At 34.5% G+C, this 144,179-nt stretch overlaps 1 protein-coding gene across 1 annotated transcript; it reads right to left on the minus strand.

Annotated features, from left to right (window-relative positions):
• Nucleotides 1-800: 800 nt before the first annotated feature.
• Nucleotides 801-115,584, minus strand: LOC126965693 (beta-1,4-glucuronyltransferase 1). The gene is made up of 7 exons (XM_050809429.1): nt 115,313-115,584; nt 67,712-68,490; nt 21,287-21,446; nt 14,373-14,678; nt 13,149-13,281; nt 7,334-7,467; nt 801-6,561 (listed from the first exon to the last, which is right to left on the minus strand). The coding sequence occupies exons 2-7, from the start codon at nt 68,305-68,307 to the stop codon at nt 6,364-6,366; spliced, it is 1,527 nt and encodes a 508-aa protein (XP_050665386.1). The 5' UTR covers nt 68,308-68,490; nt 115,313-115,584; the 3' UTR covers nt 801-6,363.
• Between the last annotated feature and the right edge of the window lie 28,595 nt (nt 115,585-144,179).

Consider the following 144,179-nt stretch of genomic DNA (forward strand, 5'->3'; position numbering starts at 1 on the left):
TTGGGAATGGAGCGACCGCCCTCAGGCTATTAAATAATAAGTTTAATTGTACAATATTACTTTGTAAATGTTACTTTAATTGTAAAACATATTTTTGAAGAACAAAAAAAGCCCGCTGAGTTTGTTGCGCCCATTCTTTACAGGCCTGAGGCATTCACTATGGAATGGGTGGTAGTTTTTTTTTGACTTTCAATTAGTGATTTCACATCCTATTTTGAATAAAAATATTTGAATTTGAAGTACAAGCAAGAAACTCTGAGGATGCTCTTTTCAAAATAAATTATTACAAATTTCTCTTTATAAAATATTTTAAGTCTTTTATATTTACTTGTACTAATACGTTCCATGTACCTAAACATTTTTCCTTTTCTTTTTGTTCTTTTTTGTCAATCGTTCGAGTGACATGCCGTTGATAAAATATTGTTTGCTTTGTTCAACTCTCAGGTTGTGGCTATGAAGCCACAACCTGTAGATGACTACAGGATCTACTTTACAGTTGATAACCTGTACAACCCCAATATTTGCATATTAGGAAATTGACTTGAGATGTCGCAAAACTAAAACGCAAATCTAAACAAATTGTAATGTTTTAAAGTGATAACCCTCACTTCTGGGATTACACAGTTATTACTAATAATTCATTACAAATAAAATTTGAAAACAAACATTCTCGCACGGAACGCGAGAGGTCGCGGGTTCGAGTCCCGCATTGTTCATAAAATTTTGTTTACAGATTTTATTTGTGAGTCTAATTATACTAAAATTGATATTAAACGAGGATTTATAAATAAAAACCGTAGTATAATTAAATTTTTTTATTCAGATTACAATTACCTGTAGATTTTATGAAAATTTCTATTCATGTTTAAAAAATCTAATACATCGCTAAATACATTTGTAATGATCACATTGCAAGACTGAATATAGTTTTCGCTCTTAACTAACGAGGCACTCGGCCTAATACTAGTGAAAACTCACCACATGCATACCATAACCAAACCCATTTATTAACTAAAAGCATAACTACTTATATATACATCTTATTATATAAAGCTCCAGAATGTGTTACTAGTTTTACAATTCCTAGTTTGGTAAATATTTTCTATCCTTTACATTAAGCCAATTTTTTAAATATTTTTAACAATCCTAAAAGCACACCAGTCAAATATAATCTAGGCCTTTCATAGACGCTAAGGTGAATGACCGAAATTTGCTCTGCTGCGTAGCAGTATCGAGAATTTTTGGAAGTTATTGTCTATTATTATTCGCGCCACAATAATTCGCGTAATTTTAACAGACATATTTTCGATTCTATTACAAAAAAAGAAGTGTGGTACTCGGGGACTGCCGCGGTAAAGCTATTGCATAGCATTTTTTATCAACTTATGCAATTATAATTATTTATTTATTTTATTTATGCAGTATTTTTTTTATTAAATTAATTTAAAAAAAAGCAAACGGGAAGTGAGTAAAATTTAACTGGCAAGATTTGATTACAGACAGATAACGGGACAGGTGAAATTAAATAAAAATGCTTGTCATAATAATAAAAATTAAATACGTGATAAAAAAAGAAATTAAAAAAAATCAAGACGTACCCCAGGCTCGAACCTGAGACCTTCTGCACAAAAAGACATAGAAATATCTATATAGATCTAGTAAGTATGCGTTAGGTTATTTTCGTTACGGAATTTCTGGATTCGGTCTCCACGCTCAAGGCCCGCGATAGAGGCTATGCAATAGCTTAAAAAAATAACATATTATTTAAAAACAGAAGCAATCACTTGACGAGTATTCTATTATTAAAAGTACATTTGTAAGTTTGTAATCTCTACATTCAGCCCATTAAAATCAAACCTTTTATATTTTTTTAAACCCTACAATACTGATGTTTACCATCAGTGGATCACCCGAGCGAATGATAACTAGACCTATCTTACACACAAGGTGAATGACCGAAATTTACTCTACTGCGCGAAAGTAGTATCGAGAATTTTAGTAAGGTTGTGACATATTCTTAAACACGCAACTGTCGATGTTTGTTTCTATTATAAAAAACATTTTTACGATATTATTCAATAAATTAGAAATCATTTGAGGAGTATTATACTATTAAAAGTAAATTTATAAGTTTAAACACTTAAAAAAATATAATGAAGAAATCTCATGTAAAGGATTCATAAACAAATCTAAATATTAAAAGCTTAATTACAATTAACTTAAAATCTATCGGACGTGGTGAGTTTAAACACTATAACCAGTGCCCTAAGGCCCATTTTTAATTACACATAACTTATACTAAATTATATTACGATTTCGAATTTATACCAAATCGTAGCTCACTTATTATAAAATAGGCATATAAACGGACTCATCCTTAATGGTTACATTTCTAAGCAAAATAGTGACTTATTTTTTAAATTCTAAGAATATTTTAATGTAATTGATTATTGTATATATTTTTTGGAATTTTCGTTTTACAATTCGTCCAAAAAACTTATTCTCAGGCGTTTGATCATTCTACACAATGAATAATTAATTCTGTTTCAAAAACTTTAAAATGGAGGGGTTTTTTCTGGCCCACTTATATTACGGTTAATTATATCTTATGGTTATGTAGTCACTCATACGTAATAAAACCTGTTAATAACACAGTACTAATGAGTTTAAATAATATTGATGCAATAAATTATAATAATTTATCTACAATACAAGTGGATGGCTTTATGCGTGATGTGTAAAATACCAAAAATATTTTTTTTTATAAATTACAAACTAAATAATATTGAAACAGCTACACAGCTCAAGCATAACTTAAAATAATTGGAAAGTAAAGGAGCTCTTAAAAACGGTCAAGTATCTCCTTTACTAAACAAACCAATAGTTTAATATATAAATACAATTATATTTATATACAATACACAGCAAAAATATATATTATAAATGAAATGACTCAAAAACTAGCGAATTCATATTTAAAAGACAACTAGATATGTACCCTACATATGTGTGTTCTATTAGAACACTATGTTAAAATGTCTTATTTTAAAATTAATATTTCACATTGAAATTGTTAAATTGAAACTCACAGTTCAATGTAACAACTCTCACAGTTATAAAGAATAACAACAGCGTATATGGCATAAGCTGACGGTCTCTACGTATAAAGCAACATGTCGTTTTTGCAAAATTTGTTATCGCTTCAATTACTGTAAAGCAGGGGTGCTCAAGCTTGAACTGCTCGCGATCTACCTCAAAATTGTTAGACTACGATTGATCAACTCTGAGAGGCATCAAGTATGTGTGATGAAGGATTGTCGTCTATGTAGAGTGTCACGATGACATAGATATTAGTTTTGCTGCTCTAAAATATCAATGAAAAAACTCATAATTATTCAAAATTGCGAGTTTATTGGTTCTTATACAACAAACGCGTTCTAGTGTCTAGAGTTCTAAACTTAACTAAAGTGACTTTGGATGTTGAATCTGAATGACACTGCATGTCCTAAGCATACTTTTCATAAGAACGTATGGAAATTATCGATTTTAGTAACCTAAAACAAAATCTGTGAATAGTTCTATATCGGATTTTTTTCTCGAGATCGTCTCAAAAAGCACTCGCGATCGACCTGTCGTTCGCAATCTTCCGTTTGAGCACCCCTGCTGTATAGTTTGTCCACTGTCCCAAAATTTTTCATAAATACGTTCCCTTACTCGTTTATTTTGCATCGGATTAATACACATGTCACACAAAACACTTTAATATATCAAACAATAATGTTAAAAATAATAGAATTTTAGTAACCTTCAATATCTTTAGTTCGCTTGATAACATGTGTTTCGACATGTCGCTTTATGCATGGGGTCCGTCGATATATCAATGATTAAATATGATCATAATACCTAATTGTTATGCAGAACTAATAAGAATACTAAAATTATCATAACCGCGACTTTACTTCCAAAAATCGCCGTCAAAAATGTTTTAAATTCACTCGTCAACGCAAACTAATTCGATCCAAGACTCGTCTAAATGGACACTTATTTAATAATATTGAAATAATATGATATGTATCGTTTGCAATATACACCGCATATAAAGTCATATATCAAAAGGCAAGCGGATTTTTGCACCCTGTAATAATTGATACGCTTAAATATACACCAATGACAGTACGTTATATGTGCGCGTTATTACAAATTAACCTATTCGTATATATTACAAATATATTCAAGGATAAATCTACCATGATTCGTCAATTGTATTCCAATCAATCTTAATATTTCAATTACTTATACTATACGCCATTATTTTAAAATAACCAAGAAAAAACTGATTTATTACAATTACCGAACACGTATAAGAAAAAGAGTGTCTAAAATTATACCACGAATATAGAAAATCATTGACAATTTCCATACAATTCACAATTAAATTTATAAATCACTACGTCCCCGTCCCGCGCTGCCCCTCTGCGCCATCAGTACAAAACATTAATACGCTTTCATTAGGATCATGTCCATAATTTGGACAGGATTAAATAATTCTTATTTGCCAGTGCAAAACTATTTGACTGCATATTTTCGATATGTTGACTATTCTACGTAACTTTTCTTGGTGATTAAAAAATAGTGGTGTATATACCGGGTGTAACCAGACAACCTCCGAATACGGAAGGGTTCCGTAGAGCTCCCTATAGCTGAATTTGCATTTTAGCAAGAAAGTATTGTAGTTGCAGAAAATTTTTTGAAGTTATACTTCTTTAGGCGCGTTATGAAAAAAAAAATATGAGAGTGATATTTTAAGATGCGCGCGCATCACTGTAACACAAAAGTAATAGGGTGAAGTTGAGTCCTAAAATTATCTGACGTTGTTTTTTTTTTGGTTTCTTCGTCCATTATTAGGATAGGCAAAGGGTTCAAGCCCGTACAGCCGTATTCGTGATTTAATAATTACTTGTCAAAGCCATCGTTGCAAGATTTTTACAATACTGTTCGTTCTACAAACGTAGAATAGCACAAGGAATAATTTAAATGATTTTTGCTTTGCTACGTCAAAGAAGTATAACTTCTTGTTCTTCTACATAAGTATGCACACACTTTTTTTCAAAGTTTCTTGTAAACGTTATAGCCAGCATTGTAATGTACAGTTCCTATGTAATAAGGGTTAATGTCACTTGTAACGTTTCTATTACTGTCAGCTGTTGCGGCGAATACATTTCTGCTTTTTCTGTTTTTATAATTCTAGGTATACTTGTTTAAAACCTTGTATAGAAATAGTTCTAAAATTTCAGTTAAGGTTTTTATGCGATTCTTTCACTACTACCGCTAGGCTGTACTTGAATTGATGTGTTGCAGTTTGAAAGTTTTTTTTTATTCACGTAGGGCATAACAAGAGGAGTAACAAAAGCATTGCCGTCCTTTTAGGTCGGTGAGTAAAAATCCTAAGTGCCGATCATTGCACTTGAGGTCTACAAAGCGATGTGATACGGCCCATAATACATTAGGGTGCTGGGAGACTTGTGCAGTTACTTGAACCAGAATTTCTCGAGCATTCGCCGTTTTTATATCCGTCGAACTGAATAACGAAAATAAATGTGTTACATAATTCTAATAAATTAATAAAATATGTTTAACGTGGTTAAGGTTAATAACACAAATGAATTTCTATACGATAACACAGATTGGGGATTGGGAATGGAGCATTATATTGTTTTGAGAATTATATTGTGACAAATATTTTATTTAAAAACAACCCGGTGAGTTTCTTGCGAGAGAAATACCTCAGAAGGCATTTATTTTCGAATTGGTGGTAGTTTTTGACTCTCAATAAGCATTCTCGAAGCATATTTACCGTCGTTTCGATAGAATGTTAACTAGAATAGGTACTCACTCCAGTCAATTTCTGTTCGCTAGAATGCTTATAGCAAGCGATTGGTCAAGTCTATCAGCACCTTTACGCCTTGGATTGCTTTGTGATTCAGTGTCACTCTTATCATATCACATAAATACAATATAATAGCGTATAGATTATAGACAAACAACACGTGTGAGATAGAATAACATCTCTAACAGACTACAATAACCAATTTTGACCAAGTCGTAATTAGTCAGCTTGGAATAATGCTCTATAGTATTTTTAATATTAAACTAGCTCACATTGACCAATTAGTGGGCTGTCAGTTCGTCTTTACGCTAGTATCTTGTAAGTCTACAATGTATAGTAAATATTATGTGACATTTAACCCGTAACAGGCTTTCATTAAAAAAAATGACGATTAAAATAAGGTTCGTTTCGAGATTTGTGATTGCATTGGTGTATCCAATTCGTTACCATTTGTGCATAAAGTCCATAGTATTTTGTCACAGCGCGCAACCATTTCTGGTTCCGAAGAGTTTCTTCAGCTCCGGCATGATGACGTTCTTCACGAAGGTAGACTGACGGCCAGCTATCGCGTCACGCTTGGCGTTCTTCACGTAATGCTTAATACCTGGTTTGTGGATTAAGAAGGCGTTGTTCAATATCATGAAGTCATAGTCCTTGACGCAGAGAATGTACCCCTGAAAATAATAAAACAAATTACATTATTAGACATAATGGAGAAATCGATTCATATTCAATTTCGAATATTTTAATTCAATAAAGGATATGAAATCACTTATTTAGTTAGTAGAACAACGTCACTTACATGAGAACAATGATTCTAAATAAATACAAAAAAAAACATAAATTTTATAGTTATGGTGACTTTAAACAATAATAAATTTAAAACATGTTCTAAGGTAGGTAACATACTATCTGTTGTGTTTGAACAGTGCTTTTTTAATTTGGCTTTAAAAATTTGTATAAGATTTTTCCTCAAATATATCTTTCGGCTAGTCATTATATAGTAGTTGTTATGCATTGTTAGAGAGCTATGAAAACGGTCATGTTTTTAAAATAGTTTGCAATCCAAATTTCATAACGATTTCTTTTTGTTACTAATGCGTTTTTGTGAAAAAAAAATCTCAAAAAAAAATTTAAATAATAACGTTTTTCGTCTCGCATTTTTAAATTCGGACCAAAAATTGTTGTTTTAATATTGATAAATAGCCAGTGTTTAATCGTTTTGATAAATAAGAAGAAAATTAAGTTTTAAATTGATGCTTTTTTAAATAAAATATTAATGTTTTATAATTTTGAAAAAACCTATAAACCTGATATAACTCAAAAATGGTTCAATTTTACATAATGCTATCACCACCTAGCGGGAATAAGTCGAATTACCAATAACCCTGTACATAAATCTTCTGCAAATTATTAAAGTTGACATTCGTTGAAATAAAATCTCACCTGCGTCATTTTATCCTTCTTCCCCTGCCAACTGAGACGTTCATCGTAGTAGGGGTCTTGATGTGTTCCTATGAATATTGGTTCCCAGTGTACGAACTTGCCCCGTCGCTTGCCAACGTGAAATACGTCCATTTCTGGAAACAATTTAAGTTACCATTAGTCTTAGTAATGCTACAGATCGTATTACAAATATTAATTTATTTATAAACGATAAATGACAGTAACATAACATATTGCAACAACACTTGGTAAACGTCTTGAAGATACATCAGTACGTAAAGTGTCTTGTGCCTTGACATGGGAAGAAGAAATAATAAGAAACTCCCAGCCCATCTTTAAAATCATAACACAACTAAGCTTATTTAATACAATGTAATAGTCCTTTATGTATCCCAGGGAAGGGAAAAAGGAAAAGAGGTAAACCCCAGAAAAGATGGGACGACGATATCAGGGAAGTGGCAGGAGTAACGTGGAACAGAGTGGCTCAAGAAAGACACGAATGGAAACGGTTGGAGGAGGCCTTTGCCGCAAACAGATACACAAAAAAAATACAAATACTTTATGTTTTTGTTTCTGACGTTTTATGTTTGTTTTAGAGTATTGTTAGTTGTCTATGTTAGTTAAGATCTGAATAAATGCAATATTATTATTATTTTTATTAGTACTTTAGGTGGACTGCGCAGAATATTCTATATAATATACTAAACTATAGCAGGCCTTCATTGTCAAAGAAGGTTTAACATATTTCTTGAAATTGTGCTCAGTAAGTTCTAGTATAGTCTGGTATTTTATTGTATAATTGAATACCAAGACCTATGAAGGAGCACTTAACTCTAGCAAACCTATTGCACGGCACCTTCAGTACATTCTTGAATTGAATGAATTCAAATCATAACACTCATATTATAAGTTTGAGTTTCGTGATAAAACGCTTGTCCTGAGTCGACAAATGTCTTTTCAACGCAGTGTAAGTGAAAAATAAGAGACAAATACATACATAGATACAGTTAATAATAAGTAATATGAATATTATAATCTAGAATGTCGGGCGGCGAATTTACAAAGACTATAACCATAAGAGTGAAAGTGCAAACTGAACTGGCTCAGCTTTTGTTTGCCAAAAATTTGACGAAACCCTAATCTATTATAGTATAGAAAGAGACCGAAATCAAAACCAACTTTAAACGTACAATTTGGTACGTTTAATCTTTTTGATTATGTTCAAATAAGTCAAAAACTGGGTCTCATTGGAGGAAATCGCGCGGGGGGCACACAGATCATACTCAGAGAACAATCAGCGTTCGTCGAGCGATGTGTTGACATTTCAGAACAAGTGGAATAAATCTAGAATCATTGGGGTATAGATTATATGATACTATTTGAAGTTATAACTTCTTATGGGAGAGTAAACCGCATCGTAACGTAACGCGTTACGGCGCCAGTCTGTCTGGCTTCCCTTTCTCTCACGCATACGGCAGCGGTAGGCAGGTCCTCCTCTCTCACTCTAATTGTTACTTTTATATGATTAAATAATGATACAAATAATGTAAATACACAAAATTCTAATGTACATATTCAAGAATTGTAACTGAGAATAAAATATATTTTAGAATCAATAAAAGATTTTATTAATAAATAACCTTTCCATACGTTATCGTATTAATATACATAAAATTGAAGTAATAACCTAAACCTTTCTTAAGTTAAACAATTTCAATACTAAAAAGTTCAACTTCGATTAGGATAAGTTATCACTTCTGTCATAAGCACACACGTTTTTTTTATTAATCAGTTATTATTCAATATCATCTGAAGACCTACGCGCTTGATGGATAATATAACCATAAAATGAAGTTCAACGTGAAATCTTCTCACATGATTGACTCTCACGCAAGGCGACCGATGAGAATACAGAACATTATTATACAACATTACAAATAATTTACAATATGAATGACATTGATTTAACGCCATTCTGCATTGATGCATTCTTGGTTGCTGTGAAGTCATCAATCATAAGCCGCATTTCCACTATCGGCGATGATCGTTAATTGTATGATCGTCTGTCATCGGCTAGTTAATCGTTGATAATCGTGTAAGCATCCACACGATCGTCCATAATCATTTTTTTTATGAAAATAAGGGACGAGCAGGACGTTCAGCTGAAGGAAATTGATACACCCTGACCATTACAATGCAGTGCCGCTAAGGATTCTTAAAATACTCCAAAAATACTGGTCGGCACTACAACTGCGCTCGTCACCTTGAGACATAAGATGTTAAGTCTCATGAGCGCCACTGCATTGTAACGGGTGCCCTACCCGTTTCAATTACGTACGTCGTATCAATTACCATCAGCTGAACGTCCTGCTCGTCTCGTCCCTTGTTTTCATTAAAAAAAAAAACCTATTTATATTTGACGCTTGCGATTTTGCAAATAGGTCTGAGATAGGCTGAGAACAGACGGTGAGTGCGGTCATTGAACTGTATTACACAATTAGCATGCCCCATACGCAAGCCGCATACTATTTACGGCTAAATAGCTCACTATAACCGACGCTGCCGAGATTAATTGCTGTTGCTGAACAATTAGACAGCACAACGGAACCGATTGTTTAAGAGCCGAGGCCAGACTGTCCTACGTCACATAATGAACTGATTTGGTGAATCACCAACGGTACTTTTTACGTAGTTTGAGTGCGATTTTACTACACTACTTACGAAGAAATGCGGAAGGTATTACATGGATTTAGGCTTGCAATAACATAATTTTATTTATATAGGGCACGAATTCTACCCACTTTAAACGGCCAGATTGCGTTCAAACTTCGTATATTTGTCGACGACCGATGACAATACATTAATTTGATGAAATTATTCCATTTTGCAAAATAAGATTTTCATTATTTATATAATTTTCATCCAACGTCTATAAGACAGGAATTGATGTTAATTTTAAATTTCAATCATTATGTTTAACCGATATATCTAATATCAAATAATAGTTTAAAAAAAACTAAAAAAAATTTATAAATAAAACTGAAAGGTAGGAAATATTTTCTATTTTTTCGTTAGACTATCAGTAAAAAGGGCGTTTTTTATAACTACTATTAATTTTAACTTAACGTAATTTTGAAAACTATACATAATTTCTTTATGAATTGCAATTTATGATTATTATCTAAATAATCTACTATTGTAAGATTAAATTGCTTAAATAAAACTCTGACTTTGTACATGTTGAGTTTGCCTGGGTTTACACTCTAGTCATAGCGTAAAATCTGTTGACAGACTTATTAAATTAAATAATTTTTATTTAAATAAAAATAAGATTTGACACAGTTTGGCAGCAACTCAAATGATTTGTGTAGCTAGATGCTTAGTACATATAGTGTATAAACTATGTACTTTTGATATAGGTTGCAAAAATAAATATGAAACAAAGTTGAAACAATCATATGAGAATAATCTCGCTCGGACATTTTTGAAGACCTACTTAATTGTGAAAAAGGTAATAGATAACGTTACCTTAAGTATTGAATATTGTCTCCTTGAGGATGGTTCATGAACATATTTGTATATTTGCGGACTTATGTCATAATTAATCTATATTATATAAATAAAATGATAGGGGTTTTCATTTGTGCATATTTATTCCTTAGACACTTGGCCCTTATCTAAAAAATAAAAAAACAATTTTTTAAGCACTACGTGCTGAGTCTGACCGCAGACAAAGTCGCGGGTATCAGCTAGTTATGAATATAAATATAATTATATAATATTTTTATTTTATTTGATATTAGTTTGCATACCACAGTCAAACAGATTCTGTAGGGCATCGGGGATGTTTTATACAACGCGAAATCTTATATTAAACAATTTAATGTTACAATAGTAGATTATTTAAATAATAATTATAAATTGCAATTCATAAAGAAATTATGTGTAATTTTCAAAATTCCGTTAAGTTAAAATTAATATTAGAAGTTAAAAAAAACGCGCTTTTTAATGAAAATATTTCCTACTTTTCAGTTTGGTTTATTTATAAAAGCGTGTTTTTTTAGTTTTTTTTTAAACTATTATTTGCATTATTAAATAAAAAAAAATCTCTTTGGTATGCGAAGTCCTTGATGACTAAATAATGTGCGAACCAAAGAAAGTAAAAAGTATATTTGTTCCGCAAATCATGGACACGTTAAATCATCTCCTTCTGGTTAAATACTCTATGTTTCAGACAGGTATAGATTCATGCATTATGTAAGTTTGATGTTCACGCCCACTCAACACTGTTGATAGCTGACCTAAATCTATACTAATATTATAAAGCTGCAGTGTTTGTTTGTTTGTTTGAACGCGCTAATCTCTGGTACTACTGGTCCGATTTGAATGATTCTTTCAGTGTTGGGTAGTCCATTTATCGAGGAAGGCTACAGGCTATGTTTTTTTTCAAAATTAGAGATCCGTAATAAAATTGCTATTTTGAAGCACAAGGTGTAAAATCGAAAACCTATTTTTGCGTGCGCTGCAAAAACTATTGACAATAGAACAAAATGATGTACAGGCTATAATATAGGCAATATTTTATTACTTATAAAACTATCGCGTGAATTATACTTTATATGGCAAAACAACGTTTGCCGGGTCAGCTAGTTATGAATATTTGTTTAGCCGACCGCGAATTTGAGTATGTGAGTATTGATTAATATTTATTGATAAAAAATTCGTTTTGATATAGACCGATGGATATTAATATATCTACCACAACATTTAACTCGCAATTTCGTTTGCGTGGTTCGGTGTTACTTCATATACATGTAAATCAGGATAATTTATATTTATATACATAGCAATAATATTGTATGCATCAACCTTTAGATTTTATAAACGATACGTCACTCAAACGGTTGGCTCAGTTGGTAAGAGCGCCCGCACGGAACGCGAGAGATCGCGGGGTCGAGTGCTGCATCGTTCATAAAATTTTGTTTTCAAATTTAAAAAAAGAAACTTTAAAAACATAACAAATTATGAACTTGAATATGATGGTCATGATTACTGTCATAATTCAAATTCAAATGTTTTTTCAAAATAGGATTTAAAAACACTTATTTTACGTCAAAAACTACCACCCATTCAAAATAGACTGCCTCAGACCTGAGAAGAACGGGCGCAACAAACTCAGCGGGCTTTTTTTTAAATATGGATTACAATGTAATACCGTACAATAAACATTTACAATTAAAGAGCCTGAGGGTGTTCGCTTCATTCCCAGTCTGTGGTATTATTAAGAAAATCGTTTATGTTATAGTAACCTTTCCCACAGAAACGTTTTCTAACAATTTTAAACTTCGTAACACATTTGTTTTGTACATTTTCTGGGATCATATTGTAGAAGTATCATCGCCCAATAAAAGACTTACGAACTCGAATTAACCAAATAGTAGGCATAACAAGTTTATGTTTGTTCCTCGTGTTAACATTATGATTGTCACAGAACATTATCAAGAATATATTGATAAGCAACAGTCAAAATGTTTATTTCTTTAAATTTTTCTCTTAATGAATCTTTAGGACCTAGGTTCTTCCTTCTGCAGCACAAAGATTGTATTAGTATTGTGACTGTATAATTGGTGATCGCATCCAACAAATTCCATTAAAGTAAGCATACACAAACATCTTAAGGTATAGAAGTTGGTATAACTTTATCACTAACTGAATCAGTGTTGACCGTTCTCAGTTTAGTCACGTCGCTTCCGCGGTTAGCGCTAAAACGTAATTAGCGAACACGCAAACGAATATAAAATGTAAGACAACTCACGATTGGTTTCAACTGCATTCATCCATTGTTGCCCCTGCGGAATGTTGTGGCAGTTGGGGCACACGAACTTGTGGAACGGTATGGCTGTCTTGTTCGCTAGCATTGCGCGTAACTCTGTCTTTGTCGATGGCACCTACAAATTAACAACAAATGAACATATAATGTCTTTTTTTGTAGTCATCTCGTAGGGAAATCTGACAGTTTATTCAAACAGAACATATCTTATAACTATATTTACAATACTATGACTACATAAAATCAAAACTATCATTACGTGGAAGCGTACCAAGAATACTGGCAGCATTTCCGCTAGGCTTATCCGTTGACAGTGATAGCTGCCAGCGCTTGGGTTTCCAGTAGTAGAAGTATATCTTAGATAAGTTATACGTCTAGATCAGCGTTTCCCAACGCCCCACAGAGGGGCAAGCATCAAGCGCAATGATCGCACTAATTAATGAATAAAGGAAAATCAATATTAAAATTATTTTGAATTACATGTTTTGAAATTTTACAAGTTGTTTTGATTTGACAATTTCATAGTGATTTCTTCCTAAAGCTTAAGGGAACAAAACAATTTATAAAGGTTAAAGGTTGCGCTGCCCTCATCCAACATATTCCGGCGATCTTGAATAGATCGTCAGTCCATCTTGTGGGGAGCCTTCCAACACTACGTCTTACACTCGAGATTTGTATGACACTTTGTGTAAGTGCGCGTGAATTGCTCACGTTAGTTCTAAACATAATTTTTTCGACGTTTTCACAGCTGTCATAGTATATCTAGGCGTATAAATGATCTAAGACTGGTACTCCATCCAGCCTAGTGAGCAGTCGGTCGGAGGTTAGAGTCTCCTTCCGAGAGGCCCCCGTCTGTGCGCTACACTTTCGGCTTATTAGGCCCCCGCCCGGCTTCGCTGTAAATGCTTTTAGGGCTCAGACGAGATTTTTAGTCGGCAGGGAGTGTTTACATCCAATGAAATATGGGTCTAAATACGTAAATGTATTTTCCTCCTCTCAAAAAAACGTCTAATTTATAATTTGAGATCTGAACAGTTCGTCAGAGACACAATTTCTTAAAAGGAAAATTCGTCAACATAATTTGATTTCCCATTACACATCCTTCATGCGAATGTTCAACTTTCATGAGAACACGAGGGAACTTCTCAATCAAAACTTACTCAACGTGTGCTAACATTTCCCAGACTTAATAAATATGTAAATACTTACTTGTACTTTGGCGTCGACTTCGAATATACTTATAGGGAAGACTCTTGGGTTCTTTGAGGTGCTGAGCGGTTTCGAATTCCGTGCAATCATATTCAGGAATCTTGGTATTAAATTCGGACTAGGGTACAGCTCTATGTCTGATGGAAGTATGAAGTAAGTCACTGCAGCATCTCTCGCTATGTTTCTGGCAACGTTCACGGGGTACAGGAGGTTTTTCTCTTTCATGTATGTGGTCGTTACGTTCTCATATGGCGGTCTACCAGTACAGTTGTATGGCGTTTGCAAGAGTGATTCAGGATCTGGTATCTGAAAAAAAATATCATACGATATTTTATAAAGCATTTTTTAGGGTTCCGTAGTTAGCTAGTTAGTTAGTTTTTATTTCATCAATCCCATACGTGTTCCAATCCAATCCCATCTATTCATAAGTCTTCAAAAATGATATTGAAAAGGCATAAAAGGCATTTATTTTCTCAAAATTGATTCCTTTAGAATTCGTTTTGATGTCATTTCTAATAACTACTAGATACTACTACCGCTTCGGAAACAAATGGCGCTCTGAGAGAGAAGATGCGGCGCACGAAACTCTCCCAGCATTATTTTTTGCGCTCTTTTCAATAATAATATACAATATTGTATAATCATTTCCATCGCTTTAAAATAATCACAATCTAGCGCTTGAGCGCAATCTTGAGCTTTCTAATATAATTTTTTTCGTGTAAGTTCAAATATAAAAGAATGATTAAACTAAAATAAATATTATTTATAGTAATATTATTATATGATGCACATTACCATGCAAACTTCCACCGAAAATTGTTTTTTTTAATACGTCATAAATCTTAAAACGCAGTTTACCTTTCATTCAATCAACTCAAAAATAATAAAAAAATGTTACTTGCTGTTACGGAACTCTGCATCGGCGAGTCCGACTCGCTCTTGGCCGCTTTATATATTAAATAAATATTTACTATTTGCCGATGACAAAAAAAATTTCATAAAAGTTGGTTGCCTTAATGACTGCGTTCGATTACAGGGAGACTTAAATAACTTGTCAGAGTATTATAAACTAAATAGAATATCGATAAATGCAGATAAATGCTTGCACGTATCTTTTACACGTAAAAAACAAATATATAAATATGAGTATAAAATAGATAATCATTTAATAAAATCAGCTACAACAGTAAGAGATTTGGGAATATACTTAGATTATAAAATGACTTTAACTCATCATATGGACGTAATTAAAGATAAGGCCCTTAAGCAATTGGGCTTTGTTAAACGTACCTGTAAAACTTTTTATAATATGAAATGCATAAAAATTTTATATTTCGCACTTGTTAGAAGTCTACTAGAATATGCATCCAATATCTGGTCTCCACACTATACAACTTACATACAAAAAGTTGAAACCGTACAAAAAAAATTCCTAAAATATTTATGTTACAAAGCATATCATCCCTACACGTCATACGATGAAGCATGTAGATTTTTTAATATAGACCCACTGGAACTCCGCCGAAACCAACAAGATGTAATGTTTCTACATTCTTTATTGTCAGGCAATACAAACTGTTCTGAATTATTAAGTGCCCTATCGTTTAATGTACCACAATATAGAACACGTTATACGAAACTCCTGGTTGCACAACGTACCAAAACGAACTATTATAAAAACTCGATTATTTGCAGGATTCAAAATAATTACAATAATAACTATGATATTCTAGATATCTTCATGTTAGAAAAGGATAAATTGAAGCGTGAAATTATTAAATTACACCAGTCTAAAGCAGTGCCATACTCATTTGTTTAAAATATATACATATTGTTATCTACTAACCACACACATACCCTTTCACACCCACACACAAACATACACACAGTAAATAAGAAACACAAGAGGCAGTTGTTCTGTAATATATCTTGTTGTAAAACTATTGTAAAATAATATTGTCAATATGAGTAATCTATAATGGCCTTAAGAATTATGTTATATATTATTGTTTATTAACGTTTACTGTAACGCTGTTGATTACCAATAAATAAATAAATAAATATAGTATACGAAAGGACTTGAACATTACACTAGGGCTGAGTTGCACCAGCTTACTTTAGCAATAACAAACATGTTAAAGTACCGGTTCAGCAAAGAACGCGTTGCACCATTTAACAATTTTTAGATGACATCATAACATTAACTGTTAACCGTAACCGTCCAATCTACGTTATAATGTTGTTTTCGTCGAAAACAAAAATATTTCATTAATTTCATTTGTATTCTCTCAATTCGTCTAATATATATATGTATCGTATTGTGGGTTCCAAAACTGGGAAGCATATTCGAGCAAACTGCGTCCCAATTTGAAGTAAACAATTTTAAATGAATCGATGTTATTCAACGAAGCACAGATGCGTTGTACAAATCCGAAGGCGCTCTTTCATTATTATGTTCAAATAAATAACAGTTCGTAATAAGAATCGTGTAAAACTCCAAGATACTCCTAGATATGGAAGGATCAACTATCATCAAGTGAACACTACAAACAAAAATGGCTGATATAAAAAGTGGGATACTCCTTTGCACAGGATGCCGGCTAGGTTATGGATACCACAACGGCGCCTATTTCTGCCGTGAAGCAGTAATGAGTAAGCATTACTGTGTTTCGGTCTGAACGGCGCCGTAGCGAGTGAAATTACTTGGCAAATGAGATTTAACATCTGATGTCTGAAGGTGACGAGCACAATAATTGTAGTGCCCCTCAGAATTATTGGGTTTTTCAAGAATTCTGAGGGGCACTGCATTGTAATGGGCAGGGCGTATCAGTTACGATCAGCTGAACGTCCTGCTCGTCCTGCTCATCCCTAACTGTCATAAAAAAAGTGTTTGCGACCTTATGTACACCCTCAAGAAAAACAATATCATAATTTTGAAGGTATTAGGTACCTTAGATAATTTTTACGTCTAGATAGTCTCTTGCTGTTAGACAACCGATGAAAACAGGCCAGATTTAATACTTTAGTGTACGTGACAAGCTACGTCTTACACTCGCGACTCACTCTCCCGACCAGACGGTCTGAGCGGGTCGGTCCGGGGACAAACTACACTGGGGCCAGTCCTCGCTCCGGGGAGGGGGAACAACTCTGAATTGGTCTGACAACAAACAAGCAGGTTTGTTTTTCGTCTAGTCCAGACCCCAGACAATATCGACACCTTTCCTCGTCGAGAGTTCACACAGTACTGACTCTGGATTCTGACTGGTTCGTCCGCTCCTGTCTAGCTGCAGTGTAGAAGCGCCGAGTCTGGACTGGTCTGGTCTGGACGGGTCGGGCCTGCTGGCCAGACCGACTCCGCTTCCAATGTAGGACCGGCCTAACGAGCCAAAATAAGTATAACTTCAAAAGTTTCAATAACATGAGATGACGGTATTTGTAAATATGAAACACTTGTGTCCCTATTACGGTACATTGGCTACAAACAATCTACGGAAGACAGATTTACGATATATGTCACCCATTTAATAAAATGTTCAATGAAACTATAACAGCCATTAAATTCAAATGATCAGTTGCCGAGCCATTGATGAGATTTTTTATGAGAAAAATTAACGATCATTTCATGATGTTGGAGCGTGTGTCGTCCTACATGCTCCGTTTAATATTATATTGGCGGTGTTGATTTTAACTACAAATTCAAATATTTTTATTCAAAATCACTTATTGAACGTCGAAAACTACCCATTCAGAATAGACTGCCTCAGACCTGAGAAGAACGGGCGCAAGAAACTCAGAGGGTTTTTTTTTTTTTTTTCATAAAAATATGGATTGCAGTGTAATATCGTACAATAAACGTTTATTATTAAAGAGCCTACTACTACAATTGCACTATTTGATTTACCAACAACGAAACACTTTTAAAATATATTAAATCAGGCAGAGTAATAAAACAGAAATTAATAATTTTAACAATATATTGATCATACCAATGACGTTCTATATATATATATAGACAAATCACGTCGCATAAAAATTAAGAAATATGGAACATGCGACAAATTACACCATAATGAGCTTTGAGTTTTGACTGCTACATCTATTCATTGCTTCATTTACTCCAGGAGTTTAAAATATTCTTTGTCAATAATCAGCAATGTAAAACATTTATTCAGTTGAGGTTTGATTCATATGCACATAAGTAAATTTGATAGAAACTGACATAACCATAATGTTAACACCAGTTGCAAACATAAAATTATAATGCCTACTACTCGGTAAATCAAGTTAGTAAGTCTTTTGTGGGGCGATGTATATGCGTTTACAACAAGATTCCAGAAAATTTTCAAAACAAACGTATTAAGTTATTCAAAAGAATTGTTAAAAAACATTTGTGTGGTAAAGGTTACTATAACATAAATGACTTTCTCAGTGATACCACAGATTGCGAATGGAGGGGAACCAATGGGAGGCTCCTTTGGACAGGATGCCGGCTAGATTATGGGTACCACAACGGCGCCTATTTCTGCCGTGAAGCAGTAATGTGTAAGCATTACTGTGTTTCGTTCTGAAGGGCGCCGTAGATAGTGAAATTACTAGGTAAATGATAACATCTTATGTATCAAAGTGACGAATGCAGTTGTAGTGCCGCTCAGAATTTTTGAGTTTTTCAACAATCCTGAGCGGCACTGCATTGTTATGGGCAGGGCGTATCAATTACATCAATTAAACGTCCTACTCGTCTCCTCCCTTATTTTCATTAATATATATATATATATTTCTTGATTTGTGCTTAGTGAGTCCTAATGTAATTCTAAGGTCAGTATTAGCTTTGTTGTCCGAAGTTTCGTCTGCTTGGAGTTACAATTTTATTTTTGATATGAAAAATTCTTTAGGCACGGTAATATAATCTAACATTATTGTAACTAGGCCCTATCCTTGAATTAATACCTAAGGCGCGTGTAGCCGCGTGGTACGTAAACACGCGATAGGGCTGTCAACCAAGAATATTTTAATTTCATCTACAGATAACGCGCGAGTTGAATGCAGAGTTCAGGAATGCGTTAGTGCTGTGACCTAATTATAATTGATGACCATTATCATGACTGTGTCGATAAATTTAAACAATGAATTTACCATTTTAACCTAATAATTAATTCTCAAATTTTCATTCTGCCTTTCATCAACACACATAATCTAAAACATTTTTCGCCATTTCCCGTGCTTGACGATAAATAATATGTTTTTGGAACGGAACCGGACTCTCATGGAAAGTGTGTTTGTAGAACGAAGCAAAAATCATTCAAATGATTTATTCCCCGTGCTATTCGACGTTTTTAGAAAGAACAATTTTGTAAAAATCTTGCAAAGATGGCTTTGACAATTAATTATTAAATAATGAATACGGCTGTATAGCCTTGAACCCTTTATGAGACCCCTTGAGGCCTGTCCTAATAATGGACGAAGAAACCAAAAAAAAAAATAACGAATAACGCAAACGTCAGAAAATTTTAGGAACCAACTTCAACCTGTTTTGTGTTACAGTGATGCGCGCGCATCTTAAAATTTCACTCTAATCATTTTTTCATAATGCGCCCGAAGAATAACTTCAAGAATAACATGGGAATACAACTTATTAACAGTATAACTCGATAACACGGCAAACGTACGATAACTATCAAGCACGGCACAGCACTACACTGTAGGCATGAGAGGCGAGGCGTGCGCACAGTGGGGGAAAATTCTTCCGGTCTTTACCCCAGGCCCTGACTGCATTCAACTCACGCGCTATTTACTACTTACTTGAATTTCGTTCTAGTTTTGTGATTTTAAATATTATCATAGAACGTGTGAAGTGTTCTTTGTGGTAATATCGAAACAAAAACTGAAGCGGTTCGCTATGGGAGGTCATAGAAAAATTTTGTTTACGGATGAGATTTTTTTTACAATTGAGCAACATTTTAATAAACAAAATGACCGTATTGCTGCTCAAAGAAGAATTTTCCCATGGAATGAGTGGATGCTTCTATTGATAACGTTTAAAGGACTGTATTGCAGCCAATGGAGACCACTTCGAATAAACTTAAACTGACAAACTGTAAAAGTAATAAATGTTATTTGCAATTTTTTTTTTGTATTAGTATTTCAGGCAAGACTATGTATTATAGATCGTGACTTATGGTCGTAGCGCAGGACCCTAGTGTTAGCTCCTGGGTGCAGCGAAGGATTAAAGCCAACCAAGACTAATACAAACTTTTTTCCAGAGGTGCATCCTATATACCACACCTACGAGGCAATGAAAAGAAAAGGCTAAAAAAATAAGCATTTCTTTAGTCATAGTTATTTTATCTAGTAATCTTGGGACTTATTATGGGCCTTGATTTTTTTTTGTTTTTCACCGTTCATTAAAATCATCAAAAATTAATAATGGATACTGAAAGAGGTACCCGTAATGATAGTTAATTTTAATTTTTTTAGTAGATTAACAATAATCCTCTAGAATTCATAGTTTCTCAACCTTATTTTGCTCACCGCCCACTTTGAGAAAATGTTTTTTTCTATAGTATTTTCGTGTATGTTTTTGCCTTTTTAGACTATATTTTTAATTCTACCCATGCCCCATCTACGCCATCTTAATGCCCCCTAATTTTCTCATGGTTTTCTACTGCCCCCCCGAAAGTCTCAAACGCCCACAAGGGGGCGTTATCGCCCACTTTGAGAACCTACGCTCTAAATAGAGCCTCTTGCTGCTAGACAACCGATGAAAACAGGCCAGGTTAATCACAATAATGTGCGTGACATGCTACGTCTTACATTCGCCATTTGTATGTCACTTTGTGTTAAGAAAACTCATAATTATTGTCAAAGAATAGCAGAACAGATACAATCAAAATGTAAATAAACAAGAAGCTACTAACCTTACTGGGTATGTGTTTGTGGGAGAAGAAGAGGTGAAATGTGACATATTGCTTCACGAGCTCATTGCTGAGGCAGTCTCGCAAGTATCTGATGCTGTTCACGGTGGGAGTCAGGTCAGCTCCTGGCGCGTGAATAGCCAGACTTACTGGAGCCATCCATCTGAAACAATCAATATAATGTTGTTAAAGATTAATATGTCTGTTTGTACATATTAGCTACCACTACCATACAATGCTTGCTAAATAATTCGCTTGTTTCGCACGACACGCAACAAGTTAGTTTATCATCCCAACCATCTGGTTGTGTGGCGGTCCTCCACAGTGCGGTTTTCAAGGGTCTTTCTTCCACGTACTACAAAGCCGGGAATGAACTTCCTTGTGCGGTGTTTCGGGGACGATACCACCTGGGTACTTTCAAAAAAGCGCGTACACCTTCCTCAAAGGCCGTCAACGCTCCTGTGATTCCTTTGGTGTTGCAATAGTATGTGGGCGGCGGTGATCACCAGGTGACAAGTACGCTCGTTTATCCTCCTATTTCATAAAAAAAACTAATTATACAATATAGATAGTCCTCTTTAGAAGCGAAAAACGAAAGGAAATTATTTGGCTGTACAAATTTAATTTGTACTAAAATTTATGGACGGTGCGAGGCACGAACCCGCGCCTCTCGGATTCCGTCCGAGTGCTCTTACCAACTGAGCCAAACGTCAGAGTGACGCATCGACCGTAAATCTTAGTATGTCATATTCAACTCTCAGATCCCGCATCGTCCATGAATTTCGGTACAAATTAATTTTGTATATTTAATCCCAGAAGTGAGGGGTATCAATTAAAAATAAAAAACTGTTTAAATTATTTGGCTCTTTTTTATTTAAACAGGAGAAATGGCCACTTACAGTTAAATTTATAACGTCATCTAAAAATTGACAAATGGTGCAACACGTTTTTTAATCGACTCCAAAAAGGAGGAGGTTCTCAATTCGTCGGTATTTTTTTTATGTTTGTTACCTCAAAATTTTCGACTGGGTGAACCGATTTTGATAATTCTTTTTGTATTTGAAAGCTGGTGCTTCCCGTGTGGTATTTTTATACAATCTCATTAAATAATCTAATTCTAGTTACGATAGGTTTGTAACTACATACATAGTTATAGGTGAGATGTGCTTGAGTTGAGGAGGCGAGAGGCGAGAGCGAGTCGCAGCGGCAGGACACCGATTACAAAAATAACAATAATCGTAACTAGAATTAGAGTAATTAATTAGATAGTATAAAAATACGCAATTATTTTTATACTTTTTAGTGCATATTATATCTATTTTATTGGAATAGTGTTTTTGAATTGCTTATCCGGTACATATTTGTTATTGCTAAAGTTAGTTGGTGCTACCCAGACCCATTGAATATTGATATAAAGATTTTTCGCATGTTTCTTACGTTTCTCTTGTAATCATTAAGAGTGTTTGCTATTTACAGTTGCGTGACGGCGGACATTAACGGCTGCCTTGCCTCTATCAAACATCGCACTAACTAAGCTACCGAGTAGTAAATCGATCCCTTACTAAATGACATCGTTGTGAATACCTTTCAGCGAAATGGAATTATGATATTAAATTCTCCTTGCAAACTCTTCAATCGGATTGGAAAATGCAATTCCATTTAATATTTTCCTTTAACTGCGGTCCTTATGAACTTGTCTTTACAGCCTGACTTATCTAGAAATATCTTCTGCAGATTTTTCTTCGTATTGAATCGAACTGTATTTTCTGATTACTAGCAGTGGCGAGAGGCATTTTCATCTTCAAGATTAGTTTTAAGCATCATAGAACCATCTAATAATCTATAATACATATTTTAGATATATCAACCCAGAACCTAAAGAGATTTGTTTGCTTAGCTTACTTTTCTTTTTATGAAAATAAGGGACGAGACGAGCAGGACGTTCAGCTGATGGTAATTGATACGCCCTACCCATTACAATGCAGTGCCACGCACGCAGGCATCTTGAAAAATCAAAAAATTCGAAGCTGCACTACAACTGCGCTCGTCACCTTGACACATAAGATGTTAAGTCTCATTTGCCCAGTAATTTCACTACCTACGGCGCCCTTCAGACCGAAATACAGTATTACTGCTTAACGGCAGAAATAGGCGCCGTTGTGGTACCCATATTCTAGCCGGCTTCCTGTGCAAACGAGCCTCCCACTGGTAAATATTCAAACCGTCATGTAAATAAAACGTAATCAGGGGTACAAAAAAGGATATATAGTCATAATATCATTTTACTATGAACTTTTCAGAGTTCTCGAAGGATTGTGATACGAATCGGAAGCGGAAATGTTGTAGGCAGAAATTGGATTTCAGGATAAGATCTACTTATTTATTTATTTGGAAACAAATACAGATACATCCTTAAAGATAAAATAGATATAGCGAAAATAGAAATATGGACATAAGGATGTCTCCTCAAACAGTTTCACCAAGTACACTTAATATTTAAATTTACACTTAAATTACACTTAGTCGCAAACAACCAGTTTACAAAATTGAAGATCTTAAAATTATAGAAAGTAATAAATAAATTCAACACAGTGCAATTGTAGGCGTTGTTACAATTACAAATTTTGTGACTTCAAACTTACTCTGTTTGTGCCAAGATTTGTTTTATTTTAAATTTGTAAGTTTTAGAGGAACACGAACACTTCGTTAAATCTCGAGTTTTGGAGAGCAAACATTCTGTGCAGTGGTGCCACCTACCGGCAATAGTTGGCAACTATTGATATTTAAGTTTTAGTTTATCATTAAAATGAATATAATTGTGTAGATATATCTGAAATATATAGGATTTAATTACAAATAGCTATTTGTAAACATAAAACCGTTATTTATTAAGGTCTGATAGTTAATAGACACTGTTTTGACTGTTTGATTGTTTTGAAAATGTTTGATGTTTCATTTATTGTTAAAATACTTAATTTACTGTGTAAATGTTTAAATTAATTTGTATAAGAATTAATATCATTATTCTTCAGGGTTCAAAAAAAACACTGACACGGTTCACGTCGGCTCCGCGATAAAAAACGTTTTAAAATTGTAATATAGTCAGTTCAGTTAAAGAAACTAGTTTTGTGAAGTTCTACGAAGTGTGTGACTCTGAATATACCATTTTCTAAGTTAAACGTAAGTGATTACAAGTATAAACGTTGTTTCGAAATTCAAAACAAAAGTTTTATTTATGTGAAAAGATAATAATTGACATTTTATATGAGGGTGATTCTAAAAATCACAGTGATATTGCTCAAAACAATTAACGTCAATGAATAGCTGTCACCTGTCACTCAAGACCAATCACCGTCATATCATACAAATATTCACAAGCATTAGTATCGCATCAATAGCTACTCACAGTATAACAAAGAATACGCTTCAAGGATCCTAAGTTCGAGTCACCATAATTTTTTTTTTCTCTTTTTTTCTTTGTATTTGTATATTTTTTTTTACTTAATTTTGTATAATGCCGCTAATGAAAACCAAATTTGAATGTTGTAACAGACAACTAAACTCTATAGAATTCGTAATTTGTCACATCTGCAAGAAGAAATACCACCACGCTTGTATTAACACTACAAAAATACTCTTCACTGACCTGAGTGAACAGTATAAGGCTACATGGTCCTGCCCAGCATGCGCCCGCCCAAAAAAAGATAATACCAATACACCGGTTAGGGGATCTCCGCTACCACGTGAAACCACCTCAGAAAGCATATTAACCAACGCAACCTCCGCCGTAGGTCCTGAAGCCTTACGTAGGATTATTCGTGAAGAGTTAAACTCGGTGCTGGATTCATTCAAAATAAATATTTTGGAACGTCTAAAGTCTGAAACTAAGCAAGTTATTGATCAAGTGTCCTACATCACAGCTTCCTTGAATTTTCTCGAGCAGAAGTACGAAGCTACTGTCACAGATCTGTCTGAAAAAACCAAGTTAATTAACCAGCTTCAAACTGATAACGTAAACCTGACAACAGTAGTAAGGGCTTTGGAAACCAGATTAGTGTCTATGGAAACACAATCCCGTGCAGCAAACATAGAAATTCACTGCATCCCTGAATTCAAAACTGAAAGTCTACCAACCACAATTAATCAACTTGCTACCGCAATAAATTTTAATCTATCCAATACGGACTTAGTTGCATGTTCAAGGATTGCTAAGACTAACAAGGAATCCTCTCGACCACGAACCGTCCTCGTGAAGTTTTCTAGCCCTAGGATTCGTGACTCATTTTTTGCCGCTGCTCTAAATTTCAATAGAAAAGTGAAGTGCAACGAAGACAAATTGAACACAAGCCATCTAGGTATTAGCGGTGAAAAAAAACCCATTTACATTGGTGAGCATCTGCCACTTGCAGTTAAAACATTGCACGCCAAAGCCCGCATAAAAGCTAGAGAACTTAATTACAGATTTGTTTGGGTCAAAAACGGTAAAATATTTATGCGTAAGTGTCCTAATTCTAATTATAAGTATATTAAAGATTCCGATTGCCTAAACAATATTACTGCTTAGCTTGAATGGTTATCCCTCAGTTATATTCAAACAAAGTCAAATCCCTTAGTTGCTACTATCAAAACGTTAGAGGTCTAAACTGTACTCTACAAAACTTTCGACAGCGAGTTATTTGTAATAATTTTGATCTAATTGTCTTAACTGAAACATGGCTGAACAGTAGCGTTTTTGATTCCGAAATCCTTGATGATCGATATGTGGTTTACAGAAGGGATCGCGAAACTTGTGCCTTAGCGAAACATAAAAAGTCGGGTGGAGGAGTTCTCATAGCTGTATCTAAACTGCTCCAGTCTCAACGGCAGCTTGAATGGGAAAGTAATAATGAGGATTTATGGGTCTCAGTCAATACTGACTCCTATACAGGAGGAATAAAAAAACTTAATTTATGTGGCATTTATCTTCCACCACCTGTTAGCAAGACAACAATTGAAGCATTTATTGAAAATGTCAATATGGTTCTAGATTCCCTTCCCGAATCGTATGAAGACTCCACCTTAATACTAGGCGATTTAAATTTGAAATCAATCACGTGGTTTTCCGAAGACGGTAGCACAAATATTGCCAACAATGGAAACTCTGCCATTAATAGGTTATTTATTGATTTTCTCCAAGTGAGTGGTTTCACTCAATGTAATGGTGTGCTAAACTTTAAGGGCAATTCTCTCGACCTCGTATTGGGCAATGAGCATACAGTAACAGTAACTGAATGCGTATCTCCATTGCGGGATGTAGACCCATATCACCCTCCGCTTCATATTAATATCCGTACTAGCTTACCAAAATACAACAGTTTCATGAAATCTCGATACAGATACAATTTCTTCAAATCTAACTTTACAAATATTATAAATAACCTCAACCAAGTGAATTGGCTTGAAGAACTGAACAAATGCAAGAATGTTAATATAATGATTGAAAAATTTTATATAATTCTAGAATCTGTAATTGAAAAGCACGTGCCTAAAACCAAATCACGCAGCTTTAAATATCCTGTTTGGTTTCCACCTAATCTCATACGCCTGCTTAGGCTGAAAAATAAATGTCACAAAAGATTAAAAAAATACAATAACCCAATCGATAGAATTGAATTCCAATATTTAAGAAAAGATTGTGACCACTTAATAACTACCTCGTACAATAATTACATTTGCTCAATCGAACAAAAAATAGCTAATAATCCCAAATACTTCTGGACTCATATTAAGAACTTGCGTAGGAGCACTAATAACTATCCCTCCACAATGAATTTAGGTACAATCACAGCCTCTAACACTCAAAATATCACTGATCTTTTTGCATCTCATTTTTCTTCCGTCTACGACAATAGCTCAAATTTAAATAATAGAATAACCCTAACTAACAGTGAACCTAAGACATATGTTGGAAATATATATCTTACTGCTGGTGACGTCTCTAAAAAACTAAAAAGACTTGATTGTTCCAAAGGTAGCGGTCTGGACAATATCCCTCCACTCTTCTTTAATAGGTGTTCTGAAGTTCTCTCGGTTCCGCTAGCAATCATTTATAATTACTCCTTGAGCACCGGTACTTTTCCAGACAAATGGAAAGAAGCAAAAGTTGTGCCTATATTTAAAAAAGGGTCCAATAACTCCGTGTCTAATTATCGACCAATTTCAATTTTAAGCGTAGCGTCAAAAGTTTTCGAAAGCCTAGTAGATGAGCATATCACTACAGCTATTAAAAACAACTTTACTCCTCATCAACATGGTTTTATCAAAGGTAAATCAACGAATACTAATTTATTTAGCTTCACCAATGAAGTAATTAATGCACTAGACAACAATCAGCAGGCAGATGCAATATACACAGACTTTTCAAAGGCTTTTGATAAAGTTAACCACAACTTGCTACTAACACATTTAAAGAATTTTGGGATAACAGACACCCTGTTAAACTGATGTGAAACTTATCTTTGTAAGCGACCCAACACTGTTGTTATTAATGGATTTAGTTCAAAACCTTACCTTGCAACATCTGGAGTTCCTCAGGGATCAGTGCTCGGACCGTTATTTTTCAATGTCTTTATTAACAGCATAAGTAACATATTTCAATTTTCAAAGGTATATTTATTTGCCGATGATCTCAAACTATTACGAGTGATTAGAAACCCTGCAGATGCTCAGCTACTACAAAGTGATATCGATCGTTTAATTCAGTGGTGCATTATCAACAACATGCAGCTCAATGCAACCAAATGCTTTCATATATCATTCACGCGCAAGATCAATCCAATAATTAGTCAATACAGTATCCTAAATGAAAGAATCACTAAAGTACATAGCATACGCGATTTGGGAGTAACACTTGATTCTAAACTTAATTTTATTGAGCATGTTGACAACATCCTTGCATCAGCCTCTAAGTCTCTAGGATTTGTAATGAGAAACGCCAAAGATTTTAGAAAAATATCCACAATAAGAGTCCTTTTTAATAGCTTTGTGAGATCTAAGTTGGAATACTGTTCCCAAGTATGGTGCCCTGACTATAATATCCACAGTGACAGGATTGAAAGGCTTCAAAAGAAAATAATCCGCTACCTCACCTACCGTACGCCTGACGTACGAGACTTGATCTCGTATAACGATCGTTTGCGTCATTTTCAAACCCTTTCATTAAAATCCCGCCGTTTATACTTAGATATGACTTTTCTGTACAAAATAATAAACAGTAAAATTGAGTGTCCTGCTCTATTGAGTTTGTTTGACATCAATATTCCCCATCGACCTCCTCGTAAGGCAACTGCATTGTTTAAAATCCCACTCCGCAGAACGAGGCTTGGAGCCAATTCAACTTTAGTAAGGCTTTCGCGGTCATACAATTATCTATCTTCAAGGATTGAGGGTTTAGACATTAACCATAATTCTGAAAATGAATTTAGGCGTAGGCTTTGTAATTTTTTAAATACTAATTTAATATAAATTTGTTCTTTAAGTGTACTTTTCTTTTTATTTGTGTAGAAATAGTTGTAGAATATGTTTTAGATTTATATAATACGTTATTAGTATCTAGCCGACAATTAACGTCAAAAAGTATGTGTTTTTTTATTTACTAATTTAATTTAAATATGTTCTTATATATTTTTCTTCTTATATGTGTAGAAGTAAATGTAAAATATTTGTTAGATTTATATACTTTGTTATTATTATAGCCGACAAACAATCGTCATAAAATTATGTTTCATACATGTCCGATTGCCTGTAAGTAGAATCGCAATTATCAGTTTTTTAAGTATGCTCTAATTATAGTGGAATGTATGTTGTAGTTTCTGTAGGTAATCTTAAATAAATAAATAAATAAATAAAATTCTGTATCAAACTTTATTTTTTTATGCAATAAGTCTTTCTTAATTTCATTTCGAAACTTGCTTGCAGCGCCACCTTCTTATTTACTAATGTTTATTCAAATTTAATGAACAAACCGTATTATATAAATCATTTGAAGTTATATAAATTCACTAAAACATTTATTATATTATTATGCTGTATTTAGGAATTATTTTACAGTACCTAATTTTATTTTAAAAGAAGTTGTATCTACTTTTATCTATTTTAAGGTAGCTATAAAAGCGGTTATTTTATGTAAACACTTCAGTTGAAGTTCAGTTCTATACTAGCAATTGTGAGTGAATAAGCTGAGAAATTTTTAGTGTGCTATTTCTCCGCTATGAACCCTGATCGAGAACACCCTGGCTTAACGCCAACATATACCAGTATTTGTCCTGGTGTTTGAAATATGAAATTATTTTTTAGAGCGTGTAGCACGGGATGGAATATGAAAACCAATTAAATAAAGAAGTTCTGAGGATATAATTTCACTCGTTCATATTTTTCTCAAAGTGACAGATTCAATTAAACTCTTTTCTTAGGGCTAAAATACTTGGATGGACACTATTACCTTTACCAGTGCGACCCTGTTTTTAATTCTACACTCAGAGTCTGTAATTTAGTTAATAAATAACAAAAATTACTTTTTGAATCCGCCAATATGTCAGTAATTACTATGTAAGCCTTGTAATGCTAGTTTTGTCACTTTTTATCATAAAAGAACCTCAGCAATACCGCGATTATGCTCATCTCTGATGATCTTGGCCTGTTGATTCTTAGCAGCACCAAAGAATATGTCATAAATAAATAGGCTCTTGTGGCTATACAATAAGGTGTAATTCAGATCGCACAGCGCTATTAACCTACTTTTTAATTCGCCTAGAAGTTGCCTCTCTTTCTATCTCGTGACTCTTACCTCTTCGGACGACATTAGGGTTGTCTTCTTACCCTAAAACTGTGCCTATCTAGTATAAGGTCATCTAATAAGAATAGCTCAGTTTTATATATATATATATATATATATATATAGGTATGCGGGAGCACAGAAATATAACTATATCCATGAAGTGTTTGCAACAGCATGGTTGTAGTGAAAAAAGCGCCGTCTTGGTACTGTCTAGATACTGTAATCATGGCCAATGTTACTCGGTGTCACCCTCCTATATTATCGCGCACAAATTCCGTTCAATAAGCGACAAGGCACGAAGCTGCAAACAAGTTTGTAAAAGCTTCATTGAACTACATTTTGCAAATTATCTATTGTTATATATATATGTAGTTCGTATACAAAAACATTATCTACAAAAGCAAAAGAAAGACAAACAATCTGACTCATCACGACCTATTTATCGAGTAGTGCAGGTGTGTGTTGTTATACTTAATACCTAAGTACTGTGTATCCATCCTACTCTGTGGGTTTATTATCTTCTCGGTAAAATTTACTATTCTGATGGAAAATGAGACTAGCCAGATACAACTTAAATATAGAAACCATTTGAAAAATATTTTAAAGCTGTCAAAAAGTAAACTACTAAAATATACGGTTTCTGCAGATAAATAAAGATTTTGATAAATTTGCATTTTACGCTTGCCGTGTCATTTTATTTATTTATTTGGATTCACCATTTGTAATTACAATATTACATTTATAATTATGCTAAGTTACAAAGGTCTTATTTTTACATTCATTACTTTATATGGTGAATATCGCATGCGAAAATATGTGTGAAATATTTATGTAAAACTAGCTGATGCACGCGACTTCGCCCGCGTAGATAAAGGGTTTTTAAAAATAATAAGCAAGTTTGGAATTGAAGATAATATCATGTCCTATTCCAGTTCCGGTTCCCGTTTTTGCTCCCGTTCCCAACATATTATATGAATCCTATTTCGAGGAAGATTGCTACGGCAAACTAAACCTACTATTGGTATAGTTATACATTTATAATATTAGTAGGATTAGTATGATTATAAATTATAAAACAACCATTCTATGATCTAAGGAGATTTGGAAATGAACAAAATCTACCAAACAAGTCAAGATATACTAAACAAATCAAGAATACACATTAATTATTTATTTATAATCAAATATAATATAAGCATTTATAATCGTTTATAATTTTGCATAATTGCAACGCAGGTTGATCCCCAAGATAACTCTGCGAGGTTTTTCAAATAAGTTCACAGGTTTACGTGGGCACTCTAGGCACTCTAAAATTAAACATAGACACAAAAATGGAGTTGTCATTTGTATATAAGAAAAGTAAATCCAATATGTCTCTTCGGTCTTCCAGATTTTGTAGATTAAAATATTGTATGTCTTTCAGTTTCTGTTGCGAGTGACATAGATTTCCAAGTTGAGAAAGCCAAGTGATTAAGAAAACGCTCCTGGATTCTCTCGATTCTGAGACCATGGCAAGCGTAGTGTGTTCTCCAGACGGAACTGCCGTTTTCCATAATACTGACAACCAGAATTTTATACAGGATCACCTCAGTACGACAGTTTCTAAAACATGACACAAGTCATGACGACCGTTCCGTGACGTTAACACGTAATGTCAATTCAGTTTAGTAAGAATAGCTTACGGTTGAAATCAATGACCTGTATAAATACAACGGGACAGGCTGTTCCATATGTTTGACAGCAATTTTTTGTGCCTATTTGAAGCGCCACTCGCGAGCGTCCAGAGAACCTATTTTGACGTATAATACAAATGGCTGCGAAGGAAGATTATTGTACACTCTGAAGTATTTTTGCATTTTCAATTAATTTCGGTCGTATTCCGTGTTATTTATAATAATCATCACTAGTTTTAGTATGAACCGTATATATATTCATATACGTGTAGTAAAAAACGGACACTCCAATTTTATTTATATGTACCAACAGATTAAAATCCTATAACGTCTACATTCGAACAATGTAAAAGGTTCGCACCGATTTTAAATGGTAAAAACCGTTAAATTAAAACCTTAATTGAAGTAATCAACTGTTTCATTGTTATTATCATGATGCCTAATAGCTATTCAAACATTTAATACTTTAATATAAACTGTTATCTTACTGTGTTTGTCCATCAACGAGGCATATCTTTATGGCACTTTTCAGTTTATTATTTACCGACATCCATATATATATATAATTCATATATATATCTAATATATAACATTCTCGTGTCATGGTGTTAAACTTTGAACTCCTCCGAAACGGCTTGACCGATTCTCATGAAATTTTGAATGCATATTGGGTAGGTCTGAGAATCGGACAACATCTATTTTTCATCCACCTAAATGTTAAGGGTGGTCCACACGATTTTTTTTAAATATTTTTGGCATTTTTTTTAATTTGTTTGATTATGAGTCAGCATTAAAAAATACATACAACTTCAAATTTTCACCCATCTACGATCAACAGTTACTTTTGTATCGCGATTTTAATATCGGCAATACAACGTTTGCTGGGTCAGCTAGTATATATATCTATTCTAATATTATAGAGAGGAAAGATTTGATTGTTTCTTTGCATCGAATAGGGTAAATTACTGTTACGGGAAATGGGAAGCTACACTATCCCCGGGTGCCATGTAATATAATCTTAGAATAAGGATTGGTCTCCGCTGCGCTACAGCTAGATACCGCATTACTAGAGAACAATAGCTTCTTTATTGCGGAAATTATACTTGTGTGCGTGGTATATTGACACTCAATGGCATCTTAAAAATATACGCATCGTGTTATTTTACATTGAAATTAATAAAATAGAAAATACTTACTGATGATATGTGATCCTAGTGTCTTTCTTATTTCATTATTTGTACGAAGTTTTATTATGCAAGCTGGCATTTGAGTTTCAATTACAAAGTTTAACACAACATGTGGCATGTCAACGTCACACATTGTTCGAGACTGGCGCGAGATAAAAGTAAGAGTAAAAGTTGCCGCACTTTGCGACTGCACCTGCGGTATCTAGTTGGAGCGCAGCGGTGACCAATCCTTGATCTAAGAATATAATAGTCTACATTATATTTTCAAAAAACAGAGGGATAGTTAGGTACTAAATATTTCAATAATGTAAACCAAGGTACAAAAGTACCTAAAATATTCTCTAGATCGCGTGCACTGCGAAAGGTATTGATGACTTTACATACATCATTATTTATAAAAACTGTCGCGACAATATAATATGTTGAGGTCTTTTATTTTAAAAAATTAATTGAAATGTCGCGGGGTATATGTCAGCTAGTCATATATAAATTACTGCATATCTATACTTCTATACTAATATTATAAAGCTGCAGTGTTTGTTTGTTTGTTTGTTTTAACGGCTATGGTTTTTTTTTTCAAAATTAGGGATCCGTAATAAAATTGCTATTTTGTAACACAAGGTGTAAAATCGAAAACCTATTTTTGCGTGCGCTGCAAAAACTATTGACAATAGAACAAAATGATGTACAGGCTATAATATAGGCAATATTTTATTACTTATAAAACTATCGCGTGAATTATACTTTATATGGCAAAACAACGTTTGCCGGGTCAGCTAGTCATATATATATATATATATCTAAATAAGAAGGCACTCGAATTGACATGGCCACGACCATAAACTTAGAATATACTAGCTTATCTAAACGATAATTTACCAGTCGGAGGCTCCTTTGCACAGGAAACCGGCTAGATTATGGGTACCACAACGGCGCCTATTTCTGCTGTGACGCAGTTATGTGTAAAAATTACTGTGCTCCGGTCTGAAGGGCGCCGTAGCTAGTGAAATTACTGGGCAAATGAGGCTTAACATCTTATATCTTAAGGTGACGAGCGCAATTGTAGTGCAAAATTTTTGGGCTTTTCAAGAATCCTGAACGGCACTTCATTGTAATGGGTTGGCCGTATCAATTACCATCAGCTGAACGTCCTGCTCGTCTCGTTCCTTATTTTCATAAAAAAAAAATGAGTGAACAATTTTGATTGATTGGTTTAATATTAAAACTACTAAGGGTTCACCAAGTAACTTTTTTTAATGAAAATAAGGGACCAGACGAGCCAGACGGTCAGCTGATGGTAATCGATACGCCCTGCCCATCACAGGATTCATCATTCCGCTCAGGATTCTTGAAAAACCCAAAAATTCTGAGCACGGGACTACAAGTGCGCTCGTCACCTTGAGACATAAGTTGTTAAGTCTCATTTGCCCAGTAATAGCTACGGCGCCCTTCAGACCGAAACACAGTAATGCTTTCACATTACTGCTTCACGGCATAAATAGAAATAACTTTAGTAATAACAATAACATAGTTGCACCATTTGACAATTTTTAGATGACGTCATAACAGTAACTGTTTACCGTAACCGTCCAATCTTCGCCGGTTAAAGCTAAAGTTAATTATTAAATAGCTAAATAACGACCAGTCAGAAGTTTCAAATAAATATTCGACATTGACTTGATATTTCAGTTTTTGACTTTAACTATACGAAGGGATACGATGATGCAACACATTCCGCAGTCTATGTTAAAGTCAGCGTTACTGTTAACGTTAATTTTGACTTAAACCTTAACTATAACAACTGATGCACTCAGCCTAAGGAGCTAATGCCAAGCGTGGTTGACTCTTTACGACTTGACAATCAAAATTGGTTACAGTAAAATAGATTCGCTTTCTTTTCCTATCTTGCTGCATATCCATTACAGATGTTCTTCTCTCATGCGAACTTTGTTTATCTTTAGTCCTTATGCTAAGTAACTAAACAATTTGTTATTTTAAAGTGAGATCCCTCTCTGGGATTAATAATACAAATTCAAATTGTAATCAAAATTTATGAACGATGCGGGACTCAAACCCGTTAGTTGAACAAGACATACCTACTAAGATTTATGATCTACGAGTCCCTCGAACAATTGGCCCCGCATCGTTAATAAATTTTGGTTACATATTTAATTTGTATATTTTAAGTCATTTTTATCATATCACCGACATTTTGCACACCATTGCTGCACAAGTCCGCCAAAGTCCGGGGCGTTTTCAGCATGAGAAGCAATGTAATGCATTACGTATACATATGCGACAGTCGACCACAAGGAATTAGCACTTATATCATTTCTATTACCAGCTTATTTAGATTTCTACTCTCCATACATATTGCGTAAAATGAAAGTGAGAGTATTAAATTCAAAAACCGCTTATTTAATACTATTTACCACTAAGATTCAACATTTACATAGTTTGTAAGGCATTCGCTAAAATGTTACGCAACGAACGAGCTCCGTGTTAGCATTAACACTACAAATACTTATGTACACACACGATGTTATCAATTGTTAGTTATCAACTTTACTACGATTCTGAGTGGAGGCTATTACACGGATATAGCTTAGATATTTTTGAATTAGCTTAGATATATATAAAACAATGAAAAAACTTATAATGCCTACTACTCGGCTAACTCGAGTTAGTCTTATGTGGGGCGATGTATATGCTTTTGCAACAAGATCCCAGAAAATGTTCAAAACAAATGTATTACGATATTCAAAAGTATTGTTAAAAAACGTTTGTGTGGTAATGGTTAAGTATAACGTAAATGACTTTCTTAATGATACCACAGATTGGAAATGGAGCGACCGCCCTCAAGCTAATAAATAATAAGTTTAATTGTACAATATTACTTTGTAAACATATTTTTTCGATGAAAAAAAAGCCCGCTGAGTTTGTTGCGCCCGTTCTTCTCAGGTCTGAGGCATTCGTTTTGGAATGGGTGGTAGTTTTAGACTTTCAATAAGTGATGTCACATGCTATTTTGAATAAAAGTATTTGAATTTAAATATCCCCATCCATTAAGAAAAAAGTTTTTGATACGAGTACCGCTACGTCCATGCATGACTTATTATGTCTCAAATAAAAATTTAAGCAAATTAAAAGTGTGCCAACATGGGATTGAGCGCAGCATGGTGAAAATAAAGAAAGCAAGATAAAGTAAGAATCACATACATAAGAAAAGAAAAAAAAATGGAAAGTGTGGAAAAAACAATTAAGCATCTAAAATGGCGTTGGACAAGACATGTGATAAGAAGCAAATAAGATAAATGGACAAAATACATTACAGAGTACACCACTCTATAATATATCATGTTACACCACCAAGATATGGAAAAAGAAATAGAGGGAGACAAACGATACAATGGGAAGATGATATCAAAAAGATTGCTGGACCAACATGGAGAAGAACAAATTACGACAGGAAAATGTGGAAAGATCTGGAGGAGGCATATGTCGGCGGACAAGCGAGCAATGATTAACATAAGATATAGTATATATTAGGTGAAATATAATTATAATCATTTAGTATATTAAGTTGTAGCATAAGTTAAAAATGTAACTTTTTAGTTTGCTTGCAATAAAGGCTTCATTCATTCATTCATAGATGAAATGAAATATAATATACTACAATCCCTACTAATATTATAAATGTGAATGTAAGTTTGTTTATTACGCTTTCACGCCTAAACCAGTGAACCTATTTTGATGAAATTAGCACAGAGATAGACAAGAGCTTGGAAAGGTACATAGGCACAGGGACATACCTTTTATCTTGAATAAAAGGTTTTGGCGAGGTTGGAATTGGGGGTGGAAATTTGAATGAAAGTTCGTAGTACCTACGAAATAAGAAAAATGCTGCCTAAAGTAACGTAACCTACATTTTCTGACTTAGAAATACCTACATATTCGCAATACAAATAATTCAGTCAATGACATTTCATTACATACGACAATTCATACAATGAGTAATGGCAAAACAATGATTCGCGGGGTCAGCATTTGTAAATGAATAAATAGACTTCGTAAAATTCCAACTGCAGACTAACTTAACTCTAACTCCACAACGCTCTAGAAACTTCTAGAACCACGGCAAATTTAGCAAAGTGTCGTTATAGAAAAACTAAAGCCGTATACATAATGAGTATAATTGACTAGGAGGGGTTCGCCCCGTCGTCGTCTGTTAGATCAATAACGTTTTGTAAACTTTTCGCACCGTGCCACACAATGTTTTTATCGTAATATTACGTTCTCACGCCTGCCTTTTAGCACCTTACACCCGTGTCTTTAGAACTCTACGCTTACAAACGTTTTCTTTTTAACTGACTTCAAAAAAGGAGGTTCTTAATTCGACTGTATTTTTTTTAATGTTTGTTACCTCAGAACCGATTTTTTTCTATTTGAATGCTGGTGCCTCCCGTTTGGTACCAAAAATAACAATGATTGTAACTACATTATATTGGTTAGTAGAAGCAAACGCAATTTCTTTACTTTTTAGGGCATGTTATATTGTTTTGTTAAGTTTTTTTTAAATCTGAAGTTCTTAAGTCTTATTCAAATATTTGTAGCTAAGTCAAATTATAATTGCTCTATTCATGTTCAATCTGAACTGTTGATGAAAAAAAAATGAATGAAGCTGATACCCTGAGACGAAGATAAGTCGACAAATTAAAAACAACACGGTCGGTTACATATTACAACTTTAATTATAATACAGATCATTATGAAGATTCTTGCCTATCTGTTACACTAACACTGGAATTAAAATTAATAGATATAATATTATCAAACCAAATCAAAATCACTTTATTCATGTAGGTCACGGAAATGACACTTATGAATGTCACAAAATAATTTTTTTGATGCCACTCTATCTATTATAGTATTTTCTTTGATTAATTTCAGTGTTATACATTTAAAGAAAACACCTTGTAAAGGACACGATATAATATTTGTATTTAAAAATAAAAAAAAAGGGATAAAAACGCATGTAATTATAGTTGTGTTTTTAAAATAAGATTATGATGTGGAAAGGACACGAAACGTCGGGTTAACTTAAATATAAATGTAACTTTTACCTAAAATTTAATGTAAAAACTCATTTAAAGTAAAAAAGCAATAACACGCGTTTTAATCCTTAAAAAAGTGTTATATTTATACCCCCGCCTTCTAACGTAAAGCATTGCTAATTCTCACTCTGTCTTCTTCTATTGACCTAAGTCAGAATGAGAAAAAACACTCCCAAGCGGCTGTTTAAAGTTAGCGGACCATTATGAATAAGGGGGATAATCTATATAATTATAGATGCAATATGCAGGGGTAATGACCTACCTACTACCTGGCGACTACTCCCTATAAAAAGTATTGATCTATGACGTATAATTAGTATTCAATAAAAACAAAACAAACCAATTGAAAGAAGCAAAAAGCCTTTTGAACAAATAAGTGTCTGGAATTCCGGGATCAATAAAGGAAGGCGAGAGTAAAATGGATTAGTCTGTCACAAATTGATGGATAGGGTCTGGCTCCCTTCTCTATGTACGTCGCGAATTGCGTATTTACCGACGTATTGTGGCGAACGTGTTATTAATATTAATCACTGCATCATGCTGTGTGGAAAATTTATTGAGAATCACAAACAACGTTAATGCCTACTTATTTACCAGGCTCCTTTGCACAGGATGCCGGCTAGGTTATAGGTACCACAACGGCGCCTATTTCTGCCGTAAAGCAGTAATGTGTAAACATTACTGTTTCGGTCTGAACGGCGCCGTAGCTAGTGAAATTACTGGGCAAATGAGAGTTTACATCTTATGTCTCAAGGTGACGAGCGCAATTGTTGTGCCGCTCAGAATTTTTGGGTTTTTCAAGAATCCTGAGTGGCACTACATTGTAATGGGCAGGGCGTATCAATTTCCATCAGCTGAACGTCATGCTCGTCTCGTCCCTTTTTTCATGAAAAAAAATACTTAAATGTTAATGTTACCTTTGTTTTTTTTTGTATATCAGCCGATTAAAAATAAGAGGGGGTTCTCAATGTGTGTTAAGTGTTAATTTTTTCCCAATTATGCTATGATTTGAAATGTTTTCTTTTATGGTAAAATCGATAAGGAATTGTGATGATTCCAATTATATAGTATTTATATCTTATTTAACAGCAAATCAAGCATGCAAATAAAAATGATTATTTAGGGAAGTGGGTACTTTCAAGGCTGTAGTAGAACCTTCCTGATTAAATCACCCTTGACGTTCTATACACATTTATGGACATATCATTCGCAGTCTGATAGCGGAACGGCAAAAGTAGCTTATAGACAATGTAAGCACACTTTTCTCCTTAGTCATGTGTACTGTCACTGTCCGAATCAAACCTGAACTTAATAATAGCTTTAAGGGTAAATGATTATCAAGTCCAAGCCACTGTTCAGGCATTATTTATTAATAAATTTATATTTTTTTAAAAAGTTTTATTAAAAAATGTTTCTGTCGTAAATCCTGCTACAGCTGCAAATCTAAGTTAATTCTAATCTAAAGATTATTTTATAGCAATAGCAATGACAGTACAATATATTACATTTTATTAAAATGAGCGCAAAAAAGGAATGCTAGAGGAGTTTCTAGCACTGCGCACTCTCAATGTGCCATTTGATTCAGCGATAGTAGTATCTAGTATATTAGAAATGACATCAAAAAGAATACTAAAGGAATCAATTTTGAGAAAATAAATGCCTTTTATGCCTTTATATATATTTGGTGTTAGCAAAACAACGAACGAAAAAGATGTCCATAGATGCGGTGTGTCCATCCGTTTACGCGTCTCGCGCTAAACCTGCCTGAATCAACGCTAGTAGGGAAGATGTTCTACTAACTAGAGGCCGCGAACTCCAAATAAACAATATAACGTTACGTAAGAAATTTGTAACGTATCGATGAATATTTCAAAGTAACGGAATAATAAAGTCCGTCTAATAATTATGAAACGTGTGGAATAAATTAATTTTACGGCTACAATTTAGTCCATTAATTCATGCGTAAACTTGTGATTACCTAAAATTTCTTGTACATTACCGAACTATTGGCAAACGTGGCACTATTTTAACGATGCAGGACTTGCCCAACTATTTTTTACTAGTGGGAGGCTCCTTTGCACAGGAAGCCGGCTAGATTGTGAGTAATGTGTAAGCATTACTGTGTTTCGTTCTGAAGGGCGCCGTAGCTAGTGAAATTACTGGGCAAATGAGACTTTACATCATACGTCTCAAGGGGACGAGCGCAGTTGTAGTGCCGCTCAGAATTATTGGGTTTTAAAGAACCCTGAGCGGCACTGCATTGTAATGGGCAGGGCGTATCAATTACTATCAGTTGAACGTCCTGCACGTCTCGTCTCATAATATTAATAATTTAATTGATTTAATAAATAATAATAGTCTGACAAGAAAAAAAGTGGGCCATAATAGTAACAGAATGATATCCTAAAGAAGGAAAAAGACAGAGTCGAATCGTAGATGGAGCGACGATTTAAAAGATGCCGTTGGTACAACGTGGAGCAGGTCGTGTCATAACCGAGAGTAAAGGTAAAACGCGAAACAATATCAAAGGAAAAGTTAATTACTTACTACTTTGAATTTGATTTTTTTTTTCTGATGTCTCTTTTGTGGAAGATAATTCCGGCCCTGGTCTAATAGGAAAGAGCCTTGAGCATCGCTTAAGAGGAAACATTAGCTCAGGCCTCTTCACATTTAAAAATGCTTAAACAACATACCGTCGCGCTAACGCGGCCGAGTCAGTCATCAGTGCGGTAAGAACAACTGCGGCTCCGATTAAATGTCGTGAGTAAAAAATAATGTCGTATGTAAAAACCTCAATAATCTGAGTTTCGTTTGCGGCAATTTCCTCCTCCAAAAATTAATTAATTTTAATCAATTTGCAAGTTTTTTTTTATGGAATAGGAGGACAAACGAGCGTACGGGTCACCTGGTGTTAAGTGATCATCGCCGCCCACATTCTCTTGCAACAGCAGAGGAATCACAAGAGCGTTGCCGGCCTTTAAGGAAGGTGTACGCGCTTTTTTTGAAGGTACCCATGTCGTATCGTCCCGGAAACACCGCACAAGGAAGCTCATTCCACAGCTTAGTAGTACGAGGAAGAAAGCTCCTTGAAAACCGCACTGTGGAGGACCGCCACACATCCAGATGGTGGGGATGATATCCTAATTTGTGGCGTGTCGTGCGAAGGTGGAATTCGGCGGCAGGAATAAGGTTAAACAGCTCTTCGAACTTTTTGTAAACTGAATGGGAATGAAACATTCTGCGTCGGATTATTTTAAATTTTTTCGCTTAGGTGCACGATTTCTAATGCCTTGATGTGGCAGTGAATTCGTTCCAAGAGGCCACTAAAGATGTACCTCTGGCAGACTGGAACAACTGTTTTATACAATGGTTCCAAATAATGCATTTAACCATGTAAATATTTAAAGAATGTAAAATACAAATATTTTTAATCAAAAAAGGATATAAAATTATATAATGAAAGTCATAAACTACAACCCATTCCAAATAGTATGTCTCAGGCCTGAGAAGAACAGGCGATAAACTCAGCGGACTTCTTTTTTGTTTTATAATAATATGGTAATAATGTAAAATCGTACAATAAAATTTATAATTTAATAGCCTGTGGGCTATTGGTCGCTCCATTCCCAATCTGTGGTATCATTAAGAAAGTCTCTTAATATAAATTAACCTTTACGACATTTCATTCAATTTATAAGAATCCCGAGTTAACAGTATGATCTAATTATGTATAGAGGAACAAATGCAAACTCTGTTAGCGAAAACAATTGCCCATCATTACATTCCAAAAAACTCGTTCATCAAAGCACACAAAATCTTCCACGCTCGTAATTGTTTTTTCTCACGAACGATAACTTTAATTTCACATAAGTGTTCGACCCAGATCACCGACCACACCAGCACGCGGCTAACTGTACAAACATACTGCTGATTCCGAGTGGGAGACCTCAGACCACAGAGCTACGACTGTTTCGACCGCAAGAACACCTGACCACGTGGACCGTACATGCGAGATGAAATTAGTAAACAAACGTTATTATTATAAACGCGAAGACTATTGAATGACACCGAATTGTACCGGTCGGCTATGAAACGCTAGTTACGGAAAAGTCGGATAACTGAGCGCGATCAGTCAAGATGTTGATTTCTTTGAATTTTGCACTCAATGGTTCTTTAAGACCTAGGTTATAAATAGCGCGAATAGGCCTCTTTTGCAGCACGTTTCTATAACACGCGATAATCATCTATCACAGATACTAAATATAATAGTAAGTGATATTTGCACAAAAACTAACGCCATTTAACATTATAGATGAAAAACAAACAAACGCTACACACAATCCTACGGCAGTAAACACGAATGATGAGAAAAACCGTAATAACATACCTGCTTAGCAAAATTTGGTAATAAGAAAACATACCCAGAACATCATTGAAAAGAGATTGCCCGATCTGGACTAAATGCTGCCCAGGCATGGAAATACATTGCCCGATCTGGACTAAATCAGCATTTAGTCCAGATCGGGCAATCCTGGGCAGCCCCAGGCATGGAAATACTTTTTTTTTTTTCCTAACATGTAATTCATAATTTAAAAATCTTTGATTTACTACGAAGCACAAAATCGAGAGCTTTTGTAAGGAAAAATGGAAATTTTCCTCATAAAGTCCGGCAAAGCTCTATTAAATCATAACGCTATTAAAGGATAACACCTGATACTACAATATAGCTGATTACATCACATATTTGCTGAATCATAATAATGATACTACAAAACAATATAATAAGTGATAGACAAGAACTAAATAATTCACACCTAACTAATGAGATAATAAATAGTCTATTAATATTAGATTTTTACTTAACGAAACCAATACAAAATTATTGGTATGCAAAAAAAATTGGCAGTTGTAGAGACTAGCGATACAAGCAAAAATTTAGAACTTTTAGTACTTATTAAAATTTGAAATTTCAATAATATGTTTATCAAACAAAAACACTATTTCAACAATGCACAGTATATAATACACTTTTCACTAAATTCATTCAATTTCACTTTTAAGATACACACTGCACTAATGTTACACAATACGACAGCTGTATAGGTGCAGATATAATATATACTCTTATAAGCATTTCGGTGACGCGAACCCGTAAGATTTTCCCCAACCAAAAAGTCGCCAACGCGAATGAATGAATGAACTAAAGTTTCAATTCAAAAATAGTGACATGCATCCTATCTTTGAAAGACAGTTTTCAAAATATATTAATTATGAAATATTATCACAATAAAGATTTGGATAAAAATAAACCTATTAAAATCATCTATATATATCGATAATATAGCGCTACTTTAGTAAACAGTTATATACCGAAGCTTAGAGATGACAAACATAAATTTCATTTAGTTCATACGTTTTGTCAATTAAAAACACAAACGTTAGAGTTCATCCAGGAATGTAAATCTTGAACTTGGCAGTAAATTTAATGGGCAAGTTTTGAATAGCGACTTGAAAAGACTGTGTTTACGATGCAACATTCTCCAACAATCTAAATAACAGTTAAGCATAATTTCCTTTGAGCATGAGCTACGTATGCATGTCCATCAACAAATATCCCATTTGACTAGACATCACATTGAGTAATAAATATTTTAGTGTAATGGCTTTCTGCACTCAAAATCAATTCAGTGTACATAATCAAGTAGAGTTTCGTCATTAGTAATAACGCCTCTAACGGTTGGCCCATACCCTGCATCGTGTGCTGTGGGCTCATTATCATAAAATACACCAACTTCAATTTCGTGGCATCCCGGCGGCTCATTACTCAATGTCAGAGCACACGCAAGCGGCTTCTTCGCTATTATTATTGCCATCGTTTCATTCATTCGTTTGTATTAATGTTTATTTAACATTCGATATCGCGAAATCTTTCACCATTTCGAATTTATAGAGTTTATTAAGATTCAATCATAGAGGCTTATTAGTTTTTTAGTATGCAATATGCTTTATCGTCTAGTATTTATTAGAAACATCAAAATTAATGTTCCGCGGCATCCTTCACGCTGCGTAATCTTGATCGACAAGTAATGTACTTACTGGTTACGTTACTTTTCTACATGTATTTTGCATTATCAATATATTATATTAAGAATCTCTAAAATGAAAATAGATGAAAGAAGATGTTGTGACAAGGACTGAGGAAGGAATGCTGAAATAGTTTGGACATGTGGAGCGAATGAGCGAAGAAAGAGTGACATTCGACCAAATTGGGGACGTTTTGAGAAAAGAAAAGGTCCGAAGCACCCGCAACCGCATGGAAAGAGTATTGAATGTAGAGGAAGCGCGTGAGGTTTGTTTGGATAGATGCAAGTGGCATTCTATTGTCTCTGCTTACCCCGACGGGAACAAGGCGTAGCATGTGTCTGTGATCTCTAAAATCCAGTCGGATAGGTTGGTACACAGCGGTGCCCTTTTCTGCCTTCTTGCAGTAATTCAAATTCAAATGTTTTAATTCAAAACAGGATTTCAAATAACTTAATGAACGTCAAAAACTATCACCCATTCGAAATAGTATACCTAAGACCTGAGAAAAACGGGAGCAAAAACTCAGCCGGCCTTTTCAAATTTCGTTACAATATATGCAATATCGTACAGTATGGTTTTAATTAAATAGCCTGAGAGCGTTCGGTGTATTCCCAGTCACTGGTATCATTAAGAAAGTCATTTATATATTAACGTTATAGAAAGTAATAGTAACCAAATTTTAACATTTTATTTTCAATTTTATTCTCTATAATTTTTCAACTTGTAAAAGTATATACAGCGAGCATACAATGAGAATTATTTTTCGGATTGAAAAGCGCAGTAGCTAGTTTATCTAATAAGATTTAACGTTTTTTCTCAAACTGACGGACGAAATTGTGAAGCCTCAGAATTTTGAGTTCAATTAAAGATTCTGAACATTCATCTTAAGGTCACCTCATGCTCATCTAGCCACTTTTTTCTCATTAATATAACCACCGATTTTTCATATTTATCGGACTCCAATTCCAAAAATTTATTGAACAAATTTAAATTCCTTCTGAAATAAGCACATAAAATTGATCAGATTTGTCCAGTTTAAGCTGAATGCTTTTACGAAATAGACAACATCAATTTATCTCTGCTAAACTTTGCACATCTTGAATTTAGGTTTCACTTGCCAGCCACGGAATTTGGCATGAAATTGGCCGTGTATCATTCAACTTTTGGCAAGTTTAAGCGTATCAAGTTAATGTCAAGTCTCTAGTCTGGCATATGTTACACTTTTACCCTCTTTATATTAGCTTCACCTGTATGTATGTTTGTTTGTAACCGACTCATTTGGGCGCCATTTTGACTAACTTTAAACGGCCAGATTTCGTTCATACTTCCTAGATTTATCGAGGACCGATGACAATACATTATTTGATTAATTAAATGATATATCCATGTTTCAATGTGAAAAATAAGATTTTTGTTAATTTATATCATTTTCAATTATCGTCTATAAGGCAGGAATTGGTGTTAATTTTTAAATTTCAAAATATTTTTTTTATTTTTAGTTTTAGTTTTTAGCGTGCTGTTTACTTATTTAACTACTATTTATTATATCTTTACGATTATACTAACGGATGAGGAACGAAGAGAGTAAAAATGTTTTTTTTATTACTGTATGCAATAGTGACAATAACATATCATATAAATATAATACGTAAAAGGGCTTTGAATTGGGAAGAAGAACTGACAAGAAGTTCCCAGCCCATCTATAGTAGGTTCTAGCAAAACACGAATATGTACACAGTAAGATTAACGTCAATTTCATGCCTGTTTAAATAACATAATTAATGAATATTAAGTATGGCAGTTAAAGAACCAGATATACTTTGTATAAAAACGTATACAAAATTATTTAAATTTCACGTTAAATGGCTTTTTTATAGAGCTTCTTCGTAATTTCACTCTCACATTCTAAATATAATCTAATGAGCATAAGTTAGTAGTCACAAAACACGTGGAACTCTAGTGCTATAGAACCTGTTTTTCATATACTCACCAGTTCTACCCGTGTATTCATTCATTCAAGGTTTCGATCAACATTCAAACCTTCGGAATGGAATAATATAAATATTAAATGGAACACAACAAATGGAATTTAAAAGTAAATTACATCTTTATAAGAATATGTGTATTTTATCCCCTATTTCTATGTATAATAAGGAAATAGGGAATATTAAAAAAAAAAACTTTATTTCTAGTGCTATTTTACGTTTGTAGACAACAATATTGAAATACGTATTAAATACAGCAAATAAAAATATTATTATACATTATAATGCAGTAAAATTACTATAAAATATTTTATACATTTTTTTGTTTATTTTACAACTTATACATATTCAACTTAGATTAAGGATTGGTCTCCGCTGCGCTCGAACTAGATACCGCAGGCGTAGTCTCAAAGTGCGGCAACTAATACTTCACCCATATGGATGTACACGAGCCAGTCTCGAACAATGTGTGACGTTAACGTGCCACATGTTCTGTTAAACTTTGCTATAATAATACTACAAGAAATTAGAATGACACTGGATATCATCCGTAAGTAGATATTTTATATTTTACATGTTGACCCGACAAACGTTGTTCTGTATATAATAAATAAAATAATGTTTTATATGAATTTGTCAATAATATATCATAACATCAAAAATTACTTCGTAAAATATGCACCCTGCTGTCGTAATGAAATTGTTTCACAGCAGAACTGTCAAACCGTGCGTCAATAAATTCTCTCATAGAAATTATATATGGACACATCAAAGGAAAAACAAATTTGTTGTTTTTATTTAATTTGGCAGCATTCTCCTATTAATTCACCTTTTTAACCTTCTCTGGACTTCCACAAATAATTCAAGACCTAAATTTGCCAAATCGGTCCGGCCGTTCTCGAGTTTTAGCAAGACTAACGAACAGCAATTCATTTATATATATATAGATATAGATTAATTTCAATGTAAAATAACACGAAGCGTAAGTTACAAAATTTTAAGGATGCCATTGAGTGTCAAGATGCCACGCACACAAGCATCTATTAGTTGCCGTAATAAAAAAAGCTATTATTATAAAAGTTATTATTGTTATTTGGTAGTGCGGTATCTAGTTGAGGTGCATTTAAAATTACCAAACTATATCTGACAGCTTCTAAGACAAATCCTTGTCGACATTCCAATTATATAATATCGTGCACGATTTAACGCAATTGTTACAGTGGCGTCTATTGCAATATGTTTCTGATTTTAATCTCCGCGGCTGTTTTAAGCAATCTTCGTTCTTAAGATTTTCGTAATAATGAAATAGTGTACTTTCGGAATTTGCTATCATTAAAATTCAAATATTTTTATTCAAAAATCACTTATTGAACGTCAAAAACTACGTACCAATCGAAAATTCATGCCTATAACGCAAGAAACTCATCGTGTGCTTCTTCTTTATTTTAAATAAAATTTCGTCACAAAACAATTTTGTGCAATAAAACTTTTTTTTTTGTTGAACCCTTAAATCAATTATCAAAGGGTTCATTCTTATATGTCTAGATAGACTGTGACAGCTGTGAAAACGTCGAAAGAAATTGAGGTTGACAGTTATCCTTTATTTTGAGCAATGCACGCACACTAACACAAAGTTGACATACAAATAACGAGTCTCACACACGTAGCTTGTCATGCACACTAGAGTAATAAACTGTTTTCATCGGTTGTCTAGCAGCAACAGGCTCTATCTAGACGTAGAAATTATCTAAGGTTAAACCATTGACCCTCACCCCGAAGTCCCCGGTTCGATCCTCGCCCGCCACGTACCAACGTGTTTTCGGTTTTCTAATTCTTATGTACGTTTATTTGACGCTTTCTAAGATCGGCAACCCTCTGGTGTTACGAGAGAGTATGTGATGCGGTGATCACTTACCGTCAGGTGACCCGTATACTCGTTTGTCTTGTCTATGTTTGCTCTCACACCGATTTTTAGGGTAAATGGCAAAAAACAAAACCCTTATAGATTCGTCATGTCTGTCTGTCTGTTCATCCGTCCGTATGACACAGCCACTTTTTTCCAAAACTTTAAGAACTATACTGTTAAAACTTGGTGAAGAGATGTATTCTGTGAACCGCATTAAGATTTTCACACTAAAATAGAAAAAAAAAATCGGGGTTGCTAGGATTGAATTTCAAAAATTTTTTTTCATTAAGCCCATACGTGTGGGGTATCTATGGTTGGTATGGTAAAATGTGCCCCCCCCCCCCCTCCCGTAACTTCTAAAATAAGAGAATGATAAAACTAAAAAAATATTTGATGTACGTTACTAAGCAAACTTCCACAGACAATTGGTTAGAACGAGATCTAATAAGTAGTTTTTTTTTAAAACGTCATAAATCGTTACAACGAACTTTATATTATGTTTTTCGCTGCTACGGAACCCTTCATGGGCGAGTCCGAATCGCACTTGAACAGTTTTTTTTTAAATTATATTTTGATAACAATATTATCAGAACGTTCGGACAGACAAATGATTATCTAGTCCACTATTTTTGTATATATATCTAATTATCAAGTTTCAACATCAACTAACATTAATAATACTTAGTCCGTCAATCCATGGTTAACATGAATCACGCGGAACGCCAAACTAATTAGTTTTAATTTATGTAACTCGCTGATAACAGATTTTCGTTGTTAAAGTAATTATTAAAATCTGTTCAGTAGTTTATACGGAATTAGGAGCCATTATAATCTCTTCCCTTTCTTGTATTAGTATACATATATTTTCTGGCCGCTCAAAATTTTTGGGATTTTCGTGAATCCTGAGCGGCATTTTTTATGATAATAAGGGACGAGACGAGCAGGACGTTCAGCTGATGGAAATTTATACGCCGTAAGATGTTAAGCCTCATTTGCCCAGTAATTTCACTAGCTACGGCGCCCTTCAGACCGAGACACAGTAATGCTTACACATTACTGCTTCACGGCAGAAATAGGCGCCGTTGTGGTACCCATAATCTAGCCGGCTTCCTGTGCAAATGAGCCTCCCGCTGGTAATGGGCAGGGCGTATCAATTACCATCTCCTCTCGTCTTATTGTCATAAAAAAATACTAAATATTATAACTTGTTGGTAGGGGTGAAACGATTCGAGTAAATACAAGTACATACTCGATACCAAGTTTTTTCAGTATTGATGCTTTGAAGTTTGATTTCGAGTAGATATTAATCAAAATTAAACATATCAGTATGCCAATGTCACTATATCACTTTAACATTGATCATAACAAATTTTAACCTTAGATTGTCTATACGTATATATCTCACAGCTGTAAAAACGTCAAAAATAGAGGTTAACTGTTAACCTCTATTTTGAGCAATGCACGCACATTAACACAAATTGACACAAATCGCGAGTTTAATCCAAATCTTTAACAGTAGTCGATGTTCGTTCAATATTTCACAAAAAAAGTACGAGAAAACCGAAAGCTGCAGAAAATACTTAAAAACCGTGCGGTTTTGTGGCAATAAGTACTTTTGAATGGCATAAGCATTTAAAAAAGCCATTCTAACTTATTACTAACAACTGTTAATGATAATGATTAGATTTCAATGTAAGTAAATACGACATATATATAATAGAGTCTTATAGTCTTAATCCGCTGGATTATGATTTATGGTCAGATTTAGAGAGTACGGCTTGCTTTTAACGCCATGTTAATTTGGAGTCCCTAGACAATCCGTACGATTGGCAGTGAAGAAGTTTTCTCGTGGAAAGAGTGCGTGCTTCTTTTGATAACTGGCCTCAACTTTTAAAGGACTGTATGCCAATGGAGACCACTTCGAATATGCTTTTTATATATTAAACTAGTTGACCCGACAGACGTTGTTCTGTATATAATAAACATCAAGAATTATTTCGTAAAATATGCTCCCTGTTGTTATAATGAAATTGTTTCACAGCAGAACTGTCAAACCGTGCGTCAATAAATTCTCTCATAGAAAATATGTCCATACAAAACAAATATCGGGCGACGGGGGACACATCAAAGGAAAAACTAAATTGTTGTTTTTATTTAATTCCGAACACTTTTATATTTATTCACCTTTTGAACCTTCCCTGGACTTCCACAAATAATTCAAGACCAAAATTAGCCAAATCGGTGCAGCCGTTCTCGGGTTTTAGCGAGACTTACGAACAGCAATTCATTTTTATATATATATATATATATAAAAATGAATTGTTATAATAAAATATATTGTTTTATGTTTATGTATTAAATTAACACACTGTAAGAGTAATAAATGTTATTTGCAATAGAAATGTTTTTCTTTGTTTCAGTATTTATGGCCAGACTCTAAGTTCTATTAATATTTATTGAAAATTGACGATTAAAAGTAGTGTTGTATGATACGTTTCTTTATCGGTATTGATTAACTTTTGATAAAATACCTAATCATGCTGAAAGTATTAGCTGGCATCGATAAATTAAAATAATAACATTTACCAATAAATAATTAATATTTTATCTGATTTGTGATAACAAAGAAAACAGTACCAATATTGTTACCAAGGAACTTCAATCAAATCATACAGCAGAGTACATATTATGAACTATTTGGCGATATACCACAAGACAATATCTGACAAAGGCGCTAATATGGTTGCAGTGATCAAAAGAAGTCTTGGTGATGCAAAACATTTGCCCTGTGTTGCACTGCACATACAGCTAACGGCGGTTCCCAATATACTATCTACAGATAGAGATAAATTACTACCTTCTACTGTCAGTAATTAGCTGTCAATAATATGAAGCTGTCCCAATATACTCGATAAGTCATTCTTATCGCCTTATTATTGGGACGCGTGAATTGCAATTACCATACAAACTTTTATCGCTGGTAAGCTATACGTCGTCCCATTGACAGACAGGGTGTACGGATAATGTAGTTACCGTCGATAAGTTTATTGGGACAGAAAATTTAACGATATTTACGATTTTTATCTAAAGTAAGAGATAGACTGAATATTGGGAACGGCCGTAAGGTTGATAGTAGATTCATCATTAAAAATGCTTCAACTGCAATTACTAGTATTACCAATGAAGTAATTACCAAGAGTTATACAATCAAACTAAGAAAATTGATTGATAGTGGAATTCATGAATTCTTGATATGATCAATGCGATGGAATTCACTATATTATATACTATACTATATGAGAGTCATATTGAAAGAAGAGTGAATGCAGGAAACATGGTGACTGGAGCTTTGCAATCCTTTATGTAAAGGTAAAAGGTGTCTAGCAAGGATCGTTTGCCTGTGCATGAGGGGGTGTTGGTCTAACACTCATGTACGGAAGCGTAAGTTGGGTTTGGCAGAAGAAACATGAAAGCAGAATAAATGCAGTTGAGATGAGAGCGTTGAGAAGTTTGATAGGAGTTAAACTGAGTGACAGGATAACAAATAATGAGATAAGGAAACGTGGTCTGAAAGAGGATATTGTGACAAATATTTAGAAAGGTATGCTGAGATGGTTTGGCCATGTCGAGAGAATGAATGAAGAACGATTGCCGAGTTAAGGCCAGTGTGAATGAAAGTGTGGGAAAGGGTAAGTTTGACCTAGGCGGACGTTTTGAGACCAAATCAGGGACGTCTTGATAAAAGGCCAGGTCAAGAGTACCCTAAACTGAAGAGCATGTATGAAAGGAATAATGAAAGTGGTCGAAGCGAAACAAGTATGTAAGGATCGTAGCAAGTGGAAAGAAGTAGTCTCTGCCTACCCCTACGGGAAAGAGGCGTGGTTGTATGTATGTATGTATACTATATTGTATATATTGCAACAAATAATTACTATCAGAACAGTTAGCTATTGAGCAACGTTCTGACAACGGATATCGTCTCGACCGCCAACCACCAGTTTTGAATAAATATTTAAATTATCAAGTTTTGTCATTAAATATTACGTCGAATTATAAAAAAGTTGTACAGCACGAAACAGTGTTCAAGAGTAACAATAAGTCTCCGGTATAGGAAACGAGTGATTTATTAAAACATATAACATGGGCTTAATTCTGTATATATACGTTGTTGGTATATTGCCGAAGCCGTGATATTGCAATTTCACTAGTGATATTAGGTATAATATTAAACGGTAGATTGTCAATCGACTTCATTTCTTACAATTTAACGGCCTAGTTTTAGTGACATTGTAATGTCACGGGTAGACTATAGTGATATTGTAATAAATATAGGTATATTACAAATGACGTTAGCAGTGTGAGACGTCGAGCGTTCTGATCAGTCAATTTTTTTCATACGCAATTTTCCATCTGAATATTATTGTTGAAATAGTAGTGAACAAGGACCGATTCGGTTAGTGCTAGCACTAGCCAGCCGCTGCCGCGGCACGCTGCGCTCGGCTCGTGCGTTGTGATTGGCAGTGCAACTTTGTTTTTGGGAACTACTACTAGTGAACAAAGGCCGATTCGCTTAGATAACAATTAGTTGATTACACTAATCTATGAACTATTCGAATAAAGGGCATATCTAATAAGTGTTACTTTGAATTAGTTTAGCATGTAGAAAAGCATATCAGATTGCATTAATATTATCATGTTTATCAAACCAATCCAAAACACGTAAAATCACTTAAGATATTGCGTGAAGTGTATAATACTATGATTAAATATAAATTATATTTAGTTATAGAAAGAAACCATATCTGATTTTTCAATACTTTATACTTCAATAGAACATTATTGCGTCAAATTAGTATAGTACGGAGATGTTTTACTTTTGCAGTTGCAATATAAATAAATAAAAAGCCTTTATTGCTGTACTTATTTTAGATACTATGTAGGTACTAATAAAATAAAGTCAAAAAAGTTCCTCTAAATAATATCGGTAAACGGTCTTCACTTTGGTAGTTTGAAATTTACTTTGTGATCATGAAATTTGTAACAACGTCAAAATATTGGGCTACATAAAAACCGAAATAAAATCCAATTATAAATGCTGATATTTTATCATTTTATTTGCACCTTTTTATAGTGAACAAAACCATGAGAATCGTGAACTGGCAGGACTACCTACTACCTGCTTTTTGATGTGAAAGCTTGATCAGGTTGACTTTAATAATTATACTAAATAAAACTTTAATTTTGTACATATATTAAATTTGTAACCAAAAATTATGAACGATGCGGGACTCAAAACCTCCCAGAACCGTTCGAGTACGCATGGAGAGATAGGACAGTTTTTATTTCTATTTGGAAGCAATAATTATTTTTATTTCCAATATTTGCTTTGTACGGACATAATTTCTATGAGAGAATTTATTGACGCACGGTTTGACAGTTCTGCTGTGAAACAATTTCATCGCACTTGGCTGCTTTTTGAAACTTACTACAATAACATACTATCTATGGGTAGGTCTTCAAATCTCCAGCCCACACCAAACCACCAAACCCATATGGTTTGATGAAAAAAAAAATTAAGTTTCAGTTTTAAGTATGCGGAACCCTCAAAATTCATTGTTTTTTTTCTATGTTTGTGTGAAAATGTTAATGCGGTTCACAGAATACATCTACTTACCAAGTTTCAATAGTACAGTTCTTATAGTTTTGGAAAAAAGGGGCTGTGACATACACGGACAGGCATACAGACATGACGAATTTATAAAGGTTCCGTTTTTTCCCATTTGGCTACGGAATCCTAAAAAGCGAAGTCAACTATCGTTTAAATAATAAATGCAAACTCCGTATTCGCATAAAACGCGAATAATCAATTTCACTTTTAAGACGGAATTGAAAGAATGCGTTAGCATTCTTATTACGGAAAAATCTGTTCCACTTATACTTTAGAAATTTGATTTAAGATCGGCGAACGAGCATAAACAAGTTGACGAGGCGTTGCAAGAAATTAATGACTCTACCGACACTAATTTAGTTAAACACTGCAACATATTGTACGATAATATGAAAACAAGTCGTGTGTTAATGGTGATGATCCATAATTGTAGTGGCGATGATATCAAGATGGATGTGGCAGTTTATATTTGTGACAGGAATAAAAATTCTCACAAACTAGTCAACCATTAAGGCTGGGTCGCACCAACTAACTTTAGCAATAAGAAATGTGTCCAAGTACCGGTTAAGAAAAAAATTGTTGCACATTTGACAATTTTCAGATGACGTCATAACTTAACAGTCCAATCTTGCCGGTTAACGGCCGTTTTCAATAACGTATCTCTAGTTACGCATGCCGTGCTGTCACCGTTTAATGACAAGATCTTATATATCGATAGTAATGTCCAATATAGTTATAGTCCAATTCTTTATGGCGATAGGTTATTGAAAACGGTCGTAAAGCTATTTTGTTAATGTTATATAGCTTAATAACGACCTGTCAAAAGTTTCAAATAAATACTTGTATGTCACTTAAACTTAACCATTTTTAACATAATCAAAAATAAAATAATATACTTATAAAAAAGCTACATAATTTAATAAGCATGTCATATCAACCGTAAATAGTTTGTATGAAATAATTATGTGTTCAACGCAGCGTTAAAAGGGGGCCAACCTGTATATGAGCACCACAGTATAATATGCAACAAACAAACAATCAAACATGACTTTATATCACCAAAACGTAGTACTGTGATTTTATTAATATTATATCACACCGCTTCTTCTGTGTTCAAGTTAATAATGACCTTTACAATAACCATTATTTTAATTATCATCTCAATATAACTAAATGCAAACTTGTCTTGCAAGAGTGGTTACAAAAATTGGAGTATACCTCCACTGGTAGTAACCGAAAGTATATAATACACACACCTCCACTGAAAACTTCTGACACTGTTAGTCACCGAGACCATAATATACAGACACAACCACACACCCACATACAAACGCACACACATCACACAGACACATCACAACCACACACAAACACACGAGAGTCTTTGATAGAAGCTATGCATTCATCGGAGGCAGCATGGCAGGCGACAAGCGCTTTTGCGACAGAAGTTCTGCAGGATCTCCGTCGATTGGAAAGAAAGCGGTCGGAAAACAAATCCCGTAACATTAGCACGACGGAAGAGCAGTAGCTAGAGCCTCCCTCCACGAAGTAATAGAAGCCTAGTAGTCATAACAACGATTCCGACATACCCAGGCTAGGCCCTGATGATAAGTAAGAGTTTTTTTGTCCACACCTCTGGGGGAAAAACAACACAGACATACACACACACACACACACACACACACACACACACAAAGGCTGTTTTAGCTGTTATACCACTTGTGTAATGTTTTACGCTAAAATATGCAAACTAAAATCTTTCTACTTATCTCATACTAATTTTAATATCAAAATTTTGGATACTTCTCGTTTGATTTTTAAAAAGTTATTCATTACATTTAACGTACTTTCAATATCAGTTTATAGTTTTTTGATATCTGTAATATTTACGCAATAATCGCCTGGTCACAATTAACGATTACACCCTGTATAGTCATTCAAATTCAAATAAATTTATTTAAAATAGGATATAAAATCACTTATTGAAGGTCAAAAACTACCCATTCCAAAAGAATGCCTCAGACCTGAATGTGTTTTTTTCTTCATAAAAACGGTAACATGGTTACAAAGTATTATCGTACAATTAATCTTATTATGAAATATATAATTATTATTCTCAATATTTTGTACGTATAATAACTTAATAAAACAATCATAATATAATCAGTTATTGTGTGAATAAAATCGATTTTACAAGAATTTATCGAATGTTTCATTACTTAGTAATAATTACGAAAAGATAATAATATTTTTAATCACGGATATAATCTGATATGCACTGCTTTCAGTAAAAATGAAAACAGAATAAAAATTTAACATTGAATATATTATATTTTTTTTAGAAAATTTGCTGTGTGTTTTCACAAACAGAAACGGAACCAAAAAAAACTAGTTTATACAATTTTGTCTGTTCTTCTGTGTATGTCCGAGCGAAGCAAAGATTTAACTTATATTTTGCATTTATATGTATTACAAAATCGGTCGTGTCCACGCGAACGACACCGCGGAAAAAAACTAGTATTGTATATAACTTTATTTTTAATAAAGGGCAACTAATAAATTAGTCTCTTTACATGCACACTTATTTGTAGCTAATTTAATTATATTTAAAATTATTATATTATATATAATTTAAAATTATAAGAATAGGAGTTAATTGAATTATAAGTTACCACTGCATTCATAATTTTAACTCCGTTTCAAGCATACACAGTATACTGCCGTAATAGACGTAATCCTGTGTGAAAGTGTGATAATCCTGACATAAAAACCTAGGTGTGAGAAAGAGACGGAATAGACGAAGACCATGAAACCGTTTTGAAACAATTTAGTGTCCTTTAGTCTCCTGTCAAATTGGACCGCATTTTAATTTTAGTTTTTCTATCGTTTTTGGTTCTGTGTTTTAACAAATATTAATAATTAGACTGTGTTGTTACATATAGCAAAAATCCAACTGATGAATCATTTCAATTATCATCATATGTCCGCTGAGTTTCATACGCTTGTTCTTCTCATGTCTAAGGCATAAATTTCCAAAAATGTAGTTAGTTTTTGAATTTCAATAAGAGATTTCATATATTCTATTTTAAATAAAAATATTTGAATGTGGGCGGCGGGCACTTAACTTCAGGTGACGCGTTCAATCAATTGCCTTCTTACAAAAATAAAAAAATTATGTGCGAATAAAATTAGTACTGGACTAGTAGGTACTGCATTAAATTTTAATTATTTAGCATCAGACTTAGCCGATATTATTTATACTTTTTGTATGAAAATAAGGGACGAGACGAGCAGGACGGTTAGCTGATTGTAATTGATACCCAATTGCCCATCACAATGCAGTGCCGCTCAGGATTCTTGAAAAACTCCAAAAATTCTAAGCGGCATTACAATTGCGTTCGTCACCTAGAGACGCAAGATGTTAAATCTCATTTGCCCAGTTATAACTATCTACGGCGCCCTTCAGACCGAAACACAGTAATGTTTACACATTACTCCTATTTCACGAATCGTATTGCTAAGGCAATTAAGCCGAAAGTGCGACATTTATTTTGTACAAATATGCGGGTAGAAAGTTGCTTGAAAATCCATTTATGAAGTGTCCTTTTTTTTAACTATTGACAGTGTGATTTTTTAAATTGGACAGTATGGGGAAATCAAAATCCAGAATACATTACGAAAAACTATATAAAGAACTGTCTTTCTATCTTACTGTATCTTTGTTACAGATATTCTTCTCTCTCGCACGCGTTGTTTGTCTATACGCTAGTATATTGTAGGTCTATGATTATGATATTTTAATGATATTTATAAAACTATAAGCAAACATCATCTGTTTAGGGTACGCAATTTTATATTAATAATTGGTGTCAACTGTAACTACGTACGATGGACCATTCGCTATTTTGCCTCAGAAATAAAACTTGTTGGAAACTTCACTGGTGAAAGTGTAAGTTTTAAGATTTGTTAATATTTAAGTATCATAATACTGTTTGTTTCCTATACATGAATAAATAAATAAATAAATAAATTTAAAATCGTAGAATACAATATTATTTGGTTGATATATGTATGTAAAACGAAATTTAAAAGTCCTTAATTCTATATTATGTCATGAAATACAATTTGGTGAGCATTCATCCATTTGGCAGCTATTTCAATTTTACTAGTTGTAAAATAGGTGTATTTCTGGTATACGTTAAAACACAAGTCTTAACTTAACAAGTAGAATTTGACTGTCAAGACACTTGGCCCGTGGGGCCCAGAGTACTATCTACGAGCCTCAATAGGGCAACTATTTCGGCCATCGAATCAGCCTGGCTACACGGAAATGCTGCCAGTACTCTTGGTACATTTCCCCGTAATGAAAGTTTTAATTTCATGCAATCATATTAAGTAACGTAAATATTGTTGAAACCATTTTTGATAAAATATTAAGTGACAGTTTTAATTTATAAACGTGAAGTAACTCTGTGTAATTAATAAACGTGAAGTAAAGTTATTCCAAGTTTAAAACTTTTTGTCTCTTACCTTTGTCATTACAGAATTACATGACAGGGAGAAGTAATTTTAAAATTGGAGTCTATTCATTGCGTTTATAAGTAAGACAGATTGAGTATTGTGAATATAGTAAGCTAGCAATCTAGATTGAAAATCAACTCTCTCGAAGATGCGGCGATGCGCAAAATCAATATGTATACTGCAATATGGCACTATTCATAAATCAATTCCACGTCAGTGAACTTCAGGGCGTGATATATCGATGTAATGTGTAAGTTAAATTGGCGAGCGACGCAGCATCCGTCTGTGATGATACCATAGAGTTACAATCTACTAACAAGCGATAGACAAGGCGTGTGAGACAGAAGAACATCTCTAATGGAGATAAAGTAAGATAGAAAAGGAAAGAAAATCGCGCTTGGAAATAGCTACTTACTGTTTTTAATATTAAATAAGCTAACTCACACATTGACAAATCAAAATTGGGCCAGAACCCATCGTACCTCTACCTTCTGACTGGCTCAAAAGCAAAATTCGGAAACGCACAAGAAATCAACACAAAAATCTATGGTTCAAATGTCAAATAACTATAAAAAGGATATCAAACGATTATGTTTAACTTACACTCAACTAAGTTTTGCGTAAGTTGAGTCATTTTTTTATGAAAATAAGGGACGAGACGATCAGGACGTTCAGCTGATTGTGATAGATACGTCCTGCCCATTACTATTACTATTGATTATTGAAAAACCCAAAAATTCCGAGCGGCACTACAACTGCTCTCGTCACCTTGAGACATAAGATGTCAAGTCTCATTTGCCCAGTAATTACAACGAGTCTGAGCAAAGTCTAAGTACGCTCTATAGATACCAACCTTAGTCTATAGCTGACACCAATCAGTGGCCAAGTTAGTTCTTGCTCAATGAAATAATTAGATGGCTGGCCTATTGCAATAGCGCACTGCTATCAAGGGTGACCTTTTGATGGGCCTTATTACAACTCACTCAGACGTAATACAGGTAAAGCAAATGATTTTCAAGATTCTGATTTCTTTCACCGATTTGTGATTTTAAAACTAATAGATACAACCACAATAAAGAACTTGGTTTTAAATATGTTCATAATAAATAAATATCTACTTACTATCCAAATGTTTTGAGATTTCTTTAGAGTTATTTCCGCCAATATTTCTCTTTAAACAATTCGACACGTGTTTTGTCTCACTCTAGAGTCTCGTGCCAGAGTTTGGCGAGGCAACATCCCCTGAGGATGCCTCGTGTAGAAGATTTGGATAATTATGGATTTCCGCAAAGTAACGCCTACTTCATTAAATTTTCTGTCTATTTATTTTCTCTTCACAAAGATCTTAAAGCTTAAACAGTATAGTAGTGTTATATTTTTTAACAGCTGGTATTTTGTCAGGAGCTGGTGTCTGAAGTAGGTTGACCCTGTATTACAGATCACCAGGACCTCACACCCAGATATAAAGATCAGAATTATTCAAATATTATACATCTCTTCTAGTAGCTAGAGAAGCATTAAAAATAGTGATAGATTACTATATACTTGTAAATTACTTATTGCTAGTAATTATAGTAGCTGATATTATAGTGTATGTGTGTGTGATTAAATCAACGTGACTTTGTTCCACTGACCTGTATAAGCTATAAATACCACGGGACAGGCGATCCCATATGTTTGACAGCAAATTTTTTGTGCCTATTTGAAGCGCCACTCGCGAGCGTCTATTTAACTAATTTTGACATTTAATAGAAATGGCTGCGAAGGAACGTACAATCACGGACGTGTAAAAAAAGAAAGGACTCCGCGCCGTGATATTAACAAGTGAAGCACCTTTATGCTAGTGTGTTTGCGGTTACGGGGATACTAGTTACACAATATTTTCTCCCTCAAATAATCAAATATAGCCACAAATATTTTTATAGTATTGTTTTTACACTTTTTCACAACGCACGACGGCATTTTTAAAATATTTTATTGCGACGCAAACTGATCTGTCACAGACGATGGAAAATCTCATAATGGCGGCCGATCGGCTTGTATTAGTGTAAGTGTGTGCGTGGGGCTATGTATTTACACGTTTACCGGCTTGTTTTGGTGCTTCACTGTTATGTAAGGTGACACGGAGTCTATTCGTCTGTGCGTAAAATACTCTAAAGTATTTTTGCGTTTTGAATTAATTTCGTTCGTTTTCCGTGTTACTTATACTTCAAGAATCTACGTAAAAAGTACGCAATTATTTTGTATATAGTTTCCCACCATTATCAATGTTTGCTGAGGTTGTCATCACTAGTTTTAGTACCGCAGACTCTCGCTACATGGCGTGTCATCACTTTGACAGCCGCCAGTCCAGTGGTATATAGTAGAGGTCAGTGCTTTGTTCATTTAGGTGAAAGAAATGACACTTATGAATGTCGAAAATTACACTGTTTACCACCACCAGTGGCAAGAAACTTTTGAAAAATTGCCACTCTTTTAAATCAATAATTACAACTACATCGTTCTAAAAATTATTAATTATGAAACTGATGCAATAAAATTTAAATAATTAAGAGCTTTTCTATGAATTAAAATAAAACTGCGCTCCTTTACGATGTCTAATTATAATTAGAACTACCGTTGAATAACAGTTATAAAATTCTTAATAGATTTATTATTACTGTTTATAATATAATAAATAAGCATGAAAAATCAAACAAGCGTTAACAGTTTGGTATGTTTAAGTGATATCCCTTACTTCTGGGATTAAATATACAAATTTCATTTGTACCAACAACCATGGACGAAGCAGGAATCAGACCCGCGCCTCCTCGAGTTCCATCCGAGCGCTCTCTCGCGATTCGGACGGTTGAGTCGAGTTTGTTATTTACACAATTTTTCCACAAGAGCCTCTGGGTGTCTCTTTGTTCAAATTAAAACAATGCTGCCATGCCACAGTGCGGACCTTTGTGAGCTCATCATGATGATCGACACTGATAAAATTATTGAACAAGCATGCAAGTAAAACTAACGAAATAAAACCGAGATTATTACTTAGATAAACATTTACAGATCTTATCGGCTTTGTTCGGTTTGGTGTTTGCCTTAAATAAATTTAAATAATACATTAATCACAATCAATTCGAAATCATTCGATATTAAAAAGTAATTGTGTTGATTAATTTTACCTACATAATGATTATTAGATAGTATTTAATTTGATTAAGGCTGGGGACTGAGCCAACGGCCTTGAGGAATCGAGCGTAGCTAGGTTAGGTGCCTCTCCAGAATAAAATACTTTTAATTCGTAATTATAACATTATTAATTTCTTACAAACACTAGCCGTTCCAACCCGCTTCGCTGGGCGAATTTTAAAAGCAAACAAATTAAACAATAAAAAAATAAGTAGCCAAAAATTTCGCATCAAATGGTGGTAGTTTCATGTTGATACGATCAGTGGTTAAGGCCTGAAAGAGCATCAAACAAAGACCATTTTCGTTATCTGTACATATAAATAAAATTGCCACCATATCTAGCACTAGTTTTTAATAGCTGTATTGAACATGGCGAGTTTCCTGACCTTCTGAAGTAAAGTAAAATTATACCAATATTTAAATCAGGACTCACTTCTGACCCGAATAACTATCACCCTATTTCAGTGTTGCCTAAGTAAAATTTTTGAAAAAATTTTTTAATCCAAATAAATGCTTACTCACTTTAACACTTATAAGTTACTTCATATAAAACAATTTGGCTTAAGTAGGGGACGCTCAACTACGGATGCAGGTGTTGAACTCATCAGGAATATATTTGAGGCCTGGGAGGAACCACAGAATGCACTTAGTATCATCTGTGATTTATCTAAGGCTTTTGATTGTGTTCAACATTCAATGCTGGTCAGGAAGCTATGTCACTATGGTATAAGAGGATCTGCACTCGATCTTCTGATCTCATATTTAAATAATAGGATTCAGAGGGTCGAGGTGAATGGCAGGAGATCTCCTAGGACTCCTCTCGGTATGGGGGTACCACAAGGGTCTATTCTTGGACCCTTCCTCTTCCTAATTTATATAAATGATCTACCTAACCTTGTAGAAAAAAAACACAAGGTGGTATTGTTTGCGGATGACACTTCACTTATATTCAAAGTGAAACGAAGCCAAGTTTTATATGACGAAGTAAACAATGCTCTATCTGACATCGTGTACTGGTTTAGCGCCAATAACTTAATTTTAAAAAGTCATAAAACCAAATATATTAAATTCACCGCGCCAAATGTCAAAAATGTAGATGCGAATATTTTATTAAATGGAGAGGTGGTAAAACCGTGGTTTCTGCTGTATTTCTTGGCATTACTCTTGATTCCAAATTGCAGTGGGGTCCCCATATTGAAGGATTGGCGAATAGGCTTAGTTCTGCAGCATATGCGGTTAAGAAAATTAGACGGTTAACTGACATAGATACGGCGAGATTAGTATACTTTAGTTATTTTCATAGTATTATGTCTTATGGTATATTGTTATGGGGCAGTGCGGCGATATTAATACCATCTTTGTGCTGCAGAATAGGGCTATTCGCGCGATTTATAACCTAGGTCCCAAAGAATCATTAAGAGAAAAATTTAAAGAAATAAACATTTTGACTGTTGCTTCTCAATACATTTTTGATAATGTTCTGTACGTTCATAAGCACATTGAAGAATTTTCTAGAAACTGTGACATTCATAATGTTAACACGAGGAACAAACATAAACTTGTTATACCTATGCTATATATTATGTGTATGCTTCTACAATATGATCCCAGAAAATGTACAAGACAAATGTGTTACGAAATTTAAAAGAATTGTTAAAAAACGTTTGTGTGGGAAAGGTTATTATAGCATAAACGATTTTCTTAATGACACCACGGATTGGGAATAAAGCGAACACCCTCAGGCTCTTTAATTATACATGTTTATTGTACGATATCACATTGTAATCCATATTTTATATTAAAAAAAAAAATCCCGCTGAGTTTCTTGCGCCCATTCTTCTCAGGTCTGAGGCAGTCTCTTTTGAATGGGTGGTAGTTTTTGACGTTCAATAAGTGATTTTAAATCCTATTCTGAACAAAAATATTTGAATTTGATAAATTACTACCTTCTACTGTCAATAATTAGCTGTCAATAATCTGAAGCTGTCCCAATATACCCGATAAGTAATTCTTATCGCCTTATATTGGGACGCGTGAATTGCAAACTTCTATCGCTGGTAAGCTATACGTCGTCCCATTGACAGACAGCGTGTACGGATAAGGTGAGTTACCGTCGATAAGTTTATTTTGACAGAAAAGTCAACAATAGTTACGATTTTTATCTCAAGTAAGAGAAAGACTGAACATTGGGAACGGCCGTAAATGGCTTAATGTTTTTTATTTTATTCTCAATATTTTTGTTTTTACTAACGTGTTGTGGTTTTTATTTCGTGAATGCTGTATGCACTTTTCTTTGAACCTTCTATTTGTTTGTCCTATAGTCCTCTTAACTGCGTATTATATTCTCGAAGTTTCTCAATTTAATCGGCAAACAATCATTCATTGTGCACCTTGTTGACACATTACCGTTGACTGAGACGCAATACGACCGCCTGATTCATCTGTCAATATCTGCGGATGTTTAGCTCACTACAGTTACGGCCGTTTCCAATATACTATCTACAGATAGAGATAAATTACTACCTTCTACTGTCAGTAATTAGCTGTCAATAATCTGAAGCTGTCCCAATATTGGGTATATTCATAAACGTCATTCTTATCGCCTTATATTGGGACGCGTGAATTGCAATTTCCATACAAACTACTATCGCTGGTAAGCTTTACGTCGTCCCATTGACAGACAGTGTGTACGGATAAGCTGAGTTACCGTCGATATGTTTATTGGGACAGAAAAGTCAACGATAGATACGATACGGTCGTAAATCTATTATTAGAGGAGACGTGGAAGATCGACCTTCACCGATCTGATAAATCTTTCCGTAATGAACAAAACTTCAAGTATGGTACCTCCATACTTGAAGTTTTGTTCAATTAAGCAATGAATTTTGTTGTATATTATTACACGTGTTATAACAAAGTTACAGTTTAATAAAAATATAAAGAAAGTTCTGAAAATAAAACCCGAAAGAATAAAACGGCTCTACATTCATTAGTATGTATATATATGTTTGTATGTATACGCTAAAACGTAATACACAATAAATATTAAAAATCATAAATTCAAATATCATTATTCAAAATAGGAAATAAAATCACCTATTGAAAGTCAAACACTACACCCATTCATTCCAAAAGGTATGCCTCAGACCTGAGAAGAACGGGCCCAACAAACTCTGTGGGCTTCTCTTTATATAAAAACATGGTAAAAGAGTAATAAATACAAGGCTGTATATTACATTTGGCGCCGGCTTAGTGAATAGTGATAATCAATAAACAGATATATTACTCACATAGATAAACTAGCCAAGATTACAATTACGAAATCGGGTACCGTTATATTTTCGTGTCAACCGCTCCGAAAGCTTTCTAAACGCGACATTGTTAGCAAATATCATCATAGTTTTTTTTAATTGATATCCTTCACTATGAAATACCAAAAAATAAACACAGACCCTAAAAGGCCCCGTCCCCCAGGCCCTCTGTGAACGGCTGGATCACTTAGCGTTGCGTAGAGATATCGCTTTGTTGTGTGTCCTTTACCGCATTTATCACGGGGAGTGTTCCGAAGAGCTGTTTCACCTGATTCCTGCCGCCGAATTCCACCTTCGCTCAACACGCCACAAGTTAGTATATCATCCCCATCATCTGGATGCGTGGCCGTCCTCCACAGTGCGGTTTTCAAGGAGCTTTCTTCCTCGTACTACATAGCTGTGGAATAAGCTTCCTTGTGCGGTGTTTCCGGGATGATACGACATGGGTACCTTCAAAAAATGCGCGTACACCTTCCTTAAAGGTCGGCAACGCTCCTGTGATTCCTCTGGTGTTGCAAGAGAATGTGGGCGGCGGTGATCACTTAACACCAGGTGACCCGTACGCTCGTTTGTCCTCCTATTCCATAAAAAAAATAAGCGACGGGGCAGGTGGTGCAATCCCCGGAATAGGTTGGATGAAAGTGGTGCAGGACCGATCGTTATGGCAATCTTTGGGGGAGGCCTTTGTCCAGCAGCGGACGTCTTCCGACTGAAATGATGATGATGATCCTTCACTTCAGGGATTTAGTATACAAATTAAATTTGTCCCATAATTTATGGATTGGATGGGATTCGAACCTGCGCCTATAGGGTTACATCCCAGCGATCAATAGCTAAATTTGCATAAATATGAACATAACTGTAACATTTTTGCAAGTACGACATATGTAAGTCACCGGATATCCTCCACGCTATCGATAAGCTCCCGATATTTTGGTAAAAACGTAACATCTGATCGTATCCTAACAACAACACACTGCAATAGAAAAATATTCAATGTTTTCCGTTTGATTCAAATTCGCTACCTGTTGCTTTACGGCCGTTCCCAATATACTATCTACAGATAGTGATAAATTACTACCTTCTACTCTCAGTTATTAGCTGTCAATAATCTTGAAGCTGTCCCAATATACCCGATACGTCATTCTTATCGCGTTATATTGGGACGCGTGAATTGCGATTTCCATACAAAATTCTATCGCTGGTAAGCTATACGTAGTCCCATTGACAGGCGGCGTGTACGGATAAGGTAAGTTACCGTCGATAAGTTTATTGGGACAGAAAAGTCAACGATAGTTAGAATTTTTATCTCAAGTAAGAGATAGACTGAATATTAGGAACGGCCGTTATAGACAAGACGTATGTCGCCAAATTTATCTCCCAACCGCGACAAAACACAATACCACTTCACCTTCCTAGTATTGTCTCATTGCGGCGCCGACCTTGTATCAAACGGCCTACTGACATATCATTTTGGACTAGTTGCTACACTGATACATAAATGATGACAAAACTCGTTCAGAAGAGGTCGAGCGTCGCAATTTTCTTACGCAGGACGTCTCTAACGCGGACAGACAACATCACGATATTAATATTAAAACATGCCTATTGAAGAATAACCATCTATATACTTCGTGATATCTCTAAGTTGTCATTATAAGTTTATTGATGTGCAATCATATCTGTACAGTTAAACATAATAATGTATTCCATCGTGGTCCACTTAAATGTTGGATCGTAATTAGAAAATTGAAGAGAATATTTTCCGGGAAAGTATACAAGGAATTCTATTACGCAGATGGAATATTCTAGACAATAATGTACATAATTTGATAGTAATGTTATAAGCAGGTGTAAGTAGGAAATAAGGTGAAGGAGAAAATACGAACGATTTAAAAGTTGCTCGACGAGATGACCGAAGAAAGTTGTATTCCAAGACTACTCACGAAATAAAGTTTGCATTATTTTGTTATAAAGACCATTACAATATTATGACAGAAACGGCACAATTTTCACTTTCATTAAATGGTAAACTTTACAATACAATTTTAGAGTTCCTACAAACATTTCGTTTCAAAACAATAGCAAATATCGCTGTAAACTTAATAAGTACCGATTTAGTCGAAAATGAATTTGATTGTATACCCATTGTGTAAACGATTGTCACGCTCAAATCAACTTACCACATAAGTGGCAAATCGTGATGTATTGTGAGGACACGTAAAAGCATCTACGCTATCTAAATGTTTCTGTAAATCAGATTACAAAATAAGTGTTACTAAAAATATTAGTACTCATAATAAAATGCAAACAATTTTTTTTTTCTTTTTGTTTGAAGGGCACTCAGCTTGTGAAATTACTGGTCTGATATACAACTAGACTCACAATCACGCTTCAAAATTATCTGAAGCAAAACTCGACCTACGTGTCTATTAGGCAGGGTTTTCGTTCAGTTGTGTTTCGACCGCGCTTTGAACAGAACACCACGCATATCCAAACATAAAAAGCATGGAGTGTCGTATTTCGTTAAAATTAAGTTCCCCATTAAATTAAATAAATTGTGTAACTACCTTGAAGTTCATCATTTTGATAAATAATTTTATTTCAATTGCAAAAACAAAATGTTCTTGGCCCATGTTCGCAGCTTCTAATGAGCGATACATTAGACTTTGAACATTACTGCAACGACATAAGATGTTAATTTGAATGAATGTTTACTATTATCGCCGCTCGGACATTTTTTGACGATCTTTTAGTAGGCGATTGGGAGTCAGTACCTCAGTGACGCAATCATGTCTTGCTTCTCTCTTTACTGTTTAACATAAACTGAACTATTAGAACTGATTCCTGCAGAAGATTTGAACCCTTGAAACTTTCCAGGTCGATTATATATCCAACATATTCGGTTCGGTTGCTACAAGAGTACTTAAAGTTCTCAGAAAAGTGAAATATTCTCCTATTTGATTGAAATAAAAATAAAATTGACTCACCGTTCTACTAGTGGTTGGACGTTGTCGAGGAACTCGTAGCCAGCATGAGTCGTGTAGGTTACAGATTCGTGACATGATATCATGCCGTGATCTCCACGAATGTAATTCTTCAACACCCAGAATTCACCTCGTTGTTCTGTGTGAGGCAACATGTCCTTATCATTGCATCCCAACAAGGTACGAAGGTAAGCCTGTGTTGTGGGTGATAAGCTATCTTCATCGTCAATTTCCAGTAGAGTTGCATTCGACGCCTCCGCTTCAGGGGCTGCACTTATTGACTTTTTCTCAATTTCTGGTATAGATGCTGTACTAGATGCAGTCTTATTTGTCGTCGCCATAGTCGATGGCGTCTTTTGAGACGTGGACTCTTCAAAACTTCTAGCACTAGAGTCGCCTGGTCTCGTTTCAGTTTCGTTTCTATCATCTCTGTTGAAATATCTATACTCAGCACTTCTTTCTGAGCCATCAACAGTCAATGGCACCCATACCACGCCTGGGGCAGTATTAGCTGACAAATGCATAGCTGCGTATAATAGCACAGCAATGTTAATTACAATACTCACTCTAAAGATAAGGTTACGTCGATTAGCCACCATTTTTGTAGCAATTTAGGCACTTGCTCTTATAATACTAATGGTTAGTTTATTAGAACGTCCTCCGTCGTCCTCTAGGACGTAATCTTCTGTAGGGTCGTGTATGTGTCAGCATCACAATTTATTGTATCATCAGCAGATCCGTGGACGTAGGCGCCGATGCGGCGCCTCACACTATTTCTGCTCCTGCAATAAATAATTACAGCATTAGGATTCGAAACGATTTAAATATTAATAGGCTTATGAGATAAAGATTGCGATTAAAAGCAAAAAGTACGCGCTTATCACGTTACCGTCGGCGATTCTCATGATTAGTGTATTTTTAGACGTTTCACTAGAATATCTAGCTCGGATTAAGACGACGCAATTAACCCACTCGCTGATATTCTCATCTCGCAGGCTTATTCTACATTCTTGTACAGATACACGATTAGCATTTCTTGTCACTCTTTAATTAGCAAGTCTTGTTCTGATCTACGTTTATCAGCGCATGATCGTTAGCATTCAGATAATATCAATGCCGGTTAGGCGTGATTTGGATTATAATTTCAAACTTTGTAGTTAATCCATAGATTATTCAAACTTTTCTAATAAATGTTACAGGTTATTGTTAGTGTGTATATTTTATATTTTAAATTAAAAAGGATGATTAACTAGTCGTAAAGGTAAATCATGGTTGTCGTATTTTCACGATGGCCTGTTAGGATAATCTTTACCGTTTCAATCAGCGTCTACGACTAGAACATATCTTCTCTATAAATGGTGTCTAGCGGATTACATTTCCAAGTGGTGGTTTTTATGTAACTGTTTTCTTTTTATATTAAAATCTACGACTCGCTGCCTTAACACAGTATCTTATATTCTGTATATGGATGATCTTCTGATATAAATTGAACGAGTATGTCAAAGAACGGAACGAGAAAAGGAAAAATCTTTAAAGAATCAAGATCGTTTTGTTTGTCAAGTTTGCTTGTCGTTCAGGAACTTGTGAAATTATTTAAAAACATACACATCTGAGGTATAATGGAAATATGTTATAAAAATAAAAATAAGGCACTTTTTGCGGATTATTACGTTATAAGGCATCTTTGCACATAATGCCTCCTGTCTTCTGTTGCCAAGGAGTATTGTGGTTTCGGGTTGAGGGGCGCTGTAGCTGGTGAAATTACTGGGCTAATGTGAGTTGTTGGTAGTAAATTTTAACGTAGTAAATTTTATTTAGAACAATAAGGGACGAGACGAGCAGGACGTTCAGCTGATGGTAATTGATACGCTTTGCCCATTACAATACAGGGCAAATGCCCCTTAGGATTTTTGAAAAACCCAATAATTCTGAGCGGCACTACAATTGCGCTTGTCACCTTGAGACATGAGATGTTCAAGCTCATGTCCCCCTTCAGACCGAAACACAATAACGCTTACACATTACTGCTTCACGGCAGAAATAGGCGCCGTTGTGATACCCATAATCTAGCCTCCTGTGCAAAGGAGCCTTCTGGTATCTCAAATAGACAAGCTCTATCGTTGCTCAGGATTTTGGGTAAATATACCGGTCGAATTGTCGCTCACCATCACGTGAACACTTTCTGCTTCATCATAAAAGACTAATTGATGCCCTCAAATTGGTCGTAGCCTATAGGGACTTGACAACAACTTATTCCAGAACTATCCACGTATTGTTCATCAACATAGAATTATATTATATCGTTCCTTAGTGAAATTGTTTATGTTAGACTTTGATTTGAAGGGCGATGTATGTGCTTTTACAATAAGATCCAAAAAATAATCAAAACAAATGTATTACGAAACTCAAAAGAATTTTTAAAAAACGTTTGTGTGGTAAAAGTTACTATAACATAAAGGACTTTCTTAATGATACCACAGATCGGGAGTGCAGCGACCGCTCTAAGGCTATTAACTAATATTTTTTTTTATATACGATATTACACTGTCTCCATATTTTTATGAAAAAAATGAAGTCCGCTGAGTTTCTTGCGCCCGTTCTTCTCAGGTCTGAGGCATACTTTTTCGCATGGCAAAAATGATTGAATTTGAATTAAAATTTCAAGGTACCTAAATGAACAAAGATTTTGAAGTGAATACTTCTTAGCCGCGCCGAGCACATTATTTTGTGGGTAATTGAATGAGATTGTACTGTCACGCTCAGAATTGTAACGCTCGTTTTACTAAAGTTAGCTAAATGGGGAAGTCGTTATAAATCATGAATACCTCGCTTTGATTAAGTTTTGACTTATGTCGTGTGAAATAATAATAAGACAATAGAAATATTCTGTAGGCAAATTTGTATAAATACCGTCATTTAAAACAAACTCGTATCTTTAGGGAAGAAGCTTTTCATTAATGAATTAATTAAATAATAATTCATTACTTATTTATCTAGATAGAGGTAAAAAATTGCAATTATCACTTCTCTTAAGTAACTTTGTCAATAAACAACTCTTTAAATATATCATGGTTTTATTTGGTTTGTTTTTAATTAAAACACGGAAATATTAGTTGAATGCGACGCGAAACAGGCTGAACAACCTTTATCACAATATTTTCGTTACCATACATTTAATTACTTAACACACACACACTCACGCCTTGTTCCCGTCGGGGTAGGCAGAGACAATAGAACGCCACTTGCTTCTATCCTTACAAACCTTATGTGCTTCCTTACATTCATTACTGCATTTCATACATGCCGGTTGCGCGTGCTTCGGACCTTTCCTTTTCTCAAAACGTCCTCAATTTGGTCGACGAATGTTCTACGAGGTCTCCCGCGACCGACTTGCCCTCACACACTTGCCATATATATTTTATAAGTCATTCATTCCTCCTCTAACATTCAACGTCGCAAAACGGCAGTCCGATGCCCACTCTATTAATAATTATAATAATATAAGCATTTATTCAGATAGTAGAATTTACATATATATCTACATACTACCCTTACTAAGTATCTATGGCTACTAAGTAACTAAAGGTCTCTTCCAACTTCTTCCACTCTTTTCTATCTTTAGCTATCCTAGACCACGTCTTGCCTGCTATCTTCCTTAGTTTGTCTGACCATCTCCTGTATAGTTTCTTTATAGGTTTCTGGTACACCACTGTGATATATTTGTTTCATTTCGCTATTTCCGTTTTTAGCCAGTTAAAAAAAGTTTTCACTTCAACAGTAGAACTCTATCCGTAACCAAGATCTGACCTTACACGCACTGAACCGTGCGTGAACTCGCTACTGTTAGCAATCACAGCCGTATCAGATGATCGCAGACCGGTTAAGGTTATGACATCAAGTAATTCGAACGATTAATCACAAGATCGCGATATTTTGTCGAAATCGTGACGAGGTCAATGTCTAGGTGTTCATGGTTGGCTTAACAGCAACAGTAGTAGTAAAGCTTGTGTTAACTGTGTTGACATTGTAAAGATTCACAGTGTTAATACGTAATCCGTGATCTATTCGGCCGTTTTCAATGACGTATCTCTAGTTACGGATACATTACATCTATCATATCGATGGGTGTACCGCACGGCTCAATCTTGGGTCCTTTTTTGTTCCTGGTTTACGTCAATGATTTACCATACCTTATTCAAAAAAAAACATGATATTATACTGTTTGCTGACGATACAACTTTGTTATTTAAAATAAAACGCCAGCAAAAAACTTTCTGACAGGTTGACGACGACATTGCTGGAGTAGTGAATTGGTTTAATGTTAATAACTTACTTTTAAACGAAAGAAAAACAAAATGTGTAAGGTTTACACTTCCAAATATAAAGCACCAACCAACACCTATAAAAATTAATAATGACAAACTTGATGTAGTAGAAACGACAACATTCCTAGGCATTACATTAAAATTTAAGCTACAATGGGGTGCTCACATAAAAAAACTTATGTAATCAACTTAGCTCTTCAGTATTTGCGATAAAAAAATTAGGCAGCTGACAGATGTTGAAACGGCTAGACTTGTATATTTCAGCTACTTTCATAGTGTCATGTCTTACGGAATTATATTGTGAGGTAGGGCTGCAGATATTGTAAACATATTTGTGCTGCAGAAAAGACCAATTCGAGCAGTCTATAAAATGCGTTCAAGGGATTCATTGAGAGAAAAGTTTAGTGAAATAAATATTATGACACTGCCAGTACATATACGAGAACCTCCTATACGCCCATAAAAATATTAGCCAATTTAAAAAGAATAGTGATGTACACAGTGTCAATACTCGAAACAAACATGAACTCGCAATTCCATCTACTAGGCTCCGTAAAATTGCTAAATCTTTTAAAGTGGATTGTGTTATATTTTATAATAAATTCCCAAATGAAATTAAAATGTTACCTATTAAAAAATTTAAATGTATCGTAAAAAATAAATTAACATCTAAGGCCTATTATAATGTGAAAGATTATTTGAATGATAAAGATAGTTGGAATTAATGTTCTAAATTTTGTTAATGAATATTGTTATACTCATTTGAATGCTATTGTAACTTTTGTACTTCATCCTGACTTGCACTAAATAACCATATAAAGTTTTACAGTGAATAAAGATTTTTTTTGACTTTGACTTTGCTGTCACCGTTTAATGACAAGATATTATCTATCCATAGTTATAGACCAATGCTTTATGACGATAGGTTTTTGAAATGTAAGTAACAGTTAATGGATAGATTAGTCTACCTCTAGTAAGTTAATGTAAGGATAGATAGTTTATTGAAAACGGCCGTTAGTGTATTCTGTCCCTTAAATATGTCGCAGGTTTATTGTCAAAGCCGTGAAAAACTTCACTAGTGATATTATAATTAAACGGTTGATTGTCAATCGACTTCATTTCTTACAATTTAACGGCCTCGTTTTTGTGACATTGTAATGTCACGGGTAGACTCACTGTCCTGCATAAATACCACTGGACAGGTTGTTCCATATGTTTGACAGAACATTTTTTGTGTCAGTTTGAAGCGCCACTCGCGAGCGATGCGAGAACTAATTTTGACGTATAATACAAATGGCTGCGAAGAAATAAACTATACAATACTCAAGTTAAAATTTGAAAAACAAAATTTTATTATGTGTATTAATCCTAGAAGTGAGGGTTATCACTTTAAAAACATAACAAATTGTTAATACTCAAGTTATTTTTGCATTTTGAATTAATTCGATCGCTTTCCGTGTTATTTATACTTCGACGTAATAAAATGCACAATTTTTTTTTTGTAAATAGTTTCCCACCATCTATGTTTTCATCACTAGTTTTAGTACCGCAGACTTTTGCTACATGGCCAACAACGCCAATATGGTGAATATCAAACAGGCACAAAAGCACTTTGACAGCCGACAGTCCAGTGGTAAATAGTAGAGGTCAGTGGGTAGGTACACTATAGTGAATTTATAATAAATATAGGTATATCATAAATGAAGTTAGCAGTGTGAAGCGTCAAGCGTTCTGATTGGTTATTTTTTTTTCATATGCGATTTGCAAAATAAAAAATCATTGGAGCGTGTATGCAATTTTCCGTCTGAAATTATTGTTGTAATATTAGTCAACAAGGGACGATTCTATTTTAGTATTCGCCAACCACTGCCGCGGCACTCTACGCTCGGCTTAAGCCTGGCAGTTAAATTGTAAGAAATGCGGTCGATTGACAATCTACCGTTTTATTAATATTTCACTAGTGAATTTCTAATATCACGGCTTTGACAATATACCAATTCGAGTATAATTAAGTTTGAACTTTATAAGGGTTAATCCGTTAAGGTCCTCCATAATGTATGTATGTGTATGTTGTGTGTCATTCAAGCATTAGTGTGTGTAATATTTATCTTAATTAATTTAATGTATTTATAAGGCATATTATTTATGAAAAATAGCTTTTGTACTTCTCTGCATTAATTTAACTGAGTTAAATTTCACGTTCATCTGTTCGCGCAGTTTTTTCAGAAATGGGTACAAAGTTTTGTTTGTACTTATATATAGATATATAAAATAAATAACTGCAAAACAAGTATTTCTAGTTGTATTTTTAGTTTTGCTATTAAATAAAGATAACATTCAATAGATCTACGGCCCATCGCGTGTTAAGAACATTTTTTCTTACATTGTCGCCACTGCGTACCAACAATGGATCATAAGTTACTGACCAAGAATTTCTATACGATGAATTTAAGTATTCAGTTTTCTCTAGGTTCGCTAATATATGAATAAACTCTTGCGGACAGGGTCCTGCCATTGAAGTAGCTGTAACCATTGCAAACTGTGGAATGACTGGAATTCCCAACTACGTGACTATTTCAAATTTCCAGCGCATACTGAGAACGAACGGCATCTTCATAGCGCCATATATGTGTATTGCAGAATGTATTATACTACAAAGTTATGAATGTGCTTTGCAATGTGCAACATTATAAATCAAATCAAATCAATATCACTTTATTCATTTAGGTCAAGGAAATGACGCTTATGAATTTCAAGTTTTCTTTTTACATTTAGGTACCACCATATCGGAAAAGGGCTTTAATGAGAAAAAGTGGCAAGAAATTCATTGCCAGTGTTTTAAATTAAAATTTACAGCATCATCGTTTTTCGAATAATTTCAATAACAATAGGTATGTGTAAAGATTCAACAAAAAATATTCAAACGTCAAATACACAATGTCTTACACGAGTAAGTAAAACAAAAGTAAATATTATGTAAATTATTACGTAAAAACAAGGGTTTGAGTATAGTAGATATATCAATTCACACACAACGTAAATAAATAAAGGTTATGCCAGAATTTTATTAGCGATTCATCATCATTATAATCATCATCATCAGCCGGAAGACGTCCGCTGCTGGACAAAGGCCTCCCCCAAAGATCTCCACGACGATCGGTCCTGCGCTGCCCTCATCCAACATATTCCGGCAATCTTGACCAGATCATCGGTCCATCTTGCGGGGGGCCTAAACATGATGCAGAGTTTCTGGTAACAGGATCATCCTGCCACCACAAGTAGCGTCCGTTCACGAGGCGCAGATATATCACATGCGAGACTAAAATCACAAGATTTTGCTATAGGAAATTAATATCATGCTATTCTATAAACAACAATTCATGCAGGTTAAGACATAAAGTTACATTTAACTATACTACACCACTTCGCAAGGAACTCATTGCGACCTTTTTAAATCAATATTTACAGATTCATCATTTTGTGTTAAATTGTTTTAAGTACAATGTAGTCAAAGTGAAGCAAAATAAATACCAGTGGGAGGGTCCTTTGCACGGGACGCCGACTAGATTATGGGTAGCACAACGCCGTCTATTTGTACTGCTTACACATTACTATGTGTAAACATTATTGTGTTTCGGTCTGAAGGGCGCCGTAGCTAGTTAAATTACTGGGCAAATGAGACTTCACATCTTATGTCTCAAAGTGGCGAGCGTAATTGTAGTGCCGCTCAGAGTTTTTGGGTTTGCAAATAAAGATGATTTGATTTGATTCAAGGATCCTGAGGGGCACTGCAATGTAATGGGTAGAGCGTATCAATTACCATCAGCTGAAATTCCTGCTCGTCTCGTCCCTTACTGTCATAAAAATGTAACTAAATATTTAAATAACTTCAACAGTTATTTGAATGCAGTAGATACATCAATCCACACACACTGTATATAAAAAAGGTATGCGAATATTTTATAAACATTTGAGTTATTTACATAATATATATGTATTATCAAATGTAGAAATATAACTTCAAATATTTATTTTAATTGGTTAACGCGATTGTTACACATTTAAATAAAATACTTTATAAAAGATTACAACGCATGTAAAAATTTCTTTTTACGCGCGATTTTTGGGTAAAAATTACGTTTTTTTATTAATTTATTTAACCCGAAGATTTTTGGGCCCCATACACGTGACATGCGATTTAACTTTTAATTGATTAATAGTATATTACGCACCTAGGGAGTAAAGTAGGTCATTCTCACCCGCGGAATATTGGCAATGTCCTACTTATCTCACGTGGTGCGTATACGATATTTTGTCCGACCTGGATGGCAAGCTCGCTTTTAGTCCCTGATACGAGGGACAAAAGCTGTCTTGCCGAGAGAGAATCGGCCACTTTTATCCCTCGTAGGTACTAGGTAAGTACTAAAAGTGAGCTTTTCGTCGAGGTGGGAGAAAAAGTATTTTATTAAAAATGTTTGAACACAACGAAATCCGAAAATTTGTTATTTTTAAATTATATAAAAATTATCTTATACTAGTTAACAATTTTGGAAAACGCGTTTTTCGGAGTTTTGCTCGTCGTATACCAGGTATATCTCTTAATCTGAATGAATTATTATATTAATCTTCTGTTTTCTGTCTGTCTTTAAATTAATTCGTTCTGTCCGTACAAACAAACAATCAAACAAACAGAGAGGAAACTTTATACTATTATTGTTGGTTAATTTTTGGAAGAATAAAATCGCCGAGAAGGAAACACTGTTTTTTTTTCTAACTTTTTACTCGCGATTTTTAATCTCTGTTAATCTACAGTTGACATTACCGCACTGACGATTGTCTCGCCCGTGTTAGCGCGGCAGTATGTTGTTTTATTCCAGTATAATTCCATTAAGGTACAATAAACAACAAGACTCAAAATCACCCTAAAAAAATTGTCTACAAAAAAACTCTGCCTACGCGTTTGTTAGGCAGAGTTTTCGTTCAGTTGTGTTTCGACCGCGCTTTGAATACAACGCCACGCAATGACAAAGTGTTCAGTGAAAAACTGTTCAAATAACAGCATATCTAAATTTCAAAAGGATAGTGTCGCACTTCAGATAAGTTCCCATTTAAATTATCAAAATTTTGTAGCTAACTTGACGTTTATAACCATTTAAAAAAAATGTATTTTCCTAGTGTTCTAATAAGCGTATAGAATAGACTTACAACATTACTGCCACGAAATAAGGTGTTAATTTGAATGAATGTTTTAATGTTATCTTTATAAGTTAATGTATACGTATAAACAACATCGCTCGGATATTTTGGCGATCTTTTAATAGGCGATTGGGTGTCTAATGTTTCCTTTTCAATTACCAGAAAACGAGCAAAGATTTTCCTGTTATTTGTGGTTAATGTTTCACCATCTTGATGTCCTCACATCTTTGTTTACTAGATTTCTGATAAAGTAAACAAATGCCAGCTAAGATTATATATTTCAATGAAACTAACGAGCGGCCTTCATTGTTTGCACGCCATGACGTGAATTCTAGAACGATCTGCTGAGGCGTTACGAGTTGCAAAGATGGCCGGCTGTTCTTGAGCGTTCTCTGGTCTAGTTATAATTACAGATGCTAGAATATTGTAAACTAATAATTGTTGTGATAATAATAGTTAAGGATACGTCTTGTAAAAGTCTTGGTATTTTTTTTAAATGTAAATAAGGTTCGAGACGAGCAAAACGTTCAGCTGATGGTAATTGATACGCCCTGCCCATTACAATGTACTGCCGCTCAGGATTGTTGAAAAACCCAAAAATTCTGAGCGGCACCACAACTGCGTTCGTCATCTTGAGAGACGAGTTGTCAAGTATCATTTGCCCAGTAATTTAACTAGCTACGGCGCCCTTCAGAACGAAACACAGTAATGCTTACGCATTACTGCTTCACGGCAGAAATAGGCGCCGTTGTGATACCCATCATCTAGTCGGCATCCTGTGCAAAAGAGCCTCCCACTGGTACAAAATAGATATAGGCCTTAAAGTCCATAGATGGATGAATTTTCAAACTCAACAAACAATGATGTTCTATACATAGTCAAATCACGTCGTATAAAATTAGCCGAAATATGGAATTAGCCTCAAATAACACCATAATAAGCTTCGATTGCTATATATTTATACATTGCCGCATTTACTCCAGTTGCTTAAAATATTCTTGGTCAATAAGCAGCAATGTAAAACATTTATTCAGTTCAGGTTTGTTTCGGACTGTGACAGTTGACACACGACGAAGGAGAAAAGTGTGCTTACATTGTCTTTAAGCACACTTTTGAAGTTCCGCTATCAGACTGCGAATGACATGTCATTCGGACATGTCCTTAGATGTATAGAACGTCATTGTCAACAAATAGTATTAATATAGGTCAAAAAACGACACTTAAATGTCAAAGTTAAACATTTTACGATTTCTTCGGAAAAATTTATCTTTAATGGGTGACATTTAGATTAAGGCTTGGTCTCCGCTGCGCTCCAACTAGATACCGCAGTTGTAGTCGCAAAGTGCGGCAACTAATACTACTGTGCTCGACAACACACAACAACACTTATAATTATTGTATATCCATATGATGACCTTTGCGTAAATTTGACATTTGCATTTACGAGAAATCTATTTTATACGAATTTAGCAAAAGAGCCAACAAAAGTAGGTCAAATTAACATCATTTATTATGTCGTCATATGTATTGATAATATAGTTTGGACACTATTTTATGCTGTACATATTTATTAACATTAACACGACAAAATCTTTTGAATCTTCACATGTACAGAGTCAGAGTTATCTCCGAGAACAGTAGACAAATGCTTAATTTTTTTTATGGAATAGGGAAATAAACGAGCCTACGGGTCACCTGATGTTAAGCGATCACCGCCACCCACATTATATTACAACACCTGAGGAATCACAGGAGCGTTGCCGGCCTTTTAGAAGGAAGCGAGGTAAGCCTACAAGGCGATTGGTTGACGAAATAATGGGCAAGGTAGTAAGTAGTACATGGTCAAGATTGACTAGTATTAGAGGAAAATGGTCACAGTAGGAGGAGGCTTTTGTCCAAAGAGGCACACAGATAGATGTATAAAATTGGCTTATGTTTTAAATTTATATTTTTATTACTTTTTTTATGTCTGAGTCAGAAAGGCTTAATTATTAAAATGGGAATGATAAGTTGATGCTGCTTGTGGTGCCAGGTCGACCTGTTATAGTTAATAAATCCTTGTATTTCTTGGATGCGATTACTAATAATTATGACAGTAATAACGATCGATATATCACGGTGTAACTTTTACGTAAAAATCTAATGTGAAAACACAGTTACAATTACACGCGTTTTAATCTTTTAAAAGTGTTTTATTTAAATCACAATATAGTCAGTCATACGTATAAGCTTGTAAAATATTAAATATTATTGTAATTTGATGACTATGCCTGTGTAAAAGATCGATTTAAATAAATTATTCATATTATTATTCTTACACGAGTCATCTCATCTATGACGAGCTGTGCTCAGAATATCCATTTAACAGTGAGTGAGCAGTGAGCACGCGTTGACAATATTAAAGGCACACGACCGACCTTCACAGGGGAAAGTGTTTTACTTAAATCACATTGCGTTACTGTTTATTACCTTATAGCCTAAACACATGATCGGATTTGGAACGGTAGAGCTATCGGACGCGGTCCGGTAGCGCACCATATTCGATGGTATGTGGCATTGTCGGACCATCTGATTGACCATGTGTTGAGACTATTACTAGTGACGACCCGCTCGTCTCTCGCGTGTCTCCTGCCATTGTTGGCACGTAGTGAACAAACCTCATTTTTATAAAGGCATAAAAGTCATTCTCTTAATTGATTCAGAATTTAGAATTTTGATGTAATTTCTAATACTACTACCGCTTCGGAAACAAATGGCGCACTGAGAGACAAGAGGCGGCGCAAGAAACTCTCCCAGCATTCTTTTTGTTACGCTCTTTTTAATAAAATATACAATACTGTACTGTCATTGTTATTACTATAAAATAATCATCATCTAGTCCCAGGCTATCCGATCAATTAGATATTCAGACGTGCAGTAGTAGGATTTACAACAGAGCCATTGTTTAATAAAACATTGAAATTTATTTATAGATAACGCCTGAACAGTGGCTGAGACTTTATTATAAAAGTGTATACATTTACTCTTATGGTTCATTTACAGGGAAATTTATAGGTAGAAATCTCTTATGTATATATATAATATACGGACGACCGAGCCTTGCTCGGATTTTTAAGAATGTACAAAACTTGAAGAAAAAACAAACTAAAAGGCCATCTGGATTCGAACCCGAGACTTCTGCTTTCCGGATCACCCAATGTCCCATCTGAGCTATTAACGTCTTGTACATAGTGTCGAAATTTACCTTTGTATTCTAATGTTATTTTAGCAGTTTCTCATTAAAACACCGATAAAACTACATTTTTTAAAATTAAAACATAGCTCGATCCATTTCTCGTCCCCGAAACTACTTGTATACTAAATTTTATTAAAATCGTTGGAGCCGTTTAAAGATATAAGATATATATATATATATCTTGCAAAACAGCTGAAATTATGCTGAGCAAGCTAAGACAGCTCAATGCAAAAGTCATGTTCGTGTTTTATCATCACACTCAGCTAAGTTTTAGGTAAGTGAAGTCTGAGCAAAGACTAAGTACGCTTTATAAATCTCAGCCTTAAATCTACAATAATATTTCCTCAGAAGAGTCGTATCGAAACAAACGTACGGTCTACTAAATGGTAGACCGGACGCAAGTTTCTTGTGGTGTTGACAAACAAATTTGATATCACTGAAGTTGAAACAGTGATCTGTCAAATGACTCGGCGATTTATAAAACCGTTACGAACCGATTTATTCAACGAAATCTTTATAGTGAACAAAAACCGCAGTTTGATATATTTAAATCATTTTTTACTCACGGTTCATCGGTGTTGGGACTGACTAGTTTCGGAGCATTCGGAGCTCCTACATCAGGGAAGACAATAGAAAAAAATAAACGGGTTGCACTCCGGGAGTGCCGGCAGAATACTTGAACATTGAGGTACTAGCATTTATGTGGTTAAATACAATGTTAAAAAAGACTTCTTATATTACATAAAAAATAAACACTTCAGAACTACTAAAATTAATTTACATTAAAAATCCACAATAATCTGAAAAGATATTTCACGGCTAAGATTCGATCTCTCGTCCTCGCAGTGTTTCGGCTTCGCAATCGATTCAACTGGTCCTTTGACCGTATGATCATTGAGTTGTAATAGCCAAACTATAATTAGTTATAAGTATAAATATTTCATCTATAATTTCAATGATTGTCTTAAGAAGTTTCGATCAAGCCACGTGTCCTGACGCGAGTTTAACATTTTATACCCATCACAAGAAAAGTGCTCAACGCCGCTTAAGAAGTTAACACTTTTTTGGACACGACTTGACACAACAATAGACAACGCAATTAACATACTGTTAGTACTATTTTTGGAAGAAACAAAAAACCCTCCTTTTCGTACTTAACGGCCATCTTCCTTTAAATTATAGTTTTTTTTTTATTTCCTGTAAAGTTAAGGTGTACAGCGATGATTTTGCACTTTCCAGACACTTTATTGAATATGTATGATGTATTACGCATAGCATCTTCAAAGCCGATTGCCGTAATCATAAATAGTTACTTGTCTATTTATGAAGCCATTTTGAAAGTGAATAAAATTACACAAATGTAATTATGTAAGTTAATGGTGATTAACTAACATCATGTTGCTTTTTGTACCGTTACTAAGTAAAGCTGCTCTCGAAAGGGAAGTAGAATCAGGAAGCCTTATAATGGATATGTCACAGCCACCTTGTTATATCAGACAGTCAATCGGATTTATGGAAATCTTAATAATAAGGTACTAGAAAAGACATAGGTTAAGCATAAACACACAAACGAACGCCACATGATTAAATTAAATGGTACAGAGACAAACTTCATACAATCACGCAAAATGGTAGCACTACTCCGGGGCATGTGTGGAGTGTCCACTTGCCGCTTGTTGCGTACGTGGCGAGAGCCGGATATAACCGGTTGACGATCGCACAGCCAGTGGACAATCTCAATGTAAGCGCGACACACGTAATGTTTTTTGAACCGACTTCAAAAAGGAGGTTCTCAATTCGTCGGTATTCTTTTTGTTACCTCAAAACTTTCGACTGGGTGAACCGATTTTGATAATTCTTTTTTTATTTGAAAGCTGGTGCTTCCCATGTGGTCCCATTGTATTTTGGTCCAGATCTGACAATGTCGTAACTAGAATTTGATTAATTAATTAGATTGTATATAAGTACGCAATTATTTTTATACTTTTGAGTGCCTATTATATCTATTGTTTTGGAATTGTGTTTTTGAAGTCGGTTGTTTTTTTGTTAAAATTTTTTTCTAATGAAAATAAACGAGACGAGCGAGACGAGAGAGACGAGGTTCAGCTAATGCTGATACGCTCTGCCCATTATAATTCAGCGCTACTTATGATTACTGATAATCCTCAAAAATTCTAAGCGGCACCACAATTGCCCAGTAATTTCACTAGCTACTTTCAGACCGAAACACAATAATGATTACACATTACTGCTTCACGGCAGAAATAAGCACCGTTGTGGTACCCATAATCTAGCCGGCATCCTGTGCAAACGAGCCTCCCAATGGTAAAGCAACACACGTATTGGTTGCAACTTGTATATTATATTAACATAAAAAGTGATATTATATTATTAATATACTTGTTTACTGTACTATATGCATGAATAATCCGAGAATACTCATGTGATACCGTCGTATCTTATACAAGTAAAGTACGTAGTAAACTAGACGAACGAGTCTTTCATTAGCAGGAAACAAGCGAACGCCGGTCGCATACGCAATCACTAACTAACCATGTGGAAGTTACGAGTCACGATCTACCAGCGCGGCGTCGAGACGACCTAGCTCCGTACTCGTGCGAAGGTAAAAGGTAAAGGTGATGTGCCTTATGTGTCGTTATTGCTATGGATCAAGTTGTTGTTACGAAATACGGTTTGGGACGGTTTGGAGATTGGCCTTGCCTTGTTGTTGTAGTATATGAACTGGTCTGAAACATTTTACTTAGCAAAAGTTGTAAAGTTGAATCTTAGAGACTAATCCTAGAGACTAAATGCCTTATACGAGTAACTCAAAAAAGTAAATATAAAGTAATAAATAAAAACACAAGAGCTATTGAGGAGGTATTATTAAAAATATAGTAACTTTAATTTTAAAAACATGAAACGGAGTTCCAATAGTAGAGTTTATATAGTATATACAATCATATTGGTTACCAAAACTAGGGAAGGCGCAGATTAGTAACCAGGATTATTCTTAACGCTAGTATTCCCTTTATCACGGATTACACGGTATTGACACCGGAAAACTGATCTTTGTGGTACTTGTGGATCTTTTTCTACACTTCAGTCCGCATTCACCATGTGTAAAATTAATCTTATTATAAGGCTTGATGTATTTTATTAGATATCTGTAGGTGCTTAAGTTGCAACCTGCTTGAGAAGTTATACTTCTCTGGCGTTAATAAAAAATATTAATTTAAATATATTATGTAGATAGCAAATACTCACAAAAAAAATTGCATCAAATACTTATTTCAAAACACTATTAAAGTGCCACATCTGTTTTATTTTTATCACTCACTTCCAATCAAAATTACAAATAACGTATTTTGTTGGATACTTCGTGGCCTAGTCTTGTCGAGAGAATTTTTTACTCTCATAATTTTTACAACGCGCCAAAAGAAAGGAACACATCAACTATGATAATACGTAGGTCATATGTTAGTATATTATATAAATTGGCAATCACCAATATCTCTTGTATACCATACCATATCTCAATGTATTTGTGCCTTGATAGATTAGTATTACATAGTGTAGTCATTGAGATTACTAATACCATTACCAATAATTTTCTTTCAATTCAACCCGCCCACGTTAGCAATAGATTAAATGTAGAATCTCCTTTCTATTCAATATCTTTGTTCAGATAGACTGTGTTGCAAATCCTTTCAAGTAGTATTTTAAGCGAAATAATTGGTGTTTCGCAAAACAAATCTTCGACATAGCTGTATTACATATACTAGCTCACCCGACAGACGTTGTTCTGTACATAATAAATAACATAACAACAAGAATTATTTCGTAAAATATGCTCCCTGTTGTTATTTATTTATTTATTCAGGAACAAAACAGTATTTTAGTAAGGTTACAAATATATTTAAACTAGAAGACAAAACAGTTCCATAAATTAAATACTAATTATGTTTACAATGGACAATAATGCAAAACAAAAAACAACAAAGATAGTTTAAACCAAAACTACAAAATTACAAAGTACAAAACGAAAATTTAAACAGTTATAAGAGTACAGTTAAGAACAGGACACAACAACAATGATTTTACTATTTAGTACCTAATTTATTACATTGAGTATAATATCACCTACTATTCTTATATATTTGTATATTTAATGAAAATATAACAATTTCAATAAGATGTATAATGTAAAAACTAACTTTATAAGGTGATACATAAAATGTAATCTTAGAACGAGAGGAGATTCGCGGTGTTATAAATTTAATTAGATTTAACAAGGATGCTGAGTCAAGCTTATTGTTAATAATTTTAAATAGTAAAAGTTGTAATGAAATTGTTTCTCAGCAGAACTGTCAAGTGCCAAACCGTGTGTCAATAAATTCTCTCATAGAAAATATGTCCATACAGAACAAATATTGGAAATAAAATTAATTGTAGGTCCCAAATCGAAATAAAAACTATTATATCTCTCAAGTTGGACTGAACTGCACTCCATGAAATAATCCCCATTAAAATCATTTCATTAGTTTAGGAGTTCACTTGAAACAAACAGCACACTGGGTTTATACATTAAGACTAGCTGACGCGGCAAACGTTTTTTTGCCATATAAATTATTTTTAGAGTTAGACCGTTTCTTGGACATACTAACAACAACAATAGTTTATTTTTCTAATATAAAAGAAATTTTCTAAAATATTCGTAGCCTAAGTTACTCCTTATTACATCAGCCAATAAAAGTCACGTGAAAATCGGTCCAGCCAGACACAAGAACCGGAGACAAGGAATAAACAGACAGACAGACAGACAAAAAATTTATTGAATTGCGTTACTTTGCGGAAATGTCTCGTGCCAGATTTTGGCGAGACAACACGTCCTGAGGATGCCTCGTGTAGAGGCGAAACACGTGTCGAATTGTTTTAAAGACGGAATTAACACTAAAGAAAACTTAAATCATTTGTATAGACAAAAAATTGTAAAAAATGTTATTTTGGTGTAAGTGCCGTATATATTCGTATACATATAGTAAAAGACGGTTATTTCAATATTACAAACAGACACTCCAATTTTATGTATAGATGACGAGGTCAAGCACTGAAAGCCTGATAATAAATACCAAGTAGCGTATCAGTTTTTGTTATAATAACAAAAAGAAACAAAGCACTTACCCATTGTCTTCAAAAGGATGCGATTCTCAAGAACTGCGCTCAAACAATACATGCAAAGTACAATAATGTTATTTTTTAACAATGTCTTCATCACACGCTGCCTTCGGTTCAAAGAACTGTCGCCTATTATTACAAAGATTGATATCAAAATCGATCATGTTGAAGTCGTGACCCATCAATCACACTGAGATGTTTCTGCAACAGTTCGGCTACCGGCTAATCTTCTTGAAGATGACGAAACAAAGTATTGCAACAGAAATTTCGTGCAACAAAATTATGAGAAGTGTCATCGCAAATTGAGGTTTAATCATTCTTTTTTTTGATGTTCAGAAGGCCTACAATTAACTTTTAATTAGCGATTCAATTCCGATGAAGTTCAGTTTAGATACCTAAAATGAATAGCTATGATTCGTACCATGACGTGTTTGAATTACAAATAAAAGGTTTGCTTAGGTGTTTTCGTAAAAATAATCTGATTAAATCGAGTTATGAACGCACCTCCGTTCATGTTTAATATGACAGGAGCACAGAGTAAATTTTTTTATATTTATTCTTGCGGAGGAGAGGAGCGTTGCCAGTCTTTTAGATATACTGAATAAGAATATTCATTCCAAAGATGGGAGTGAAAGACGGAAAAAGGACATTTTTGTAAAGTAAACTCAAGAGTAACTTCGTATTCCGCGTGTGAAAACAGATTATACTTTGACAAGTATACTTTAACAAAACAGATTAACCTTCTTCAATAAAGACAATATACAATGAATAAAATGTGATGGCAATGAACGTAAAGAATAATTCTCCCTGAAAATATAATATTAACTAAATTGTTAGATGAAGCGTCTATTTCCCTTTGACCTTTTTACTTCATCGTTAAATTGTTTATCATATATAAGTAGTAAACTAAAACACACGCTTTAGATGAAAAGATAATGGTTGAAATTTAAAATGAACTTCAATTTCTGCCTTATCGACGATAAAAGAAAAAATTATATAAATTAACAAAAATCTTATTTTGCAAATATAAAAATGGAATTATGTTATCAAATTAATGCATTGTCATCGGTCCTCAATAAATCTACAAAGTTTGAACTAAATCTAGCCGTTTAAAGTGAGCCAAAATCGCGCCCAATTGAATCGGTTACCAACAAACATACATACTAAGCTAATAAAAAGCGTGTAAAAACTATTAAATTATATGAAATAGTTTGGCAATGAGCATAAGTTTTATGAAAGTAGATTGACACCACTAATTAAGTGATCATGGAAAAGTTGTCCTAGGTGCACAATTCACACATATTCAATGTCAAAGACTAACATCAGAAGGAACGAGCGAGTAGAAGTAAACAGCATTAAATAATAAAACATACTAAATGACATGGAGGTAATGTAATTTGCATGCCCTTTTGGCTAATGTGTTGATTCGTATAGAATTATTTTGTTAACTTGTATACACACATTAAATAAATAAGAGTAATAAATAATAAAATAAATAAAGAGTAATAAACCAAAATAACATAATTAAGATTCGAAGCCAGTTTACTCTTTTATGACTGTATCATTATCTGCAGGATGTTTACAATCTTGCTTATCACGAATAAATAAATAATAATGCTCACTTTCTGAATTATTTCATACAGTTCCAGACGTATATCTTATATATAAAATTCTCGTGTCACAATGTAAGTTACCTTACTCCTCCGAAACGGCTTTATTGATTTTTACTAAATTTTATATGCATATTCAATAGGTCTGAGAATCGGGTACTATCTGTTTTTATCCCCCTAAATGTTAAGGGTGGTCCAACAAAAAAATTATTTATTTATAATTTATTTTTTTGGACGTATTTTTTTGTTTTTTTTTTATGATACAGCATTAAAAAATACATACAACCCTAAATTTTTAACCCTCTACGTGCAACCCCTATTTTTGTATCGCGATTTTTAAATTATTCTGTTCTATCCACAAATCCGCTATAGGGTTGCAAGATGGCAATGGATCAATACTTTCAATAATTGTAGTACGATAAATTTGGTAGATCTGAGAATCTGTTGCATATATCTACTTTTTAGACCCCAAATTTTTTTTTATTACTTTATATGGCAATACAACGTTTGCTCAGCTAATATACGTATAACAACAAGCATGACAGATACAAATATATGACAGCAATACTTTTTCTGATTCATTCAAACTTCTCAAGGTAAGCTAGTAAGGTATCGTATTGAAAGTTCAATAATAGGATTCTTAGAACAATATAGCCGATACTAGTTTTGTCGACATATAATTATTCTGCGTAGTTAAAGCGGAAAAATAAGATAATCAACAAGCCAATCACCGCGTCAGCGTGGGTTGATGGGGAAAGATCTCGAACAAAATCTTTTTTCCTTGTATTTTTTCCAACGCAGGTGGAATTTTGACAGCCCTCAATTACAAGTCAATTTGCTGAACGGGAAATACCAGACAAACCCTTATAATTTGCTCCGCTTTTATGAGTCAATTCCGCAGGCATGTATGTGTTCCAGCATAAATTGTGATTATATGGCACCATCTGCAGGGTCTACATTGCAGTTGACAACCTGCACAATCACAATAATTGCATATTACAAAATTTACTTGAGATGTTAATTAAATATGGATGTAAATTTACAAATTGTTTAGATTTAAAAAAGCGACATCTCAACTTTCTAATCAACTGGAGCGTATCCCCAGTGGCACGGGTTTCGACTGCAGTGTTTGTTTGTTTGTTTGAACGCGCTAATCTCTGGTACTACTGGTCCGATTTGAATGATTCTTTCAGTGTTGGGTAGTCCATTTATCGAGGAAGGCTTATAGGCTATGTTTTTTTTAAATTAGGGATCCGTAATAAAATTGCTATTAAAATCGAAAACCTATTTTTGCGTGCGCTGCAAAAACTATTGACAATAGAACAAAATGATGTACAGGCTATAATATAGGCAATATTTTATTACTTATAAAACTATCGTGTGAATTATACTTTATATGGCAAAACAACGTTTGCCGGGTCAGCTATAAATTATATACGTAACCCTTCCTTGAGCTTCAACGAATCTATCACAAAAGTTTTCATTGAGATCGGTCGAATAGTTAAGTTCAATATTAAAATCTGCGCTCGTCACCTTGAGACATGAGTTGCCAAGTCTCATTTGCCCAGAATTTCACTAGCTACGGAACCCTTCAGACCGAAACACAGTAATGCTTACACATTACCTTCTTCAAGGCAGAGAAAGGCGCCGCTGTGTTACCATAATCTAGCCGGCATCCGGTGCAAAGTAGCCTCCCACTAGTAAATGGGTAAGGCTTAACCATCAAGTAAACGTATCAATGGTCTCGCCATATTTCTCATAAACAAAACCCTCTTACAATCCCTCGATAAAATAACCTAGAATTAGAACGATTGTAGCAATCGAAAGGAAAATTATTAGGCGGGTACCACAATTGACATTGAATCGAACTCGACCCGTGTCTACGACCTTTAAGTAAGTGGCACATGCTTTCTGTTTTAAAAGCTTTTGTGATACATTCACTTCACCTATGTACTTGACATTGCCTGAGGTTATGGAGGCAAAACTAAGCCACGAGAGACGAAAGGCGGTCGCTCCGTTCGAAAGAAGAGGAAGAACTAACAATAGCACTCAATTTAACTAATGGTTTCGAAAGGTTTTATGTTTGATCTATCTTGATTCTTGTACGGTGGGTTTGGCAAGATTTAATTATGAAGTTATGAGTCATATATGTTTCAAATATCTGAAAGATAATATCTCAATTGTTCGGGGTGTATTGAGGGTTTAGTCAAGAATCATTGAGAGCAAAATTTAAATAAATTATCATATTGACTGTTGCTTTTCAATATATTCTTGATAATGTAATGTATGTTCATAGGCCTAATAGCCATTGTAAAATACTCTATTCGATTGAAAAGAGTGGCCGTTGAGTTTCTGGTATGTTCTTCTCACGAGCTCACAAGATGTTTAAAAGAAATATTTATAGTGACGATTCAAAAGCGCTTAGTTTAAGCCTAATTGAATAAAGTTCACGTTTGACTTTGACTTACCAGTGGGAGGCTCCTTTGCACAGGAAGCCGGCTAGATTATGGGTACCACAACAGGGCCTATTTCGGCCATGAAGCAGTAGTGTGTAAGCATTACTGTGTATTAAACGTCCTGCTCGTCTCTTTCCTTATTTTCACAAAAAAAAACTTTGAAGGGCGAAACAACGTTTCGCCCTTCAAAGTTTTTTTTGCAAAGCAAAGGGTCTGCACTTGTATAAGTTTAACAGTACTAAAATAAGTCTTATTTGAAGCACCAAGTGCCCGGTAAACAAAAATCTCCTATGACCTCATTCTAAAACCCAAACCACTAAAGCACATTAAATAATGATGGGAATCGTGATGCTGTTTGGTTTTTTTGTAAATTATTATTGGTCTCAACACTTCCTGTAAGAAGCATCAATTTGATTCGCTATCGCTTCAAAACGGTAGGGGCCGACGACCTTCAGTACTGACTCATACAATAACTTAATTCTGAGAAAATTGACCGGAGGATGGTAGGGTTGAGCTCGCTTTTACAATGATCATATTCTTGTTTAAAACAGCGGATTTTATTGTCCCCCATAGATATAAAGCTATTCAAATTTCAATTATATTTTATTATGGATTACATGCAACAATTATTATTATTGTAAATGTTTATTGATTTGAATTACTACATTTTTTAATACAGAGTGTTTTAGTTTTATTTTATAATCTGTATTACCTATTCATATATTTTTCTAGAGATTCTTACTAAAATTCCGTTTTTGTAACCCAAAATGTATAAAGTTACAAAACATTAAAATATTCTTTAAAACGCATGCGCTGCGAAAAGTATTGGTGATCTAGAATAAAATATTGTTACTGCAACTTTGCAGAACACATCATTATTTACAACAATAATAAAAGTAATTTTAAAAAAACCTTAAAAAACACGCTTTGGTTAAAAAGATAATGGTTGAAATTTATAATGAACATCAATCCTGCCTTATCGACGATAAATGAAAAAATTATATAAATTAACGAAAATCTTATTTTGCCCATTGAAAAACGGAATAATTTTACCAAATTAATATTATGTCATTGGTCCTCTATAAATCTACGAAGTTTGAACGAAATCTGGCAGTTTAAAGTGGGTCAAAATCGCGCCCAAATTAGTCGGATACAAGCAAACATACATACAGGTGAAGCTAATAAAAAGCGTGTAAAAAGCAAATGTTATGTGTTAAATATATAAAAATTTAATAAAAATGTCGCAACTACGTGCTCAGTCCTTTGTACGTGGACGAAGTATCAGTAGGAATAGAATGTAGCGTAATCTCTGAATATACTGGACAGACTGTCATGAAACTTTCACGAATGCCTTCAGCGTAGCCTGGAGCAACATCTAGGCTGTATTTGATCAAAATGGGTGCACGGAGAACATAAACTTTAATAAGGCTACATATTATCAGGCTAAATACAGATTAACGGCCTTAGAAATAAACTTGGTACAGAGTTATACCTAATAATAAAACAAGAATATGAAAAATGTTTACAAATAGAGATTTTGCTTACGATAAGATTATTCGGATGTTTTAACGTTTCCCGCGTTCACGAGTATTTGCAAGGTGGTTGGCATTCGGAAAACACATAATTATAATTGTATTGTCATTAACAGGCGTAATATCAAGGCATTAAGTAACATAAACGCGAATGAAGCCCTACCATTGAGCAGGAAAAACCTATGCACACTCACCAGGATGCTAACTGGGCGCCCACTGTCGCCTAAATGAGCGCCTCAGTGGGGTCGGAATAAAAAACGGAAAAAAAAACGAAATAACTTGCAGAATTTGCCTTGAGGCCGATGAAACGCTTCTTTATCTCCTCTGCAATTGCGGCCCAATAATGCATAACCGTAACACCATCGTTGGCGACTATACCCTACTCCTAGATGGTGTCTGTAATACTCGCGTCAAGAATATACTGCGGTTCTAGCAAATAGCCACACTCTGCAAATAATAATAATAATTATCAGCGATATAGTCAACAATTTGCATACTCTTGGTTTATTCTCAGTACCTAATAACTTTATACCAAGTTTATTTGTAAGACCGATAGTATTTTTGTTGCATGTACATACCAGTGGGAGGCTTATTTGCACAGGATGCCGGCTAGATTATGGGTACCACAATGGCGCCTATTTCTGCCGTGAAGCAATAATGTCGGGGCGCCTTAGCTAGTGAGATTACTGGGCAAATGAGATGTAACATCTTACGTCTCAAAGTGACAAGCGCAATTGTAGTGTAGTTCAAAATTTTTGTGTTTTTCAAGAATCCTGGGCGGCACTGCATTATAATGCACAGCGCGTATTAATTACCATCAGCTGAACGTCCTGCTCGCCTCATTCATAAAAAAAAAGTAAAATCCGCGAGGACAACGCCGCAAGCAATAGCTAGTATCAAATAATATTTGGTTACAACATTTAAAACACAAAGCGCACAACAGACAGAAACACCGATCGCTTTATCAGGTTTAGCTTGTCGTGTATTACAATTTATTTGTCATTTGATACAGCAGTTATTGCCTTGAGTAAATACGATATCGAGTACAATCTCGTTGAGCCGGTAATTGATATAAAATACGGCGTGACGTGGCCAGTCTCAAGTTTATTCTTCAATGACAGGGAAGCGGGAATCATCCTATTAAACTTTGCATTATCTTGTAAAGGTGGATTTGTATTGATCGTGGTTTGTCGGTTAAGACGGTTTCAATCTTAGCAGGACATGTGCTTTGCAATGAAAATGGTCTTTGTTTGAGGTTCTTTCACGTATTAAACCACTGATCGTATCGACATGAAACTACCACTATTCTATGCGAAATTTATCCTAGATCGTTTTTGGCTACTTATTCTATTTTATTTGTGATAAGATAAATAAAATTTAATTTATTTCCATTTAAAATTCGCTGCTAAGAATTTTTGGGCTTTTCAAGAATACTGATTGGCACTGCTTTGTAATAGGCAGGGCGTATTAATTACCGTGAGCTGAACGTCTAGCTCGTCTCGTCCCGTATTTTCATTAAAGAAAAATCAGCCCGTATTGTATTGAATATATATGAATGTACATATTTAGATGACAAATAATGTAATATAAAACGTTGCAGTAAACACATGTGCGGTGCAACATGCAATATGAGGCAAGGGCAATTGTATCAATTGAAACATATTTGTACAACAAAATCTATGCAAATGCTCTCAAGGACAATGTTCTCAGAGCTGACATGGTCATATCTATTAGCTATGAAATTAATACTTTCGTTTAATATATTATATAGAATATGTTTAAGTCTGCGTCCACTTCAACATTATTTGTTCTAGGATTGCACAGTTATTGATAACAAAGAGTATGTAAATGCTACGTAATAAGAGGCGTGACTGCCTAAGTAAAAATTGAAATTTAGTTTAGTACGAAACGTGCAGTGATTTGACATAAGTTTGAAATAGTAGTAATTACAGTATGTATAACGAAACTGAAGTGGCAGTGGGCAGGGCATATAGTTCGACGGACAGATGGCCGTTGGGGCAGTCAAGTACTCGGATGGCAACTACGTACCGGAAGACGCAGTGTTGATAGGCTACCCACAAGTTGGACCGACAATCTGGACAAGATCGCCGGAATACGTTAGATGAGTGCAGCACAGGACCGATCGTCGTGGAAATCTTTGGGGGAGGTCTTTGTCCAGCAGTGTACATCTTCCGGCTGATGATGAGATGACAGTATGGTGATTAACGACGAAGTATAATCCGGCTAAGTTTGAAAGCGAACAGTTGCTTGAATCGTAGTGGATTTCGGGTATCTCCGTTTTTAACAAGATTGTAGCCGTCATCTGTCAATCTATCAATGGCTGCACTTTTAATACAATCGAGTAAATCGCTTTTTTCTTGGAAAGTTTCGCGTGGCTGATTGATGATCCGAAGTCCAAACTATACCCGGCTGAACCAAACCGGTGATAACGCTATTACCTTTTACATGACAAGATTTTATCAACGATACGTCACTCGCGACTCGAACGGTTAGCTTAGTTGGAAGAGCACTCGCACGGAACGCGAGAGGTCGTGGGTTCGAGTCCTGCATCGTTCATAGAATTTTGTTTTCAAATTTTATTTGTGTAAACTGTCAGCCACTCTTGGCATTAGCTCCTAAGTGTTATGAATATAACATTGAAAGTAACCTAAAACCGCAGTAATTAAACGACACGTTGCAGGTAAATAATATCATAAAACAGTCACAAGTGTACAGAAGTATTATCTTTGTTATCATATCAAGAGAGAACAAACATTTAATTATGATTGTTATATTTATCTTAGCTAAGATAACACTCACTGCATTATACCTGATAAAACTCTATAAATACACGGACTAGTAAAAAAATAAGGACTCCGTGTCACCTTACATAACAGTGTAGCACCAAAACAAGCCGATTAACGTGTAAATACATAGCCCCACGCACACACTTACACTACCACAGGCCGATAGGCGGCCATTATGAGAATTGTCATCGTCTTTGACAGATCAGTTTGCGTCTCAATAAAACATTTTAAAAATGCCGTCGTGAGTTATGAAAAAGTGTAAAAACGATACTTTATAAGTATTTGTGGCCATATATGATTATTTGAGGGAGAAAAAATTGTGTAACTAGTATCCCACGTAACCGCACATTCACTAGCATAACGATGCTTCACTTGCTAATATCACGGCGCGGAGTCCTTTTTTTTTTCGAGGATTTGTCTAATGATTTCAGTGAAGGTTACTAATGTTAAATATTTTTTGATATAGTAACTTCTTATAAATCGATGAACGCCGGCTGCGCTCACGAAAAAGTGTCACGTTCCGACTGAGCCGAGCGTTCAAGAGAAAGCGCCGAACAGTTTCTTATCAGTTCTTCTCCCCAAAATGTCCACTGTCAGAGCCCCTTTACGAACTGATAAGCTTCATGACGTCTACCAAGTGTTGTTGCAATATGTTACGTTATTGTGTCTTTCTAACTCTAAATAAATATTATTCTATTCTGTTCTATTCTCATTGCCGCCCACATTTTCTTGCAAAATTTATAATTCGTCCAACGCGAACCGTATGCCGTAGCTACATATACTTATTATACTATTAATAAACGCGAAGTAAAGTTATTCCAAATTTAAAAGTGTTTGTCTGTATCTTACCTTTTTTACTACAGAATTACAGGGAGAAGTAATATTAAACTTGGAGTAACTCTTCATTGCGTTTATTGATTATACAGACAGTGCGAGAACGGATTTCTTGCAGCTTAGACCGCTTTTTCACTAACGTCCGATCAGAGACCGATCAACAATCGATCGATGAAAACACAGTCCGAAGAAGTCATAGAACTAATTCTTTGGTTACGGAAGCTGGATCTAGTGCGAAAACCATAGAAATACGACGACGGACTACTTCGGACCGTATTTTCACGGGTACGGATCGAAAGCGCTCTTACGCTATGTATAAGACGTCATAGTAGCCCCAACTAAAGTAAAGAAAACATTAAAAACAATTTATAGCTTTAGTATTTCGGCCGTTATGATATGAACCCGGAAAGGCCAGATCCACCATCAAAATATAAGCTTAGCGACCGAAATGCATGCATGTTATTCTGGCCTTATTTTGCACCGTTAACAACTGTTTGAACAATGTCGATTCCGTACGTACAGTTTTGTAAACATTCATTTTGGATATCTTCCAAGTATACTTCAACGTGAACGTTATTTGTACTTTACAAACGGAATGTTAATGGCAGGAAATGTCTCAATAATCTTTACACAATTTAACCTTTAAATACTAACGGTTTTGTGAGTGCATCTACTCCTTGATAACATTTAACTGTTTTTGTTACGTCACAGCCAGAAAAAAAATGTACGGTATTTAAATTAAATTTAGATAAGTTTGTTGTTTTTATGTTTGTAGAAGGGGTTGGTATTTTAAACGCAGACAATAAAACTGTTACAACTGTATTTTAAACTTTGCACACTTAGAATTATAATATAAAAATTAAAAGACAATTAGGGCAGCGTTACCCCTTAGAATTTCCAATGAGTAATGTGTCCTCGAAAAAAAATTCAGAATTCTATATTTGTTACTAAAAATGTATACAAAATTACTTATAATCTACTTATTATAGCAATTTACAATTAAGCCTTATATATGTAGGTATCAAGAAACTTATTTCTATCTTTATTATGCTTAGAGCTAATACATAAAGTTTGTGTGTGTGTGTGTGGGGGGGAATCCAGGAAACTGGGAGAACCTGGCTTTTTGCTATCTATGTGTCCTCGAACTGAGCGCTCTGGCTTATATAGGGCACGACAGTCTACCGTAATGATGCTACCAACTGTTAGTTGGCACTATAGTAGTGCCAACTTACACGAATAAAATTTACTAAAGATCTGAATATAATAGTCTACTATAGTTATTTCTAATTATATTGATAATTATATTAAATCGTTTTTAAATATTAACAGTAATTAAATGAATGGTATTATTAATTGGGATATCTTATGACAGTTCCTGACGTTGGTAGCGCTTGTAAACACATCAAGCTGGCATGTTTCTTGCGTTTAACCACACACAATCTAAGCAATTTATTTTTGAAGATTATCGTACTTGCTACATTCGTTGCCATTATTAAAGGAATTTTTACCTTACCCATGCGTACCTTTTTAAAGATTATGACGTTATCTTTCTGCATTTTGTAACGGGATTTCAGTGATAACGAGCGTACGGGTCAACTGAAGTTATCATCAGAACATGAGAGAATCAAATTTCAGCGATTTAAATTGTGCTTGCGAGATGATACTACATAGGTATTTTCAGAGGATGTAAATACTACGTAATAAGAGTCGGGACTGCCTAAGTTTTTTTTAACTCTTATTTTTCCTGCAATCTGTCAATAATAACATATAGCTGGACTTTAGTTTTTGTATGAAGGGTCGTGTTTGAAGCAGAATCCAGTGATTTTCCCAAATATTATTTAAAATCTACTTGTCCATCAGGTCTTGTGGCGCTCGTCTTTTCAATCTTATAAATGTTGTGCCGGGTTTCTTTTTCATTAAGTTTCTTGCAAGTTTCATTAAGTTTCTTGCAAGTTTCATTAAGTTTCTTGCAAGTTTCATTAAGTTTCTTGCAAGTTGGTTCGGGTGGTTATGCATGCGTTTTTGATAAATTCGTAGTGAGCCTACTACTTCTTTATAGTTTTTATATTTAATTATCGATGTAGACGTTCGTTTTTAATGTACCATGGAGAATTAGTGATTATTCGAAGAATTTTGGATTGGAACCGTTGCAGTAAAAAAATACTGCCTAAGTAAAAATTGAAATTTAATTAGTATGAAACGTGCAGTAATTTGACATATGTTTGAAATAGTAGTCGATTGGCGACGAAGTATAATCCGGCTAAGTTTGAAAGCGAACAGTTTCTTAAAACGGAGTGGGTTTCAGCTATCGCCGTTTTTTACAAGATTATTACCGCCATCTGCCAATCTATCAATGACTGCACGTTTTATACTATCGAGCGATTCACCTTTTTCTTACAGAGTTTCGCTAGGCTGGGTGGGTACCTTCAAAAACAGCGCGTTCACCTCCTAAAAGCCCTTTTAACGCTTGATTGCAACGCGTGATTCTTTTGGTAAGCAGAAGATCAGGCATCTCTGATCCCTTAGCATCAACGACCTGTACGCTCATTTGTCCTCTTCCATATAAAGCGGAGATGTCATTCTTCCCAGAATAAGATAGCAAGCCGAGCGAGAACATGAGGGATTTTACGAGTCCCGTAGAGTCGGTATTTTATATTATCCAATCAGAACCTCTGTCATAATATAAGAGTTACGTCGAGACTATATAATTTTCAATCCCACTACAAATTCCATTACGCTACATCAATTCTTTATTTTACTATTTTTGTCTGTCATTCGATTTCACGCCTTCATGCATATCATAGCCCTTATTTCTTGCGTCAACCTCGCTATCAAGTAAAATAATGTTTACAATGTTTTTCCCTTCGATATCAGCATTATTGTCATTATTAAACTTTTTGCTTTTGCCTTTTTCCATTTTAGGCTGGGCTCCGTCATATCAGCTGCTATAGTTAAGGTTTAAGTCAAATTTAACGTTAACAGTAACGTTTACTTTAACATAGACTGGACTTACTTTGGCATAGTTAAAGCTAAAGTTAAAAAGTGAAATATCAAGTCAATATCGAGTATTTTTTTTTAACTTTGACAGGTCGCTATTTAGCTATTTATCATTAACAATAGCTTTAACCGGCGAAGATTGGACGGTTACGGTTAACAGTTAAAGGTATGACGTCATCTAAAAATTATCAAATGGTGCAACAAATTTTTTGCTTAACCGATACTCTAATATGTTTATATATAATAATGTTTGTTATTGCTAAAGTTATTTGTTGCAACCGAGCCTAAGTGTATTCTTAGTAAATTACCCTTCACCGAGAAAAGCATACTTATAAATTTAAAATCTTAATTAACTATTATGCAAACCTAATTTATAATGATTACACGTGTGGCGGGGCATTTCTTTTACATAAAATTATTGCGAATGTCAGCGTTAAAACAAAAGTGTTAGGTTATAAATTTGCATGACATGTCTTTCCTGCAGAAAAATAGCCCGTATGACGTAAATAATGTATTCCAAGCTAATGTTATTATGATTCATTATGTTCTTGTAATTGCGAGGTATTTCGCAATATTGTTGATCGGTTATGCGTTTATATATTGTTATTATCCTCTTCAGATATCCAGTACAATTGCGTTGGTAATGCAGTTTTAGCTACGATTTCTTCCTTTTGAAATAATTACTTCAGGGAGTTAATTTGATGTAGAGCCAAGGCGTGCATTGGTTTTCTAGTAAGGTAAGCACTGTGGATCTAACTAGTCGTAGTTGAGCTTTGAAATATGAAAAGATTGTTTACCATAGGTATTTACCCCCTTATTCATAATAGTCTGCTAACTTAAAGCATTGCTAATTCTCACTCTGTCTTTTTCTATTGACCTAAGTCAGAATGAGAAAAAACACTACTAAGCGGCTGTTTAAAGTTAGCGGAGCATTATGAATAAAGGGGTTAGTATCTAGCGTAAGGAAAAATTTTGTGAGCGGGTGTTAAATAGAAGTTTGGTTATACAATAACAGAACCAAATTAACTTTAACACTAGTGCTATATTTATTTAGGATCATAATGAGATAGGCACTGCTTAATATCCTATATTATATGCACGACCCTGTGTAGAGATGACGTCATTCAGTGTCAATAAGTTACCGCCCATGATTTCTGTGTGGTTTGTCCATTATTCCCAGACATTTTTCTATTTGTTTATTAAGATTTGGGGATTGAAATACACGTAAATCCAACGATCTATTGTGCCCCCTGCTTGCACTATCGCGCCTGCCCTCAGATCCTTATACCTAAAAAATGAGATGAAAGACATTCTACTACATTCTATTCTTAAAATAGTTATCAAGACGCGTTGCAGGCAAAGTTAGATAATATTGGCAATATCATGTGATGACACGCATTTTTGAGCCTTATTGCCTATGGCATAGGTTACTGTCGATTGCTGTAACCTGGATTTAATTTGCATACAAGTATTTAAGAGTTAGGATATATAAAAATGTGCAAACATTGATTGGGGCGTTGCAGGGGAAATGCTAGTTAAATCTATGAGACTACAAAAAATTATATATCGTTATTTTAGAGAACCAAAAATTCAAAATTTTTACATATTTTGTGATGGTTGATTTAAATAATCCCACGGATCTAGGTGATTTGACACAAAAATTGGGACAGACTTCAATATCATCAGTCTTTGATAAATATGGGAAGTATCAAACTAATCCGACACTTTAAAGTTTTTTTTTATGAAAATAAGGGACGAGACCAGCAGGACGCTTAGCTGGTGGTAATGTATACGCCCTGCACATTACAATGCAGATTTATTGGAAAAGCCCAAAAATTTTGAGCGGCACTACAACTGCGCTCGTCTCAATTTTACTAGCTACGGTGCCCTTCAGACCGAAACACCGTAATGTTTACACATTACTGCTTCACGGCAGAAATAGGCGCCGTTTGTGTCAGAATCACGTTCAAAGACTCGGTTACATACCCACGTAGCTACAATATTTGATATGTTTTATTTCCTAACTCTTGGACTTTAAACAATATAATAATTTTATACCAATCTAAATATGTTATCAAATAACATTCAACGGATACGAAGGCCTAATTATCTTTGTCCCTCACATACGAACAAAATGATTCCAGAGATGTTCATTCAATTCATAACTGAATATTATTACTCCGATGTTAAGTAATGGTTCAAAGAACTTTCACGCATAATTATCCAAATGTAGTGATTTGCATTGAGTGAAAATTCTGTTTGTCTATGTTTCGCCGCTTCACGAGACATCCTCAGGAGATGTTGACTCGCCAAACTCTGGCACAAGGATAGTCTTGTAACGAGTCTCGTGCCAGAGAGAGAATTTATACTAAATAAAAATCAAAACATTTGGATAAATATGGATTTCCGCAAAAAAAAAGCCGCCTAATTCTATAAAAATTTTTTCACACATGACTTAGCTATGGAAGATCCTTCTTTTGGTGAAGACCTCCAGCTCGATATAGCAGTGCCAACGGCCCGTAGCTTGCACACTAGCATACCAGCTCCTTGCACGTGCCAGCTACTGTCATATGTATACGATAACTGGCATGCCTGTAACTGGCATGAATGCCCTTTGAGGGAGGGGACGCGGGGGTTGACCAACTGGCACGTGTGAACAGACGCGACAGTTACGGACATGACAGTAGATTTTGTTTGATTCACTTCAATTGTTATACATTATTAGCGTGCTAGAATAGGTAATAGTTCTCTCACGAATTGTCCTGTGTATACGCAATGGTATTACTTGGTGTACCTACCCTAGCATTTTTTTAAATTAAATTAGGGGACGAGACGAACAGGGCGTTCAGCTTATGGTAATTGATACGCCCTTAGGATTATTGGAAATCCCATTTGACACCTTGAGACATAAGTTTTTAAGTCTCATTTGCCCAGTAATTTCACTAACTACGGCGCCCTTCATAGCGAAACATAGTAATGTAACATTACTGCTTCACGGCAGAAATAGGGGCTGTTGTGGTACTCATAATAAAGCCGGCATTCGGTATGAGCCTCCCACTTTCAATTTGTATTACTTGCAAACGTATCCGCAGTGAGCTATTTACTCGAACATGCCAGTAACTTTTAAACCAGATACTTTCCCCATTTTCTGGCATGTTTATCCCCGCCTTTACGGCCGACAACGCATCTCATGACTCTTTCCCGTTTGCCCCCTCTTATATAAATATTCATATTCTTGCACAAAGAAAAGTTCTGAATTTACTCCAAGACCAGCTGACCCGACAGACGTTGTTCTGTACATAATAAATGATACACTAGCTAACGCGCACATTGACAAATCAAATATCGGGCTATCAGGTCGTCTATATTTTAAGTATATAATATATACATAGGTACCTACGTGAAATTTCTTAGATCCCATTTAATACTGGGCGCGAAGACTGTAATATCTGCTAGTGTGAAAGTTCACATGTAGAAGAAGCGCAGAAAGGTAAAAGGAATAACTTTGTAAAATGTATTTCAAAATTTAAATTCGCGATGTGATACTTTGTATATCATATTCTTGTAAGTTTTGCACTGAAAGTTTGCATGGGAAAGGTGCACATAGTTATAACAACATATTATTAACAGTATATTCTTGATAATGTTATGTTGCTCACGTTATTCTCAGGTCGGAAACACAATTTTAGACGTACAATAAGTGATTTAAATCCTAATTTGAATACATTTAAATATAACATTTGTTTTACAAACTAATAATTTAATTTCAATAATCAAATACACGTTTACGTTATTTTTATGAATATCGTGTCACATACTAAACGGTATTTCAGATAAACGTCTATTGGCAGTTTTCTCTGCTATATCTTACTGACGTAATATTAGGTTTAAAATTTTACGTTTTATGTTAATAATTTTGAATGAAATATTCTCCAAATACTTCCTATATGCGTCGTATAGTATGTATAATCATTTCTATATAGTTTATGGCAAATGTCCAATAAATGTCTGGCCGTGGTGAATAAATTCATCAAAGTAATTATATATTGAATGCTCTCGGCAGCCGCAGTAAAAGTGCCGTTGCACCCCGAGGAAACGATCCAAGGGGACTGTTAAGTTCGCAAACGGTTGTCGGCTGGCTTTCGGCCAAGATTCACCTAGCTAACTAAGTATTTTTAACCGACTTCAAAAAGGAGGAGGTTCTCAATTCGTCGGTATTTTTTTATGTTTGTTACCTCAAAACTTTCGACTGGGTGAACCGATTTTGATAATTCTTTTTTTATTTGAAAGCTGGTGCCTCCCAAGTGGTCCAGATCCATAAGAAAACCATAAAAGTCTTAAATTTTGCTATACATACGTATAGCAAAGTGGATGATAAATTTACGAATAACTCAATATCGCGCCAACCGATTTCGATGATTCTTTTTTTATTGGAAAGCATATACTTCAAAGATAGTTTGGTTAGGTTCTGATCACGGAATCCATGACAAAGTAACGGAACACTGTCTGTAATCAAATTGCAAAGTACTTATGTTCAATGCTGCTTTGAAAATTTTTATATATTTACACATATTTAGACAAATTGTTAGTTAGTATACTTCAAATTCACTAAAAAACATAAAATAATAAAAAAATAACAAAAAAACAACCGCCTTCAAAAACACTATTCCAAAACATTATATAAAGGCCGGCAACGCTCCTGTGATTCCTCTGGTGTTTCAAGAGATTGTGGGCGGCGGTGATCACTTAACAACAGGTGACCCGTACGCTCGTTTGTCCTCCTATTCCATAAAAAAAAAAACAATAGATATAATGTGCACTAAGAAGTATAAAAATAATTGCGTATTTTTATACAATCTAATGAATTAATGTTATTCTAGTTACGATTATTGTAATTTTTGGAGTCGGTGTCATCCGAGATAGTTTTGTTACTACATACATAGTTATAGGTGAGATGTGCTTGAGTCGTGAGGAGGCGAGAGGCGAGAGCGGGTTGCGGCGGAAGGACACCGATTACAAAAATAAGAATAATCGTAACTAGAATAATATTAATTAGTTAGATTGTATAAAAATACGCAATTATTTTTATACTTTTTAGTGCACATTATATCTATTGTTTTGGAATAGTGTTTTTATGTATTCTGATGCTATCCCTACGATGACTAACGGCCGTTCCCAATATATTATCTACGGATAGAGATAAATTACTACCTTCTACTGTCAGTATTTAGCTGTCAATAATCTGAAGCTGTCCCAATATACCCGATAAGTTCTTCTTATCGCCTTATATAGGGACGCGTGAATTGCGATTTCCATACCAACCTCTATCGCTGGTAAGCTATGCGTCGTCCCATTGACAGACAGCGTGTACGGATAAGGGGGCCTAAAGGGAGAGGAAGAAGCAGGACAAAAAGAAATGAGATGCCTTGGAAAAAATTTACTTGGAAAAAAACCACGTCAATTCTGTTACCGTAAAAAGTTGTGAGATCCATGTAATACCAAGTCTGTCAATTTGTTCAGTCCCAACTTAAGGTCCTTCTGTCTTAAGTTTTTACGTAATTCGCTAACCTAGCAATATCTTATAGGGACCATAATTATCAATTTTAAACGAGGTAAAAGCAAAGAATAGTGTTTAATTAGTTAGTTTCGCTTTTACCGTGGTTTCATAAAACAACACAATCCTTTTATTTACTAGTTTTGTTTTTGTGATCTTATTCCGCGATCAGTTTAACAAGACGGGTTTCAAAAATTATTTATAAAGTAGAAAGTGTTAAATGTTGAACGATTGTCATTGTTAACAAATATAATAATATTGACACACTTTTTACACAAATTATCTTGCCCCAAGTTAAGCATATATTATAGCCTTTGTTATGGGTTACAAGACAATGATATATTTAATACAATATACTTACTTAAACATACATAAATTCATATAAACATACATAAATACATTTCAACATCCATGGCTTGGAAACAAACATCCATATTCATCATATAAATGCTTGCACCTACCGGGATTCGAACCCGGGACCTCTAGCTTAGTAGGTAGGATCGCTAACCGCTATACAGGTCGTCTATATGTCGTCAGCTGCTGCGAACAATAGGCGCCGCCCGACCGTCACGCGACATGCAACACACAGGCTATAAATATGAAACGTTTCACCGACGAAAATCAATTAAATATTCCTTCCGCCCGGAACATATTATTCAGATAAACAACACACGCCCAAATATGGCAAAAAATATGGTAAAAATATGCAATGTTTGTCAACAAGATATAGTTTTAAAGGTTATTATAAAATTTATATTTATCGCACTGATTTTATCTGTAACAATTTGTACATAAGAGTTATGTTAGCGCAATAAAAATTTAGTATCGCTGTTCAGCGATCTGTTCCAGGTAACCTAAAGGTCTAGATTTTATGACGTAAGGCAATAAATTTCCATACTATAGGATATTCACACATATATATATTTGTGAATAAATGTTATCATTTGATATTTATATAGATACTAGCTGACCCGGCAAACGTTGTATTGCCCTATAAAGTAAAAAATTCAATACTCAATTAAAATTTTTGGGGTATAAAAAATAGATGACGACTGATTCTCAGACCTACCAAATATTATCGTATTGCAATAATTATTATATTCGATTGCCATCTTGCAACCCTATTGCTGGAACGGAACAGAATAATATAAAAATCGCTATACAAAAATAGGTGTTGATCGTTGACGGGTGAAAATTTGAAGTTATACGCATTTTTAATGTGGTATCATAAAAAAATAATAGCTTATCTAAAAATTAAAAAAAAATTAGGGATGCTACGATTAACATTTGCCTAACCTAGCTAATGTGCACACAAAATTTCATGAGAATCGGTCAAGCCGTTTCGGAGGAGTTTAACTACAAACACCGCGACACGAGAATTTTATATATTAGATATACAATTTATGTAACTGTATATATAATACTGTTAGGTCTACGCATAAAATATCAGAAAAAAAGGTTGAAAATTTGGCAGTTTTCACTTAGGGAACGCACGTTAAGGAAAAAATATAAGAGTTAATTCTACGATGCGCGCACACCGTCACGCATATTCGACACCATGACGTTAGCTACCATAAGACTCTTGTAACTCATATGTTTACAAAACGACAATCAACGGACGATTTATATATATATATATATATATGTATATATACTAGCTGACTCAGCAAACGTCGTATTGTCATATAACATATTCAAAAAAAATCAATTACTAAAATTTTGATGCAACCGATTCTCAGATTAATTATTGTATTCGATTGCCATCTTGCCACCCTATAGCGGTTTGGTGGATGGAACAGAATAATAAATTCATGATAAAAAAATAGTTGTAGATCGTAGAAGGGCGAAAATTTAAATTTATATGTATTATTCACTGCAATCATAATAAAATAAAAATTAAAAAAATATCATAAATTACAAAAAAAAAAATGGGATGGACTACAAAAGATTTTATTTATAAATACCATTTTTATATATAAGATATATGAGTTTAAAAAAAACAAATATATTTTCTCTAATTGAATAAAAATAATGTAATGTAAATAATTACAAGTTATTTAACAAAATTATGCGGTATAATATTTTCATTGGTTGTATTTAATACCTTCTTTATTACAATATTGTTCTTTCTACAAAAGTAAAGTGTACTACTTACGTACGTATAAGTAAACACACACTTTTTTTTTAAAGTACAACACGATCAATTAAGAGCTCTCAAATATTTTTATTGCCACTCAATACGGCGTTATTAAAACAGGTTACTATTACTATATACAGTGGTATCACCTGTCGATAACAATTCGATAGTATCATCATATTGTCTCCAGTCACAATAATTACGAAAGCACGTTAAATTTTAATTGTACTCAAGTATCCTTTCTCGTCGTGGTGGCGCCGTAGAGTATGCAACTGGAATCCTGCTAAAGTACCGTTCGCTTAAGTAATGAGAGATACAGTGTAAACTTGAAATGTGTGCTAAGCGATTATTAGCGGAGGTTTGCATAGCTAGAAGGGATTTTCAAGTGAACACTTTGAGCACTTTATGTGTGCTTTTTAACCGACTTCAAAAAAAGAGGTCTCAATTAGTTGGTATTTTTTTGTAGGCCACGGTAGATTTGTAAGTATATATACTTAGTTGTAGGAAGGTTGTAGGTGAGATGCGCTTGTGTCGCACGCGCAACGTATAAAGGCAAGAGAGAGGCTGCGGCGGGAGGACACCGATTCCAAAAATAACAATAATTGTAACTAGAATTACATTAGATTGTATATAGATACGTAATTATTTTTTTTTACTTTTTAGTGCATATTATATTATCTATTGGAAATCGAGCACAGGGTGGCAATTTCTTGGAGAAGGTACCTACTGGTCTTTAAAAAATAAATGAAACCTAATGAAAACTCACAGAAACTTAAGAGCAAAGTTTTCAATATTTGCATTAAACCTTGCATGACATATGGACGGCAAACATGGTCCTTAACAAAGTAAATATACAAAAATTAAAAGTGTGTCAACAAAGCATTGAAAGAAGCATGTTAAAGATTAAAAGGTAAGACTAACATAAATCAAGAAGAAAACAAAATTAGAAAGGATAGACAACACTTTAAAAGGATTAAAATGGCGATGAGCAGGATATACTTTGAGAAGCAATATTGAAAAATGGACAAAAAATATTATAGATTGGTATCCACGACAAGGGAAAAGGAATCAAGGAAGACAACAAATTAGATGGGAAGAAAAATTCAAAATTTGAACAATATTCAGACCGCTTACTATGCATACATTCCCACATGGCCTATCATATAATACGGTTTAGTCTTTTTGTCCCCAAGCTAACCTATGTTCTCCGATGTTGCCCTCTTTGGAATCATGAGATATTTTGCCAAGTTTGGACGATTCTCTACGAAATTTACTATCAAAAATATTAAATTGTTCAATGTCTGATATTTCTTGGTGCCAGGCTTCTCTGCCCATTCGTTTTGGTGGAATTGGCATCAGAAAAATATCTAGTATATCCTTACCAGCATTCTTATCTTCTGTTCACAATGTCAGCACTTTATATGATAAAATTATCTCCCCGTCATTAGGGTCCCTGCCACTGGTGTATGCGGATACCGCTAAAAATGCTTGGAAAGTTGCCAGTCCAAGTGAAAATTTCCCTTTAAACATGCGATCACAAAAGCTTTGGGATGAGCCACAGTGCAAAATCATTCACAAAAAGATATTATTACCAAATCACAATATTTCGGATCAGGCTCGTTTTATTGCTGTTAACGAACGAGAATCAGGGTACTGGCTTCAGGCCACTCCTTCGAGTAACATAGGGATACTTCTCGATAATTCCAGCTTCTCAATCGCAGTTGGTTTACGCCTGGGTATCCCTAGAACAGTTCCCCATATGTGCCGCTGCGGAGGCAATGTAGACAGCCTTGGTCACCATGGCTTATCTTGCCGCCGCAGTGCGGGCCGTCTCTCACGCCATGCCGCCTTAAACGACGTCTTGCGTCGGGCCTTTACTACCGTCAACGTGCCGGCTATCCTAGAGCCGAATGGAATTTCACGTGATGATGGTAAGAGGCCTGATGGCATGACGTTGATTCCTTGGAGTCGTGGAAAGCCACTGGTGTGGGATGCGACTTGTGTGGACACGCTAGCCCCCTCTCATATTGAACATTCATCTAGAGCGGGAGGTGCAGCGGCGGAATCTACCGAAAACCTAAAGCGGAGGAAATATGCATCACTCGGTGATGGATACATATTTATTTCCTTTGGGGTGGAGACGATGGGTCCTTGGGGTTCATCGGCACAAAAACTCGTAATGGAGCTATCCAGGCGTCTAACCGATTTAACAGGTGACCCAAGATCTGGTACGTACCTCTGTCAAAGGATAAGTTTGGCTATACAAAGAGGTAACGTTGCCAGCTCCATGGGCACCTTACCTGCCGATAGCGATCTTAATGATATTTTCTATTTGTAATTAATTAATTTTGTTAGATTATTTAAGTTTTATTTTATTATTATTTATATAAATAGCGTTATTAATTATTAAGTCATTTGTATATTGTAATAATTAAATATTATTTACTGATTGTCTTCAATAAACAGATGGGAAGATGATTTACAAAATGTGACTGGACCAAGGTGGATGGGATGCTTCTCGTATTACAAGAGAATGTGGGCGGCGGTGACACTTCACACAAATCTAACACCAAATTATGCAGAGTATAATGGGCTAGACAACGACATATTTAATACAACAAACAAATATAAGGATTTATTGCTTAAACTTGCTAATTTTCCACCACGAGACGATTTTAGGTTCAGGATTTGACTAGTGGCAAAAAACGAAACCCTTATAGATTCAATTATGTCTGTCTGTCCGTCCTTATGTGACAGCCACTTTTTTCCGAAACTATAAGAGCCATGCCGTTGAAACTTGGTAAGTAGATGTATGAATGAATGAATGAATGAATGAATGAATGAAAAACTTTATTAATAGCAAACACAAACCACACAGAATAATAAAAGTAAAAAAGAACTTACAGAGGTAAAAAAAGATTTATTCTGTAAACCGCATTAAGATTTTCACACAAAAAAAGCAACAAATTTCGCGGTTTCAATGAATAAAATACTGAACTGAAACTCAAATTTTTTTTTTCATCAAACCCATATCTATAGATAGGTCTTCAAACATGAATATTATTGAAATTGCGGTGTCTAACATCATTTTTTTCTAAACTGAATAGTTTGCGCGAGGGACACTTACTTCCAAAGTGGTAAAATGTGTCCGCCCCCCTAGCTTCGAAAATTCGAGGATGATAAAACTTAAAAAAAAAATAACATTGAAGATCTACATTACCATGCAAACGTCCACCGAAAATTAGTTATAACGAGATGTAGTAAGTAGTTTTTTTTATCATAAATCGTGAACCGCAATTTACCTTTCAATCAATCAACTGAAATATAAAAAGAACGTTTCATAATTTACTTGCTGCTTCGGAACCCTCAATGAGCAAGTACGACTCGCACTTGGCCGCTTTTTAAATCTTGCAGTGATGCTTAAAAAGCATATTAAAATTAAACAGAGTGCACTCGTTCAAGTTTACATGCACTGATATTAAGCGATTCAAAGTTCATTGACATTTTTGCGAAACGGAGAATAATTTTAACCCGCCGATAAATATTCTTATAATAATATTAGTTCACGGAGATATTAAGTACTACATTTGGTATGTAAAATGTTTTGAGCCCTTTTGAGTGTAAATTCCGTAAAGATTCGTCGTCAGTCAATTCGACACGTGTATCGCGTCTACACGAGGCATCCTCAGGAGATTGGAGGGAGGCTCCTTTGCACAGGATGCCGGCTAGATTATGGGTACCACAACGGCGCCTATTTCTGCCGTGAAGTAATAATGTGTAAGCATTATTGTTTCAGTCTGAAGGGCGCCGTAGCTAGTGAAATTACTGGGCAAATGAGACTTAACATCTTATGTCTCAAGTGACGAGCGCAGTTGTAGTGCCGCTCAGGAAGAAGAAAAACTGGGCAGGACGTATCAACTACAATCAGCTGAACGTCCTGCTCGTCTCGTCCCTTATTTTCATAAAAATAGATCCTCGTTTCTTTAGTTATTTCTATAGTATACTATTATGAGGCAACGCTGCCGATTTTAATATAATCTTTGTGCTGCAGGTGAGGGCTATTCGCGCTATGAAATTAACATCTTGACTGTTGTTTCTCAGTATATTTTTGATAATGTTATGTATGTACATAGGCACATAAATGAATTGGCTAGAAACTGTCATAGCGATAATATTAACACAGACATAAACTTATAATGCCTACTACTCGGCTAAGTCGGGTTAGTAGGTCTTTTGTGTGTATATTTAAATTTGATGTTGACCCGCCAAATTCTGGCACGAGACTGAATTCAAAAAGTAATAACTAATTAGTAGTATTTAAAATGTACGCGGACAAAGTAATAGTATAATCTAGTTATACGCCGTCATTCACATTACTATCAGAACCAGTCAGCCCGTACTGATAATATCATCGGAAACCATATATTGTTCAGACAAAACTAATTAATAGTTTTATTATAAAATTTGTATTATTAGAGGAGTGGCCACTCCATTACATCAGACAGAACAAACGTTAGTTTTCATTACCTTAATAGTTTACCTACAGTATTGTTTATTCGGAAATTACACGAACAAGCCCTATTATTGAAAATTAGTGGGTTAATAAGTTTAATGTTATGCTAAAATGAACGCAGACGTGGTTGCTAACTAAGGGCCTTATGTGGAAGCTCTTTGTCGCTCAGAGGGCAATGAAGAGGGCTATGCTCGGAGTTTTCCTGCGAGATCGAATCAGAAATGAGGAGATCCGTAGGAGAAACAAAGTCACTGAATTAGCCCAGATGGAAACGAAGCGAAACTGAAGTGGCAGTGGGTAGTGCACATAGCTGACGCAGCAAATATTATAATGCCACAAGAAATAAAAACAAAATATGCATTACAATTTTGGATAAAAAATAGATAAAGATTCTCAGACCTGCCAAATATACACAAAAAAAAATCATAAAAATCGGTCAAGCCGTTTCGTTCGTAGGAGTATGGCAACTTGTGCAATTATACTTTTATAAAATACTAGATGACCCGACAGACGCTGTTCTGTCAATAAAAAAAAATGATGTACCTAATTATTTCGGGAATAATGTATTCTAAAGCCATCGGAAATTAATTATTTTATAATAAGTGGTAATATACTGATAAGGATTAACATCGTATTTGTGTAAATTGTTATTTAAACATTTTTTCACTGAACACTTCATCATTGCGTGGCATTGTATTCAAAGCGCGGTCAAAACACAACTGAACGAAAACTCTGCCCAATAGACGCTTTGGGAGAGTCTAGTTGTTTATTGTACGTCAATGTTTCATCAACAAAATTTACAAACAAATTTTATCTTTCAATCATTAATAAAATTGTGTCAGATATAGTTTAAAAAGGTCTATAAATGAGTTTATAAACAAACCAGAACCTTTTAAAACTATATCTTGTCCAGTTACAATATGTTGTACCGCAGTCGAAGGTCTTAAATAAGTTATGGATAATTCACAGCGATACGGGGTGTTGGAATGCAGCATAGCTTGCTTTGTTCAGTTATCTAAACACCACAAAACCAGTAAATTGTGAATGCACTTAGTACTTTTGTTACGAGGATTGTATAGGACATTTAACGAAAACTATTATATTTTACAAAACTTCTAAGAGAAATTTAGTTCTATGAAGTGTATAATAGGGGAAAAAATTAGATAATATTATGTACTGCAGGATTTTTAAATAAACAGTATTTTCTTGTGTAATTTATACGTCTAGATAGAGTCTCTTGCTGTTAGACAACCGATAAAAATATGCTACGTATATTAGTTTAGTGTGCGTGACAAGCTACGTCTTACACTCGCGATTTGTATGACACTTTGTATTAGTGTGCGTGAATTGCTCTAAATAGAAGTTAGTTCTATACATAATTTTTGCGACGTTTTCACAGGTGTCATAGTCTATCTAGACGTATAAATAATCTAAAAGTTTTTTTTCATGGCGAAAAAATTCTTGGATGTGACTTTAATTTCTTATGTATGTCGAATTAGCTCCATATTGGATACTAATTAATAAATTTAATTTTCTAGACACTAAAGCAGTATTTGAAAATAAATGATAATTTTTAAGCAAACAAAAACTACAAAATTTACAATATAACTACGCTTCATTACTCAGTGGCGCGCGCTCATCTATATGAAACGAATTGCATTTTTGAAGTGAAACTTCTTTGCGCGCATGAGAGTAAAATTTGCACAGATAAACGTAATCAAGTGACACGAAAACGTGGGACGCTTTTTGTAGAATTAAATATACTATTTTTCATAAAATACAAAATAAAAATATTTCATAAATTATCTTTTCTAAATTTAAATTTAAAAAAAAATTATTGAAAAAACAACATTGTTTAGAGACATCATTATATAAATGAGATTTAAAAATTAGTTTGCCAACGAAGTTCTTTGTACGCACGCAATTTTTTGTTTTGGCATATGAATAACGCATAAACTGTATGGAAATGGATTTTCAATTCGCTATCTGAACTCCCTGCAAAGTGATAGGTACTAGGCTCCCATGAGCGTGAGAATGCAATGTTTCAACAATGAAATCCCATGCCATTAAACTATTAATAAGTATCATGACTTAGAATAAGCATTTTAATTAATGTTTCTCGTAAGGTAAAGTCGTTAATACTTTTTATGCTATCGCGTAAGACATGTAATAGAGATGTATTCTCTACTAAGATACTACGGCATTTCAATTTTACCTTTTTTATTTATCTTTGCTCTATCGTTTATTATAAATTTAACAAGAAATGTAATTTTTTGACATTCATAAGTGTCATTTACGTGACCTACAGGAATAGTGATTTCGATTTGATTTGACCACGTGGGTAAATAAAACAGGTACAGATATTTAATGAAATAAATATTTAAAAATATATATATCTTTCAAATACCTAGACTGGACGGTTAGATATATGTAATTTATATTAATAAGTAGATATTTATAACGTTAATGTGGACACCTTTTACTGTAACTTTTGTATGAAATCTTGTAGCTTTAATATCGCTGATTTTACCCAATAAAAAAGCCAGACAATTCTCATTCCTACCCAAATAGGTAACAATTTTGCCGGCTCTTATGAAGCTTTGCCTCTGTACGTAGTTAGTTACTCATGTGATATTATGCCGCTTTTTATTTAATTTTTGGAACACAGAGTAGATAAGATATCACGCCTGTGCATGATAACATTATGATTGCAAAGAGATTATAGTGTATCTAACTATACGTAACATTTATGTGTGAAAACAGTTTAGAAAAAATAAAATATTTACGTAATTTCAATGCTGATTATTTAAATTGAACAATCGCACAGAAGTCTTTTCATTTGTAAGTTATTTAAGTGGGTCCTAAATCAATACCCCAGTTAAAACTTAGTGACTGTGTAATTAGCAATTATACAGCCTCCTACTAAATATTTACCGTTCTAAAACCTTGACAAGAACTTGAATCTCGTACGTTTAAGCTTTTACGTTTTCAAGTACACACGAACTTTTGCGTATTGGAGGGAAAGGGTTCAATGACCATCGAATTTTAATCTTTATTAACCGACTTCAGAAAACGAGGTTCTTAATTTGTTTGCGTTTCTCTTGTTCGTGTGTGTTACATGATCCTTATTTAAGGCGTAAATACATGCCAGTGACCTTGCTCATAGGCCGAGGGCGGGTGACCAATCCAACCAACGAGTCTTATTTAAATGTTAAAGTAATAATTAAATAATTATTAATAATTGAAGACTAAAAAACATAAAAACAAACACCTGACGTTATTTTCTTTTCTGGATATTTGATAGAAACAAAAATTCATTTTTTTTTATGGAAACAATAATTATGTTTTTTTTAATGAAAATAAGCAGGACGTTCAGCTGATGGTATTCAACTGGGCTATATCGATGATTTTGGTTCTGCTACGGATCTCCTAATTTCTGATTCGATCTCGCAGGGAAACTCCAAGCATAATCCTCTCCATTGCCTTCTGAGCGACCATGACCTACCAAGTAATAGTATCACTTAACAATAATTGTTAAGTGATACTATTATGATACGATCCGATGGCTTTATATATGGTATCGTACAAATAAACTGTTTCACATATACGAATATTTATGAACACGAAGTCGGTTTCTTAGCATTTAACATTACTCTTACGAATTTTTTTAAATAGAATTACAACTCATTCATGAGATTTCTATCGCACACTGCAGTTGGCATTATGTTGTTACCAAATCGATTAAACGTTTTAATTAGATGCACGCAACCCTTTTTATTCTCCAACCAATCAGCGTTAAGTTTTAGGGTTGTTTTTTCTTTGTATACACATTCTATTTATAGGGCATTCATCAACATTACGTGTATAGTTTCGTATTATTTGATCAAATATTTTTTCAATTTTTAAGCAGATATTCCTACCTACTTATGAAGTCTAGCACAGTTGTAAATATAATGTAAGTACTTATACGTATTTTAACATTATATTTTATACGGTAATTATAACTCTTATATAATGTAGGTATATATATAGCTAGTGATAAAAATCTTGCTTGTAATCTATTTTTTTTAAATTCATCGATAGTTTATTAAACTATTTTATCCATTTATAAAATTAGGAAAAAAAACAATGAATAAGATATTTCTTGCGGGCATTCATAATTATAAAAAAAATGGCGGAATTAACACTAAATAAATTCATTCTAAAGATAATTAAATTAATTTTACTTTACTTAGATTAGATTATTATTTTATCTGTTTCGATAGCTATTTATAAGTACCTACTTACTAATTATTTATTGTACTTCTTTACTACATATTTTGTAAAGCTTAGCAAATACATAATCATAAAATGATAACGAAGTTAATATAACCTTATCAGTCAGGACGACAAAAGCAACAGCAAGGTACCATTCAGCCTAAGATTCTTACAAATATTACAAATGCGTATTTTTTTAATGTCATCTATGACATCGATGTTGCAAATACTACGGGAAGGTGAAGCAAAAGTGTCAGGTCAAGCATTATGGTGGCTGAAGATATCCCACAAAGATAGTCGTGATGTTTCATCAGTAAGAGAAATGTCAAGTGCTACACAATAATAATTGTTGTAACATATATTACATACTGTTTTATGTAATAATTCTGCTAGCGGCAATGATTGTCTTAGGATATAAATTTATACATATTATATTTTAATATCCGATTTCCTGTCATTCGTTCATTCGGACTTCAATCAAGGTGAGGAAGATAGTAATTACCATTTATTCAACTTTATTTTTACACCGACTTATATCTACAGATCTTTATAACTAGAATATTATCTTTCGTTATATAAAAATGATCTCCATGAGTCAATAGTTCAATAAAAATATCCGATACCGAGCTTTAAACGTTTAAAACATGGTTCTATATAATAAAACACTCACATTTGACAAAGCAGGAGGTCGTAAGTCTGGTGTCTGGACTGAACACATGTGTGCAACGGCTATATTTCATTCATTCATCAAAGCACAACAGAGTAATAATATAATTTATTGGATGTTCCAACATCACAAACGAAGGCTGAACACTAAAAGCATTTAGAAATTTCGCTTTCGCCTACTAATATGGGTTCCGGCAGTAAAACTACAAATCAGACTACTTATAAAGATGTTAGCATAAATTATAGCAATGTTTAACTTTTTAAAAGCTTTTCAAAATAATGACTCCAATAAAAATCTAAAACTTACCGCAGCGCTATGTTTATGATTGATTCCAAATGTATTCCAAAATAGCATTTGCTTGATTCCAGGGATTATGTTGATTTGTGGCACTCCAGAAATGTTATAGATTCACTGTTTTAAGTCCGAGACACAAATTATTTGACGTGAGGACAATGCCCCGAACGTGCGTACACGATCACACCGGGTGGCGGCGCGCGGAGAACTGTCGATTGTCTAAACGAAACTCGATGTTCAATCGAATACTAAATACGAACGATATGAACGTCGCGTCGACTCGACAGTAGAATATCGTGTCGTACTCTTTGTAGGTAGTTAGTAGTTACTAGTTTCAGTTAGTACTATAATGTATAGATAGGTATATTATGTATATACGTAGGAAGCTTCGCCTGCCAACGCGTCCGTACTCCGCATCGCCTCTGGGACGAGGGACTTTGAAAGGGCCACAAACCCGACAGCATTTTTTGTCCCATCTAATATTAGCAACAATCGCCCGTCTGGTTCTCGAAAGGGATTGAATTGCACTTTGTCTATCGGCCCGCGATTGTCTGAAGATGGATGGTTTTTGGCACGTTTTTTATTTGTGCAGCGGCGAACAAGTGTAATAATGTATTAGTAACACTAATTAATGGGTCACATAGTCTTGGGATATTTACATTACATAGATACCTACTTCCCTTTCTTATATCTACTTACATTTTATACAATTAAAATAATGACAGTATTGCTATTAAAAATTAAATAAGTACTTACATACAAATCTAAAAAAACGTACTTAATCAACCTTTATGGCCTAAACTGTGACCGAGTAAGCTCTAACAAAAGAAATTGTTGAAACAAATAAATATAAAAAAAGCGGCCAAGTGCGAGTCGGACTCGCCCATAAAGGGTTCCGTAGCGGCAACTAGGTAATATACTTAATATAAAGTTCTTGTAATTCGTTATAACTTTGACCGATGTTTTAATAATAATGTATTTTTTTAAATTAAGTTATTGATAAGTAAACATTATGATTAGGTACCTAAATGATGAGATTTGTATCTTTTTGCGAGCCCATATATGCTTGTGATAGCTAATATATGCCTCCTCGCGTAGTTGGACAATGAGACGTATCTATTAAAAAAACTACTTAATACCTAGATCTCGTTCAAACCAATTTTCGATGGATGTTTGCATGGTAATGTACATCACATATTTTTTTAGGTATTATTATTAATTTATTCTAGAAGTAATAGGGATGGGGGTAAAACTTTTTACGAGTTTTTTGTTTAATAGTTTGCGTGGAAGACACTTCCCTTCCACGCAAACTATTCAGTGTAGAAAAAAATTACGTTAGAAACCTCAAAATCATTTTTGAAGGCCTATCCATGGATCCCACACGTATGGGTTTGAGAATTTTTGAGTTTCAGATCTAAGTATGGGGAACCTGCAAAATTTATTGTTTTTTTTTTTTCTATTTTTGTGAAAACCTTAATGCAGTTCACAGAATACATCTACTTACCAAGTTCCAACAGTATAGTTCTTATAGTTTCGGAAAAAAGTGGCTGTGACATATAGACAGACAGACAGACATGACGAATCTGTAAGGCTTCCGTTTTTTGCCATTTGGCTACGGAACACACAACATCGCACTGTTAAAAAATAAAATAAATTCTACTTAATCATTAATAATTTGATACATTTTATTTCATATTTAAAAGTTTTAAATGAAAAATACTACCATGCCATGAACACGGACGAGTAAAAAAATAAGGACTCCGTGTCACCTTACATAACAGTGAGGCACCAAAACAAGCCGGTAAACGTGTAAATACATAGCTCCACGCATACACTTACACTAATACAAGCCGATCGGCCGCCATTATGACATTTGCCATCGTCAGTTTGCGTCGCAATAAAATATTTTAAAAATGCCGTCGTGCGTTGTGAAAAAGTGTTAAAACAATAATATAAAAGAATTTGTGGATATATGATTATTTAAGGGAGAAAAAATTGTGTAACTGATATCCCCCGTAACCACACACACACTAGCGTAAAGGTGCTTCAATTGCTAATATCACGACGCGGAGTCCTTCTTTTTTTCTGTCGGTGGCCATGAAAAGATAAGTTAAACTGGCGATATTAGATGAAGAATGTTTTAACATAATCTCAAAAAATATTAGAAAAAATTATGGTAATAGAAACAGCTTAGTGCCAACAAAGATTCTTTTTAAATAAATTCTTAAATTCTGCGCGGCATCGCAATTCCGCAGTATGAGACATAATCTGTTAATTCTCATTAGCCATCATCACACAACTCATCATCATAATCACCATAATGCCCGCAATGGATGTAGTAGAAGACATGCAATGTTGCTATATCTTTTTTTTATGATAAAGGAGTACTAACTAGCGTACGGGTCACCTGGTGTTAAGTAATCACCGCCACCCACATTCTGTTGCAAGTTGCAACACCAGAGGAATCACAGAAGCGTTGCTGGCCTTTAAGGACCTTGGAGAAGCCTGGTTGTACGTGGAAGATAGTTCCTTGAAAACCGCATTGAGGATGGTGTGTTTGATATCATAATCTGAGCAAGGTCTTAGAGGATCAAGCCATTCATAAGCTGGTTTCTGACTGTATTCAGTAACAGTAAATTGTTATACAACCCAATGGCTTAGCGTGCCTTGGCGGGTCCTTGGGGGCCCTTATGAAGGGAAAAGACACAAAAGAAAAAATGTTTGCATAAAATTAAAAGAAATTTTTATTCATCATAATTATCTATGTGTCACTTTTTCCAAAATTTTTACAAACAATTCAAATTGAATATACGCTCTCCTTGCCTTTTTTCGGCAAGCAACTAAAGTTTTTATTATGTTACTTACGCACGCCGGGGCCCCGTTGCCCGGGGGCCCCCTATGATTGATACGACGCATACGGCGGTAGGTACGCCCCTGGTATAACCTAAGATATCGTTTCATTAAACTTGAAACTGAGATTTATGAGACGTTTGGTGTGCGTGTGGGCAGTAGTCAGTACCTACTCTATATTTATTTTATGGGGCAAGTGTACGGGTTACGTGATGTTAAGTGATCTCTCTTACGATGCAAGAAAGATTCTTAAATGAACCCAAATTTAGATATGCAATTACTCTCGTCAGTTTGAATCATGAGAAGTCTCATTTGCTTACTCACATCTGTTAGATTTTTTTTAGCTAGGTTCTCGGGCCTACATGAAATGCTCGCTAAAGTGCTTCAAGTGGCACTGCTCCTGGCAGCGTCGTGGGGCGGGTCGTTACCTTCCCTAAGATATAGGAAGCGATGGTTGGTCCGTCTGGCAGGCGAGATGCTCGTGAAGTGGCGCTGCTTGTGGTGGGGCATTTTAACCAAAGTCACCGACACAGCCCTAATGATTGCGAAACGGAAGTGGTAGTGGGCAAGGCACATAGTTCGACAGTCAGATGGCCGTTGGGGCAGTAATTTTTTCGAATGGCGACCACGTATCAGAAGACGCAGTGTTGGTAGGCTCTGAAAAGATGGTCCGACGATCTGGTAAAATAGGTTGGATGAGGGCAGCGCAGGACCGATCGTCGTGTATATCATTGGGGGGCCTCCCCCAAGTGTTCAGCAGTGGACGTCTTCCGGCTGATGATAGTGATGATGATACTATTTTAAGTTATTAGTTTAAATATATAATTGTTCGCTTAAAACATTTACTTAATTATAAAGTTTATACGAATTTATATATCTACTGCACTCGTTAGCTTTTCGAGTTTTTTTTTATTATTAATCACTTCGTTTTCTTTTTTTTTATAACTTTCACAAGTAAGTTAAAACGTTTGAGTAATTTTGGTGCATCATTTACATACATTGTATAAAATATCATAATAAATGCTGAAACCAAGCTGAAACTGTAAATGTTCATAAAAACATTGACAATGAGTTTCTTGCCACCTATGTTCAACTTTTCTGTGTGGTGGTTCGTCAATCTTTAACATTCGTGTCATTTTGTACTTATTAAATAAAAGATTTTTCTTTCTTTCTTTCTCATTAATTTCACTAGCTTCGGCGTGTTACATAATAATGATTACACATTTCTACTTGACGGTATAAATTCCCGCCCCTGTGATGCTCCGTTAGCACTCTGTGCCTCCCACTGGTAGAAACCTTCTGGAATAAGAACATAATAGAGTTGTATTTAAGTGTTATCTCAGTTCTGATTCGGCCCACGTGCATCGGACGAAATAACTTCCGGGTTTAGGCTGTCAGTATTATGAAACGATGCAATGCACTCTGAGCCGAATTGCACAATCTCCTTTTGTTATTTCAACAGTTAATAATTCATAATGCCCACTTCCTCTCGCTTTCTCAATACTGTTTAAATGTTAGATTTTATTATTTCTGAAATTTCTTACGGCACGCTGAGCACTTTATTGATTAAGACTTAGCAATCGAGTCTATGTAATTCTCGTTGGCTTAAGTTCACTATGGGAGACTCTATGTGAAGTTTTCAGTTTCACTGCACTGGTCTTAAAACATACCCTTTTTATTGTATTGTCATCACCGATCAACTAAATTCTATGGCTCTGCCTAGAGATGTGGGAGTGCTCAAAAGAGTTGTACTGGTGAACAGCAGCAGAATCACCTGTCGGCTGTTGCATATCCCAACTATAGACCTTTTCTCGTAACAAAACAAAAATAGGATCAAGCGACCTTATGTCTTATAAGTTTAATTGTGTATATAAATCTTGTACAACAAATTGACGGTTTAGTTTCGATTGTGATGAAGTTACGTTCCGATTAAGGCGAAGAGTAAGCAGAAAACACGCAAACATGGTGTTTTTAGACAAGTTTTGTGGTGAAATTATAGCATTTCGAAATATGAACAGTACTTAATCCTGTTACACATATCCTTAAGTCTTATTTGTAGGTTGCTAATGCTTGCTGTTGGTTATAGTTAACACTGCCGAGCCTTTTATAACTACCACTATTCTTTGAAGTTAAACAAGTTTTTTGGCATGGCGTGACGCATTTTTTTGGTACTTCTCTCAGAAAAGTTATTCATATAGCTTGTACTTTTTTGTGTAGGTTCATTTATTACGATTTAATTACGATTACGAGGATTGTAAGCATATAAACTGTTTTCCACCCAAGGATTTTGAAAATATTGGCTTTGTTCCATAGATGGCGGGCCGGCAGCCGTGTACTCATATCGCTCAAGGTCGCTGGCATTTAGTGTCGCCTTAAGGGAAATCGTATGTTAATTACGAGTAATCTCGTCTCGTATGAACGTCGATTGTTGGGAGATGCGTATTCTACAAAATTTCGACATTTGGTTGACTTGATAAATTAAGACATTGTAGTAGAAATATTGTAGATTTGTTTGAGCCATATTTTAATTAAAAAATTTACAGATATAGGGAAATAGTAGGGGAATACGAATCTAGAGAATAACATGGATAGGATCGGAACTTAACGTCAATGATTTTGAAATTACGTGAATAGCACCGCTGATGCGACTGCGGTACCTTTGAGTCTATCGCATAGATATTGTTATGATTGGTAAAGCGTACAGTTTGGGGTAGCCTTGTTTCACTGCGACCAATGTGATCTATTGTGATAGCTATATTTAACCAGTCGGAGGCTCCTTTGCACCGTATGCCGGCTAGATTATGGGTACCACAACAAGGAATTTTTGGGGTTTTTCAATAATAATAAAAATTCTGAGCAGCGCTGCATTGTAATGGGCAGGGCGTATCAATTATAATCATAAAAAAACCATTAATTATTATAGCTCACTACTAAGATTGATCTTTTTCAGTAAACTGTCGTCTCAATCTCATCACGTCTCGATCTCAAGTGGTTGAAGAATTGGTTTTCCCACCAATATTCTACATTATTACAGAATCTAGACTATAGATCTCTGAAGTCGAGGATTAAGTATAGGTATAGGTATTTGTTTAGTGTGCTGTGCCCCGTTAGGTTCCTGGTTAGGATGCGTAAGTTTTCCATTCTTAGCTCTACTGCCTTATGCGCAGCTTTTTTGTTAAAGGCTTGGGTTAGGCTTTTGGAATGAGTTAGGTGTGTGGATGTAAATACACTTGCCGATGTTTTTGCCGCCTTTGTTCAGGATAAGTCCCGCACATTTTGTTATTACAGAGGCAAGGTTTCCCAAATTGACAGATAAGCTAAATCTGGGGCACTCTCCGTAGATTCCAAGGCCAACATCAGATTCTGACTTGGATCCATCTGTATAGCTCTTAAGGCTACCGTTTTTTCAAGTGGTTCGTTTCTTTATCCAGTCCGCTCTTGAAAGAATTTAAACACTAAAATTTCAGGTGAAGTCGAATTTCGGTAACATGGAGTCAGTCACCAGCCCAGTAGAGGACTTCTCAGCAAGGATTGCTCAAATCAGACACAAGTTTAGGAACGGCAGGTTTAAAAATAATTTTCGAGATGCTCCCGGTGTTGAAGTCATGGATCCTTTGGTTAAAGCGCATACAGTAGTTTACGGGCCACCTAGCTTGGCAATTATGGTATTTTTGGCAATATTCATTGTATTTATAATTTAATTTGTTGACAATTTCAAGCCTTTTTTATATTATTTTGGTGCGTCTTTAAGCCATGTATAAAACCTAGCAATCTTTTAAGTAGATGACGTCATTTTGAAACGTTATCTTGCATGACTGACGCAAGGATAAAACTATTAGTAGAGTCGAGAGCAAAATATGAACAAAAAGCAAATCTATTCGCTTGTTTGATAATTAATTAACTTAATATTCATTTGCCTGTGTATAATTGCCGTATTGTAAATTTAAATCCTAAGCCTGTTATTATCATTAAAAGTTAAAATCAAATCGTGTTTATTAAACATGATCCAACATAATTATGATCTCTAATTTAACATCATTGTCATTATCATCAGCCGGAAGACGTCTACAGCTGGACAAAGGCCTCCTCCAATGCATGCCCTCATCCAAAGCTATTCCTAATTTAGCATCATTTGAAAATAATTATTATGATACCTTCTCGAAAAATCCCTTCGTATATTCTATTCGTACCCGTGCCAATAATGAAATAAATCTAAAATGGCAAGGATACAGGTCTGTCTGACAGCGAAATAGGGATGGCAGATGGATGATATTACATGTGGAGGGTAACCGGGGCTTCAGCCCAGGAGCCATCGCAAAAGAGGGGCCCGCAAAATAAAGACTTCGGAAAACAAGTTCAAATTCAGAGAATTAAACACTAGGATACAACTTTTACTTTGATTTATTTTTTCGTGCTTTACCTTTGCTTCAGTATTTTGTACAATCATTATTATATTAATTTCAGATAATTCTTGTTTCTGATTAATAATATTTAAATGTTTGTGAAATAATTAAAGAATCAATTATACGATATGCATGATTTCACAGTAAATTATTTATTGAAAAAAACGGCTCATAAAAATTGTCCGTTTAATATAGAAAATAATTTGGGGCTTTTGGGGCCTCCACTCATTTGTTGCCCCGAGGCCTCCAGACCTCTAAGTTTCGCACTCAGGATTCTTAACTCACAATTCTGAGCAAAATCGCGATTGCGCTCCTCACTTTAAGACAGAAGATCTCAAGTGTCATTCGTCTAATAATTTCACTCGCTACGGCGCCCTTAATGTTTGGAATTTACTTTTTTTTTATGACAATAAGGGACGAGACGAGCAGGACGTTTAGCTGATGGTAATTGATACGTACTGCCCATTACAATGGAGTTCTGCTCAAAATTCTGAGCAGCACTAAAATTGCGCTCGTCACCTTGAGACATAAGATGTTGTCTCATTTGCCCAGTAATTTCACTAGCTATGGCGCTCTTCAGACCGAAACACAATAAAGCTTACAGATTACTGCTTCACGGCAAAAGGCGCCGCTCTGGTACCCATAATCTAGCCGGCATCCTGTGCAATGGAGCCTCCCACTGGTAAATGCCCTAAGTCGCCACTTACCATTGGGCCTTGGACTTCCCTATTCTGTATATGCGCTGGATAAGCACAGGAATAACCATCTGAAGTATAATAATGTGCCGCTGTGGTACCCAGCTCATCGACATCCTGTGTAAAAACTGTATCACTTATTTTGTATAGATGTGTGGGCAAGAAATGAAACACACTACTGACGTAGTACTTCGGAACCAAAAATTTTTGAAGATAGCCCTGCGTTCTTGACGTTTGTTATCGTTAAGCCATTGAATATTTTTTCGGAAATCGATACTACATAACAAATAAACTAAGTAACACCAAATTCTTTTACATAATTAGCTTGTTAGCTGCTAGTAACTAGTGCTTGTGCCATTAGAGTAGTAGATTTGATAACTACAGGGCATGGATATCTTCTTACCGATTATGTTTTTATGTTTTTTTTATAAAAATAAGGGACGAGACGAGCACGACGTTTAGCTGATGGTAATTGGATACACCCTGTCCATTACAATGCAGTGCCACTCAGGGTTCTTGAAAACTCCAAAAATTCCGAGCAGCTCTACAATAATTGCGCTCATCACCTTGAGACGTAAGATGTTAAGTCTCATTTACCCAGTAATTTCACTAGCTACAGCGCTCTTTAGACAGAAGCACAGTATTTTTGTTTACACATGTTTACACATTACTGTTTCAAGGCAGAAATAGACGCCGTTGTGGTACCCTTAATCTAGCCGGCAAACTGTGCAAAGGAGCCTCACACTGGTGATTATCCTCTTGAGGAGTTCGCGGATGGTTTAAGACTAATCAAAATAATGTTAGTAACAGACATTATTTGACTCCACTAATGACGTTTTTATGTATAGAACGTCATTGCACTCCACAATATTTCGGACTGCTCGTCAAAATTCATAAACTTCAAAATGCAAAAGCCACGTGTCGATTTATAATCAGTGCTATTATATGTATAAAAGACATACTTACTATATCACAGCTGTATTATGTTACCAATGCCCTTCGATATTCAATATTGGTCATAAATAAACCAGTAGCTTACCTCTTACTTTTATAAAAGCTTTGTAATTCTAAAGACATGTACTAAACGTACATAAAACATTTTAAGCCAAACTGAAATTAGTAACGGTAATCGATTAGATTCATTTTGATCGTTGCAGCACCCTTGACGTTTACTTGTGCTGGTTTTGATGTTGCAAAATCGTTGAAGATTTACTAAATCTAGGTATTAATTTTAATAACAATAACATAATGCTACCTATGCTGCATATGTTATCTCTGGGGGTCTACTCCGAAACGTAACTTCGTAAACGAACGAAATTTAAACGTAGTTTCGATAGTGACACTATTCTATTTTGATTTCGGACACATCGACGAAGTTCGGAACTAATTTGAAGAGTTCTATTTCAACAATTTGCAACAACAAATTCTATTCCGACAAATTAGTGGCACTTATGGGTTTTGTTTGAATTCATTAAAAAGTTTTTAAAAAGATTACTTAATTATGGTGCTAATAAATGATCTTTTATGGTGCTTTTAACACACCTCGCAATCGCGATACGTCCTCATTCTATGAGAGTTTCAAGTAAATATCAGTTATATACTTATTTGTTTTTTTTTCACTAAAATATTGTCTCTACATATTACCATCCTTTTATAGGTACATCTTTTGCTGCTGCACATAATATGATGAAGCTATTTTTTATTTTATATGTCTGAGTACGTAGGTATTATGCTTCTTCCACATTGGTTCATCCTTTGTCAACTCGGAAATATTAATACCACCCTTGATACATAACTTATGTGAAACAGAGCATGCTATAAATTATTTTATTTTGTAATTTCCTGCAAACTCTAAGTCGGGATTGCATTAGCGGCGTCGGTTCCTTCCACGTTCTAAATGTACTACACATAGAGCAGCCTCAAGAATTCTTGAAGCCATTTCAAGCAAATTTGCAACAAAATCCACACAAACGGAAATCAAACCTTTGTTTTCGTCAAATTTAGGTTAAAATTCCGAACAAACTGCTGTCATATTAAAATTTTCGTTCGCAACGTAAATGAATTAGAGTAAAGTTTAGAAATTAGAAATGTCAAACAATAACGTTCGGGACGAAACTTTGAAATGAATGGAACCGTAGTAGGAAACACCCGAAACTTCAATCGAAAATTCGTTCTTCGTTGAATGAGAGTAGACCTACTGGACCTGACGTCAATGACTCATTACAATACCACAGTATTGTGATGCTGATTATTATTATTATTATGATGAGATAATCTGGGATAAGTAACAGTAGTATTAATTTTTCTGGCAGTATTATTATAGCGACATAGAACAACAGAAACTACAGAACTATTAACAACAAAAGACAAAACGCAAAAATGAAAACTTCAAAAACAAAGCACAAAAATATCACAACATGTACCTAACCACAGAACAGGTAAACATTAAACTGTTCTGTGTACCTAACGGTAATGAAATTGCAAACCGTACTGACGCAACAGGACGAGGGTGAGGGGGTGATAGGGGGAACGGGAGGAGGCATTACATTTCAGCGAGGTCCAGAGATAATGTGGCCGTGTAGTACCTAAGTTCATAGCTAAAGAAAGTGACACGACAACGTAAAGTAAAAAATGAAATACACCAATAAACAATTTATTTTAAGAAGTGTAGCATGTTTGTATAATACGGTCTAATGAATCACAATATAAAGATGAACAATTATAAGTGCTTGCGGTGTATGTAAGTGATTTGCACAGCAATACTATCCTAAACAATGAATGTTAAAACAATATAATGTAATACCAGTGGGAGGCTCCTTTGCACAGGATGCCGGCTAGATTATGGGTACCACAACGGCAACTATGTCTGCCGTGAAGCAGTAATGTGTAAGCATTATTGTGTTTCGGTCTGAAGGACGAGCGCAATTGTAGTGCCGCTGAGAAATTTTGGGTTTTTCAAGAATCCACGGAGGCACTCCATTTTATTGGCCAGGGCGTATCAATTACCATCAGCAGAAACTCCTGCTAGTCTCATGCCTTATAAAAAAAAATTTAGGAAAATAAAAATAACGAATTAACTATCTACAAATTAGGTACTTATTTACTCATCTATATCTACATATATAAGGACACAGGTTTTAATAGAAGTTAAAATTTGAAATAATAATATCAATATTATTATCTAAATTAAATATTTAACTATTATTTACACACATAAGTTGAATGAGAGAGCTATATCCATTAAATTTAATTAATATTGGGGAATATGTAGGTATCTATTCGGCAATTAAATGCTGGTTCATAAATGCCAATATTATGAAGAACATCTGGTCAGTCTATAAAGTTGTTTATGGAGCTTGTAAAGGAATACTATATATATATACTTGGCCGCCTTTCTACGCATTTCCAGGGTACCATAAAGCTTATTATAAGTATTTATTGTATTAATTACCAAAGAAGAATAATGAGGGTTCTTGATTGCACCCAAAATTCTGAGCAGCATCGGATCTTACACTTGTCATTTACACGAGACAAAATATTAAGTGTCATTAATTTCAATAGTTAGTTAAAGGATTGGTCTCCGCTACGCTCCTACAAAAGCCACTGGTAAGTCTACCTAATATACTATTCATTAAGATCTATTAAGCAGTTCTGTACTTATATAAGGACATATAGATAGACATAAATCAAATAATTAAGAAATTATATAATGATCTTATCTTAATACATATAAATCCAGTGTCCTCATGTTTGTTTCCAGTGAACTTCTAAGCTAATGAACGGATTTCAATGGGGATTAACTTCATGGAGTGCAGTTGAGTGGAGGAGTGGACAACGTCTGTCCGGTCGGCTAGTAAAACTCAAAATTATGAGAATAATTAAAGATACAACGTGAAAAAGCAATAAAATTTGCTTCAGTCTATAAGTCAATAATAATAAAACAAAGCTGATTATCTCGTCTATTTGCAATGAGACTACTCCTCGTACCACTCTATTAACGGCTATCGACACAAGTCCTTTTTTTGCGCCCAGGCAAAGGGAAAGGATAACGACGGGAGGTGGTGAACCTCATGCATACCAAAACAGCCTGTGGTGGTTAAATGGGACACACCTACCTAGTGCCTACCCACTAAAACACCACCTGAGGTTGGATTTGGGCAAGTGCCCTCTAAGCCTTCATCGAAGGCGACCTTCTCTTGGTGAGAGAGAGGTGCAAGCGGCATTCCGTATGGAGTATCCGCTGGGATACTACACAAGTCCTTTAAGACAAATCAATATATTAAGTTGTAGATACCATAGACCTACAGTACCGTAGTCTAGACAAACAAAGCGTATGAGTGATCTTTAACGGAGATACAGCAAGATAGAAAAAGTAAACGAGTCTTTTTTTATGACAATAAGGAACGAGACGAGCAGGACGTTCAGCTGATTGTAATTATTACGCCCTGTCATAAAATGCGGTGCCGCTCAAGATTCTTGAAAAACCCATAAACACTGAGCGGCACCACAATTGCACTCGTCTCCTTGAGACATAAGATGTTGAGTATCATTTGCCCAGTAATTTCACTAGCTTCGGCGCCCTTCAGACCGAAACACATAATGCTTACACATTACTGCTTACGCCAAAAATAGGCGCCGTTGTGGTACCCATAATCTACCGGAATCCTGTGCAAAGGAGCCTGCCACTGGTAAAAGAGTCTATTATAACTGTAACCGATTTTGATTGACAGGTCTTATGCACTCAGCCACGCTTTGCATTACCTACTTAGTTTTTTTAATAATATTAAAAAACTAGCTAACGCACAAATAAAAATTGCCATTATCGGGTTGTCAGCCGTTCGTCTATACGCTAATATATTCTAAATCTATGGTAGATATTTGCGATCTTGCTGTGATATTGACATGCAAGTCTTTTACCGCAAATATTACTAGAAAAATTTGTATGAGATGTTTGATGAAAAACTCAGTGTTAGCTGCATTGGCATGGCGCCAAATGCACTACTGCTTTTCAGTAATCCCAACAATTCTTGGCTCCTAGAGTTAGAGCTGGTAGTCATTTATTGATTTTTAATAACTAGCTGCTGCCCACGACGTCGTCCGCATACATGCTATTTATGGGACGTGAGTCCCAAAAACCATGTTTTGACTGTAGGAAAAATTTATTTTATGGCGAAAAAACATGGAATTTCAAATATTTTTTTTATGGCAATCATAAGTTTAAGCAAAAATACTATTCCTGCATCGAGCGTGATAAAAAATAGCCTTTATAATATTGTCGCGATCTCTTTTTATTTATTCATGCAAAATAAGAAATCTATTTAGTGGTGTTTTGGCTTGGCCCGGACGTTCTATAAAATTCTGTTTTGGCTTCCGTGTTGCTTGTGGAAGCGAGTTTTCTTAAAAAAAATAGTAAATGTACAGTTTCTTTTTTATTTTTACGATTTTGTTATATCTATAGAACCACCTAACCAGTGGCAAAGATAACCTACTTTTTTTTTCTTTCCCTTAGGCCACATAATAATATAGTTATTACAATGTTGGCCCAATGGATTACAATCTAGGCTTAACTAAGACTAATAAGTAATTCTACTTTAACTTAAAATTCTAGATAGATTAAACCAAGAATGTGTCCATTATCACATTTCTTAATGTCTCTATTAAGAGGAAGTCACTTTGTTCATGTGTCTTTTATAATATCACTATTTCTATATTGTATTATACTAATTCACAGGCACTACACTAACTCAAAAGGGTTTGTTCGTTTTAGTATTCTTACTATATCAGTGTTGCCAAGGAGCTGGATTGCCTCGACATTCACGTGATGGTGGTTCAGAGTATTTTTGGATAACTTTGTCAACGAACTCAATGTTAAGGGCCCGATGTTCGCTGTTTCGAATGTACCAACATGCGAATAGATAACCTACCGAAGCTGAACTCCAAACTAGACCGGACCGCTCGCAGTGTGCGCAAGTGTGACCGCGGAACTCAGAACCTATGACCGCTAGACAGCGCGCAGTGGAGTCGGCATTTACAACCTATCAATATTTTTAAGACACTATCTATCCAATAAATTTGCACGGATAATAATTTTCGGATTTTTTCCTTTACTGCAAAGTTGTGAGACCATTGTTACGGTATCTTACAAATATACTTACGTACATGAATTTGAAGGGTAAATTGTCTTCAAATGGAAAGAAGTTTAAGACTTATGAATAATAAAAATAAGGTTTTAATTATTTACGAAATATATTGTGTAAGCGGCCATATTTAATATCTTTTCATCTGTATCGAAACCTTGAAGATTCCATCAGAAAAGGATTTAGACATATAAATGGACAACTATGTGTTGCTAAAACCGATAAAGTTGCTAATTTTTTTTAATAGTTATGGGACCCTAAAACCTAAAAGCAAATTATAATGTATACAAATTATTTAAACTCTACATAACCAACAAATATGATGAAAAACATAACGGGTTGCACTCCGGGAGTGCGGGCAGAAGTGAAAACTTGAACATTAAGTTTTGCATTTTTGAATATTTTAGAATGGTTAGGGAATTCTCCTGGGACTCCTCTCGGTATGGGGGTACCACAAGGGTCTATTCTTGGACCGTTCCTCTTCCTAATTTATATAAATGATCTACCTAACCTTGTAGAAGAAAAAAACACAAGGTGGTATTGTTTGCAGATGACACTTCACTTATATTCAAAGTGAAACGAAGCCAAGTTTTGTATGACGAAGTAAACAATGCTCTATCTGACATCGTGTACTGGTTTAGCGCCAATAACTTATTGTTAAATAATCATAAAACCAAATATATTAAATTCACCGCGCCAAATGTCAAAAATGTAGATGCGAATATTTTATTAAATGGAGAGGTGGTAAAACCAGTGGAATCTGCTATATTTCTTGGCATTACTCTTGATTCCAAATTGCAGTGGGGCCCCCATATTGAAGGATTGGCGAATAGGCTTAGTTCTGCAGCATATGCTGTTAAGAAAATTAGACGGTTAACTGACATAGATACGGCGAGATTAGTATACTTTAGTTATTTTCATAGTATTATGTCCTATGGTATATTGTTATGGGGCAGTGCGGCCGATATTAATACTATATTTGTGCTGCAGAAGAGGGCTATTCGCGCGATTTATAACCTAGGTCCTAAAGAATCATTAAGAGAAAAATTTAAAGACATAAACATTTTGACTGTTGCTTCTCAATACATTTTTGATAATGTTTTGTATGTTCATAAGCACATTGAGGAATTTACTAGAAACTGTGACATTCATAATGTTAACACGAGGAACAAACATAAACTTGTTGTGCCTACTACTCGGTTGGGTCGAGTTAATAAGTCTTTTGTTGGGCGATGTATATGCTTCTACAATATGATCCCAGAAAATGTACAAAACAAATGTGTTACGAAATTTAAAAGAATTGTTAAAAAACGTTTGTGTGGGAAAGGTTATTATAGCATAAATGATTTTCTTAATGACACGACGGACTGGGAATAAAGCGAACACCCTCAGGCTCTTTAATTATAAATGTTTATGGTACGATATTACATTGTAATCCATATTTTATATTAAAAAAAAATCCCGCTGAGTTTCTTGCGCCCATTCTTCTCAGGTCTGAGGCAGTCTCTTTTGAATGGGTGGTAGATTTTGACGTTCAATAAGTGATTTTAAATCCTATATCATATTTTGAATAAAAATATTTGAATTTGAATTTGAATAATTTCACACGAATTGCTTTATTTATCAGTATAAAAGTACTAGCATTTATGTGGTAAAATACAATATTCATTTATTGCGCTCTCGTACACAAAAATGTCAATTTATGTTACTTAAAAAGTCTTAATACTTTAGAACTATTACAATTATTTAACATTAAAAAGTTTATCTCTCAGAACTTTCATCCATAATAAACTGTAAAAATATTACACGGGTGAGATTTTATCCCTCGACCTCGCGGTGTTTCGGCTTTGTAATCACAATGAACGACTGGTCCAATGACCGTATGATCATTAACTTGAAATAGCCGAATTATAATAATTAGAAGTATCTTATCTTTCATTCATAATTTCAACTATCTTACGAATATCCGATCAGGTTACATGTTCTGACGCGAGTTTAATAATGGCATTACAAATAAAATCTAACGAAGGAGTCCTTGATGTTTTTTGTATACGCAGCGGATAATATCACGGTTTTTCTATTCACTAACTAGCAACGCTTTGTATTTAACACACAAAGGACTCATAAACATCATCCGATTAAATGCTCGTAAATTGAGTATGTATACTTTTGACACTGCGCCACTGCTTGCGGTTAGATACTTGTAAATTGGCCTTTGGCTGTATAGAATAGAGCCTTGTCCATAACATAATGTAAAGGACCCTGACGCGTTACGTTTTATACGCAATTCTTTTTTATACGTAATGAGTAATCACAAAGGCATTGCGTACCCTTATGTGAGATCATCTGCAGATTCCTGAGACTAAACATGTTAATAGGTTGTTAGCACGTGTAAGCCGTGACGGTTAGGATGTTCCGGTCACGATTTTAATATCTTTTATTTCTAATTTGAATCCTCGCTTGTTTATTTAGCCAAGGATACGCACGCAACATGTTAAAAACTTCACGATTTTTAATTGCCTTGGCGGCGTATGGGTAGGTACATATACGACGTCTAGTAACATACCTAATATTATTTCGCTGAAATGCTCGTTTAGAATTAATTAAATTTTTTAACTGCTAAGCACCGATTTCACCATTGAAGTAGAACGCGATTAGAACACTTTAAAGTAAGCTTACGCCTTTAAACGAGTTTAAAGATTCAATTCGGATTTTACCACCACAAACTAAACACAGTTATAGCCTAAACGCGTTTAAACAGCCGAATTTTGGACGTTCAACTTATTATTTGATCGCGTTAAAGAGCTGTCACTGTCGTTGTGGTAATAGAGACATTGACATTTAACAATTTTGATTTCGTTCACAGTTATCGATGACAGTTTTGACAGGTATTTGATACATTCTATTGTTTATGACATTTAAACTTGGTTTACATCAACACGCTCAAAAGGTATTGATGAAATCGTTTTGCCTTTAATAATCGAGATCAAGATTGGCATTTGAACTAGTTTACGTAAACTGAGTTTTATCAAACTTGGTTTGAAGTGTCATTGGTGAAATCGGGGCTTAATAGTCTTTTATTGGCTTTTTAAAGCCCTTTATCACCATGTCTCGAAATTGAGTCCATTATATCTATAAGATTTTTGAAAAACCTGCTTTTGGCAACTGCAAATAATTTTAATGTGACAAAACCTAAATCTGGTCAAACAATAATTCCACCTTCATTCTTGACTGTTGCACAATTGTAGTTAACAAATGAACGATGAGGTATAGAATCTAGATTTTCAAATATGAATATCAATATGGTAAAAGACTTATAACATTTTTTCCTTTAATAAGTAGCTTACAGTTGAATTTTGGATTCTAACTTTATTCATTTTTAGTATAAATCCATATAATGTACGTTTACTTGAGCCATTTAAATTCGGCAACGCTCTTGTGATTCCTCTGTGTGTGGTGGGAGTATCGGTGGTAATGTCATACCATTAGGTGGTCCATATGCCTGCTCGAGCGCACTCTTCTGCCAATAAACTTCTAATTTTATATTCGTAAATTTGATTTTTAAATTTTAATAAAGACTATCAGCTTGAAATCAAAAACATTTAACAGCTGTATCACTCCCTCGCCAACATATGGCTGCCAAACTTGGGCGCTAAATAAACACCAAGCGAAGAGACTAAAAGTGACGCAAATAAGTATGGAAAAAAACTTATTAAGTATCAGACTAAAAGAGAAAATAACGAAGAATGAAATATGGAAAAAAGTAAATTGAAAGATATAATAGGTAAGAATCACAAAAACTACAAAATGTAATTGGGCAGGCCACATATCAAGGGTCACTAACGAAAGATGGAGCATTATAGCCTCAAATTGGTACCCATTAGAAGCCAAAAGAAGAAGAGGAGGACCTGGTACTGGATGGAGAGACGATCTAGTCAATTATGAAGGAGTGTTATGGTCCCGTACAGCAAGCAATAGGGACAAATGAAAGAAAACGGGGGGAAGCCTTTGCCTAGCAGTGGTGTGATGTATAAAATATTATAAGTAAATTTATAAGTAATAGTTTCATATTGGAATAGGCTTTCATAAATAAATAAATTTTATTTTGTTTGTGCTGTTTGTTCAAGTAAGCAATATAAATATTTCATTAGAGCTTGGTTTCTATAAACATAAATATAGCGGATCGTTCCTGCTATGAACAGTTATATTAATTAAGAGACGTATTTTAAGACTAATTAATAAACAAGTATTAAATATGAAAATAATATAATTACTATGGGATATGCTAACTAATGCCTTCACAAAAAGTCATTTACCGTTAAGCCTACTGTCCAGTACATAATAATTATAAACATTAATAATAACATCTCATCTCCTTAGTTTTGGTTGGCTTCATTTAGTAAAGTATTTGCACATGAAATCTCTTCAAACTGCTATTTATTTAAATTTTATATTCCTTACTGTATCGCTTAGAAAAAATAAACGAGCGCCTTTCCGGTGCCGATATGAGTAGAAAGTATATGGGTATGTTCATTAAGGTGCGGACACGCTACACGAGTCGATCACCGAAGCACAAGCGGAGCAATAATTCGTGTAGTGTTGACTGGTTGACGAGCTTTGAACTTATAGCTCTTGCTCGGTTGTACCTAGTTTTTGACACGTTTGCCTAAACCTAGGTTTTCTTGATAAATATGGTAAAAAAATTATGGAATTCGGCGTTATTTTGCGCAAATCCATAATTATCCAAATGTTATTATTTTTCTTGTGTGTTCCATCCATATATAGACCATTATTGACATGGTTGAAATTTTATATTAATATAATTAATTAATAGTTAAATGATAAAAAATTATATCGATATTTTTATTATATATAATTTGTCATATATATATTATATAATTTGTCAGTTACAAAATTTGGTTATTGGTTGACGTTGAATATTTTGTATTAGTTAACAGTTAACTGATAAAAAGTATCGCTATTTTAATGGTTGAGAATATTACTCATTATTATTTGTCAAGTACAACATTTGGTTATTGGTTGATGCTAATAAAGTTTAATATTTTATCATATAATAAACGTTATTAGATAAAATTAAATGATTTTTTCTTCATACTTAAATACTTTATAAGATACACTTGATTTACAATTACCATCCATAAAATACAAATACTTGAAAAATAAAATTAACAATAACAAGTCACTTACTAATCGCACTATAGCTATTTGTTTAAAATATCACTTCACTTAATCAAAAATAAAACTAACTCTAATGTAGGAAGTATCGATGAAATTAAATATGAAAATAAAATTATAAATAATCCAACTCAGATTGCTACTATTTTTAATAATTATTTTATAAATACAGTCACACAAAGTCAAAGTCAAAATGTAAAAAATAATAAACCTACATATAAATTAAAACATAACAATTCAAATATTTTCTTAATGCCAACTGATGAAATGGAGATAATAACCGTTATTAAGTCACTTAATAATTCAAATTCCACGGGCTGCGATGAAATAGCAACAAAGGTAATAAAGGAATGTGCAAAGGAACTAGCTCCAGTCCTAGCCTACTTAATAAATCTATCTTTTGAAGAAGGTACTTTCCCATCAAATTTAAAAAAGGCAAAAATAACACCTTTACTCAAAGCGGGTGATAAAAAGGATATTAACAACTATCGACCAATCACACTCATTCCTGTTATCTCAAAAATTTTTGAAAAGATACTGCACAAGCGATTAACATCTTTTTTAACTAAACATAATATCATTTTGGAGGAACAAAATGGTTTCCAAAAAGGAAAATCAACAACTTTAGCGTGTTTTTCGCTAATAAAAGAAATATCGGAATGCATGGATACAAAAATTCCAGTAACATCAGTATTTTTTGATATGAGCAAAGCTTTTGACAATGTTTGTCATGAAAAACTATTAGATAAATGCGCTCAATATGGTATTCGAGGTCTAGCAAATGACTGGCTTAAAAGTTATCTTTCAAACCGTACTCAATACGTTGAAATTGCTAAATTAAATAATAAACAAGAAGTAATACCTTATCGATCAGAACTTAGACTTAAAACAAAAGGTGTACCACAAGGAAGTATATTGGGTCCACTTCTATTCATAATCTACATAAACGACTTACCTAGCATTACTACTAATAACTGTACTCTTTTTGCTGATGACATCTCTATTGTAATTAAATGTAACAATGAATTGACATATGATATAGAAATTAATAAAACAATAAAGGACACAATTGAATGGCTTACTGAAAATAACCTGACTGTAAATATAAAAAAAACAATGTATATGCAGTATTATAATAAGAATGGGAAAGGAAAAGATATTAATGTTAATTATCATAATGAGAATATTAAAGAAGCACAACTTGTCAATTTTCTTGGTATTTCTTTAGACAGCAACTTGTCCTTCAAGTCACATGTTGACAAAATTAGCAAAAAAATTAACCAACATGTATTTGTCCTCAAACGCGTATCAAAAACAATAGGTGAAAAAACAGCGCTAATGGCATAACATGCATTCGTGGTTTCAGCTTTAAGATATGGATTGGTCATATGGGGCAACTCGGTGAGCATAGGGCATTTATTTTTTGGACAGAAGAAGTGTATCAGGGCGGTTTGTGGAGTCGGCCCCCTAGATTCTTGTCGACCGCTATTTAAAAAATTGAAAATTCTATCGCTGCCATGCCTATACATTTATGAAATAAGCCTATTCGTTCAAAAACATATGTGTGATTTCTATACAAAAAAAAGCCAGAAGGTTTTAAATACAAGGTATCCAAATAAACTCATAATGCCCTTCTGTAGAACTACATCTTTTAGTAGAAATTGTTTCAGCATGTCTGTGAAAATATATAATAAATTGCCCAATGAATTGAAAGATTTACCGTTCAAAGTTTTTAAAAGAAGACTGCATTAGTGGTTAACAAATAAGTGCTTCTATAGTTTAAATGAATTTTTCAATACAAAATGAATTAGTCTATTTGATAATAATATATGTAAATTAATATACTTTTATGACATTGAATTTGTTAATATTATACATAGGTACTAAATGAATTATTAAGTTATTTACGTCTCATATTATAATATTATATAAGTATTAAAATTTCATTTTATAAATATTATTGATATCATTGTGAAATCCGACATGTTTCAATATAACAGTACGATTAGTGTTTAGACAATTTTGTAACCTATTTTGCATGTCAATTGACGAAACATATTGGATTATCCATTATATTGTTAACACCTTAAGTACAATGTTTCCTGCAAATAAATTTCATTTCATTTCATTTCATTTCATTTCATTTGTTTCCAATAAAAATATCGCATACAGCAAATTACTAATCGCAGTATAGTTATTTGTTTAAAATAACAGTTTATTTTGTTTCGAATATAAAAAGCGCATAAAGCAAATCAGCAATTCAAACACTATAGTGACAACAACAACAATATAGTAAGGACGACAAAATAATGAAGCTAACATAATTAATAGGTATGCATCAGTCCGGTAGCATATTATTATATGAACGTACGAAAATGTTGCTTAACACTAAGATATTAAAGGTTAAATTCCAAAGCATTCAATTTAGTTAATTCGGAAACCCAGGTTGAATTGATTGAAGTTGATATGATAGTTTTACTGAATAATGGTAATAGTTAATTTTATTTATTGAATATGATTTCTCATTTATTGGTTGCTAGGTTGAAATGGTTTGAAGTTGTTATGATATTTTTATTCAATAATGTTAAATTTATTTATTGAATATAATGGTTGATTTTAAATATTAGTTAAATTTATTGGTTGATGGTTGTATTCATCATCTCTAGTTCCATCCATTCAGTCTCGTTTCAGAATCCGCCGAGCTAACATCTCCTGAAGATGTCTGGTGTAGAGGCAAAACACGTAACAAAGACACAACTCAGCGGAAGTAACACTCAAGAAAGTCTCATACTATTTGTTTCAATGATAAATTTGGCTTTATATCAATTCTTAGATCACCGGATTGTCCCGGGCATCTTGCTTTTTACTTGATGCTGATGGTGATCATGTCCTGCAACAGCAGATGAATCAGAAGATCATTGACCGCTTCTTAAGAAGTAAGTATAGTCCTGAAAAAAAAACAATGAAGCTCATACCATACTTAAGTTGTCAGTTACTATAGCCTCAAGAGCCAAGTCGCATGATTACCAAGCCGCGAAGATAGTGGTCGTTGAACCACAGTTGAACCCGCCTCCATCGAGAGCTGGATCTTGATTCATCTAGTGTAGACGCACCTTTAGTTTTTATGCGAATGTACCGGCGTTATCGGGTTGTCTAAAAGCTAAATTTGATATTTGGCTGTCGAAACCGGATAGCGGGTAATGAGGGCTGATTATCACTTCGTTGTAAGTCTGTCAAGACTTCTCTTGAGGACCGCGTAGATTTATCAAGACGTGTAAGTTAACAACAAATACAAATGTACAACTGAAAAATCCCGCAACCAAGCTGTTACAAAATGTCAATTGTTTAATTAGATTTAGAAATATATTTATTTACCAGTTCATAAAGGGGCTTTGACATGGTAAGTAGAACTAATAAGAAACTTCCAGACCATTTTTTAAATCATATAAGAACTAACGGCCGTTCCCAATATTCAGTTCTCTCAACTTGAGATCGTAACTTTTCTGTCCCAATAAACTTATCGACGGTAACTCACCTTATCCGTACACGCTGTCTGTCATTGGGACGACGTATAGCTTACCAGCGATAGAAGTTTGTACGGAAATTGCAATTCACGCGTCCCAATATAAGACGATAAGAATGACTTATCGGGTATATTGGGACAGCTTCAGATTATTGACAGCTAATTACTGTCAGTAGAAGGTAGTAATTTATCTCTATCTGTAGAAAGTATATTGGGAACGGCCGTTTGCCTTCTTAATATAATATTATACAATTTTAGGTGGCCTACGCAGAACCAGACAAGAACTATACGTCATTATCCTCTATAAAATAGTCTACTATACTATAGTAAGCCTTCTTTAATTTGTGCTACGGTCTGGTATTTTACTGTATAATTGAACACCAGATGATATAGAATACCTATGAAGAAGCCCCTAAGTTAGCTAGAGTACTTATTATATTATTCAAATCAACAGATGAGGACCGTGATAGCCCAGTTAAATCATTAATTTTATCATTTCATAGATTTATCAAAACATATTAGGATACTATGCTGGATAGAACATATTATGATAGGATGTGATATCAAATAAAATCAAATCAAATCAAAATCAGTTTATTCAAGTAGGTCACGAAAATGACACTTATGAATGTCAAAAAAATAAAATATTTTTCTTATTGAATCTACCGCTACTTCGTAAAGGGTTGAGCTAATGAGAAGAAGTAGCAAGAAACTCATTGCCACTCTTTTTTTATAAGTGCTGATACTACATGGCCAAATTAAATCTGGACCTCACAAGAACGTAATGTACGTAAACGGAGAAACGGAGGAGAACGGGAGGGCCGTTCTCCTTTCACCCCTCACGCTCGTCCTGTTGCGTTAGTACGGTTTGCAGATTCATTATCGTTACGTACCTGTCATGATATTTTCGAGCTATCACTGCTTCATATGTCCATGTTCTGTAATTTATGTTGTTCTGTGTCACTATAATAGTTCTTTTAGAAAAAATAAATTGTCCTTGTACTTAACCTAGATGATTTTTTTTTGACAGTAAGGGATGAGACGAGCAGGATATTCCGCTGATGGTTATTGATACGCCCTGCCCATTACAATGCAATGGCACTCAGGATTCTTGAAAAAACCCAAAAAATCTGAGTGGCACTCCGATTTCGCTCGTCACCTTGAGACATAAGATGTTAAGTCTCATTTGCCCAGTAATTTCGATACCTACGGCGCCCCACATACTGAAATACAATAATGCTTACACATTACTGCTTCACGGCAGAAATAGGCGCCGTTGTGGTACCCATAATCTAGCCGGCATCCTGTTTAAAGGAGCCGCCCCAATGGTATAATTTTTCTTATTATTATATTTTTTTTTTATAATAATAATAATCAGCATCAAATCACCACACCTCTACATCAAGTAATAATACAGAAAAAATATATCGTTAATAAATCTATTTATTAATAATAATAGGATATTAATTAGTGATACTTGTTTTTCACACCGTAACAAAGCGACGACGATGTGACGCCATGAACGTCAGGTGCAGAGATAATTGAATATATAGTTATATTCAAGCTATGTATTAGTCCCAGTCCAGGTGAAAAGCATATGAGTTATAAAAGAACGATTTCAACGCGATGTTACAGTCAAATGCCATAAAAAGTTTTCAAAGGATATCCTTTGATAGCTTAATGATACCAATTAACCGCTTTGGTAGTAATGACTGTCTTGTAAATTATTTTATTAATTAGCACAGTACTAAAATAAAAACATCGTTCGGGAATTAATGATAAAACTAACTTTTCCAAATAAATTCAATAGATGAAGCCGAGACGCGCAATCCGAACTTTATGGCCAGTAAACATACAGATTTGAACTGAATTTAAAACAATTAACTTCTAAAAAACCAAAATCTTTCAGCCATTTGGTACAGATGGACGTCAAGCCTCAGAACGGAGGAAGAAACTCAGCGAAACATTGCCAGTTAGCAAAGCTCCGCCTACTGTGACCTGCATCTACTTTTCCGGAGGCGGAAAATACATTACTAAAATAATGAGGCTTATGACGCTTGATATTTGGATTCATTGGATCATCTTCTCGTACTCATTATTAAGCCATAAAAAAGAAAATTACCAAAATAATTTCTGGTGATAGAAAAGTGTAACAAATAAAGTTAAATAAGTTTTCTAAAAATAGTTTTCAATTATTATTATTAATCATGGTGCTAATAAATAACCTTTTAAAGTACTTTTTAATACACCTCTCAATCGCGGTGCTCAGAAAGTTTCAAGTAAATACCAGTTATACACTTATCTGTTTTTTCACTAAAAATATGGCCTCTACTTAATACCTACCATGCACATACCATACGATGATGAAGCTATACCTTTTAATTTATATGTCTATGAGTGCCTACTCTTAGTTAGCTGTAAGTAAGTTTTCCTGTTATAATAAAATAAAACATAAATTTTGTTCTTTTATTAATAACAAAAATGAAACTTAGTATAAATGTCACTAAAAGTAGTAATACCACTACTGTTAGAAAGGAATAAGTAAGATAAAGTTCTACCTTTATCCTTTCTAACAGTTGTACTTATGCACCTCATTCCCTTCGACCTGCCTGTACAGCTTGAGGTGAAGAAGCAGCTGATTAAGAGGGACCCCGCCTGCTTCTTTCAGATTGGAGTACAGACCCCTGCACTTGGGAATATCAATACGGGTGGAATTTATATATAACTTATGTAAAACACAGCATGCTATAATTTATTTCATTTTCCTACAAACTCTTTAGTCGGGAATTTCACTAATATTAAATTAATTGCGGAAGCGGCCCCGGTTCCTCCTACGTTCTAAATGTTCTTTATGTACTTAGAGCAGTCTTTATTAAAAGCATTTTTGAAGCCATTTCCAAGCAAATTTGCAACAAAATACACACAAACGAAAATCAAAAGGACATCTTTGGTTTCGTCAGGTTGACGTTAAAATTCCGAACAAACAGATATTCTCATCATCAAATTTTCTTTCGCAACGTAAATGAATAAGCGTAGGTTTAGAAATTCGAAATGTCAAACAATGGCGTTCGGGACGAAACTTTGAAACAAATGAAACCGTAGTAGAAAACATCCGAAACTTCAATCGACACTTCGTTTTTCGTTGAATAAGAGTATCGCAAGCCAGAAAAACCAATTTCATTCGGTTCTTCAACCCTTGGACCACGACTTCGGAAAAGGTTCAGCTTTTTATTAGCGATTATAAAAATGTGTGTACCTATATAAGCAATATTAAATGACTTTAATTTTAAAAACACGAAGCAACATTTTCAATAACAGGATAGTCCAGCCATCACAAATAGCGCACGTTCACGAGCATGACGTGTGGACCAGCCATCGCGTCCCCTGACCATATTATCTTTATTTGTAGAAGCTACTGTTCATCATATCAGCCGGAAGACGTCCACTGCTGGACAAAGGCGTCCTCCAAAGATCGCCATGCCGACCTGCGCTGCCCTCATCCAAACTACTCCGGCGATCTTGACCAGATCTTCGGTCCATCTTGTGGGGGGCTTACCAACACTACGTCATCCATTCGGTATTCGAGGACTTACTCCAACGCCATCTATATGTCAAACTATGTGCCCTGCCAACTTCAGTTTTGCAATCATCTGCGCTTTGACGGTGACTTTGGTTGTACTACAGATCTCCTCATTTCAGATTCGATCCACTCCATTACCCTCTGAGCAAACATGAGCTTTCTCATCAGGCCTCCGGAAGCTACGGTTATCTGAAAAAAAAACTCTAATAATCTAATAGCTTGTAAAAACATCTAATTCGTTTGAATTAGGTTGAGACGCCTACGCAGTTGTAAAACCTGGCATAGAGATTACTTAGCTTTTAGTCTTAATGATTTTGAGACCAGCCGTTACTTAAATGAAGGTCACAAAATACTGGTTTCGTATAATTATGATTAATTCGTCAATCAACTTATTTTCATACATTTAAACGCCCATAGACAGATGAATATAGAAAGGCATGCAAGTTTTAAATGGTTAGATAGTATTAGGAATAGCCCACCACGTACCAATTTGCTCACGTTTTTATAAGGTTTTTCGCAACGCTCTTGTGGCTACGGGCCACGATGATCACATACCTACCATCAGTTGACCCGTTTGACCAAATATGCTTGCTTATCCTCCTCTTGGTTCGGTACCATCAGGTTTTTTTTTATGTTTTTCATAGTTAAGATTTGAATTTTCTGAATGCGATTGAAAATCTCATATCTAAAAACCTACAACACTGTCGCGATCTCTAGTCTCAAATATATGCAAGGGTTGTCACAAAGCTACTCATACTATAGTACTCATACTAGTTGGGTACCTTTTTTTGTACTTATTCAAAAAAAATATCACTAAACAAGTACCAAATTCGCGTTGTGGTAGGAACGCACACAAACATGTCTGATTTATTGTGCGTGACATCCCTAAATAAGAGTACCGATACGCAAAGCAGCGAACCGGTACTATCCTAGGACGTCGCGGTGGGAGGGGGACGCGGGATGCAGCTCTCCTTCATATCTCACCTTTTGTTGCTCCTTCTAGCTGTGGAGACTGGAGTTCACTCTCTGTAAGAAATATAACTGTTACATTGAGTCAAAATTTAGTATCCACCATACTCCATTTTCCATAATGCTTCCTAGAGTAAGTACTTGCTAACGCTTTGTTTGATAGGTACACATGATATATAGATACTCAGTACATAATATACAGTTTTATGCTAATTATCTACGTTAATGAATTAATTTTTTTTGTTGTCTTAGTTCTAAATTTAGATTCTACTTAAATCGAATCTTGCATGTGTCATTACAAAATAAAAATTTAATTATACAAGCTCTCAAGCGATCTTCTCAGCTTGAAAATCCAATAAATAGCTGAACACGCCGGAAATGAATACATGAACTGAATGTATGCATCGCTAAAAGCTTTTCAAGTGGGCAAGAATTAGGTACAGTAATTGGATACCGTTATATCATTAAAACGAGTCCAAAATTCCGTATTGAGGCACCGCCAGAATGGTATCACATAAAATTGCAACAATATGCTGTATCGAAACATTTAAATTAGTATTCACGACACGTTGCCACTGTCTCGCTGACTAAATTGTCTTCTGGTATCTACGTACCACTAATCTCGCATCTTATAAACAATAAATTTAAATAAACATCGCAATTTAAACCAATTACAACGTTTTTTATTTTTATGTGTTATAATCGCGGATATCAAAGTGAATTCTTAAAAGTACTTGAGGTCCTAAACTTGACTTAATAAGAGTAGCCTATGCCCGCGACTTCGCTCGCGCCAGACACTCCCAGGGTACGACCGTGGATGCAGATACAAGTATCTTTTCTTTTATATCATTAGACGTTCCTTTTTTTACATAAAAACAGTATTAGAAACGTACAATTGAAATTGACCCTTATTACGTACGGTACTGTACATTGCACTACAACGATGGGTAAAGAAGACTACAAAAAACTTTTTTTTCTATTGCTACAGAACTCTTTCGCTAAATTGCGAGTATCTACGATTCTGTTCAAGAAAGCTCTATGGAATCTTTACATTATTGTAGTCCGACTTCTTTCTTCATTATAATTCTTAAATTAATAATATAATTTATTGTTTATAGTTTTATATGCATTTTTATTGTTGTGAATATAATGCTCGCATAATAGGTACCTTTATTTATTGATTTACATTTATTTTTTGTCTTTGTAAGTAAGGCATTGAGTACCTATATGACGTTTGCGTATTTTTGGCGCATCACTTTATATCATATACTTTAAAATAATACTGTAAATGTTGATTTAAATTTTCTTATTACTTCTTCTCATTAAAGCTCAAACTGTTCCGAAGTGTTAAAAATAGTAAAAAGAGAATACTTTCGATATTCATAAGTGAATTTGATTTGATCTGATTGATTTGATTTATAGTTTGCTCCCTCGTAAACTCTTATATATTTCGGTATAAAATCATACCATTCTTCTCTGTACCCTTGACAAGTAACAATGTTCGTAGTAAATTTTAAGATGATCAG

This window comes from Leptidea sinapis, chromosome 8, assembly GCF_905404315.1.
Source record: "Leptidea sinapis chromosome 8, ilLepSina1.1, whole genome shotgun sequence".
NCBI classification, from domain to species: Eukaryota; Metazoa; Arthropoda; class Insecta; order Lepidoptera; family Pieridae; genus Leptidea; species Leptidea sinapis.

Excerpts from the sequence above, each read along its gene's own strand:
- LOC126965693 (XM_050809429.1), bottom strand. The coding sequence starts at position 68,307 with ATGGTGGCTAATCGACGTAACCTTATCTTTAGAGTGAGTATTGTAATT. Across the intron at positions 7,468-13,148 it reads GAATGCAGTTGAAACCAATC|AAATGGACGTATTTCACGTT; the intron begins GTGAGTTGTCTT and ends AATTGTTTCCAG. Across the intron at positions 6,562-7,333 it reads AGAAGGATAAAATGACGCAG|GGGTACATTCTCTGCGTCAA; the intron begins GTGAGATTTTAT and ends TATTATTTTCAG.